The sequence below is a fragment of the Paroedura picta genome, chromosome 3, assembly GCF_049243985.1.
Source record: "Paroedura picta isolate Pp20150507F chromosome 3, Ppicta_v3.0, whole genome shotgun sequence".
Classification (NCBI taxonomy): domain Eukaryota; kingdom Metazoa; phylum Chordata; class Lepidosauria; order Squamata; family Gekkonidae; genus Paroedura; species Paroedura picta.
This window is the reverse complement of record NC_135371.1, coordinates 13,695,814-13,833,378: the sequence shown is the minus strand read 5'-3', so window position 1 is coordinate 13,833,378 and position 137,565 is coordinate 13,695,814. Positions and strand designations below refer to the sequence as shown.

Here is a 137,565-nt window from a genome sequence, read left to right as displayed (position 1 = left end):
CGCGACTTCAGGCCCAACCGGGAGCTGGCCACCATGGTGGAGCTCGCCAAGCGCTTCCGCCTGCAGGAGGAGGGCGCCCAGGCCGCCGGCGGGGAGGGCCGCTGCGAGAAGCACCAGGAGCCCCTGAAGCTCTTCTGCGAGGACGACCAGAGCCTCATCTGCGTCGTCTGCGACCGGTCCAAGGAGCACCGCAGCCACACCGTCACGCCTCTGGAGGAGGCCGCCCTGGACTACAAGGCAAGTGGGGCGGGGGGCTTTGGGGTTGCCTGCCGCTGCTGTCGGGGGACGGTGGCTTGTGTGGTTTGTTAGGGTTTGTTTGTGTGCAAACCGCCTTGCGCCAAATAGGGAAGGAAAAGCGCTCTGTAAATAGTAAGATCACTAGACCAGGGGTAGTCAAACTGCGGCCCTCCAGATGTCCATGGACTACAATTCCCATGAGCCCCTGCCAGCGTTAGCTGGCAGGGGCTCATGGGAATTGTAGTCCATGGACATCTGGAGGGCCGCAGTTTGACTACTCCTGCACTAGACTATAAAATGCGGTTTGTATCATCCCTCAAGGTGCCTTTGGGCTAGTAGGTAACTTCTTTTTTTAAATATATATTTTTTATTTTCATAAAGATAGAAATATAGAAAAGAGACAGTATAAGTTGTTAATACGAAGAATAGTAAAATATAGTCTTCGTATGTTACACTTACACCCCCTCCATTAAGCGCCTCCTTTTAGTTATGCATTGAGTTTAGGCTGGGAGGCCCTGCGGAGATGTATTTAATAATATATTTAATAATAAGAGAGCCAGTTTGGTGTAGTGGTTAGGAGTGCGGACTTCTGATCTGGCATGCCAGGTTTGATTCTGCACTCCCCCACATGCAACCAGCTGGGTGACCTTGGGCTCGCCACGGCACTGATAAAACTGTTCTGACCGGGCAGTGATATCAGCGCTCTCTCAGCCTCACCTCCCTCACAGGGTGTCTGTTGTGGGGAGAGGAAGGGGAAGGCGACTGTAAGCCGCTTTGAGCCTCCTTCGGGTAGGGAAAAGCGGAATATAAGAACCAACTCTTCTTCTTCTTCTAATACAGATTCAGCTTACATAGGAAATATAAGACCCCACATTAACTACACAATGGTATGAACTTTTGCCCAAAGCTTATAAACTTTTTCACGTTTCCACCACATTTAAAGAAAAGAAGCCTACTTTGTTAGATAACTTCTTAATGATTAAATCCGAGTCCAGTAGCACCTTTAAGCCCAACAAAGATTTACTCAAGGCGTGAGCCTTCGAGTGCAGGGTGAGGAAGAGTGCTTGCACTCGAAAGCTCACGCCTTGAATAAATCTGTGTTGGTCTTAAAGGTGCCACTGGACTCTGGTTTGATTGTGCTACTTCAGAATCTGTTCTTAATGATTGGTGTCTAATGGGATTCTGTGATGGCTGGAAGAACTGGAGACCTGGAAATCCTGGGGAATTGTAAATAATGTGTGGGATTTCCAGAGGGAGAAATTCCAGAGGACTAGCTATGTCTGTTGCTTGTGTCCTGAACCGCTGAATCTGCTGAGGTGGAGGCAGATAAGAGAAATATTTGAAGTTAAATTTTTAAAAAGATCACTCATTCCCAGTTAATGAGCAGCAGCCGTTAGACGGGAGAGGACATAAAACCTGGAAAGGAATGGAAATGGGGGTTTTATTAATGGCATTTGTTGTATCCCCCTCATGTGTTGAGAAATAGAAATAAAAACCTACTAAGACCTAGGAGAGCCATTTGTATTAGCCTCTTCAGAAGCCTTCTGCAATATGTAATACTGGGTGGGGGGTGGGGGGCTCTTCTGCAATGGTGAGCCAATTAACAGGTGCCCCTGTGTTCACCTGTTTTGAAACGCAGGAGGGTATTTGTCTCCCAAACAAACAAAATAAAGGATGTGCCAATCAATGAAACGGCAAAATCCTGAGACCCCCTTTCACAGGCTTTGCCCTGACTTTTAAGATGTCCCACAGTTTGGGTAATGAAGCACTAGAATGCACAAGACGCTCTTAGGGAGAGAAGGTAGAATCAGGTGGGGGTAGCTATGCTGGCCTGAAGCAGCAGAATGAGGCTTTAAGACCAACAAAGGTGTAAGTTATCATGTTGGCAGGGTCATCATGTTCTGCATGTGGAACTCTTGTGTTTACATCTGTTAACTTTTATATTATCTGTAGGCTAATTTGCTGCTATTCGTAGGTTTTACCAACTGCTTTAATCCAATCTTAGTATACTTATTGCTCAGTTACTTGTGCATCTTGACTCCAGTTAGCCTTTCTTGGCTGCTAACCCCCTCCCCCTCCTCTCTACCTCTGCCTAATGGTTGGCAAAGTCCTCTTCAGTGTATCTGAAGAAATGTTCATGCACACAAAAGCTTATACCTTCAATAAAAGTTTGGTGGTCTTAAAGGTGCCCTTGGGCGCTAGACTTTGGTCAGCTGCTTCAGACCACCACAGCTACCGGCCTGCATTTGGAACAGATGAGTTGACTCAGTGTCTGGGGATGTAAGATCTTTATCTGGGGCTGGGGTGGCTTTTATTTGTGTAAGTGGATCTCCTGCCCTTAGCCTTTTCCTGTGTGCAACTTGTAAACTAAACAAATATTACAAAAGCATCAGAAGTCTCCAGTGCTTTTACTTCCAAGGACAACAAAACTCGCCGCTTGGGGAAGAAGCAGCAATGGCCTCTAATCTGGAGGAACTGGGTTTGATTCTCCACAACTGGGTGACCTTGATCACAGTCTTGTAAGAGCTGTTCTCACAGAGCAGTCCTCTTCGAGTTCTCTCAGCCCTCCATACCTCAGAGGGTCTCTGTTGTAGGGAGAGGAAGGGAAGGCATTGAGATGCTTTGAGACTCCTTTGGGGAGTGAAAAGCAGAGTGTAAAAACCAGTTCTTCTTACAGTAAAGTACAATAGCTACATTCAGATTTCCTTGAAACACCTGATGGGTAAATTAGCAGGAGCTAGGATAGTTAAAGAGCCTCTTGTGGCGCAGAGTGGTAAGGCAGCAGATATGCAGTCTGAAAGCTCTGCCCATGAGGCTGGGAGTTCAATCCCAGCAGCCAGCTCAAGGTTGACTCAGCCTTCCATCCTTCCGAGGTCTGTAAAATGAGTGCCCAGCTTGCTGGGGGGTAAACGGTAATGACTGGGGAAGGCACTGGCAAACCACCCCGTATTGAGTCTGCCATGAAAACACTAGAGGGCGTCACCCCAAGGGTCACACATGACCCGGTGCTTGCACAGGGGATACCTTTACCTTTACCTTTTTAGGATAGTTCAGTTGGAGTAAAAAAGTAGATCGAGATGCTTAATGCTATCCTAATTCAGGTAAATAAGAAACCGTATATGCAGAGAACCTTCTTCCTTGCAGCTACCAGTTTCAACAGGATTTCAAAACCCAAAAAGCATTGGGTCACAGGTAAAAAGAGTGAGTCGGAAACTGATAAAACTAGAAGCTCCTCCAAAGGTGCATGCATGTGCATAGATCAAAGAAACAAAATACTGTTTTACCTAAGCCTTTTTCTTTCAGGAACAAATCCAGAGTCAGTCACAGACTCTTAAGCAAGAAAAGGAGAGGCTTCAAGAACTGAAACAAGCCAGTGAGCGTTCCATTGAAGAGTATCTGGTAGGTAACTTTTTCAGCTCACCAACACAGGCTTGTGGGTATGCAATTGCTGGTTAGGAGCAATCCTAGCTCTGGAGGACGGCAGAGCTGGGTCACTAGAATTTAATCAAGAAAGATGTAGTGCAGTGATGTTAATTTAACTGCCTGGGCTGTCTACTCCATCCATCTAATGAAGTGAGCACTGACACTTGAAAGTTTATGCTGGAATAAATTTTGTGACTTTTTAAAGGGCCACTGTATCCTTGGCTTATTTTTAGGCAAGAGTAGGAGACAATCTTCATTCTGTGCTTTAGTCTTTCTGATTCAGTCCTGGCGCTGTATGGTTATGGTGTGTTTGATCCTCTATTCTCTTCTGACCTAGCTGGTGCTGGGTCTTCTGTGCCCTGAGCAAGCCATAAAAATACATCCTATAACCTTGGAATCTCCATAGGGTTTTATATGCAACATTTTACTATCCTAAGCCTCTGTACTTGTTGCTTATGCAAGGAAAGGGTCATGACCCCTTGCCCCATTATCCCCAGCATCAGCCAATCATGAAAATCTTCCTCAAACCATTTTCCAGTTCAGGCAGAGCTTGTTTCACATGTTTTGAGAACATTCTGGCTCCCTTCAGGGAGCACTTTTGTCCTCAGCAGTTATCTTGTTTTGTTCTGGTAGCCTTGCCCGTTATCTTAGTGTTCCCAGACAGCTACTGAGAGAGACCTGCTCCTTGTTCCTGGCATGCCTGGAGGTCAAAGAGTTGAGCAGCACAGGGTTGACTAGGAATGCAGCAATCCGTGGGGCCTGGAGATGGGGGTGGAATAGCGGGGGATGTGGCAAGTGTGAGCCGGGCTGCCTGGAACCAGCCAGCTTGTGCTTAAGCGTCTGATAACCATAGGAGGGGCAAGTTAACAGTCATTAGCCTGGAGGTGATTTTCGTATGGAAGACAGTGGCTAGGTTCTCCAGCACCAGATAGTAGCTTCGCCTGGTGGAGATGGAAGAATGTCTGCCATGCTACATTCAGGCTGTGAGCCTCCATTGCAAGGGAGGCATTGAAGATCGCTCTCAAATTCCCGACATACTGCAAAGTTGTCCACTGCACTCTGTCTGCGGCAATTGAACTGGGTGACAGAGGTGTCCCTTTGCTAGAAGCTTTTCCTTAGCAAGAAACAGAGAACCTGTCCCCAGAGTGTTGTTGGCTTCTTTTCCAGCTAGGGTTGCCAACTCAAGGCTGGGCTTGGCATGCTCCTGTAATTGCAGCTGATCTTCAGAGTAGAGATCCTGGTGGAAAGGGCAGCTGTGGAACTCCTGCCCCTTCTCAGACTCCTTCTTCTGCAGATACTCCTCCTCGAAATTTCCAGCAGTTTCCCACGCTGCTGCAGGCTAATCTACTTTCAGCTGGAATCAGAGACATGAGCTTTTAATATGTGCAGGGCCTTTGTGATGCTCTGGATCCGTCTGAGGAAGTGTTTTTTTTCCATAAAGGCTGGAGCCTTATTCAAGCCTCTTGCAAGCAGGCTGACAATGGATGATGGCTTGACCCAGATAACGTTCCAGTATGTCTCATGCTAAGCAGATGAGAATTGACCATTGGCCCTGGGAGAGACCCCTGAAAACCCTCCATAAACTGCTCTGATAATTCCAGAGGTTCGTCTGCTGAAGTGAAATATAACTGGAGTCCTGCTTCACTTTAGAGAGGACCAAAATGAATTTCAGCACACTATGTTAGGGATAATTCCTTATAAACTTACCTGCGTTCAAGTAAATCTTGTACTGGCTCACTGTATAAATATGCAGGCCACTGGTGTTTTTTCCAGACCTTTACAGGTGTACCTGCCTCCGTCTCAGCTCTTAGTTCTCACACTCTTGGTGCTTAATGTGTTCTGCTTTTCAGTTGGCTGTGTAAAACAAATACAAACCCTGCGTAGGCCATGCCTTTCCTCAACACAACTCCAAGTCACGTGTGCCCGTTATTGCTTACATCTTCTCACCTTGGCTGATTTTCATCACAGGAGAATTTAGATGCTGAGCGGAAGAAAATAACCTCTGAATTTGAACTGCTGCATAAGTTCCTTGAAGAAATGGAGCAGCTCCTTCTGGACCAGCTCGACGAGATGGAGGTGGAGGTCCGGAAAGGGCAGAAGGAAAGCGACATCAGGTTCTCCGAGGAGATTTCCAGTCTGGGGGACCTGATCAATGAGATGGAGGAGAAGTGTAAGCAGTCAGCAAGTGAATTCCTGCAGGTGAGCATGTGGTTTGTGGGGGGGGGGGGGGAACGGAGCACTAGGGCCCAAGGTCTTCCAAGGCTCATTCTTGGTCCAAATGATCCCTATAACGGAGGAGACGAAGGTCATGAATTTGGCAGTCATCAAATAGCCTGCCTGCAATCCACAGCTGTCTCACCTGTGTTGGATGGGTCATGCTGTGTTGGATGGGTCATTCCTATGGCTGTTGTGATGTTCTTAGAGTTGGTACTAATTACATGATCTTAGCTTTTAATGCTGTTATCAGATAAGGACATGAACAGATTTAGAAAATCTTCATTATTCATAATGAAAACTGTGGTTTCTTGCTCTTTCTTGCCCCTCCAGAATGTCAAGAATATGCTCAGCAGGTGAGTAGTTGTTTCCTGTTCCTGCAGTTCTGAAGGCCGGTTCGCCTGTGCATGGGATGTGGACATTTCCTCTCCAGCAGGGCTCTGCAAACCACAGCTATAGAACCTTATCTCAGTGCCAGGGGGTCATTCCCAGAAGGCAAAGATGCAAAAGAATATGTGTAAACTGCATTTCTGTAACTGCTAGGTAAGCCTGTGTGTCTTCCACACTCCACCAAGGTGTGGATGGTAAAAGTTATGTACGAGGTGGAGAAAGTGGATCCCCTAGTGCTAGAATTTGGGATGCCCAGTGAAGCTGATGGGCAGTACGCTCAGGAGAGACAAAAGTAGAAGACGAAGAAGGTTGGTTCTTATATGCCGCTTTTCCCTACCCGAAGGAGGCTCAAAATGGCTTACAGTCGCCTTTCCATTAATCTCCCCACAGCAGAAATCCTGTGGGGTGGGTGAGGCTGAGAGAGCGCTGATATCACTGCCCGGTCAGAACAGTTTTATCAGTGCCGTGGCAAGCCCAAGGTCACCCAGCTGGTTGCATGTGGGGGAGCGCAGAACCTGGCATGCTAGATTAGAAGTCCGCACTCCTAACCACTACACCAAACTGGCTAAGTAGTTCATGGCACAACGCATCATTAATTTGTGGAACTCATGGCCACAGAATATATCGGCCGCTAAGATTGGTAAAAAAATGGGTAAGGCGAATTCATGGAGGGCTAGGTCTGTCAGTAGTGATTGGCTAAGTGGAACCCCCATGTTTAGAGGCAGAGTACCTCTGCGTGGCAGTTGTGTACATAAAACAAAAAGCAAAGCTGGCAGCGTCTGAAGTATTATGGCTGGCATATGTAATGGCCTTACTGTTAGAAAGTGGCCTGAATGTGGAAGACAGAATTGAATGAGTCCTACTAAGAATTCCACCCCCCCCCAAGCTTCTAGAATGTTCACTCATGCTGAAGTCATGCAGGCAGCAGTCAAACCAATGGCTGAAGCAGAAATCTGAAGGAGAGGGAAGCTAGCATGTAGTGGCACCGTATAATAACCTGCACCCATCTACAGAGCCCGTCAATGCCTTGATACCAATCTAAAATAAGACTTTTCAATGCTGTGCATTTGGCTGGTGCTCTTATTTTGTTTTGTTTATTTAGATTATTATGCACCTTGCCCAATAAAGAGAGGACAACACTCCCAAGGAGAGTGGAAGGAAAGGTTAGATGAGTGAGACTGATGTATGAATGTCAGTCTGAAGAGTCAAGTTTTTAGGAAGTGTTTAGATACAGATATGAAGAAACCAGATGAGTGGATAGCAGGGGTCAACAAGGAAGAGCACGCAGAAGCCGGTGGGTTGCAGATGTAATCTTGGGTCAGTAGAGGCCATTGGGATTAGAGGAGCAAAGACAGCACAGTGTATGGGCAATGATGCAGAAGATATTGTGACGAGGAGTTTAGTTACACGCCTTGTATACAGGGCCGGATTTTCCTATAGGCTAACTAGGCTTCAGCCTAGGGCCTCAAGATCAAGAGGGGTTTATATTCCACATTTTTAAAATAAAGGTTAGTACCAATCACAACATGTTTCATTTAACATATTGATATTTATCACAGTAATGATGTATTTTATTATTTTATTATCTCTCATGTAAATTACAAACTTAAAAATGGGAGGTGAAAGGGCCATATAAGTGGAATAGCCTTGGGCCTCTTTTCATGTAAATCCGGTCCTGCTTGTGTGTATATGTAGATGTATATGTATTTATTCCATTGTGTTTTGTTTCTCCTGTTGAATCATACTGATAAGGAAGTAGCATCGCTCACAAAAACAAGTTTCTCTAAATCCTTTGTACTTGGGGAAATTTAAGGAGGATCATGAGTTGCCTAGAATTCACTGGCTCTCATCTCTACTAATGAGATGAGAGTCCTGGTGTGACTTTATAATTGGCCGCAGGGCCTGCAAGATGCAGCTCTTCTGCTAGGCATACAGTTGAGGCCAGGGTAGGGCCCACTATTCAGTCTGAGAGCCCCCATGTCCATCTGTCCATCTGTTAATAAATAGATCTGTCTCACCAGTAAGAGAGTCAGAAGGCTGGCCCTGGCTGGTCAAGAGGGTGAGTTTAATTAGTTTTTTCGCTTGTTGTCTTGTCAGCTTTAATAATTGTAATTATGGGTTTTTATAGGTTTTATTGTGTTTTTATTCTCTTATTGTGTGAACCGCCGTGAGCCTAATCGGGAACGGCGGTATATAAATTTAAATAATAAATAATAAATAAAATTCACATGCTCCTGGCTCTACTAAGAAAATAAGAGTCCTGTGATGATGCATACCTAGAATGAGAACTGAGAGACAGGTGTCATCTATCAACCTTGCTTACCACCTAAGGTCAGGCAGAAAAAGGGAGGTATTAGCTTGGAACTGGGAACTCAGTACAGGCGTGGCCATGCGCTGTACACTTTTTGGCGGAGGGGTCCTTATCTCTGCTACTGTTTGAGGGCTCCCGGTAGCTGATTAGAGATACTCTGGCTTGGTATGTATGGGTGTTAGCTTGTAACAACTATATGACAACTGCCTGCTAATTACAGTCAATAAAAAGAGCATTTTTTTCCTATGCACTGGGGTGCTTATTTCCAAATCCTAATAAAAGAACCATTGCCAGGTTGGGTGGCAAAGCAAATGGACAGAAGAGCAGATAGATCAGTGGGAGCCATAAAATCAGTACATTTTCAAGGAAATAGAAATTGGTGCAGAATGTGAGAAAGAAATGGGCCCGAAACAGAGCAGAAAAGAGGGGCAGCTTGATAGTGCTGGGTGGAACCAACTGGATGAGCTGAAGAACTCAAGAGGGGAGAGACAAGAAAGCCAAGCTTCAGTCAGGAGAAAGCGTTTCGAGGCACCCATACCAAAGAAACCTTGCAAAACCGTTTCGAGCAGTGCATTTGCTCTCATGCTGTAATAGTCTATGCCCAAAAATTCAAACAAGGATTAATTTTTCTTTGGGTTTCCTCCTTGCTAGATCTAAAGAAGAGCCTCATTTGCCTGCGGAGATTTCTCAGGACCTAAAGGAAAAACTCAGTACGTTTGATAAGAAAAACATTTTCTTAGAAAAAATTCTGAAGAAGTTCAAAGGTAAAGGAGAACTGATATCCGGCCTTAATGCTTTCTTATCTCTTAATGCTTTCATTCTCTGTCTTTTCTAAAGCTTCAGCTAAGAGGCAAACTATACAATGCATTTCTTCACATCTTTATAATAGTTTGCCTCTGTTCCCTGCAGCCACACAGCAGCTGCAGGGAACTGCTTCAAAAATGGAGCCCAAACAGACTTGGAATGGTGCCATGGGGGAGGGAGGGGGGGTAAACGGTAATGACAGGAAGGGAATGGCAAACCACTCAGTATTGAGGCCGCCAATAAAACGCTAGAGGGTATCACCGCAAGGGTCAGACATGACTCGGTGCTTGCACAGGGGATACCTTTACCTTTATTCTAGACCTCAAATCTGGACTCACTTCTTCCCTATTTCTCCCCCTTCTGCTGTCTGTTAGTAGGATGATATACAAAATACATCAAACATGGTAGCATGAAGTTAGAATTCCTCTCTCTCTCTCTTTTGCTCTTCTTTAGACTCTTTGATGCTCGAACTGCAAGAAAAAGGAGAGGACACAGTTGTGACAATAGGTGTGCAGACAGATGAGAAGTGTGTATGTTGGCAGAAGGAAGAGAGCCTCCAAGGCTGTCTTTCCACACCGAACCCTAGACATCCTGTAGGTAAGTGAGGCTGTGAATTAATCTGCAAAGAAAGAATAAACTGGCTACTCTTAAATAAGAGGAGGAACTGGGGATGTGCTCAACAGATGCCTGAAACTAGGAATGGGCCGGATGAAAGATTATCAATAGATGGCGCTTTCATCTGGATTGGTGGGCCTGTTGCTCAACAGGGTGGCTTAGGGCATGTTTTGAAAGAGGTAGGACTCTGCCCAGAAAGATTGGGTTGTCTTGCGTTACATGTGACATGATTTACAGTCTCCAATTTACAGTTACTCCAATTTACAGCCTCCAATTTAAAGTCGCTCCAAGATGCCAGCTAATTGCACAACGATCGACTGATGGTAGAGACAGGCCCTCATTCTCTGTTGCCATCTGTCTGTTTGCAGAAGCGATGACATTGGATCCAGACACAGCAGGCCCCTACCTCATCCTGTCCGACAACGGGAAAAGTGTGAAGTTGGGAGACACGCGCCAGAAACGTACCAAGTCCCGGGACCGGTTTAACATGTACCCCTGCGTGCTGGGAAGGACAGGGTTTAGCGCCGGGAAACACTGCTGGGAAGTTCAAGTGATCGAAGGGGGGTGTTGGGCTGTGGGTGTGGCCAGAGAATCGGTGAAGAGGAAGACGAAGTTCGACTTCCATCCCAAAGAGGGGATCTGGGCTGTGGAGCACTTGGGGTTTGATCATTACCGAGCTCTGACCTCCCCTCCAACGTCTCTGCCCCAGAGCACGACGCACCAAAAGATCCAGGTGTATCTGGACTACGAGGCAGGCCGGATAGCGTTCTTGGATGCAGAGAAGGACACCTGGATCTTCACCTTCCCGCCAGTTTCTTTTGGAGGGGAGATCGTCTATCCTTGGCTGTGGGTGGGGCTGAAATCACAGCTCAGGTTGTGTCCCTGAAGCTGCACGTACTTTTGAGAAACTGGCCCACTGAAGTAATGGAGACCAGCTGTCATTTTGTCCATACAGTGATTTTGGAACAGGGATGTAATATCACTTCAGTAGTATCCACTTGTATACATTTCCACTGAGCTTCAACTACTGTAGGTAGTTCTTTGTGTTAAGAACCTCTCACGAGGTCCGTTCTCAAGTGGCCGACCAGTTGCCTTGGAGGGCCAACAAACTGGGCATGAAGCCAGGGCCTATCTCTGACGTTTCCCTCCTGCCGGTTCTGTTGTTCAAAGGTTAGCTTCCTCTCGCTATGGAGGTTCTTTTTAGTCACCATGACTGGTAGTCATTGACGGACCTCTCTTCCATGATTTTGACTAGTTGTCTTTTCAGAGACATTTGTCATCATGGCTGTCTCTTAGTATTGTCTGCTCTGATGGGCAAGCACGTCTCAAATACAGAAAGGTATTTATTTGCCAAGACCAAATTTTGTCAAGAGATAATTTATTTGCCAAGACCAAAGATGTTTTGCATTCACAGCTACAACTGAGTCATTACCCTTCCCTGTGGGAATGATAAATAAGAATTTGCCTCTACATGGATATAGGCATACTATGTCCAGAATGGGCTCCAGCTGTTTGCAAATGATAAATCCCTCTTATTTTAGGAAAGAACCTCACATTTACTGTGATGGTCTCTCTTTGGACCAATCTCATTCCATCTTTCAGTTCATGTCTTGAATTCAGCCTCTGTAAGGCTACTTATATAGTCATTTGACTATATAGTCTTTTGAAACTTTCTTGACCTTTTGATTTAAAGGTTCCGCTATCTCTTAACTGAAGCGCATTTTAAAGCAGGGATAGTCTTCAGTATTGGGCAGCTCTACCATGCTGAGGGGTGGGAAGTGGCAGACCATGTCCTCACCCTTCCCCCGAACTGAGGGAGTGGGGGAGAAAATAAGATTAGATTCCAGTCCCCACATCTAACATCTGGCCTGTTCAAGGCTTGAGCTGCCTGCTCTATCCCAAGCTGTGTCAGCATTCCTCACCCCCCCAACTCACACAGGGCACGGGCCGCTGTTTGTTTACCACAGGGGATGTGGTAGCAATGGGTCCCAGCAGGGGATGTCAACAATTCTGGGGTCCCATCCTGAAATTTTCCCTACAGCCCCAGAATTCCAAAGACTGCCCCTGTTTCAGAGGACCAATCATCCTCAATGGAATGTTTGCATTTTCTTGGAGAATGGATTTCTGATTTATTGATTTGTGTTGATCAATTATGAAATTGTTACTATATTTTTTATCATTTTTGTTGTAAGTTGCTTCGTGCTAGAAGATGTAAAGAAAATAAACTAGAGGTCCCCAGTCTTATCCAGCCTTTGGTGCCTTTTGGAATTTTGAAAACAATTAGTTGGTATCACAACAAAATGGATGCTGTTGTGGTGGAACCAATCGCAACATGGCTACTAGGTGTGTGTGTGTGTTATTTCCAAAATGTTATTTCCAAGCCAAATGTTCTCCTGGGAAGGAAGCAACGACTTCCAAATTGGTGCTCTCCACAGACCAAAGATGCATTTCATTTTAACCCCCCGCAGAACATCCTCTGTACAGTATACCAGGGATAGTCAACCTGTGGTCCTCCATATGTTCATGGACTACAATTGCCATGAGCCCCTGCCAGCATTTGCCAGCTCTGTTCATCTCATGCATTTGCTGGCAGGGTCTCATGGGAACTGTAGTCCATGGACATATGGAGGACCACAGGTTGACTACCCCTGCAGTATACGAATTTATGCTGGTGCACACCAAAGAGTGTTTCAGCTTTGGAAACATGCAGGGGTACAACTGGTCAATTTGTGACCCCTCCACCCTCCAGAAATCCTGTCCTTGCATTGCCTGTGGGACACCGAATCTCACCTTCTTTGCTTGAGATGAACTAGCCTTCCCCTGAATTGAGCCCTCTTCAGCCTCCGCCTAGATGTGCAGTGATTATTTATAATCTGCAAATTCTGAACACATGGCCAGGAAAGGCATGACGTTTTAAGGAACAGTCATATTTATTTGTAATATATGTTGTGCCTATCTTCTGGGGTGTTTGCTACTCCCGATTTGGTGTTGTCTGAAAATTTAATGAGTCCCTCCACAGATCTGTGACACCCCTCTGCTTACCTCCCTCCAATCTGATGAAATACCATTGATAACCACTCTTTGGGTGTGGTTTTCTAGCCAGTTCCCTATCTTCCTAACCATCTGGAAATCCAGTGCACAGTCTTCCAGTTTAACCATCCGAATAATCATGGAGAACCTTGTCAAAAGTTTTACTGAAATCCAAATAATATCAACTGAGTTTTCACGATCTAGTAAACCTATCACTCCGTCAAAGAAAACCTGTTTGGTCTGGCAAGACCTGTCGGAGACAAATCCGTGCTGACTTCCCCAGATCAACTCTCCTTCAGGTGTCTGCAGATTTCCCCCTTTAAAATCTGCTCCATTACCTTCCCTGGAATTGAGGTCAAACCCACTGGCCTGTAGTTTCCCAGGTCATTTCTCCTCCCTATTTTTGAAGACTGGGATAACATTTGCTCTTCTCCAGTCTTCTGGCACCTCCCCAGTCCTCCAAGAGGTTCTAAAGATGATGGACAAAGGTTCAGCATGCTCTCCAGAAAATTATTTGACCACTCTGGGAGGCGCACCATCCGGCCCAGGAGATCTGAACTCATTCACTGCAGCCAAGTGCACAGAATTGCAAAAGGGTTAAATCCAATGCAGACACAACCCTGCTTATCTAAAGTCAGTGCCAGTACTGCATATCATCAGACAGACCTTGATACAATCCTCTTTGAACTTAGTGAGATTTATTTCTGAATGAAAATGAACAGGATTGTGCTGCAATGTTGCAATCCCAAATTTGCTTACTGCTGAAGCTACTGGGACTGATCTGGCTCAAGAGGTTCTTGGGTTTCAGCCTACCAGCTTTTCCACTGGTAAAGGCAGGTTGCCTTTTGACCACCAAAAGGCTATGACTGGAACCGTGAGATTCCTGTATACAAAAGCAAAGGACGTAGGCCATGCTGAGGCAAGGAATGTAATGAGACTGTACGTAAATACTGGTGGGAATTAACCCCTTGATTTTAATGTTATCATACAAGAGCCAAGGCATGTTCGACAAGAGCTTTAAGCCATGTATGCTTTTAAAACTATTAACAGTCACTCACAGCATGATTTTAGGTGACCAGGTCCGTTAATTTAATGGCACATGCCATTATGTAGCTTTGCAGCACACAGACAGAATAATCACAGTGTTTTAAGCAGAATGGAAGAACGCCTACATTTCAGATAGATGAAAGGCAATGTTTGATGCTCTGAAAAATGATATATTCCCTAAATTCTTTGTTACTGACCCTCATCTGGCAAAATAATAAGGAAATGTAACAGGGTTCTGTCATGAGAATCCTGAACAACAAAAAATCCACCAGTGATGCTTGGGTTCCAGAAATACTCGACAGCTGTATTCACAGTGAAGGGGCTGCAGTCCCAGATGAACATTTCTCCAAAATATTGGAAAAGTTGCATATTTAAAAATAGCTAGATTCAAGTCCAGTCGCACCCTTCAAGTCCAAAGTTCCCTTCATCAGCTATCCTGCTTTGATTCTCAAAGCCTTCTACCCTGAACCTCTTCTTGGTCTCTGAGGTGCTCCTGGACTTGCATCTGGCTTTTCTACTGTGGACTAACACAGCTGCCTTCTCCAGCATGTTTCAAAACCAGGTTAAGTATCTGGGCTGCAAGTTACATCCTTCTGGATGCAATAGCAAAACTCTGCAGCAACATTTTCCAAGACTGGATTTATAATTTTGAAACTGGGTTGTTCTTTATTTTCTGCAGCTCTGAAGAGAAGTCAGTTATTAGATAAAAGATTACACCCCCCCAAAGGACTCTGTACATGAGTACCTTCAGTAGAAATCATTACTGGGCCTAATTCTTTAAGAATTGCCTTATAAATGTATTTCAAAGGGGAAGGAAACAAATTATACTTTCCAGTTAATCTCTCATTTCTTTATGGCTGATGATAAAGATAGCCATTTATTATTCTTTTAAAAAATACAGCTGTTTTTTCGTTACCCTATTCTTAAGATAGAGGTGAGTACTTTAATGGAGCATGATTATTATGGGGTGGAAACACTTCTCTCTTTGGAAGTGAATGGCTAGAAGTCCATAAAAATAAACCTATGGAAAATAAGTCCAATTGGATTCAAACCAGCTTCTTCGTTTCTCGGTGCCTCTGAAGATCATCAAAACATTCTGCATCCTGCTTTAACAAAAATGTCTTTTTGCTTTTTAGCTCTAACTTACCAGCTACGTTTCCCAAGTGAAAAACGAAGAAAACTTGATAAGCCAAAAATAAGGCAGCTTCATGTGTGTTCACTGTTCAGAAAGTGAAGCTTTCACTACTCACATAGCTCTTTTCCCTTCAGCGTGACTTGCACAAACAACAAATCATCTAAAAAATATGCAAATTTAATTTGCATAAGGGATGCCGGCCAAAATAATCTTTCCTTGATAGGTAATATGAATTACTTTGGTGCAGAATTTTGATTTGTTTAAAAGCATGGAATACACCCATTCTGCATGCTTATTAAATAACTTATTTAAAAAAAACAGCTGTTTAGAGTGGGGAGATGAAGTGGACCTTCAGAAAGATTCTGTCTCTTGCTGCACCGGAGCGGCAGAGTTCACACCAGAATTTTTTGCGGCGTTTTTAAAGTGGACTCTCCGGTGGCTGACCAGGTGTGAGCTCTGATTAAACCTCTTCCCGCACTCGGGACATTCATAGGGCTTCTCGCCCGTGTGGATTCTTTGGTGCTTGTTCAAGTCCGAATTCCGAATGAAACTCCTCCCACATTCCAGGCACTTGAAAGGCCTGTCCCCCGTGTGCATCCTCTGATGGGCAAGGAGGGCTGAGCTGTAGCTGAAGGTCTTCCCGCAGAGCAGGCATTTGTAGCGCCTCTCCTCCTGGTGGGATTTGCGGTGGACCAGGAGCTGGTGGACCATGCGGAAGCTCGCAGGGCAGTCGGGACAAGCGTGCAGTTTTTCCGTGTGGGTTTTCTGGTGGGAGATGAGATGAGACTTGTGGCCGAAGCGCCGGTCACACTCCGTGCATATGTAGGGCTTCTCTCCAGTGTGGGTCCTCTGGTGGGCTGAGAGGTTCGAACTGGTGCTGAAACATTTTCCGCAGTCCTGGCACTCGTAGGGCTTTTCGCCCGTGTGGGTCCTCTCGTGGGCACGGAGTTGCGAGCTCTGGCGGAAGCCCCTCCCGCATATGGAGCACTTGTAAGGCTTTTCCCCCGTGTGGATTCTCCAGTGCTTGATGAGCACCGAGCCTTCGCTGAAGCACCGCCCGCAATCTGAGCACACGTACGATTTCTCCCCGGTATGGATCCTGCGGTGTACTATGAGGGCCGAGCTGGTGTTAAAGCTTTTCCCGCAGTCCGTGCATTTGTAAGGTTTTTCCCCTGTATGGAGCCGCCGGTGGGTAAGCAGGCTGGAACTGTGACGGAAGCTCTTTTCGCAAACGTCACACTTGAAGGGCCTGTCATTCGGGTAGACCCTCCCGGCGCTGTTCTCATAGTCAAAACAGATGTCCCTGGAGAACGTATCCTGAGGAATCCCCAAGTCCCTCTCGGGGCCTTTGGGCTGCTCAGAATCCAGGAGGTCTTCACTCTGCTCCCATAGCGTCTTGGATGGCGTGTCGGGATCCCCTGGCTCGTGATCCAGTTGCTGGGGGGCTACCTCTTCATTTTCACTCTTGATCCAGTCTTCCCCTACCGGAAGAAAGACCCTTTCATCAGCATTCATCACCGTAAGGCCAACATTCATCTGAAACACTGCGAGTGGGAAGAGGGGTTGAGTGAAAACTAAAAAAAGGGGCCCCCTTACAGTAACAGGGTTTGGGAGGGCTTAAGGTGGTGGCAGGATACAGTGGATGAGCGATAGGGTTGTGAGTGTTCTGCATAGTGCAGGGGGTTGGACTAGATCAGGGGTAGTCAACCTGTGGTCCTCCAGATGTTCATGGACTACAATTCCCATGAGCCCCTGCCAGCGTTTTTTCAGCCACAGGACAGAGTGCAGTGCAAATAACATGCAAAAGCATGCAAGGCCCTTAGGCACACATCCTTGCTAGGATAGTGGCTAATAAGGGCAGAATAAAATTTACAATGCAAGAGACATGACACTATGACTATGGACACAGATTTCCACCCCCATCCCCAGATCAGCTTGTCATTTCACTGTAGCTAAAGAAAGCTCCCTCCCCAAGGCTGCTACCTGGGGTTTTAGAGCATCCCATAAGCCAGATAAATAAATACATGCACACACAATATACATTCCAGATGTGCACAGGTTGAAATGATTTTGGCAATACAGGCAAGCTTTTTGGATGCTGCCCTCAGGCTGTCATGGTTCTATCTACGCAGACTGCCACATCCCTGGCCTCTTTTGGGAAAGAACAGCAGGTTCGGCCACGATCCAGCCCTCTAGTGACCCATTCTGGGGGTGAGCTCGGCACAGGCGAAAGGAGAGGCCTCGAGGGAAGAGGGGCCGGTCCAGCAGGCTCCAGGGTGGGGAAGAGGCCACCTGGGCCAAGCAGCAGCTGCCTAAGGGGAGCAAGGAACATTTGGAGTCTCGCTCTCCCTTCGAGGAGAAAGTAAACAAAGAGACAGAGCACGTGAAAGGCTGCCTTCTTGCTCAAGCGCCCAGGAGACTGGAGGAGCCTTATATGCATTTCAGGAAACACAGTTTGGGGACCCCCCCCCCCGCCCATATGAAGCCACCAGTTCTCCCCCAACCTCGGCCCCGCAGGCAGAGTGCTCCAAGGACCCTTATTTATGGGCTTCTCAGGGAGGCAGCCCCCCCCCCCCCCGCCCAAGCCCCGTCTGCAGCACCCACCGGGGTCCATTTCCGTCTCTGCACGGATTTCAGCCGGACAAGAAACCGGGGCGAGACGCGGCGGGACAAACACCCATTTCGGAGTCAGACTCGGACCGAATTCCTGTGGCCTTTTGTGCTGCCCACGCGACGCATTCTGGGAAATGTAGTCCGGCTAGCGAGGGGGAAAAGCTGGGAATGCTAACGCAAAGCCTTCTGGGAACTATAGTCCCGGGTGGCAGGAGCTGGAGTCTGGATTTGATCTGCTGCTTCAGACCAACCCGGCTTCCCACTGATGAGGATGATAGTGCGGGATCAGGGACAATCAACCTGTGGTCCTCCAGATGTCCATGGACTACAATTGCCATGAGCCCCTGCCAGCATTTGTTGGCAGGGGCTCATGGGAATTGTAGTCCATGGATATCTGGAGGACCAGAGGTTGACTACCCCTGCACTGTTGAAAGTTACAGTGCCTGCCTTAATACCTGGATGGGAGCTCAGGTGGGTTTCACGCTTCACTCTGTGAAAAGCACTGCCCATGACCTCCACATGCCTCGGGGCTCCGTCTTGGTGGACTGAGCCCTGGAGCCAATTGCCCTTCTCCTGGAAAGCGTCGCATCCAACCAGAGTACCAAAGAGCGGTGGGGGTGCAGTATGCACAGTACAAGAATTAGATGGTCAACAGACAAAAGACGTTATAGGGACCACTGGACTCAAAACTTAGTTCTTCTGCTTCGGTAATCTGCAATGATCAAAGAAAGATTAAATAATGTTTTCTTCAGTCCCAAAAAGCCTGTTTAGGTTTTAGGGCAGAAGCCGAGGCCAAGAGTACCAAACATGACGAAGAAAACACACCATGCACGGCTTAAGGTTCAGTTAGTTGACAGGTCCCTTGGTTTGTTCGGGCTTTATTATTTTTGTCCTGCGGTTGGAGCAACCACTGCTAGGTATCGAAGAAGTCATGAAAAATATTCTGCGCCCAACGTGGGGCTCGAACCCACGACCCTGAGATTAAGAGTCTCATGCTCTACCGACTGAGCTAGCCGGGCGGCTGCTTCCCGGCTATTCTAATCACTCCTGTTAACAAGCGCTTTCCATTCCCTTCGATGACTTGTGCGTTACTCAGCGATCAAATTGCTACCGCGACTCTTTATGGCTCCTCCCTCGGTTCCTTGCCTGAATTGAAAGTAGACTCCAAAATAAGGCACACGACACTTGGGGATCGATGGTGCCAACTGGTGTTTAGTGGCTTTCTCTTCGGGAGGCGTCTGAAACGGCCCCGTCGAATTGCAATCCGTTTCTCCGATCGCGCCATGCGGCCTCCCGGATCGCCCAATTTCACGACGTTTGGTAAGTTTGACCCCCGGCGCTAGGAATAGGAAGGAAGAACAACGATCGTAAAGGAAGCCTTGGTCTGAGAGCACCTCAGGGGCTTCTGGCCTCTCCGGAGAGTGTCTCGTTGGAGTTAAGCGGCTTTAATGGTGCGAATCGACCCCCGTTCTTCACGCCTGAACACGAATGGAGCATCGTGCATTGCAAGATCGTGACACGTGTCAAAAGAGCGAATGCATTTGGGAGAGAATGCATTGGGGATCATCGAGGCGGATGGTCTGCCGGGTCTTTGCAGCGACTCAAAACTTGTCCGGGGCATAACAATCTGCTCCTTCCCGGAACTAGGAGCCCACTCCAGTCTCCTGAAGCCGGGGATGCCTGCGAGGCTGCGGGACATTTCAGGGCGCTAGCGATCACCTGTTGGCCACATTCAACACTGTTCCTTCATCTATGCCATCTAGGTGCCTGTTGGCAGCGCTCCAAGAGGACGTAAATCCTATAACACAGTTTAGTTCCAGCTTCTCCCAATTTCAGGCATCTTTTTATTGTTCTGGGGTCTTTTCTATTGAGCCGAACTAATTGCGACAGTAAAAAGCAAGGCAAGCCCCGACTAAAACAGATGTCAAGTTTATGTCTCGCTTTTGAGAGTGTTGTAAGCTAGATGGAAAAAGAAGCAGCCAGCTGGTTTCTGTAGTGTAGTGGTTATCACGTTCGCCTCACACGCGAAAGGTCCCCGGTTCGAAACCGGGCAGAAACAGCCCTGATTGTTTTTTTCCCCAATTCTCTTCGTTTTCTTTCTCCTGTCCCGTTATTTTGAAAATCTGTTTCATATTAATGGCTTGAGGTCAACGTAACAATTTTTGAAGAAAGTTTTTTTCTCTGGATGTCTTTTATACATGACAAAGAATTTGGCTGCCTTGAAATTAGTCAAGTTTCAACATTCAAAATATACAACCATAACACCAACCATAGTCAAATGCCACCCTCATCTGTGTGTATTTATTATATAAATATGGTTTGTTTTTCCCCTCATAAGAATATTCCCCCAAACGTTACAATTCCAAAGTATTTGCTGAGTGTAAGGATCCAAAATTAAAGACAAGTGATGCTCTCAAGAATCAATAGATTACATTCTGTGGTTTCTGCACATTGAGCATGCTGTTCTCAGATAAATTTTGCAACTGCGGGGTAGGTGCTCTTGCACCTGCAAGATATCTTCTGCTTCAATGTCCCTGTTATAATAAGGCAAGACAGAAATGGATTAAACCTCTGATACAATAGCGGTCAGAGAACTCAGTAGATATCCTTATTTCTAAATTACTAGCTGATTCTAGAGTTGAAAATGTACTCATATCCTGAAGTTCAGGCTTGTTTCCATGTGTGCAGTGTAGCCAGGAGATCCTACAATTGTGTGGCAGGTCCTGCTCTTTAGCTTTACCCAGGCTACACCCTGAGGAGGCGAGCTAGATCTGCAATCATTGCTTGTCTATACTTTGGGAACCTTAAGCTGAACCAATACTTTGGAGTTGTTGAATATGAACAAGCGCTGGAAGTTGTGTAAACCTGTCGTTTAAATGGGGCAAAATAACAGGTCTCGAAGGCCATCGTGGTGCGGCCGGCCAAACTATATTCCACGTGTCACAGGCGTGTCAGCGTCAGGCTTTCTGCATAACTGTTATACCTACTTGGCTACATATTTTTATACTATTATAGGCTTTCTGTGCTTAACTCTGCCGTATGATAAATAAAAAATATACTTCAGCTCATGAGTGTTAGGGAAACTGACAAAAGAATAGTCACCTTTGTAGCTAATGTACCAGCCCTCTCTGGTCTGCATTCTTCCTTCCTTCCCCATATTCCCAGTTATGTCTGATAAACACTACTGAAGACCTCTAGATCAGAAGAGAATAGTAGAGAGAGTGAGAAAGTGTATGTGTGGTATATATTAGCTGCCTGTCAGCTTACAGATAAGGAATGGGCAGATTGTACACTGCAGTCAGCTCGGGCCAGCCCTAGTCATACAGAACTATGATAGGGATACTGTTCCCTTCAAGGTGTCAACAACATCTGTATGGCCTATAAAATCTATTGTTCACTGTGAGAATGAGTTAATAATTGGCCTTCTGCCCAGATAAATCTCATGAACAATCTTGCTACTCACTCGGAAAGCACCATGGCATGCTTAGGAACAGGGTATCATTATGGCTTTTGTGGGCCCTCGAGATTTTTGCTTTGGAGGACCCTTCCCACCCTAATAATATCAATATTTTAAATTATTTTTGATATAATTTTAAATGCTTCAACAGTTTCCCCCTTGTTTTATGCAAAAAAATAGTAGATTTCCAAGAGCCCTAAAATTTCATTCTTATCTGAAGTGAGGAAAAAAAATTAAAACTGAGGCTATCATACTTTAGTCAAGTTATATGATAAGAGTCACTGGAAAAGACAATCATGCTAGGGAAAGCTGAAGGTAGCAGCAAAAGAGGAGGACCCCAAGTGAGATAGATTGCAAGATTGACTTAATCATGGAAGTCATGACCCTCCATTTGCAAGACTTGAGCAATATTAATGATATGATGTTTTGGAAGATGTTAATTCCTAGGGTTGCCACAAATCAGAAGTAACTTGATGGCCCAGAACAAGCATACACAAGCTACTATGTTCTCTATACTGGTGCTGCCCACTAAGTCCAGATATGCAATGGCTCCAGCGATGTACCTTTTTCAGCTTGATGCTCAGCATGTCAAATATGCATTCATCTTAGGTAGATGATCAGCACTGCTGTTGGCCATCTTAGAAGGTAAATATTTAAAACTCCAATATTTAGAGAGACTTTGTTCGTGTGCAACAGGAGAGGTGGGGCAATTAGAGCTTGTATTTATTTTTGCGGTTCCTTCTACAACATGCAGAGTGATAAGATTCTCTCTCCCTCCTAACAATGCTATCAGGTTGTCTGGATAAGATCTGTTTTGGTAAATTATCATCACTTGAAGACCCTCATACAATGAGACAAGTAGCAAATTTTTGCACCTATGTGTATCACTTTTGTAGTAAATACTCCAAATGAGATGGAGGGTTGGAAATTATTTTAAAACCACATTTTAGGTATTATAGCTATTTTATATTGTATCCTGTACTATTTAATATGTCTTAGTCTGTAATTATTTTGTGATGATTGCTTCAGACTCTAGATTTTATCTGTGATTGGACTATGACCACGATAATAATAAATCTGAATTGGGTGGGAAGTGCTTATCTAATCAGTTCAATAATAATTAGATTGATTCTAAATAAAGGTTTTAACTAAACCACTGTCTGCTCATTACTTAAAGAATAAATGTTTCAACTGGGAATTTGGAACCAATGAGATCTGTTTTTCTAATGTTCTGTGGCAATTCTCCCTAGGAAGGCAAATTCTGAGTCTTAGGAAAAAATGTAGTAGTTTATTTGGAGAGATTACTAATGGTTACATTGGATGCTTTGTTGCTAAAGCTGACAAGATACAAACCTTTGAAGCAGATATAGTCCAGCCTGCCCCCATGCCATTTGTTCCTACAGTCTGTGATCTTACAGGATGCATTCCTTATCTTTAAAGAGTTTACAACTTAACACATTGAGTCAGAATATGATAGGAAACCAGATGGCCCAAGGATCTGAGAATTAGGGAAGGGGAATCTATGGAGAGAGCCAGTCAGCAGCCTGGCAGAGGAAGTCGGTTCCAACATATCTTGCATGCACATGAAAGCTTATACCCAGAACTAAGCTTTGTTGCTCTTAAAGGTACCCCTGGACTCAGACTTTGTTCTATTGCTTCAGACCAATACAGCTACCCACCTGAATCTCTCTCCCGGATGTAGTGAGTTCTTGTGAGGTTCAGAGACAGTATTTCGAACAAAACAGTAATACATTTTGAATTAATCCCGTATTGACAGTATTCCCACACAGTACAGTTACCATGCTTGTGACCAAATATTATTAAAAGCCTCACTTGAAAAAACTGGATATGAACAAACTCTCATGAACAAACTCACTCAAATGTTCTTCCCTGATGTTGTTAATCCTTAAACCAGATGATTGATATCTAGAAGCAAAAGAACTAGAAGCAAAAGAACGTTCTGTCTATTCCTGGTTATTGGATGTCTACCAACTACTTCAAATTTTGCATATTAATCCGCTCGCTACAACTGATACATGAAAGAAGAGAAGATCATGATAGAACAGAACATTCGGAGTAAATGAACTGCTGCATTTGCATAATTTTATACTCTGAAAATCTAAAATAAATAAATATCGATTTAACCCCTATAACAGCTGGGCTTATTTTGACCTGTACAGTCATTTCATTTTAACAAAACTTAAATGACATTTTTTAAATTAAGCTTCTTAATAGGACAATGGGGTCTGATTTCCCCCCCTGTACCCTATCTACCCTCCTGAACCAGCATCTGTCAAATGTATAAAATGGATCCTGTGAAAGCTAGATATGTAAATATTGCAGAGGACTTCCCTTGGATGCTCCTTTATAATCTCTCTAAGCTGTTGCTTTGAAGTTATGTAAACATTTTCATTCAGCAGAGCCAGTTTGAATGTGCATGGAAAGTTTGTGCTGGGTGACTTGTGAAGGCTTGATGTCTCTAGGTTGCACAGGATCTTTTCTATACACTTCTAAACCTCCTGAATCTCATAATCTGTAAAATCAATAGAAAGACCTGCCAGCATGTCTCCATCCTTAGCACAGAGCCCGACAAACTGCTGATTCTGTGCGCTGGAAGGGGAAGCATAGAGTGGGGACTGGGGTGTAGGAGACAGAGGTTCAGACCCTCTGATCTACCTACAAAGATTTCTGGGTTAACATGGGCCAGTTACACATTCTCTGCTGTTGTTTACCTGACCGTGGTCATTTTTGGGGGGTGGGGGAGGGGAGAATATCATCCCCTTCTGCAGGTTTTACTTTCTACAACTCATCCATGGAATAGGGGAAGACTGCGAAGGAACAAAATGTTTGGGGACAGCCAGAGAAGTAAATGAACTGCAGCACACCGGAAGCAAAGTGTCCTGAGACAGGATGGCCACGTGGGCACCGAGAGGAAAAGCACCGTTCTTCTGAGAGTTGTAAGCTTCAGGATGTGATAACTGTAAAGGTATACTAAGTGCAGACTCATCCCACACAACTGGGTTTGATGAACCAGAACAATGAGTAATCTGTGTGCACGGAGCATCAGAACTTGTAGGAGGTGCAAGGAAGACTTTTAGTTTAAGCAGTCAATGTTTGAAATTCACTGCTAATCTTATGGTCTGCCAGGAACTATCCTGGTGCATCTTGGAAAAGGTGGGTTTATTTTTGGCATTTAGGTAAATTGTATAGCAAGGTTTTAAGACCCCAACAGATATCTTGACCTAGGAGTTTCAGCAGTGGGGGCTGCTTACTCCCTGGAACTATAGAGCTACCTAAAGGCAGTGAAATGGCAGTCAAATCTGTGTGGTGTCCAGGGCTGCTACCGAATGGCTGAAAAATTCCTGGAAAGTTGTGACCGGAGCCTGGAAAGGTAGAATTTGGGGAAGGACAAAATAATGAGATGATACCATAAAGTCCTCCCTCAGCAGTTGACATTTTCTTTAGGGGAACTGATTATTGTAGTCTGGAAGTTAACTGTAATTTTGGAGAATTTCTGGCTCCACTTGGAGCCTGGCAACCTTAGCTGGGTCATCCCTGAGCCAGTTTGGTGTAGTGGTTAGGAGTGCAGATTTCTAATCTGGCATGCCGGGTCTGATTCTGCACTCCCCCACATGCAGCCAGCTGGGTGACCATCACAGCACTGATAAAACTGTTCTGACTGGGCAGTGATATCAGGGCTCTCTCAGCCTCACCTACCCCACAGGGTGTCTGTTGTGGGGAGAGAAAAGGGAAGGCGACTGTAAGCCACTTTGAGCCTCCTTCGGGTAGGGAAAAGCAGCATATAAGAACCAATTCTTCTTCTTCTTCTTCTTCTTCTTCTACAGCTAATGTTTACTGCAGCATTCAAGCGCAGCAAGATCATGTGCTCTGAGGAATCAACCCAGTGCCCTCTGTCTCTTTAGGGCTGCTTTGTCTAGCCTGGCTGCTTCATTTGTGCAGCTTGTAGCATATGTTAAGATGAGATAGGCTGTCTGGAAGCCCCGACTAGTCTACTTGAATTGTCAAGGGGCTAAAAAACATGACATGAGGTCAGTTTTTCTTTAAAAAGCTGCTTCATGGGGCCCATCTTCTTCGCAGGGATTCAGAGGCTGTTTGTGGTTCAGACTTGGCTACTTGCAGCCTGTTTCTTCCTCTGCCTGGGATGAGGCGGTAAAGAGAAAAAAGGGGGAATTATTTGTTACATGGTTGTCCTTTTTGAAAGCCAAAAACTGACTCGCAAAAAAGGAATCAAAACCTACCAAAAACAAGTCTTTAAACTGAATCCAAGCAAATATTCCTGCGGGAGCAGACTCCCAGACAGACCAGGGCTATTTCTGCCTTCTCTTCAGTGGCTCCATCTATGGATGACGGAAGAAGGAAGGGATCCCCCAGAATTACAGCTCCTCTCCAGACTAGAAATCAATTCCCTTGGAGAAAATGGATGCTTTGGAGGGTGAACTCTGTGGCCTTGTACCCCATGAGGTCCCTGTCCTCCCCAGGCTCCATCCCCCAAATCAACAAGTTGCTCTAGTGTGGACCTCAGCACACCCTCCTCCCTCATAGTTGGAGTATCCCTGCATCGTTCAAATGTGCCTACAAGTTTAAATGTGCCTGGCAGGGCTCTGTTGGACTAGATGACTTTCCAATTCTATGATTCTAACTTTCTAATTAATTTATTTTGCACATGCTAAATCCTTGCTAGAATGACAAAGCGGTCCTATGGCTTCACTCGTGGTTCACAAAAGCATAGGGGGAATAAAATTGTTAAGGTTAGTGATTAACGATGGGCGATTCCCCCATTGTGGAAAGAAATAATTAAATAGCCTCATGGCAGGCCCCCATCCATCAGAGAAATGTAGTCAGGGGCAGGGTGGGAGATTTGATTTCTACAAAATACATCCCTGAGATAGAATCCCTGAGGAACTGGCCATCCCGAGATAGCCAGGGTGCTTATTGTTCTAATCCCCAACATAAAACTGGAACGTTGGAATCAACCTATAAGGATTGAGGAGGGTGTTGTGGGTCGGATCCGCATATCTTTGCTTCTCTGTCGTCCAGGAAGAATTTCTCACTATGCCCTGTTCTGTGGACTCACTTCTTCGCTTCTTGGATGTCCCATTGACCAACTCCGGCCTTTGGACGCTCAAAGGTAACAATAAGAAGACGCTGTGTGACTCTCTCCCCAAATGCGTGTACGTTCTAGGGTGTTTAACTGTTCCTATTTACCAGGAGCAGGATGCCGTAAGATCACTTGAAGTTGTGTATCCAGAAGCATCATGCGGTGCCATTACGTCACTGCTAGGTATGCAACAGGAAGTAACATCAGACACGGGGAAAGAACAAGCACTTGAATAGGAAAATGATGTGGTTAAGAAATCCTTCTTGAACTGCGGAGATAAGCGCAAGCAGGTGTCCCAAAGAGCAAAGGGAGCTGTTATTTAAGGAAGGCAGCATCTGAACTTAAAAAAATTATTAGTTGATGTCTCCCTTTCAGGACCTCTAGTCCATAAAAATGTATGTTGTGAGTCTCTAAGGTGTCATAAGACTCCTGTTTATTTCTGCTGTGACTGAGGAGCACAGGTAGCCCTCGTAATTATAAAAGTACACAAACAGTAAAACACACGAGCATGACAGCAAGGTGATAGTTGTTTTGCTGGTTATGAGGAATTCACCAGTGGTTCCATGAATTTCCTTGAAGCCCCACCTGGTTCTATGGCAGTCATGATTGACAAGGGCAGTGAGGGAAAACTGTGCCTTTAACAGTAGCTTGATTATGGATGTGATTTGCCCGGTGATGCGATTCACTCCCATGCCATGAATCCCTTAAGCTCCCTATTCCCATACATTAAGGCTGTATTAACAGGGCAGAACATTTTTTTCCAGGCAGTTGGCAACCCTAATTGTTGTCTCAGAGAGCCCGCTGAAGAGAGCCCCCTGAAGAGCCCCCTGAAACTCTTCCAATGAGCTCCAATCTCACCATGAGGTCTAAAGGCCAGAGGGGCCCCAGCTTCTGCCCACCCAGTTTTCTCATTAAGAATCACAGAATCATAGAGTTGGAAGGGGCCATACAGGCCATCTAGTCCAGCCCCCTGCTCAACGCAGGATCAGCCCTAAGCATCCTAAAGCATCCAAGAAAAGTGTGCATCCAACCTTTGCTTGAAGACTGCCAGTGAGGGGGAGCTCACCACCTCCTTAGGCAGCCTATTCCACTGCTGAACTACTCTGACTGTGAAAATTTTTTTCCTGATATCTAGCCTATATTGTTGTACTTGTAGTTTAAACCCATTACTGCGCGTCCTTTCCTCTGCAGCCAACGGGAACAGCCTCCTGCCCTCCTCCAAGTGACAACCTTTCAAATACTTAAAGAGGGCTATCATGTCTCCTCTCAACCTCCTTTTCTCCAGGCTGAACATTCCCAAGTTCAACCTATCTTCATAGGGCTTGGTCCCTTCGCCCCAGATCATCCTGGTTGCTCTCCTCTGAACCCTTTCAATTTTATCTACGTCCTTCTTGAAGTGAGGCCTCCAGAACTGCACACAGTACTCCAGGTGTGGTCTGACCAGGGCCGTATACAATGGGACTATGACATCTTGTGATTTTGATGTGATGCCCCTGTTGACACAGCCCAAAATGGCATTTGTCTTTTTTACCGCTGCATCACACTGCCTGCTCATGTTTAGTTTACAATCCACAAGTACCCCAAGTTCTCATTCACACACAGTGTTACTTAGAAGCGTATCCCCCATCCAGTAGGCATGCTTTTCATTTTTCTGACCCAGATGCAAAACTTTACACTTATCTGTATTAAATTGCATCTTGTTCTCATTTGCCCATTTTTCCATTGTGTTCAGATCTCAGAAATTCAGAAATTCAGCCTGCCATGGAAAGTTCCATCTCCCCAGGCTCTGCTCTCTGTCCCACTGCCTGGAGGCGCCCCCTTTGGAGGGGCTTCCTTCTTCAGGCTTTCCTGGCCCTTCCTTACTGTCCTCTAGGCACCAGGCCAAGGCCCTTCCTCACCCCCAGGATTTTAATTGAGCAATATAGTACAGTCAGTTTCAAGCCAGAGGAGTAGTTTATGCAAATCGTTTTACACGGCTGAATAAGGATGCCAGTCCACAGGTGGGACCAGGGGATGCCCTGATTTAACAATCGATCTCCAGGCAACAGAGGTCACCTCCCCTGGAGGAAATGGCTGCTTTAGAGGGTGGGCTCCATAGCATTCTACTCCATTGAGGTTCCGCCCCACATCAAATCCCTCTTCCCATTACTGGCTCCACCCCCAAAGCCTCCAGATATTTCCCAACCCATAGCTGGCAACCCTACCTGGTTTTATGCTGTTTTTAATGCCCTGGCTTCTTTCATATTTATTGCTTTTAAAGCAACTTTGTGAGCTGTCAGAGGCAGTTCTCTAGAGAGGGGGCATATAAATGAATTAATTAAATCAACAAGTGTTACTGGAGCCACCTTAGGCTCACATATGAGGTTTTTCATTGCTGGCTCTTCTCTGCCCCTGCTCAGGGCTCTCCTTCATCCTCTGGCTATCGCTGTGTCTTCTTGCTGGGTGTGAAGGCTCCAAACAGGTCCCGGCTGCATTCCTGCGGAAAAACTACAGAAGTAAGGGGTATGATGGGGGCGGGGGGGGGGGTGGGATGCAACAGAAGAAGTCTTGCTACTAAACACTTAGGTCTGTGGCTCAGTGGTAGAGCCCCTGCTTGGGAAGGCATGGAGTTTCTGGGGTCTTTTATGTCACTGATGACCTGCTCCATTTGCCGGACCGTGGACTTTCTGCACGCAAAATAGATGGTCTGTCCCTGAGCCATGGCCCCAGCCCACGGAGAGAACACAGAGCTCCAGACATAAGGAGCAGTGAGGGAGAAAAGGCAGAAACAAAAGGAGAGCGAGGAAATTTTCACGGAGCAGCAACTTGTTCAACAGGGAAAACTATCCTCCATCCCTGTATGGGATTACGGTGTGTTTGTGTGTGAGTGTGTGAGTGTGTGCATGCATTATGCATTGCCATGCTGCTGTTAAAGGCACAGGTGTCAGAATGAAAAAGGAGGAGGTGTAGCCTTCAAACAGCATGGAAGTTGGAGCTTAGGTCAATATTGCCATAATCATGACCCAAGTTTCTCCCTGTTAACTATGTTTTGTATTTGAATCAAGATGTTCATTGTACTGCATTGCTTTATGAGAGTGACAGTGTAAACCGCCCTGAGCTGAAAGGGATGGACAGATGGATGGATGGATGGATGGATGGAGAGAGAGACAGAGAGAGACAGAGACAGAGACAGACAGAGACAGAGAGAGTTCTGGGTGAGGACTTGGTTGATTGGATCGTCCCCTCCAAGAATTTGATCTTGCCTCTAACTCTGCAATCCTTTCTCTCTCTTTGCCCCACAGCCAAAGTGACTTTTGATCCCAACACAGCATATCGACGGCTTGTGGTATCTGAAAAAAGGACCTATGTGAAATCAAGAGGTAGATCCAAAGCTGTGCTGGAGAATCCTCAACGATTCAGTAGAACTCCTGCTGTGCTGGGCCTCCCCGGGTTCACATCTGGGAAGCATTACTGGGAGGTGGAGTACGGAGACCAAAGGGAGTGGGCCGTGGGGGTGGCCCTGGAGAGTGTGGACAGGAAGGGAAATCTTGGGCTTTCTCCAAAGGAGGGCATTTGGCAAGAGGGCCGCTGGTGGCTTCGGGCACTGGAAACTCGTTCCTGCACACATTCCCTACCCCCTGGGATCATTGGGGTATTTCTGGATTATGAAGAAGGCACTGTGGCCTTCTACACAGGGCACAAAGCGATTCTGAAAAAAGCTTCTTTCAACGGGGAAAAAGTGTTTCCTTTCTTCTATATGCGTCGAGGTGTTCATCTCAAATTAAGACAGTGAACTGATCATTTGTATTACTTTAAAAAAAACATTTAAAATCCTTATAGTAGAAATATAAAATCTAGCATTCATAGCATACTAAAACATCAAGAATGATCAAAAGACCAGAAACTATAAGAAGAGAATTCCTTTACAAAAATGATAGAGCAGTAATAAATAAAAGCCACAGCAGTGTCCACGGAGGAAAAAGTCCTGCAGCCAAGTGTGATTTGAGGCATACGTAATATCAAGCTGGGTCTTTTCAAAACGTGGTCCGTGCCTTGAAAGATGTTCAGTCTACCATCTGTTTGTGCCCTGTAAATCCTGGTTTATGTGCTTCTGAGTCTTGTTCACCTCCTTGCATCCTCCCTATATGCATACCTGATCATTGTAACACCCCCCCCAATCAGTATGCACCATGATTAACCAGCAAGCAAGTCTAGATTGAAAAGCTAAGAAAGAAAAGCTTGCACTCTATCTCTCTTGCAGCTTTAAAACTCCTTACTGCTGTAGGGGTTCTTATCTACCTCCTTCAGTTACTTAGAATGGATACCCTTTGTAGGCATGTTTGTGAGACTGCATTTCTGGCAGTGATCTTGTGTCTGTGATATGAGATAAATGGTCATTCTTAATAAACAGATAGCTGAAAACCACTTTTTTCCTGCTTCACCTTGGATTTCCCCCCCCTTAAATTCAAATTTACAAATGAGGTTATTCCAGACAGAACACTGACAAAGAAAGGTCAATTTGCAGACTCTGAATTGAAAGACAGCCATTTTTATGGCTTTTTAATGGCATTTTGTTACCTTTCCTTCCTATTTCCCCTCCCTGTCTGCCTTATGTCATTACAGAAATAAAGCACATCTTTTGACTTGCATGGCCTTGGTGGTTTGTATAGTGGGGTGGCCCTGGGCAGAGAAGCCTACCTTACACATTTGGACTTACGATGTTGCATTTTTATGGTTTTATTGTTGAAATGCAATTTGACCTATTGTTCACCGCCCCAATACAAAAAGTCAGAGAGGCGTGGTATATAAATAAATATATAAATAAACAACTACTCCAAAAGAGGGAACTCTAATCTGGCTATTGCTGCATTACAGCCAGGAAAGAAATCCCCAGTGGCTGGGGCAGAGGGAATTCTGAAACCCGCAAAGGTCTTTTCTAGAGCTGCTTCACGTGTTCTTAAAAGAGCAGAGGTAGCAGTTCTATTCAGGCATCTCATGCTGGGCTCACACGTCATGCGATTAAAAGAGTTCAGCTTCATAGTTCTATTTAAGACGGTGTTTCAATTTCAAAAGTTTTAATGTTTAAAAACAAGGCAGGCACACAGGTTCCGTTTTTGTTTTGTCTTTTTCCTTCTACCCCCCTCCCCCGCCCAAGACAGCTGCAGTCTGGCACTTTCCTTAAAATGGGCTGCATTTTCAAGTTTAACTTTCTCTGACAAGATACTTGTGTTTCTTAGGCTGCTGCATTCCCTTCACAGTATAAATGCCTCGCCTAACCTGGAAGATAAGGCAACGCTCCATCCCAAGGAATTTCATTGGGAGCTGAAATAAACACATGCTTAATCCTTCCTCTGAAACCTATTGGGGTTATGATTTTACTATTATTTTCATTTTTTATTTCATATTGACTACTGTGCAAAGGGTAGATTGGTGGTGGGGAAAAGCTGTGACTCACCCCCCCCCAATGTTTCTCTTAGCCAATCAGCATAAGAAAGATAACTTGACAGAAATGTTCTCAATATTTTAAATATCTGCAAGACAAGCAAAGCAAGGAAAATGGGACCGCTTGCTCATCTGTGGAAGGCAGAACAGGACAGGCTTTAAGGAAGCTCACAAGTTCTGGCTGAAGATTACAAAAGGTTTGGCAAAATTTTTGCAGCAGCCTTAATTAATCTCAGAAAGTCCACAGCGGTCTTTCTCAACTTTTTTTTTACTGCTGAAAAGCCCCTGAAGCATTCTTCAGGCTTCGAGAAACCCCAGAAATGGCGCAATGAGACAGAATATGGTTGGCCCCTCTCCTTTCTACCCCCTCCAAGCCCATGAACAGCCATTTGGGGTGGGCAGGTTGATATGACCATTACATACATGGTCATATCACCCAAGAAGTGTCCAACGAATTTAAAAAATCTATTAAAAAGTGAACTCCCACCCATTCAGGAAACCCTTCCAGGGCTGTCAAGAAGCCCCAGGGTGACACAAAACCCTGGTTGAGAAAGGCTGGTCTATAGTCATGTGTAAAGTGTGGAGGAAACAACCATGGCAGTGGAAAATAGTTGCACACGAGGTTCCAGTTTCTCCCTTCACTTCATGAAGCAGGGCGTGAGACCCTAAATTCACCTACCCACTCTTCCATCCTTGCAGGGGTAGTCAAACCGAGGCCCTCCAGATGTCCATGGACTACAATTCCCATGAGCACCTGCAAGCACTGGCAGGGGATCATGGGAATTGTAGTCCATGGACATCTGGAGGGCCACAATTTGACTACCCCTGCTTTAGTGATTTTCCAAAGTGATCTGATCTGGCTATTGCTGCATTCCCTTCACAGTATAAACGCCTCCCTTAACCTGGAAGATAAAACCATGATCCAACCCACGTAGTTTCAATGGAAGTTAAAAGAAATGCGGCTTCATCCTTTCACTGAAACCCGCGGGGTATAGGATTTGCTTCGATTTTTATTTATTTCATATGGACCACAATGCAAAGACTTGATTGGTGGGGCTGGAATGAACCATCCAGGCAAGAGACACTCTACGCTGTTTACCCTCAGGTCCGACACCCCCCCAACATTTTTCTCTTAGCCAATCAGAAGAGAAAGATCACTTGACAGAATTGTTATCAATATTTTAAAAATCTGCAAGACAAGCAAAGCAGGGGAAATGGAGCCGTTTTGTTCATCTGCGAAAGGCTGAAGAGGACCAGCTGTAAGGAAGTTCGCTGAAGATTCCAAAACATTGGGACAAAATTTTCGCAGCAGCCTTGGTTAATCTCAGGAAGTCTACAGTAATGTGTAGCATGGAGGAAATGACCATAGCAGTGGAAAATATTCACAAGGAGAGGTTCGTCTCTCCCTTCATGAATTTTCCTCTTAGCAGAAACTCTTCCTAGCAAGCCTCACCAATGCTGCATGAGTAAAAATAAATAAGGAGGGGGGTGTTTCCAAACCGTTGAGTCCTCCGTATATTTCAAATTAAAATCACCAAATCAAATATCACCACAAACCTAGGCTTGCCTTAAGCTTTAACTCTTTAACTTCCTCGTGCATATATTTTACTGTTAACGGCTTGCATTGCTTGTCACCTGGGGGGCAAATGTGCTAAGGGAACTAGGAGCGTGTCCGTGTTGCCAGTTCTCTCAGGAGTCTTGCGTGGCTCTTAAAAGAGCCTTTTGGCGCATAAAGCGGCTGCTTGAGTTGACTGCAGCTTCATTGTCTTCTCGGGCCCTTCTTCGCCGAGAGGTTCCTGCGCGATCCTGCCCGGTTGTTATCGAGCCGCTTCTTCTTCCCGGGGTTGGGGGCAGCTCTCCTTTGCACGCTCCTCTTGGGCTTGTTCCCGGGCGGCGGCTTCTTCTTCTGGGTCTTCTTTGGCGCTTCCCGGGAGCTCTTGGCAGCCGCGGGCTTCGCTTTCCCTCCGGGCTCGGCCTGGCCCGCTCGCTTCGTCTGCCGGCGCATTCGGAAGAGGCCCGAGGCGCCGCCGGGACCGGCCGCCCGGGCGAGCAAGCCGTGGGAGACGAGGCCGTTCAGCTCCCGCTGGAGGCGGCTGTTGCGCCTGGGCACGGGGCAGCCCGCCTCGGCCAGCCGCTTCCGGAGGTCGGCCAGCGAGAGCCCCTTTCCCGCCCCGCACTCCTCGAAGGCCTGCAGGATCCGCTGCGGCAGCGGGTAGGCCGGTTTCGTTGCCAGGCGGGAAGCGCGCCGCGGCCCTCGCGCCTGGGGCTCCGGGGAAGCAGGACTGGCGCCAGAAGCGCCCGCTTCGGAAAGGGGGACGCCGCCTGGGCACTCCCCGTTGGCCACCCTCTCGGGCCACGCATCTCCCGCAGCGTCCATTAGCGCCCTTTCGGGAACGCGCCACACAGACTCAGGTGGACCGCCAAGGCCGGTGCAAAGGAGCCACTCTATACTTTTAGCCCCTTTTTATAGCAAGGGAAGCGGACCTTAGCTCTGGCGCTTTCAATCTGGTCCGACCTTACGGCGGGACATCCTTTCTATCACGAAGGCTTCCCCTTAGTATTCCGCGTGACAACTGAGGCGGCTTGAAGGATTTGGGCGGGAAAAGAGGGAGTGGCGTTAGCAGAGGCCGCGCGCCATTTTCAAATCGCCTAAGGCGGCCTTCAGCGCGTCCTCCGCCTGGCGAAGCGGGCCGTGGCCGGAGAAAGCGCCTGCGGAAACGGACGCCAGTCTTGACGGGCTCACGAGATTTTGTTGAATTTGGGACGGAGGAAATGGAACCCGTTTATTTTGGAAGAAGGCCGCCCGGGGTCTAGATCCGCAGCGGTCCACTTCGACGGTTACCCCGTTTTAAACCGGAGCCCGAGGACGACCGAAAGGCGCCGCAGCTCTGCCCCCTGGTCGAAGGACCTTCCTCAGGGCCGGCCGGCCAAGCGGCGCGCGTTGTGCTCGGATCGGGACCCTCCGGGCGGCCAGCCGGGGCTCTCGACCAGTGGGCAGACGCTGCCGGGCTCCCTCCGCCGCCCTCTCGCCCTCGCCTCTGCGCTGAGGTTTAACTTCATTTATGATCCGGGTTTCTAGTCCGCCCTTCCCGAAGCATCCAGCATAAAATGTTATGAATTTAGGAATTTAGAATCTTACATTTTAACATTTCTCCCAAGTACCACTTTTTAGAATACAAGAATCCAAATGCCAAAGTGCCCCACGGCTGCCAGGAGGCCTGCGGGGAGGAGGGCCTACGGGGGCAGCGCACGGGAATAGCAGCCCGCGGCGGAGGCCGAACTGGGGCGATCTCCGGGATCAGCGGGGGCCTCTCCGTCCGTTAACGCCGCCGGTCGGGAGAAACCGAATCGAATTCCGGAGGCGCCTTCAGTCTTCGGAGTCCCCCCCAGCGGCCGGCTGCGGCGGCCAGCAGGGAGAGCGAGCTCGGAGCGGGAGGGAGGGAGGGAGGGAGGGCGGGCGGGGGCAGCCGGCTGGAAGCCCTTTTCCCCGCGGACACCGGCGCCTGGTCACCGGGCGTGAGCCTCTGGCCTCCCCGCTGCGGAATCGAGGACTCGGGGCTTCTCCTCCTTCTTCACACCCGGGAGGATCCTCGCGCCGCTCGTCTCTTCTGTCGTCCTCGTCCAGCTTCCCGGTTCCTGCTGGTTTTACGCCGTTTTATGGCTCCTCTTCTGTAACCTCGCCGGGAAAGGCGGACTACAAGGAGGAGAGCAGCTCTTTTTTTATGCCCCACTTTTCACTACCCGAAGGAGTCCCAAAGCGGCTTCCTCTCCCCACCACAGGCACCCTTGCGAGGAGGGAGGGTGGGAGGCTGAGCGCGCTGCTCTGGGAGAACAGCTCGGAGAGAACTGTCGACGCCGCTAAGAGGACCGATCCGCCCTCAAATGGATTCCCGCGAGTGCTCAGGAGCAGGGCCTGGGAGCGGAGCTGTCGTCCGGGGGGGTGGGGGGGGACCTCAAGTTCCTTTCAGCTTCGAGTCTCATCCCGGTCGCCCCCTTTTCGTTCGAACCAAGCCGGCGGAGACGAGGCAGGCTGCGGGAGAGAGCCGGGAAAGGAAACCAGCCCCAGCACTCTCCTAAACACTCCGAAGGAATGGGCCCACGGCTTCTCTCGCCAATTTTAAAAATCCGCGCCTGCATTTCCTCCTCTCCCCCCCCCCCAACTTCATGCCCATTTCTTGCCTTGGCTAGACAGCTGAATCCCATGTCTCCGTGATCCCAACACAACCCTTGCACGAGGTCTGTTGCTTTGAGTCCCTGCGCGATGGAAAGAGTAGAGAGGCAAAACTCGGTTCTGTGACGGAGTACACACCTATTTTTCTATTGAGCGTGTAGTTGTGGCGCTGCAGGCAAGCGCAATGTTTGTGTACATTCTGTATAATTTAACGTGGAAAGAAGAAAAATCCCACTTTTGCCTTGTTTCTGCCCGGTTTCGAACCGGGGACCTTTCGCGTGTGAGGCGAACGTGATAACCACTACACTACAGAAACTCAGCTGAGTGATCTTCCAGGGCAACTGTAGCTGACAGGAAAGCACCACGAGACTGAAACTCAAGATGCTCGATCAGGATGCCCCTCCGTTAACGTATCGTCCTCGTGTCTCCGTCGCTCTGGTTCGCTGCTACATTTCTATGAACGCTGAAAGTGACACTGATCACTGTTACCACCGAGAGCATCAGTGGGGAACACTGTAAACTGAGTCTTGGCAAGGGACTATCAATCAATTACGATTGGGGTTAGTGTCAAATTACAAGGCACTTTTGTAAAATGAAGGATTTTAGGAAACTAACACATGATCTTTCCTTGTACTTTTATCCCAAGCCACAATAAGTGATCCATCTTTGCACTGGTTCAAGGAAATTGGGAAAGGGTCTCTTGATAAGTGGGATGGGGGTGCTGTTTTCTCCTGACACCTCTGCATTGTGTGTAAATGTGTACATGTATGCACCAACAGAGAAAACAATTTTAAACATCTATGATCTGAGATGAATCTCATCATATTCAGTGTGGCTCTGGCACAGGAATATGTTTTTATGACTTGAGGAGTAGCCATGTTAGTGTCTTGCACAAAAACTATACACAGTTCTAATGACTCCCCTTGTTTTTATTTTGAGAATATATGTCTTCCCTTTATATCTTCACAAGGAACACAGATCAAGACTCGTTTTTTTGCAAAAATAAAAGCTGTGAATACAATTTGTTGCACAGATCATGATACAAAATTATACAACTGTATTCAGTTGCTGATTTTAGAAAGGCTCCTTGCGGGCAGGGGAAAAGGTAACTGCTATAGAGGCAGAGAAAGTGGCCGCCTTCTGGAAGCCAGAAAAGCCAAACTTTCCCAGGCACCCAGCAACCATCCAGGCTTTCCTGTGGATCTTTCCCAAATCATTACAGCAAATATAGGGAAAGCCCAGGAGATGTGTGAAAGCAGCACAATAGCAACCTCAGAGTGCAAGTCTGGAACAGAACATTCTTGTTAGAACTTACATGCTAATAATATTCCAAGGGACTGTATAACCTGGTATCCAAGGCCTTTCTTTTCCTGGAAGTATTATTCCCAGGGTGAAATTCAAAATATCCCTCTTGCAACACAGGAAAAACACCTGGCTAAGAGGAAAATGACTTATCCCCTTAATATATGGAAATTGGACAAGTAAAGCTTTTCAAGGGATGGAAGTAAACAACACTGCATTAAACCTCTACAGCAAGGACACCCAACTGGGGCTCTGGAGGGGACCTGCAGCCTTTTCCCTCCTGTCGCTTTCATTGTTCCCTCTTCTGATCATGAGTTCTCTTGTGGTTTATGTACCTGGATACCTACTCTGCCTTAAACCCGTCTCTCCCCCATTCAGTCCTCCTTGAGCCTGCCTGTTAACGTGGGTGGTGATGTCACTTCCGAGGTGTGGCAGGGAGGCATGACAAGCTGACATCACTTCCGGGGCTCCTTGAAGCCTGAAAAATTCTTTCAGGCAGTCTTCCTTGGTCAAAAGATTGAAAAAGGTAGGTTACAACTGCCAGATACCTTGGTGTTTTTTTTTTCCATTATAAGCTAAGTTGGTCCTTACTCTCGAAACACTCCCTTGCTTGTGTGGAAAACCAGTTGTCTGCAGTCTCCCGATTTACCAGTTTGTGTGCCGGCAGCCATTCTGGCCAAAACAATTACACTATTATTATACAGGCTTCCCGTTTATCTCCAGGCTTTCAATAAAAAGGTAGAGCAAATCTGTTCAACCTTTTGCTGTCATATCCTTGGGCTCCTGAATTCAGTTGTATCCTTAATACTATATACTGAGTTAGGTCTTCATCTGTTGGGATCCAAAGCGTAGACTGCTATTATCAATCATTGTCTGAGGCGGAATTTTCGATCTTGGCCTCCTAGTTTAATGGCCAATTTACTCTCTGATTCTCATTGCTCTAAATGGTCCCAATTCATCTCCCATAAAATAAAAAAATGGGCATAGTTATTAACTCATTGGCTAACTCTGGCAAAACTTACATATTTCAAATAAGCAGGAGAAGGATCTGGGATACTGAGAAACAAATGGATCAAGCCTGGAGTCAACCAGATTTGTTCTTCCTCTTTCTGCCTGCCTTTTCCTGAGAAATTCCTGAGAAATCTATGGTCCAGGACTTTGCCCCTTTATTAAACGCTTATGATGGCTACAAGAATGTTTTTCATTGGCAGTCCTGTTTGGGAGACCTCAGGACATTCCTTATGACCAAAGATTGTGTGCTTCCCACTTCAGCGAACCTGCATCCACATCCATCTTTCACATGCTCTTCTCTTATTAGTGGACACACCTTCTGCAGCAGCAGAACATGTGGCAGGTTTCTTAGCCATTGTGCTTTGAGAAAGGGCACAAACTTGTACTGCTAAGGAGCTGGCTGTTCCATTTTCTAACAGCAATGAGAGAACCCCTAAAAGCTAAGGATGTTATAGTTATTGTGCATGTGGATAGTGAGTTTGCGCTAAATGATGTTGCTGAGTTTTGCCATTTAAACGCTTATTTCTGTTTATATATTGTTACACATCCTTATATGATGGTTTTATATACCAATAAAAGTATATGGAATTGACTGGAAAAGGCTGCTTTCCTGAAAGGACAGGACATTATTCTCCAGACGGGCCAGAAAAAGGGACATCTCTCCCCTCAACTGGCACCCCAGGCTGCTCTGTACCCACATACAATCAGTAGGACTGGGGTCTTGAGCTCCACCTCCAGTTTCACCCGCCCACTTTCACCATTTGAACAGATGATACAGAAGCAGGGACTTAACTTGTACAACTTTAGTTTATTCTCAAGAAAACTAAATCTCCATTTTAAGTCTCTCTTTAGCCAAAAATAGTTCAAAAGGAGCTCTGTGATGCCCAAAAGAACCCTCAGCAGAGGTCGGGGTGCAGGGGAGGGCAGCGCTGAGGGAGGGAGCGTGGCAGTGAGTGTCTGGCGCGGGTACACTCCTTTCAGCTGCATCCAAGAGCAGAAGTGACCTGCCATTGGCTGACACAGAAAACCTGGACATCCCACACTGCTAATGGCTGTAAATGCCTGCTAACTAGGCAGGAGAGAGAGAAAGTACAGGGAGGAAAGGACAACAGACAGCCGGGATATTGCATCAGCTCACGCATGGAGAACTGGGATGGGACTGATGGTCACCTTCCTTTAAAACTATGGCAGTAAAGAATCAGAGAACAAGAGGATGAGTTAGCCTGTTTTAGGACAGAGGGAGGGCTCAGAAGCCAGAGCATTCGGGGATGAAAGTACCACCCTGGATCCAGAAGCTGGGCACAACGTTTCTCTAAAAGCCATACTTAAAACACAGACCGCCATTCTTAAGTGGTCTCCTGAGGCTTGCTGGTATTTTGGGGCCAGACGGAACCAGGCCAACCCCATGCTGGGAAATCAGTTCTAAGGACATGCTGATACCAGGCAAATTGCCAAGGCACCAAAAGCAAAGGATTGCAAGAAACCTGTGAGGTTCAAAAGGCTGGGAAACATCAGTCCCAAGGCCTTTTCCTGCTGTGGCAGATTCCGCCCCCACCAGCCCCGAATTAAAATCAAGGGACTATCTGTGAGGTAAGGCTCAATTCAAAGGAGGAAATGGGGAAGGGTAATCAAAGGTACAGAGACCTTGGAGGAAAGGTGAAGGCCCCAGTCAGTAAAGCTGCAAGGATGGATCTGAGCCATAACCAGAGCTCTAGAGGAGGAAAAGAAAATTAGATAGTCTAGGTTGAGCCACACATAAATATAGCTGAGAAATAATGGATTTTTAGAAGAGGGGAGATGAGCCCTTGCCAGCGTGGATTTACATTGGGATAGGAATCCCCCGGGCTCTAAGGGCAAAAAGAGCATGAATCCTGTGCTGAGAGGACAGGAGAGTTTGGGGCCCCCGGGAGGCCAGGGTGGGCACAGCATCTGGTACATGCAGCAGCAGCAGCCAGAGCAGCATCAATTGCAGAGCTTGATGCGGGTGCCCTTGGAGAGGATGCGGAAGAAAGGGAAGATGCGCTCGTGGAAAGAGGCGTTGAAGGTGTGGATGTGGGTCATGCTCTCGGCATTGTAGAAGCTCAGCTGGCCCCGCTCGTAGTCCAGGTAGACACAGAAGCGCCGGAGCTTCTCGGAGGGGGAGAGGGACGTTTGTTCGGTGGCCGTCAGCGCCTGGTATTTCTTCCCGTTGGTCCCCACGCACCAGATCTCCCGCTTCAGGTGGGGACCGCTGCTGGACTTCTCTTTGCGCCGGGCCGTTTCGCGGGCCGCCCCCACGGCCCAGCCCCACCGGCCGTTCACCTCCACTTCCCAGCAGTGGCGGCCGTAGGTGAAGCCCTTCGCTGCCAGGACGCAGTAGTCGGAGCTGAAGCGTTTGGGGGTGTCGGTCACATCTCGACAGCGCTCCCCCAGTCGGACGCTGCAGCAGTCTGAGGATATGGTGAGGCGTGGATGGGCCGTCTCGGGGTCCAGGGTCAGGTCAACTATACACAGGGAACACAGAGGGAAGGAAAGGACACATAAGCAGGAAGTGGAATCCTCATGCCTGGCAACATAAGCCAACCGACCGGGGAAAGTAACATTATTTGTACATTCATAAAAGGATGGAGCTCAGTCTCCAGCGGATTTCTGGTGGGAGTTTACAACCTCTCAAAATTCTGGATCATACAAATTCTAATCTCACTTCTCTTGCCGCATTCATTTTGAATTTCCTGTGTTCTCTTCACTAAAGAGGCTCAGAAAAACACAAAGTAAAAACACATGCAAGTAAATGTGCAGCTCTGGGGAGAGTGTGGAAGTATCTGTGTACCTGTATGAGAGTCAGAAGAACAAGACAAATGCAGAATTCAAACACCTCCAAGGAAGAAGCCTCTTCAGGACTGCCTCCCAGGATTCCTCCACCTCTGACCAAAGTGTACATGTGTGTGTGTGTGGGGGGGGGGGGGGGGTCATGCGGCTCTACAATCTTTTAAAACCTAAGCATTTAAAAACTGACTCTTCATGATTTAGTGGTACCATTTGTGCTTTGCAAGGCATCATACAAAAACATTCCATCCGACTGTAAATACTGTCCTTACTCTGCTAACCTGTTTGGCATATTGGTTCACATTTGTTTCTAGATTCCCTTGGTTTTCTTGGAACCAGTGCTGGCTGATCTCTGAGCATCAGACTCTGGACTGTTGTCTGAGCAGAAGACTCTCAAAATCTTATTGGCCAGTGTTTACTGAAGAACAACTATATTTGGGGGTAAGTTTATCTTCTCTGAAATGAAAACGTGGACTGGGATTATGTCCAACATATAATTCACTCAGGTTCCACTTGCCAAACTATTACATTTATTACAGTCAATGTGCATGTTGAAATCCCAACTAGATAATTTCATAACAGTTTTTTTTCCTGTTGGGTTTTTTCTTTCTTTGCTTCTGAATGGACTGTGGGCCGTAGTAAATGGACTGACCTTAGCTGAGAAACATCATTCAGTCCATTTCTCGCTACATGGGCCACGGCTCTGACGCCTGTGGCACATTCACATGAGGCATCTATCGGCTAGGCCTCATCCGTGTCATCCTTCACAAGCGATTATATTCCAAAAAGGAATTGTCGTTCGATGCATATGCCGAGCAGTGAACCTTCTGTCACGTTTTCTGCTACCTAGGTTTATTGAGTTTGTTTGGTTACTGTAGGTGTTTTAAAAATGTATTATCGTTTTACATTTGGTGTTATGGCTGTGATTGGTGGCCAACCTTGACATTCCACACACCCACACAGCCAGGAGAAGTACCACAACAAGCATGACTTGTCCATGAGAGGGGACATGATAGTCACTTGGAGGAGGGCAGGATGCTGTTTCCGTTGGCTTCAGAGGAAAGGACGCACAGTAATGGGTTTAAACTACAACGATATAGGCTAGATATCAGGAAAAAAATTTTCACAGTCAGAGTAGTTCAGCAGTGGAATAGGCTGCCTAAGGAGGTGGTGAGCTCCTCCTCACTGGAAGTCTTCAAGCAAAGGTTGGATACACACTTTTCTTGGATGCTTTAGGATGCTTAGGGCTGATCCTGCGTTGAGCAGGGGGTTGGACTAGATGGCCTGTGTGGCCCCTTCCAACTCTATGATTCTGTGATTATTATATGGCTAGGAGCACGACAGCAAGGGGAAAGGAGCTAGTTGACCCTGTACCTCGAGGGACCTTGCAGAAGCTTTTCTCCATCTTCCTCATCAAGACATCTACGAGGAAATAGTTATGATACTTCTTTCCGGGGTCCACCGGAACCATCTCAGGATCCTGAAATGTTATGTTCTCACACCTGGTGGAATGAGCATATGAAATGTGCACGTATGTGAGTTAGCAGGCAAATAACTGTGTCAGAAAGTATAAGATCAGTGGAAACTCAGTCTTCAGTACTCGGCTTCTTCCTCGACCCCCATTCATTTTAATGCAAGGGAACAACAATCAAGCCAGGGCAACACAACACATTGAGATTAAAAAAAAGGGAAATGAAGAAGAAAAATTAGGATTGTTGAAAATATTTGAAGATAGCATTTCAAAACATAATTTTCCCCCTCACTTTAAGGGGCTTTGTTTTTCTTAAGGTGTTTAGGATGAAAATTTACTGGTTTGTAACAAATCACATTTTGTTGTGGCACCCCAGTCATGGGGAATGCCATGGCAGATTGTTGCTTGGCAGCAAAGCAGAATGACTGTACAGGTTTAAATTACAGTACAGATTCCTGATTTGTAAACAAGTAATACACTTGTGGCACAGAGTGGTAAGGCAGCAGGCATGCAGTCTGAAGCTCTGCCCATGAGGCTGGGAGTTCGATCCCAGCAGCCGGCTCAAGATTGACTCAGCCTTCCATCCTTCCGAGGTCGGTAAAATGAGTACCCAGCTTGCTGGGGGGTAAACGGCAATGACTGGGGAAGGCACTGGCAAACCACCCCGTATTGAGTCTGCCATGAAAACGCTAGAGGGCGTCACCCCAAGGGTCAGACATGACCTGGTGCTTGCACAGGGGATACCTTTACCTTTAATACACTGCAAATTACTGAATTTGGATCTACAGAAAAAACAGATCTACAATAAAATTCTGCATTGGCCAAATATGAGCAACTGACATTTTCAGATACCAGATTTTGTGTCACCTGCTAAATTTACCCACTGAATCAAGAGAAACCCACCAAATCCCACGGGCCACCTGTGGAGCATAAGCCAACCAGACATTTACAGCAGGGAGAGGTTGGGGAGAGGAGGGGGAATCAACCAACCTGACTAAGGTGCCTTTGAAATCCTAAAAGAAAGGAAAATTGGGTTAGTAACTGTGGGAGTAACAAAAGCCTTTAAAAAGCAAGGTAGCCTTTAAGATGAAAAACAACTGTGCCCATTCCAGTTTTACTAAAAGAAGACATGCAGGAGTAGCTATTAAATTCGGGAAAACCAGGTTTAAAGTGAAGAAGCACCTCCACATAATGGAACAATTTATTCAGAGTTATGGAAATGACTCTCTTCACACTTCCAAGAACCACCATCAGAATGGTGTTTGTTGAGGGGGGGGCAAGGAGGATACACAAGCCCCTTTAGTATTGGGCTATTAAGATACAAGCTTGCGGCAAGGAGGTGTGGCAATCGCTCAGACCCACCTGTCTGGGGGAGGAGGATTACATTAACCAATCGCATGCTGATTCAAACCATTTCTGCTGAATCAAAGCAACACATGAACCAATCAATCACAGTGATGCCAAGGGACAGAATTCTGTGTATAACAGCCCCTCTTCGCCAAGCAAGGCCCTTCACTCTTTGGGTTCCAAAAAGGTTCCAGCCAAAAACAGTCAAGGCATCTAGTTAAAATTTAGCTAAAATCCAACTGGTTACTCCAGAGCTGAGGAAACGAACTACTGGATAGACAGAACACTGGCATATCCTTTGGGAATCAATCCATACAATCCACGTTGTTCTGGATTTACCTAATAGAAGGGTCAGCATTCTAAGATTCTTACCCAGAGCTCTGTGAAAAAAGAAGGGGCCGGCTGCACATGCCACGGAATTCCAGATACGAGAGCTTCAGGGGCTGGAGAGCGGTCAGCTTACACAGATGCTCTTTTATCAGGGTTCCCAGCTCCAGATTGGAATATGCCTAGAAATCCCGGGGGAGGAGCGTGAGGAGGGAGGGGTTTGCAGAAGGACTTCAATGGGCCATCATGCCAGAGTTCAAAGTGGCCATTTCCTCCAGGTGATCTGTTCTCTGCAGACCAATTGAAAGAGCACCTCTCCAGCCACCACCTGGAGGATGGCAACGTTACACTGTAGAGGCCGCTACATGACTCCTGAGGAGTGTCCTTGTTATGATGCTAGGCCCAAGGGTAAAGAAGGAGTGGCTTGTAGGCCTCAAGGAAGGCCTGAGGCCTCTGGGTACGTTTTCCAGGCACACCAAAGCCTTCTGTTTCAGCTGCAGGAGGATGGAGGGACGGGCAGAAGCCCAGCGAGGAGGCACAGCTTGGCCAGAAAGCCCCTAAGGCCCTGCACAAGCAGGGAGGAAGGCCACTCCCTGATGTTGAACAGCAGCAAGGCTGCTTTTGGAAGCAGTGGATCCCAGGAGGCCAGAATCAGCACCACCAGGGAACAAGGCATCAAGCTCTGACACAGGAATAGGAACTAAGGAAGACAAGCCCACTAAGGAGTTTCCAGCTGGCATTTTCTAAACTATGACCTTTGCCTTGGCCAGCTGGAGTAGCCCTGGGTTAATTGTGCCATATTTTTGTAAGCATTCTCCTATCTACCCAGTGTTACTGTATTTATTTAATTTGTATACTGCCCTTCCATACTTCCATAAACTACACTGGTCCTTCACACCCTGAGTAAAAGGATGGTCAAGGAAGGTGGGGACAGATGGGTGCTCTGAAGGCTCTCCAGTAAAAACCTTGAACCAGGCCAGTAAAGACCAGGCCAGGCCTTTGGCTGTTCCACATCTCAAGGCAGGAGGAAAGGCCAGGGGGAGGATAGAGGGGTTCGCAGAAAGGATGTTCTCCCTGTGGGAAACCTGCACAACGGCCCTCTAAAGGCGTAATGAGATGATCCTCTAACCTTGCTCCAATAGACACCAGTTTGAACAAGGAATTGTGTTCTAGGCATCAAGTCAACGGTGTGGCATTGTTCCTTATACCGAGCGCTCACTGGGAAGAAAGATAGCCTTTTGTAACACGATCTAAAAATAAATTAATTTCTTCACTTCATATTGCTTGTTCAAGGATCCAGAAAGGAAGAGTAACTTTCACGGGAAATCTGAAAAGCTCCAAGCAAGATGTAGTCAAGCCCTGCATCGCCAAAAGCCACACATGAATTTGCAAAGCACCCATGGAAAGTACTACAATCCACCAGAGATGCAACATCTGCTTGGAAGGCTGGAGAATCCAGGCGCATTCCTCGGTGTCTATGCCTAAAAAGGATCAGGAAACGGGATGCAAAAGACTTTTGTCTCAAAACCTGGATAGTCATTGCCCATCAGTGTAGACAGTAGGGACCTGGAGAAGCCAAGGGTCCGACTCAGTATAAAGCGGCTTCCCGTGTTCAGGGCACCTGACTACCAATTCATTTCAGCAGCTAAGGACTACGGACCGCTGCCTATGTCCTGTTCCACTCCACCAAAGCCCAGGTGCCACAGCACAGTACCCTGCCAATTCCTGCTATCATGGAAACAGACAAGGCGGCCAAAGGGAGAGAAACCATCCACCTTAAGCAGCTGCAAGCCATCCTGTTTGCTCTTGTCTTCAGCTTCTGCGATCAGGCGGCTGAGGGCAGCACTCTGCTCCTCCAGGTGAGTGATGTTACTATTTTGGAGGGCAAGCAGAATTTCGTAGCGATCCTCCAGCTGGTGCAGCAGCATTGCCTGCTCCCCCACAAGGAACTGGTGCAGCCGCTCAAAGTCCGACTCAAACTCCTTCATGTCCAGCTTCATCTTGTTCTGCAGGACAGAAAGGATGAGAACATCAAAAACAGACGGGGAGGAGCGTGAAGGAACATCTCAACACGGGAAAAGGGAAACGCATAAAGATCTCCTTGCCCCTGTTGGCAAATCAACAGGACTGAATCAGAAAAAGCCCTGTGCCTAGAAATATAACGTCAGAGGAATCACCAATGTTTGAGTCTGGATAATTAGGGAAGCAATAGTTAGTTAGTTAGTTAGTTAGTTAGTTGATTCCTACACCATCCTCTGAGTGGTCTAGCTCAGGGTGGTGTACAATTATTATATTATATATATCCTTAATCCATTGTTGTTCTTCTATATATTTGTGAAACAGCTTAGGGGATGGGACGTGTCTGCTGTCCAAGTTAGAATAGGGCCAATCAGGGTGCAGCCAGTTTTGCCCTGATTGGCCCTGCCCCTGCAGCTACCACCCTCCATCCCTGGATTCTAGCCTCTTTGCTCTCATGCTCTCAGACGCCTCAGTGCCTGGAGCCAGCAGCAGGTAAGGGGAGAGGGTTCTGGGCGAAGGGTCATGTAGGAGGGCTTGCTAACGAGGGCTTCTTGGCCTGCTAAGCAGGGCCTGCTGACAAGGGCCTCCCATCCTGCTGACTGACTGCTAAGGAGCTCTGTCCCGGCCCTGCTAACGAGCTGCCCAGCCCCCACTCCACTTGATCCGGCTGTGAGCTGCGGCCCAAAGCCGCCTTAAGCTGCCTGGCCAGGGGAGGAGACCCTTTCAAGGCCCGTTCTTAGGAACTAGTATAAAATAAAATTATTATATTTAAAATACAATAGGTAAAACAAATAACTGTCTGGTTCACCGGGTACATCCAATCAGTTCTTCGTTTCAACTGATGGATGATGTCCCTGACTTAACTGGGAAACAGATGAAATAATGAAAATAATATAAAATCTTATAATAAAAGATTAAAATATAGACCTTATCATAGAAACAGAAATAGTTCTTTCAACATGCTACATATTGTAACTTATAAAATCAGCTAAATGCATGAAAAGACATTTCTTCAAAAATTTAGTTTTAATTACAACCAGAACTTAAGCAACTATAATTCAGAGAATTCGTCAACTAAGATTTGTTTCATTATGCATCTGCACTGAGAATAAAAAACCTTAATTCTGCACAATAGCTAAGTAAGGAAATGCGAAGCTATTTTCTTGAGATGCCACACTTTATGTATACTTCTCTTCCTGCTTGGAATGTGGATAACTGCTGAGAAAATATTCTGGATGGACTGGTACGGCAGAAAAATACTTCAATGCACAGATGCAGAGAAGTCTAAGATCCTAGATAAGATCTAGTATGATACCAGGCTCCTCCCATCAGAACACATGCATGAGTATTTCAGGAAATATTATTCAGCAAATCAAACCTCAGTTCTGTTGCTTCCTCTTACAAGGAAGCCCACCGTGAGAAAGCCCAATACACCAAAACAGTTCTATCAGTTTCTGGGCATAAAGACTAAGAGTTTTCCAGACACTGAATGTGCTCATATTAGAACCACAGGAGCCAGATAGTGAGTCAGGGAAATGAGATCTGAAAGCCAGAATAGCAGTACAAGAATTAAGAAATGGAGGCCTCCTACTCTGAGTTCAGCTACTTTCTCCTGTTCGCTCGACTTCTGCTTCAAAACAGTCTCCAGTTTCTTCTTCAGTGGATCCAAGTGACTCTGGAGTTTGGCCTTTAAAAAAAAGAAAAAAAAACAACTTTCTCTTGGATATTGGCAACCACAATTCTTTAGTGTACGGATTAGGAAGACACAGCAAGGAAGATCTCGAGTTAATGCTATATACGTTTTTTCCTGATTTCTCACAACATTCACGAGTGGGAGTGAAATCTGAATCTTTTGGTTTGAGGGAAATGACACGGTCATCTTTTATTTCCTGGCCACCTAGCTGTCGCTCCTGGACAAACAGATTACAGCTGTCGAAGAAGCAGGCAGCACTTTTTACAAAACCCTGAATCTCTCAGCTTCCTTTTCCACAGCCAGTACATGCTGCAATCCCTTACGACACAGGAGACCACCCCTCCCCCCTGTCTTCTCTATTCTTATCATGCCATCCTTATTGCTGTTTGTTGCTACATGACCTGCTCAGAGGAAGTCTCTGAAGAAGCAGCATATACAGTTACAAAGCAAACAGGGTAGAGATAAGGGCCTGGATAGCTACTTTTAAATGTTGGGTCAGACTCTATTTTAGAGTAGAAACTGGTAGCCTTTTAACTTGTCTAAAAAGTGACCCTCTTAAATTTCGATGGTTCCAGGGCATTGAACAAAAAGTAGTCTCCATTGGCATTGATCTGAACTCCCTACTACCGCTGGAAGAAAAATGTATCTTCTGGATTATTAAACAGAGAACACTAGACCATGTGCAGCAGGAACTCATGCCTACCCAGCCTCGAGTCTGCTCACCAGCATTCTTTGGCATCACTATGCAGAGAAATAATATGTCTACATATTTGCATCTTCTTGCTGTCCCACCCCTGAGAAGAGCGTTTCTCCTGGCACGAAAGAATGCTTTCCCCTCAAAGGTCTTAAAGGGAAAATTCCATCGTATCCCATACCATGCGAGACTCTGTCCATGTGGTTCTGGCTACCCTGACTCTGTCTCACACATTTTGTTAGACTGCCCCTTATATGAGCAGTGTCGGGACTGAAAATTTTGTTGCTTTGCTGGGGAACAAGTAAATTTATGACCTTGCAATTTCTGCTCTCTGACAAAGACCCAGAGGTAACCATTTTAGTTGCCAGAGTTTTAACCAAGATGCTTTTATAATATGCTGCCTGCCTTGTATTTTATCTTTTATAGTTTATTTAATCACTTTAAGATCTGTTCGGTTATGTAACCCCATGGCCTATTTTATCATTTTGTTGAAATTCTAAACCCTATTTTTATATGTCTTATACATATTTTATGCCAATAAAAGGTTATTGACTGACAGTTACGAAGCAAACATATTTATGTAAGACAACCTACAGCAATTGATACTGATCATTCCAGTGCCTGCTTGAAAAAGCCTTTAATGTATACCTTCAATGCATTGGTCGCTCACCTTGTATTCTTGTACAATCTCCTCAAGCGGCATGACGCTATGGTGCTTGTGGCTTTGCGACTCCCTGCACACCACACAGATCGGCTCCTCGTCCGCTTCGCAGAAAAGCTTGAGGGGCTCCTGGTGTTTCTCACACAGCACGCGCTCGCCTCGCAGAGCTCGGCCTGCTGCCAAGACAGACGGCCCTCCCGAGGCATCCCCTGCTCCCACCAATGCCACCCCCTCAGTCGACGCCTGCGTTGCGGTCTTGAACGGCTGAGGGTGCATCTGGCGGATGATCTGCACCATGTTCGCCAGCTGAAGGTTGGGACGGAAGTTGCGGTGAGGGAAAGTCTTGCGGCACTGCGGGCAAGTGAAAGGCTGGCGTGGCGGTGGCACGGGGGAGTCCGCCTCATCCTCCACCTCGTCTTCCTCCATCACTTCCTCCCCATCGTTGTAATTGTCAAAGAACAGGTCACCCCCCATGGCATCCTCCCACATTTCATCGGACCCAGGATCCTGGTCCCAGTACTCTTGGTCGTCTTCGTCGTCCCACCCGTCCTCAAATTCGTCCTGGAACTCACCCCTCGATGCGTTGTCGTCCTCGTCCTCATCCACGTCCCCCCCTTCCAGGAACTCCTCGAGATCATCCTCGCCATCCCCGTCTTCCTCGGGCCCCAAGTCATCAATACCACCATCATCCACAGCCTCCTCAGAACCGGGCCTGTAGTCACCGTCGGAGCCAGACGCGCCCGCATCGTCCCCTTCCTCTTCCTCCTCCTCCTCCTCCTCCGGACCGTCCGCGGCACCCCACAACTGCGTGATGCAGACCCGGCAGAAGTTGTGGCCGCAGCCAATGGACACCGGGTCGGTGAAGTAGTCCAGGCAGATGGCACAGACAGCCTCCTCGTGCAGGGTGGCCACAGGGTTCAGCAGCCCACCCCCTGCAGGCACCACCGCCGCCGCCGCCATGGTCCTCCACACCTTAGTGCAGGTGGCAGGCGACCCCCCCCTCCCACACGGGTCACTTTGGGCCTAGCAGGCCGCCTCTCTCCCTCCTCAGTCGCCGCCGCCCCCTCTGCTCGCCCCCGAGCTCCCTTCCGCCCCCTGAGCGTCTTTCCCAAAATCCTCTCTCCCCGCCGTCTCTGACGACCTCGCCTCTCCCCCAAGGCCGAAACAGCCGCCTCGGACGGACCTCCCCGACCCCTCTCCCGCACGGAGCTCGCGGCGCGACGCTCTGCCACACCCGGCAGCGCAGACTCTATGGTAGCTGCAGGACGCCTCGCGCCGGACGCCCACGGGGAAGCTGGGCCTCGCCAGAAGGCACGAGCGTCCACACACTTCCGGCCACCCTCGCGGAACGTCGCCCGGAAGCGCGCCGGAAGTTCCTGGCTCGGCTGTCTCGCTACAGGTTCTATGGTAACCGGTTGCTGCTTCTGGGATTTGTCCTCCTTCCTTTTCCTTTCCTTTGTTTAGCTTTGTAAGGCTGAGAAGCTCACTGAGAGGCTGTCCCCCCCCCCCCACATAAGAAAGTGTATTGGATTAGTGGCAAACCATTGCTTCATGACAGAAAAGTTTGCATGATCTGGCAAATATCGGTGCGTATAAGTAGCTGTGAATAGGCAGCCCCAATAAAAAGGAATTCCGTGGCACCTGTAAAAAAAAAGTTTTCATTCCAGAGTAGGATGGACTAGAGCCCACTTTGTCTGATGATGGCTTTAGTGAGGTACTCACTGAACCATCATCATTTTTATATAAAATATATGACGAATGTAAGTTGCAAATAGAATAAGGTGACCAGATTTTAACATTGGTAAAGCGGGACACCATTGACTGGGCGGGCAGGTCTTGATTAAAAATTTGGTCTATATGGAGCAACAAAAATGTTCATATAACGCAAAAAATATATTTTTTACTTTCAGCATAAGTACAATTTGCCAGGTGCCCCCAGATGTCCGTCCAAAAGTGGGACAATCTGGTCACCTTAAAATAGAAGGGTGAAAGGGCAGGGTATTCAGGGGGAGATGTAATTAAGTAAAATACCAATGCAATCAAGAAAACTGTATAGAACATGCATGCCAGTAATCTCTGCTCATAACATAATTAACCTGGATTTGCTACACTAGTGAACACTATGCTGATTAAGTATTCTCAGAGTGGTATCTCAGTTCTTGAAGAGTTATGATTCAGCAGTTTTATGCTCGTGTCTCATTTTCAACAGGGCAATGGTTTGATGACCTGTGAGACTGACAAGGTCTTGTAAACAGTTTCTGAATATTCCCATTTTAATATTTTGTAATGCAAGAGCTGCTACAGCTGGCCATGACTTGCACAGTCCTTTGAGTGTGGGAGAGAGCTACTTTTCTGCATTCTCCAGGTGGCAGCAAATGGACCAGTGCTGTAGAAGCCTCTGTCAAGTTGCAGAGGACTGTTGGCCAACGGGGAGGAGTATCTGGAGGAAACTTTCACTGCCACTAGGCATTTGTATTGGGAAATGGAAGCTCATCACAGTATTTCTAATCACAAGTTACCACTCTGCCGGCCACAAATCGTGGAATGTGCCTAACCATGCCAGTTTCTGAAGCTGATCCTGGGGAAGAACACATTAGTTTTTATATCGATTTTCATTACCTGAGAGAGACTCAAAGAGACAATCAACTTCCCTTCTACTCCCCACAACAGATGCCCTGTGAGGTAGGTGGGGCTAAGAGAGCTATGAGAGAGCCTGCCCTGTGAAAACAGCTTCTGTGACTGCCCCAAGGTCATCCAGCTGGCTGCATGTGGAGGAGCAGGGAATCAAACCTGGATTGCCAGATTAGAAGCTGTTGCTTTTAACCAACTGCACTAAATTAATCCTCCCCCCTACTCTTCGCCCAAAGCACATCAGGTCTTTGGAGGTCTGCCAGTGTAGGGGGGAAACATGGGGTAGGTATGTTGGAATTACACATTGTAGAAGAAGGTTGGTTTGTAGAGGATGTTGCTCTTTACCTAGTACACCACACTGTAGGGGATAAATTCCTTGTATTGTAGATGTAAAACATGAGCTGACCGAAATCTGACTCCTAGCACGACACAAAATAACCAGTTCTTACATGATGTTCTAGAGTTATAACATACTAAAGGGCATTATACAAAAATGAGCCTTTGATCAGGACAGGAGGGCAAGTTGTCAAGGTAAATCATTTAATGGTCAAAGTTAAAACACAGCACAACCTATGGCATTATGCCCCATATAACTCCCTTCCTTTCTCAACTTCTCTCCTCCAGCCCCATGCCCAAAGTCTCCAAGCCTCTCTCAATCTGGAGATTAATACAATAAGACAGAAAAGCAGGATATAAATTCACTATACCGGCGTACTTAATTTCTATTACCTGCGCATTACTTATTAAAAAGGGAAATGATGAATTTCCCTATGCATTAATATACGTGCAGAACTGAGTTCAGTGTGAGTAAACATGCTGAGACCCTAACTGGGTAAGTGAAGAAGACGACGGCCGAACCACTGGGGGGCTCCAATATCGCCCCCTTTCCCCGCACATAAACCCAGGCGGCTTTGGCGGGGGGGCGTGGCTCTGCCTTCTTCCCCTCCCCTTCGGGTCTCTTGCCCCTCCCTTCTCTCCCGCCCCCTTCCCCGAAAGAGCCTTGCAGAGGCCCCTCGTTTGGAGCGCCCGCGGTAAATCCCTCGTCGCGCGACTCATCCGAGCCCCGTTCCTTCTGGTTGCCTAGCGAGGAATTCACTGGAAGACCGGCGCCCTGGCTGCCATAGAACCCGCCGCGAGTCAGCCGTGACAGGAACTTCCGGCGCGCTTCCGGGCGACGTTCGGCGAGGCTGGCCGGAAGCGTGCGGACGCTCTAGGCGTCCCTTCTGGCGAGGCGTCTCGTCAGGGGTGAGGCCGGGGCCGTTGTGCGGGCGGACGGGGGCCGGGGCTTTTCGCTGGAGGACGGGAGAGCTTTGGGAGGGGAAGAGCGCCGCTCAGCTTCCCCGTCGGCGTCCGGCGCGAGGCGCCCTGCGGATACCATAGAGTGGGCGTTGCCGGGTGTGGCAGAGCGTCGCTCCGCGAGCTCCGTGCGGGAGAAGGGTCGGGGAGGTCAGTCCGGCGGAAGGGAGCTCGAGGGCGAGCAGAGGGGGCGGCGGCGACTGAGGAGGGAGAGAGGCGGCCTGCTAGGCCCAAAGTGACCCGTGCGGGGGGGGGGTCGCCGGCCACCTGCCCTGAGGTGTGGAGGACCATGGCGGCGGCGGCGGTGGTGCCTGCAGGGGGTGGGCTGCTGAACCCTGTGGCCACCCTGCACGAGGAGGCTGTCTGTGCCATCTGCCTGGACTACTTCACCGACCCGGTGTCCATTGGCTGCGGCCACAACTTCTGCCGGGTCTGCATCACGCAGTTGTGGGGTGCCGCGGACGGTCCGGACGAGGAGGAGGAGGAGGAGGAAGAGGAAGGGGACGACGCGGGCGCGTCTGGCTCCGACGGTGACTACAGGCCCGGTTCTGAGGAGGCTGTGGATGATGGTGGTATTGATGACTTGGGGCCCGAGGAAGACGGGGATGACGAGGATGATCTCGAGGAGTTCCTGGAAGGGGGGGACGTGGATGAGGACGAGGACGACAACGCATCGAGGGGTGAGTTCCAGGACGAATTTGAGGACGGGTGGGACGACGAAGACGACCAAGAGTACTGGGACCAGGATCCTGGGTCCGATGAAATGTGGGAGGATGCCATGGGGGGTGACCTGTTCTTTGACAATTACAACGAGGGGGAGGAAGTGATGGAAGAAGACGAGGTGGAGGATGAGGCGGACTCCCCCGTGCCACCGCCGCGCCAGCCTTTCACTTGCCCGCAGTGCCGCAAGACTTTCCCTCACCGCAACTTCCGTCCCAACCTTCAGCTGGCGAACATGGTGCAGATCATCCGCCAGATGCACCCTCAGCCGTTCAAGACCGCAACGCAGGCATCAACTGAGGGGGTGGCGTTGGTGGGAGCAGGGGGTGCCTCAGGAGGGCCGCCTGCCTTGGCAGCAGGCCGAGCTCTGCGAGGCGAGCGCGTGCTTTGTGAGAAACACCAGGAGCCCCTCAAGCTTTTCTGCGAAGCGGACGAGGAGCCGATCTGTGTGGTGTGCAGGGAGTCGCAAAGCCACAAGCACCATAGCGTCATGCCGCTTGAGGAGATTGTACAAGAATACAAGGTGAGCAATCAATGCATTGAAGGTATACATTGAAGGTTTTTTCAAGCATTCGATTGAATGATCAGTATCAATTGCTGTAGGTTGTCTTACATAAATATGTTTGCTTCGTAACTGTCAGTCAGTAACCTTTTATTGGCATAAAATATGTATAAGACATATAAAAATAGGGTTTAGAATTTCAACAAAATGATAAAATAGGCCATGGGGTTACATAACCGAACAGATCTTAAAGTGATTAAATAAACTATAAAAGATAAAATACAAGGCAGGCAGCATATTATAAAAGCATCTTAGTTAAAACTCTGGCAACTAAAATGGTTACCTCTGGGTCTTTGTCAGAGAGCAGAAATTGCAAGGTCATAAATTTACTTGTTCCCCAGCAAAGCAACAAAACTTTCAGTCCCGACACTGCTCATATAAGGGGCAGTCTAACAAAATGTGTGAGACAGAGTCAGGGTAGCCAGAACCACATGGACAGAGTCTCACATGGTATGGGATACGGTGGAATTTTCCCTTTAAGACCTTTGAGGGGAAAACATTCTTTCGTGCCAGGAGAAAAGCTCTTCTCAGGGGTGGGACAGCAAGAAGATGCAAATATGTAGACATATTATTTCTCTGCATAGTGATGCCAAAGAATGCTGGTGAGCAGACTCGAGGCTGGGTAGGCATGAGTTCCTGCTGCACATGGTCTAGTGTTCTCTGTTTAATAATCCAGAAGATACATTTTTCTTCCAGTGGTAGTAGGGAGTTCAGATCAATGCCAATGGAGACTACTTTTTGTTCAATAGCCTGGAACCATCGAAATTTAAGAGGGTCACTTTTTAGACAAGTTAAAAGGCTACCAGTTTCTACTCTAAAATAGAGTCTGACCCAACATTTAAAAGTAGCTATCCAGGCCCTTATCTCTACCCTGTTTGCTTCGTAACTGTATATGCTGCTTCTTCAGAGACTTCCTCTGAGCAGTTCATGTAGCAACAAACAGCAATAAGGATGGCATGATAAGAATAGAGAAGACAATGGGGGGGAGGGGTTGTCTCCTGTGTCGTGAGGGATTGCAGCATGTACTGGCTGTGGAAAAGGAAGCTGAGAGATTCAGGGTTTTGTAAAAAGTGCTGCCTGCTTCTTCGACAGCTATAATCTGTTCGTCCAGAAGCGACAGCTAGGTGGCCAGGAAATAAAAGATGACTGTGTCATTTCCCTCAAACCAAAAGATTCAGATTTCACTCCCACTCGTGAATGTTGTGAGAAATCAGGAAAAAACGTATATAGCATTAACTCGAGATCTTCCTTGCTGTGTCTTCCTAATCTGTACACTAAAGAATTGTGGTTGCCAATATCCAAGAGAAAGTTGTTCTTTTTCTTTTTTTTAAAGGCCAAACTCCAGAGTCACTTGGATCCACTGAAGAAGAAACTGGAGACTGTTTTGAAGCAGAAGTCGAGCGAACAGGAGAAAGTAGCTGAACTCAGAGTAGGAGGCCTCCATTTCTTAATTCTTGTACTGCTATTCTGGCTTTCAGATCTCTTTTCCCTGACTCACTATCTGGCTCCTGTGGTTCTAATATGAGCACATTCAGTGTCTGGAAAACTCTTAGTCTTTATGCCCAGAAACTGATAGAACTGTTTTGGTGTATTGGGCTTTCTCACAGTGCGCTTCCTTGTAAGAGGAAGCAACAGAACTGAGGTTTGATTTGTTGAATAATATTTCCTGAAATACTCATGCATGTGTTCTGATGGGAGGAGCCTGGTATCATACTAGATCTTATCTAGGATCTTAGACTTCTCTGCATCTGTGCATTGAAGTATTTTTCTGCCGTACCAGTCCATCCAGAATATTTTCTCAGCAGTTATCCACATTCCAAGCAGGAAGAGAAGTATACATAAAGTGTGGCATCTCAAGAAAATAGCTTCGCATTTCCTTACTTAGCTATTGTGCAGAATTTAGGTTTTTTATTCTCAGTGCAGATGCATAATGAAACAAATCTTAGTTGACGAATTCTTTGAATTTTAGTTGCTTAAGTTTACACACTTCTGGTTGTAATTAAAACTAAATTTTTGAAGCAATGTCTTTTCATGCATTTAGCTGATTTTATAAGTTACAATACGTAGCATGTTAAAAGAACTATTACTGTTTCTATGATAAGGTCTATATTTTAATCTTTTATTATAAGATTTTATATTATTTTCATTATTTCATCTTTTTCCCAGTTAAGTCAGGGGCATCATCCATCAGTTGAAACGAAGAACTGATTGGATGTACCCGGTGAACCAGACAGTTATTTGTTTTATCTATTGTATTTTAAATATAATAATTTTATTTTATACTAGTTCCTAAGAACGGGCCTTGAAAGGGTCTCCTCCCCTGGCCAGGCAGCTTAAGGCGGCTGTGGGCCGCAGCTCACAGCCGGATCAAGTGGAGTGGGGGCTGGGCAGCTCGTTAGCAGGGCCAGGACAGAGCTCCTTAGCAGTCAGTCAGCAGGATGGGAGGCCCTTGTCAGCAGGCCCTGCTTAGCAGGCCAAGAAGCCCTCGTTAGCAAGCCCTCCTACATGACCCTTCACCCAGAACCCTCTCCTGCTGCTGGCTCCAGGCACTGAGGCATCTGAGAGCATGAGAGCAAAGAGGCTAGAATCCAGGGATGGAGGGCGGTAGCTGCAGGGGCAGGGCCAATCAGGGCAAATTGGCTGCACCCTGATTGGCCCTATTCTAACTTGGACAGCAGACACGTCCCATCCCCTAAGCTGTTTCACAAATATATAGAACAACAATGGATTAAGGATATATATAATATAATAATTGTACACCACCCTGAGCTAGACCACTCAGAGGATGGTGTAAGAATCAACTAACTAACTATTGCTTCCCTGATTATCCAGACTCAAACATTGGTGATTCCTCTGACGTTATATTTCTAGGCACAGGGCTTTTTCTGATTCAGTCCTGTTGATTTGCCAACAGGGGCAAGGAGATGTTTATGCGTTTCCCTTTTCCCGTGTTGAGATGTGCCTTCAGGCTCCTCTCCGTCTGTTTTTGATGTTCTCATCCTTTCTGTCCTGCAGAACAAGATGAAGCTGGACATGAAGGAGTTTGAGTCGGACTTTGAGCGGCTGCACCAGTTCCTTGTGGGGGAGCAGGCAATGCTGCTGCACCAGCTGGAGGATCGCTACGAAATTCTGCTTGCCCTCCAAAATAGTAACATCACTCACCTGGAGGAGCAGAGTGCTGCCCTCAGCCGCCTGATCGCGGAAGCTGAAGACAAGAGCAAACAGGATGGCTTGCAGCTGCTTAAGGTGGATGGTTTCTCTCCCTTTGGCTGTTTCCATGATAGCAGGAATTGGCAGGGTACTGTGCTGTGGCACCTGGGCTTTGGTGGAGTGGAACAGGACATAGGCAGCAGTCCGTAGTCCTTAGCTGCTGAAATGAATTGGTCGGGTCAGGTACCCTGAACACGGGAAGCCGCTTTATACTGAGTCGGACCCTTGGCTTCTCCAGGCCCGTTCTGTCTACTCTGACAGGCAATGACCCTCTAGGATTTGGGATGAAAGCCTTTTGCATCCCCTGTTTCCTGATCCTTTTAAGGCGGGGGTGCCAAGGAATGAGCCTGTGTTTTCCAGCCTCCCAAGCAGATGCTGTGCCACTGACCCATGGTGCATCTCTGGTGGAATGTAGCATGTTCTGTGTATGCCTTGCAAATTCCCATGTGGAATTTGGAGATGCAAGGCTTGGCTACAGGCTGAGAGCTTTTCAGATTTCCTGTGAATGTTGCTCTTCATTTTGACAAACCTGACTAAGCAGTTTATCACAAAGAAGCGTATTGCTTATTGTTCTAGTGCGTTGGAAAATGTTATCTTTCTGCCCAGCGAAGTCCTGACAGGAAGAACAATATCACATGATTGATTTGATGCCCAGAATACATTTCCATGGTGAAAATAGTGTGTATTTAAGCAAGCTTAGAGGATCATCTTTTTTTGTCTTTAGAGGGCCTTTGTGGGAAGGGGGCTTGTGCAGGTTTCCCTCAGGGAGAACTTCCTTTCCAGGAATCCCCTCCCCTTTCCTTTTCACAGGGCTCTGGGTAAGAATCTTAGAATGCTGACCCTTCTATTAGGTAGATCCGGAACAACATGGATTGTATGGATTGATTCCCAAGATGTTCTGTCTGTCTAGTAGTTTATTTCCTCAGCTCTGGAGTAAGCAGTTGGATTTTAGCTAAATTTTAACTAGATGCCTTGTTTTTGGCTGGAACCTTTTTGGAACCCGAAGAGTGAAGGGCCTTGCTTGGCAAAGAAGGGCTGTTATGCACAGAATTCTGTCCCTTGGCATCACTGGGATTGATTGGTTCATGTGTTGCTTTGATTCAGCAGAAGTGGTTTGAATCAGCATGCGATTGGTTAATGGAATCCTCCTCCTCCTCCGGACAGGTGGGTCTGTGTGACTGCTATGCTTACACACAGCAAGCTTGTTTCTTAATAGACCAATACTAAGGCCTCTTTTGTATCCCCATTCCAACCCCCCATTTAACACCATTCTGACGGTGGTTCTTGGAAGCTTGAAGAGAGTAATTTTCCTATCTCTGAAAAAACTGTTCCATTACGTGGCTGCATGGCTTCTTTTAGTAAAACTGGAATGAACATGGTTGATTTTCATCTTAAAAGCTACCTTGTTTTTGAAAGGTATATTTTTATTCCTGCAGTTACTAACCCAATTTTCCTTTCTTCTAGGATTTCAAAGGCACCTTAGTCAGGTTAGTTGATTCCCCCTCCCCTGTGCTCTCCTGCTGTAAATGTCTCATCTTATGCTTCACAGTGGCCTAAGTGCATCTGACATTCCAGTTTTTTGGGGTTCTGTGTTTTCCCCCTGTCTCTTGATTTGTTCAGTATATTCAGCAGGTGACAAGAAATCTGGAACGTTAGAATGTCGGAAAATGTCAGTTGGTCTGAGGTTGAAGATATCCTGGTTTAGAACTGTGTTTTGCAGATGCAGAATTTCTTTATAGATCTGTTTATTCTGTAGATCCAAATTCAGCTAATTGCAGTGTATTAAATGTCTTCAAATCAGGGACCTACAACGTAATTTAAACCTGTGCTATCATTCTGCTTTGTTTCCGCTGTGCCATTTCACATAACTGGGTTGCCACAACCAAATGTAATTTGTTACACACTGGTAAATCTTCATCTGATATACCTCAGAAGATCAGGCCCCTTACAGTGAGGGAAAAATTATAGTTTGAAATGTTACCTGCCAAATATTTTCAAGAATCCTAATTTTTCTTCTTCTCATTTCCCTTTATTTAATCTCATTGTACTTTGTTTGTTCTGGGCTCATTGTTGTTCCCTTGCATTAAAATGAATGGGGGCAGGTCAGGAAGAAGCAGGGTACTGAAGACTGATCTTATATTTTCTGACGCAGTTCTTTGCCTGATAGCTAACATACATGTACATTCCATATGCTCATTCCACCAGGTGTGAGAACATAACATTTCAGGATCCTGAGATGGTTCCAGTGGACCCTGGAAAGAAGTATCATAACTATTTCCTCGTAGATGTCTTGATGAGGAAGATGGAGAAAAGCTTCTGCAAGGTCCCTCAAGGTACAGGGTCAACTAGCTCTTTTCCCCTTGCTATCACACTGCTAGTGGTATAGTAATGGAGAAGGCATGTTTGTTGCACTTCTCCTGGCTGTGTGGTTGTGTGAAATGTCAAGGTTGGTCACTGATACCAACCACAACGCAAAAAATTTAAAATTCGAATACATTTGTAAAGCATCGTAGGGGTAATCAACTTGTGGTCCTCCAGATGTTCATGAACTACAATTCCCAAATGCTGGCAGGGGCTCATGGGAATTGTAGTTCATGAACATCTGGAGGACCACAGGTTGACTACCTTGATTACAGTAACCAAAGAAAATCAGCAAATATAAGTAGCAGGAGACATAACAGAACAATCCCTGCTAGGCATATGCATAGAATGAGAAACTCTTTTTGGAATAAAGTAGCATATGAAGGACGACATAGATGGGGCCCGGCCATTAGATGCCTGGGGAGGGTGTACCTTAGCCTTCCATATTACTGGTTAGTGAGCCATGGCCCATGTAGTGACCCCTTGTCCCTCAGATGGTGACTCAATGTGGAGCAGGTTCTCCAAAGAAGATCTCAAAGATCTGGTTTTCTCCCTGAGGAGAATATAGTCCTTGCTGTTGTCGTGGTCACAGAAAGTTCCTTCAAGGGATGTGCATCTATGCAGCATTGCTGCATCAGAAATCAGTAGGCAGCTGTGTTCCATAAAGGCTCAGCTCCACATCTACAGAGTCCAGGTTATGAAACAGTGACTGCGCAGGGATGTCAGAAAGGATTGTCACTGATTACATAACACACTCCAAGAGCTTTCAAGCACTGTGGAGAGAGTAGCATTAAAAAGAGCCGTATGTACCATCTTCAGAATGTTGGAGCTGAGTTTTTATCCTTTCCACCTCTGAAAAAGATTCTAGACCTCAAAGGTGGGTAGGTAGTGGAGGTGAGAAATCATGTAGGCAACTTTGTGCAATGCTTACAAATAGAAAGGTGGTTTAGGTAAGGGTTTCAAAAGCCACAGGTTAGGACATAATCTCTTGACTATAGATTCCACTCCCGCTTCCTAGATGTTGTTCTCCACCCCCCCCCCAGCAGTTGCAAAAATTAAGGGCAGCAAAGCAACACAGATATTTCTGCAGACTTCTGCATACATTAGAGAGAAATAGACCATACTCTGTCTTAGCTAAGGGCTGTTTATCTTTACTACGGCCCACAGGCCATTCAGAAGCAAAGAAAGAAAAAATCAGGGGGGAAATACTAGCATTTCAACATGTACATTGACTGTAATATATTTAATAGTTTAGCAAGTAGAACATGAGTAAATTACACCAGCTTGGTGTAGTGGTTAGGAGTGTGGACTTCCAATCTGGCGAGAAGGGTTTGATTGTGCACTCCCCCACATGCAGCCGGCTGGGTGACCTTGGGCTCACCCCAGCACTGAAAGCTGCTCTGACCAGGCAGTAATCTCAGGGCTCTCTCAGCCTCACCCCCCTCACGGGGTGTCTGTTTGTGGGGAGAGGAAAGAGAAGGCAAATGTAAGCCGCTTTGAGACTCCTTTGGGTAGAGAAAAGTGGCATATAAGAACCAGCTCTTCTATTTTTTGGATGTAATCCCAGCCCATATTTTTATTTCAGAGAAGAGAAACTTAGCCATAAATAAAGTTATTTTCCAGTCAAAACCTGCCAATAAGACTTTGAGAGTCTTCTACTCGGAGAACAGTTCAGAGCCTTATGCTTAGATATCAGCCAGCTAGGGGTTCCAATACATCTAAGGAAATTTAGAAATTAAAAAAATATGAACTGATGTGGCAAACAGATTAGCAGAGTCAGGACAATATTTACAATTGGAGGGAATGTTTTTGCATCTTACGGTCAGAAGTGCAGGTGGCAGCACGTTAAATCTTGCCAAGGTAGATTTTAAATGTTTGTATCTGAAAGGATCCTAAAGCCACACAGCCCCACCCCCCACCCCACATGCGAAGATTGCACTTCTTGCTCATGTGTCCTTCCCTCTCTGTTCCCTGTGTATAGTTGACCTGACCTTGGACCCAGAGACTGCCCATCCACGCCTCACCATATCCTCAGACTGCTGCAGCGTCCGACTGGGGGAGCGCTGTCGAGATGTGACCGACACCCCCAAACGCTTCAGCTCCGACTACTGCGTCCTGGCAGCGAAGGGCTTCACCTACGGCCGCCACTGCTGGGAAGTGGAGGTGAACGGCCGGTGGGGCTGGGCCGTGGGGGCAGCCCGCGAAACGGCCCGGCGCAAAGAGAAGTCCAGCAGCGGTCCCCACCTGAAGCGGGAGATCTGGTGTGTGGGGACCAACGGGAAGAAATACCAGGCGCTGACGGCCACCGAACAAACGTCCCTCTCCCCCTCCGAGAAGCTCCGGCGCTTCTGTGTCTACCTGGACTACGAGCGGGGCCAGCTGAGCTTCTACAATGCCGAGAGCATGACCCACATCCACACCTTCAACGCCTCTTTCCACGAGCGCATCTTCCCTTTCTTCCGCATCCTCTCCAAGGGCACCCGCATCAAGCTCTGCAATTGATGCTGCTCTGGCTGCGGCTGCTGCATGTAACCAGATGCTGTGCCCACCCTGGCCTCCCGGGGGCCCCAAACTCTCCTGTCCTCTCAGCACAGGATTCATGCTCTTTTTGCCCTTAGAGCCCCGGGGATTCCTATCCCAATGTAAATCCACGCTGGCAAGGGCCTGTTTCCCCTCTTCTAAAAATCCGTTATTTCTCAGCTATATTTATGTGTGGCTCAACCTAGACTGTTTATCTAATTTTCTTTTCCTCCTCTAGAGCTCTGGTTATGGCTCAGATCCATCCTTGCAGCTTTACTGACTGGGGCCTTCACCTTTCCTCCAAGGTCTCTGTACCTTTGATTACCCTTCCCCATTTCCTCCTTTGAACTGAGCCTTACCTCTCAGATAGTCCCTTGATTTTAATTCAGGGCTGGTGGGGGTGGAATCTGCCACAGCAGGAAAAGGCCTTGGGACTGATGTTTCCCAGCCTTTTGAACCTCACAGGTTTCTTGCGATCCTTTGCTTTTGGTGCCTTGGCAATTTGCCTGGTATCAGCCTGTCCTTAGAACTGATTTCCCAGCACGGGGTTGGCCTGGTTCCGTCTGGTCCCAAGATACCAGCAAGCCTCAGGAGACCACTTAAGTATGGCTTTTAGAGAAACGTGCCCAGCTTCTGGATCCAGGGTGATACTTTCCTCCCCAAATGCTCTGGCTTCTGAGCCCTCCCTCTGTCCTAAAACAGGCTAACTTATCCTCTTGTTCTGATTCTTTACTGCCATAGTTTTAAAGGAAGGTGACCATCAGTCCCATCCCAGTTCTCCATGTGTGAGCTGATGCAGTATCCCGGCTGTCTGTTGCCCTTTCCTTCCTGTACTTTCTCTTCTCTCCTGCCTAGTTAGCAGGCATTTACAGCCATTAGCAATGTGGGATGTCCAGGTTTTCTGTGTCAGCCAATGGCAGGTCACTTCTGCTCTTGGATGCAGCTGACAGGAGTTTACCCACATCAGACGCTCACTGTCACACTCCCTCCCTCAGCGCTGCCCTCCCCTGCACCCCGCCCTCCCGAGGCTTCGGTGGCTTATTTTCAATTTATCCCTCTAATTTCACATGCTCACAGCCGAATCCTTCTACTCTCCCACTGATCAGACCACTGGGGGTTTTAGCTGTGCCAGCCACGTGTGTATGTGTGCGCATTTGGGTTCTTTTGGGCATCACAGAGCTCCTTTTGAACTATTTTTGGCTAAAGAGAGACTTAAAATGGAGATTTAGTATTTTTGAGGAAAAATAGATGGGAATAAACTAATGATGTACAGGTTACGTTTCTGTTTCTTTTATCATGTTCAAATGGTGAATGTGGGCGGGTGAAACTGGAGGTGGAGCTCACGGCACTCATCTGACTGATCGTGTGCATGTACAGAGCAGCCCAGCTGTTGGTGCCTAGGCTGATCCCTGGCAGTGGCACCCTGAATCCTGGGGCGGGTATGAGAACAAGCCTCTATTATACCTTCCCCCAGACATGCTCTGATTTTTCTTTGGTTTGCGTTGCACATGTGTGAAGGATGACGGTTTCGTTCAGCTGCATTCTGTACATGGGGAGGGAGTAACTCTCCTGCCCACTGACTTCATGCAGGGCTCCATCTTCTACTGTTACATGATGTATCTTTGCACTTCTACATCAGGCTTTCTCAACCGGGGTCTCAAGAAACCCTGGGGTGGATTGAGGGCCCAGGAAAAGCTTTAAGAATAGGTGGGTGTTAATCATCTATATTTATATCTAATTTTTATGAGCCTCTTGTGGCGCAGAGTGGTAAGGCAAAATGAGTACCCAGCTTGCTGGGGGGTAAACGGTAATGACTGGGGAAGGCACTGGCAAACCACCCCGTATTGAGTCTGCCATGAAAACGCTGGAGGGCGTCACCCCAAGGGTCAGACATGACTCGGTGCTTGCACAGGGGATACCTTTACCTTTATATTTAATTTAGATTCAAGTGAGTAGCTGTGTTGGTCTGAAGCAGCACAACAAAACAAAATCTGTGTCCAGTGGCCCCTTTAAGAGTGCCACTGGACTCTAATTTTGTTTTGTTATATCTAATTTGTTGAACGTTTATTGGGTGATATGACCATATATGGTCATGTTGACCTCTCCCCTCCAAATGGCCAATGAGAAGGGGAGGAGCCCTGGGTGGGTGTGTACGCAGCTGTGCTTCTTCCCAGGTTTATCAGTGCTGTGGCGAGCCCAAAGCCACCCAGCTGGCTGCATGTGGAGCAGAGAATCAAACCTGGCTTAGAAGTCCATGCTCCTAGTCACTACACCAAGCTGGCAGTGCATGGAAGGCGGAGGGAGAGACTGATGCAAGATCATTAACAATTTCATAGAATCACAGAAATGTAATGGACCTCTTGGGTCATCTAGTCCAGCCCCCTGCACTATGAAGGACACTCATAGCCCTATCGCTCATCCACTGTAACCTGCCACCCCCTTGAACTTTCACAGAATCAGCCTCTCTGCCAGATGGCTATCCAGCCTCTGTTTAACAATTTCCAAAGATGGCAAACTCACCACCTCCCAAGGAAGCCTGTTCCACTGAGAACAGGCTGAGTTTGTCACCTTGTGCAGAGTAAACTTAATCTACCATATATTCTTTCACAACAGGCATTTATGTTTTGCTCATATTTGATAAACTAGTTAATGTCAATCAGCTCATTACGTAGGACCTTCATTGGTTTAGACACCCTCTCTGGGAACGGTATTATTTGGATAGAGGAATTTGCACATCATTATTTTCCTCAATGCATAACATGTGTATTAGCCTTACTAATGTACTCAGCTCCTCAGGAAACAGAAATCATTTTCAGGAAGTCCTGGGGGAAAGGGGTGACCCTGCTCTCTGCCCTCCAGAGAGAGAAGACATCTCTGTACTTGGCAAGGAGGACACACACACCACTTTCAGCATCAAAACAAAAACATCTTTTACTGATTTTTTTTACATAATTGCAGCCTGCGCCTTGAGTCTCCCGCACTCTCTCATCTGGTTCCAATGGTGACCTGCCAGACGCGGACCAGGTTATCTGTGTAGCCAGCAAACAGAGTCTGAAGGAAAGAAAAAAAAAGAACCATCATGAGCTGCCCACTTAGGTAAACTGATAGAAGATGTTGCAAGGGGCAAAATCCCAAAAGCAGAAACAGGTGAGCAGAAAAGTGGAAGCAAATGTGGACATCAAGGTTTTTCTAGAGTCTACTCCACCAGCTGTCCTGGACGCCTGCCCGTCCTCTTACCTGTCCATCTGCAGACCAGGCCAGTGAGGTGCACTGAGGCGGCTCAGCCTTGCTGCTGGTGCTGATGACCTCCTGTTTGAGTTCGTCCACGATGATCTTGCCTTCCAGGTCCTGGGAAGAAGGCAAAGCAGGGAGCGATTAAGCAAACGGGGTAGGGGTGGGCCCTTCTGGGCTCAAGGTCTATCTCCTCTTGGGCATCAGGTTCAGAAACAGCCTCTGGTTTTCCACATGGAAAGAGTGTTGTCAGATGGCAATGTGTGTTTCATCACGTCAGAAGTGCCCCTGGACCGCTACAGCACTACTTCCTCCACTATTCAAGGTTCTGCAGCGGCCCTCTCCCCAACTGAAAGGCAGATGCTTTCTCCTCCCCCTCGCCCTGCTGGAATTTAGACTGTAGGTTCCTAGGAGCTGGGACTTCTCTCTTGCTCTTCTTTTTTTACATGGACAACCAACATCACGCATGTAGCAGGTTCTCATGCAACCAACAAATTGCAACCTACTTCCCCCCAAAAACCTTGACAACTGACAATTTCACCAGGCGTTGTCTAAACAAGTAATGGTTTTATGCTGCCTCTTCTCTTACAGAGTTCAGGGCAGCAGGGATGGTTCTGCCACTCATTTTATCCTGACAACCACCCTGTGAGGAAGGTCAGAGTAGCCCAAGGACTCCCTAGTGAGCTTCATGACACAGTGAGGATGCAAACACAGACCTTCCCAGTCCCTACTGCAACACTCTGGGCATGCTGAAGACAAGTTGGTCTGGCGATGAATGAACACTAACAGGCAGGAAGGTGTCAGAGAAGGGCAAAGCCGATCCTGTTCCCTTGGGAAATAGGGAACTGCAGGATCAGCAAGAGTCTTAGTTTTGGGTGACCTCCTGCCAGCTCCCAACCTACCCAGATCTTGATGCTTGGTCCGGTGGCAGCGCACAGCCAGTAGCGGTTGGGGCTGAAGCAGAGGGCATTGATGATGTCCCCACCATCCAGAGTATACAGATGTTTGCCTTCATTCAAGTCCCACAACATGGCTTGGCCATCCTAGAGGGGAAAGGGAAGCAGTAAGGGTGATGGTACAATTCGGTTTTCAAAACAAGCCACGCTTGCTGGTGCCAATCTATCCCCGCCTTCTAAACACAGAACTTTGTATGACCCCCTCAAGTCCTTTTTTGACAGCAAATGCAACACATCTTTTAGAGACAGAGAAATAAGCTCCAAGGCCTGGGGCTAGTTAATGCACTGGGTAGGACACAGGTGGGGGGAGGGGAACAGAAAGCCACGCTCCGTAGACAGAAATCCCTTCCATCCCCAAAAATCCTCCAGGGCACCTAACCCCGAGCTTCCCCTTCTTACCGACACCCAGCTCCTGGAAACAAAATCCCCGCTCTGGGTTTGAGCAGCTCAGAAACAGCCTCTGAGTATCAGCACAGTAACAACATCAGATGGCGCTCGTAAAGTTTCATCACAGCTAAGCCCAGATCCAACAACGCACAGCACATCAAGTCGGCACAGTTGGGGGGCCAAGTGGCGTCTCTCTCTGATTCAGCTCTGGAGCCACTGAAGGCCATCTCTTGCTCTGTAGCACAATTGGGATGCGCACCACCACAAGCCACATGGCCTGGCATCCCCTTTGCTTCTTGCTCCATTCTCCCATCCCTCGCATAAGGATGTTCAGCCAGAATGTAAGAACACCTCTCCTGAACATGAATCAGGGCCCACAGAGGCCAGCATCCCGCTGCAGCCAGCCAGCCAGCCAGCTTTCACCGGCAGCAGGTTTACCAGACAAGCAGGAACAGTAAGGAAGGACTTGGCCCTGGAGCCCCGGCAGACTTGCCTTGCCACCGGAAGCACACAGGGAGCCGTCGGGTGAGACCGTCACCGTGTTCAGGTAGCCGGTGTGCCCAATGTGGTTGGTCTTCAGCTTGCAGTTAGCCAAATTCCACACCTGCAAGGTAAGGAGAATAGGATAAAAGCATCTTCCAGACAGTGCAAAAAATGGAGGTCTACCAAAGCTTACAGGTGAATCTGTTTTAAAATTTTATTTGTAGGGGGTCATTCATTTGCTTGATTGCAATTTTCATGGGGAAGATAGCCACCATTCTCTGACTCAATTCAATGGTCCTGGCCAGAATCAGGAAAGTCAGCCTTTGGCTTCATCCCCTTAAAAAGCAAGAGCGTTTTTCAGTCCCTGCATTAGCACATTTGGGTAACTGCTTCTTTAAGCTCTGAAACCAAAAGGGATCTGGGGGTCAGGCCTATACAGGCTGGTGTGTCCAGAGAACGAACCTAGCACCTGGTCCAAGCCCTGGGCAATCCAGGGTTCCGTGGATTTTACAAAGCCAGAAAACAAACGGGCTAAAATAAACAAGTGCTTTTAAATGACTACCGGCGAAGTCTGGAGATACAGCATGAATTGATAAAAGGTTTCTCTGGAGATGTGCGGTCTCTCTTGACTGACAACCCCCAGGCCCAACCTGCTGCCGTCAAGGACTAAACAAGATCCAGCTGCTCAGATCCCACTCCCTGGCTAACCTGCCCCTCCTCTGCCAGACACCAGGCTGTTTAACATACAAGTTGCTTTATTATCATTTTAAATTATTTTTCATTAAAACATGTCAAAGCTGCTCTGACCACAAGAAGCAGGACCTACATGCTCTAAATAAACACAGAACTGCCAAAGCACTTCTCTGCCGCTACCCTAACTGGCACAAGGCAAGTATGTTTCTTATCTTTCCCAAGTCAGACTTTGGTCTCCTTGGATCACTTGTCTACATGGGTGATGGGCAGGGAAGGGGCACTCCTGTCTTTTCCAATCCTGAGGAGCTGGCCATTGGTCAAATTATGCCCAGTCCCTGAATTAGACCCGGACCCTCCAAACTTACCTTCACCAGCTTGTCCCAGCCACAGGAGACAATGATGGGGTTGCTGCTGTTAGGGGAAAATCGGACACAGGAGACCCACTCAGAGTGGCTTTCGTCCTGGGGAAAGAGGCACGGCAGTCACCATCAAGAAACAGTAGCCCAGTGAGACCTTAGAGTGGAACAATCTGGTACAGAAGCTAAGTAAACTACAGCACAGCCAGTTAAAAGTATCTAGCCGGGGGGAGAAAAAAAGGCTTTAAACCCTTCAATCTTTAGGCCTTGGAAGAAATTAAGCTTGCTACTGACACAGTCTTCCAATCGCCCTTGGTATTCTTCTTTATTCCCTGCCTGATCACCTCCAATTCCAAAAGCAAGAAATGAATGGCGGAGCACTCAGATCCAAGTGGAATCAGATCAAACGGCCTTTTTCCTCAAGAAAAGCGAGCCTGTTTGAGCAGCGTCTGCTCTCTTCCTGAAGGATGCCTGGGGCAACTGTCGGACAGGCACGCCAAGGCTTTGGGCACCTGGTGCTTCCTCTTGCGCTTGAAGGGCAAGCCAGATCTGCAAGGTCATTCGTTTCCAGATTCTGAAAGGAGGCGGCAAGCAATTTACCTGCACGGTGTACTTGCAGACACCCAGTGTGTTCCAGAGCTTGATGGTTTTGTCCCTGGACCCTGAGACGATCTGGCGGTTGTCAGAAGAGAAGGCCACGCTCAACACATCCTTGGTGTGTCCTACAAAGCGCCGGGTGGTGGTTCCCCTGCAAAAGAGGAGAATGCCACGCCTCATTTCCCAGTCAGTATAATGGGGGGAAGAAGAAGGAACCTTCAGGATAATTCCTTTCTTGCCATTGCATGTCTTTTAGAATCTACCCAGACTCCTCCCTAGGGTTCTCAAGGGAAAACCTTAGTAAGAGGCTTCAGCAGGCCCTGTTTCAAGGGGATGTTTCTCAAGGGAGCTGAAAGGTGGGATGGAATCTATGTGGATGGCGTAAAGTCCTTTGCCACAATTTCAGCAGCCAACAAAATGTAGGGAACAGGGCAATCCAGCTTCCTCCTTTGCATCTCATGCTGCTTTTCTAGATAGGGGCAGCAAATAAAAGTTGTTCTCCTGGCTCTGTTCAACACACGATAGAAAGGGAACATGGCTTCTGGATTACAAACATACATATAAAAGGTAGCCCATTCTCCCCAACTAAACACAAAAAGCATAAAGTGTACTGGGACGTTTTCAGTCTCTCAGCATCCTCCACGGGGAGCCACGTATGAAATGGACAGTACAGACAGACTCCAGAACCAGAAATGGCCTCTTCCTCTGTGATTTCCAGCAGTATTGCATTCAAGCACAGCTCCAAACACTCTACAGCTCTTTAGCTTTCTTAAGATTTCTGCCAATTCCCTACTTTCACTGCAGATCCCCCACTTTGCCCTGTATGCTGCCATTACTGAAGGTCCCCAGCGACAAAATCTTGGGGTGCTCAGAAGGCAGCAGCAAGAAAGGAGAAATTAGCAAAAATGACTGTCTTCCTCTTAAGAAAACCGGAGTTTCTTTGGAACTGTGTATTCATCCTCATAAAACAAGGAATCTCCCAGGTTCTGAGTCATATAAGACCTGTTCTACAACAGCTACACTGGCTCCCAGTGGAATTTCGGATCTGGTTCAAGGTTTTGGTACTGACCTTCAAGGCCATTCATGGGCAGGGCTCTGCGTATCTGAGGGACTGCTTACCTGGATACGTCCCCCAGAGGGTATTGATCAGCCAACATCAACCAACTGAAGGTCCCTGGCCCCAAGGAAGTACACCAGGCCTCAGCCAGAGCCTTTTCAGTCCTGGCTCCTACCTGATGGAATAAACTCCCAGAGGAGATCAGGGCCCTGATGGAACTTTCTAAGTTCCACAATGCCTGCAAAACATGACTTTTCTGCCAAGCTTACGGCTGAGTCAGCTGACTGGGTTCCCTGCCCCGTACTGTTCCCATATCTGCGGCAGACCAGATTTGAACATTAGTGCTAATATTCTGCTAAACTGCTTTAAATGTTATTTTAAATTATTATTTATTGTGATGGATTTTCTTGTTTTAACTAATGTCTTCAGACTCTATATTGTACACCACCCTAAGATGGCCAATCAAATAATCAAGAGAGGCTGTTATAAAAGTCGAGTTATACATTTTTTAAAAACCTCTATAATATCCCCTCATCATTGCAGGACATATCGTCAGACCCCAGTGGAGTCAGTAGATAACATGTCATTTATAATCATCGGGGCAAGAGGAAGCAAAGTGAAACCTTGATCCCAAACCAGCAAGGAACAACAAACACCCCCAAATATTAAGCATGAGACCACCAAAGAAGGAGGATTGGGCAGCAAGAGAGGAAAACGGACACCCCACCAAAGGAAGACTGTTGGGACCCCCATTTCCTGTCTCCCAACCTGCACTCACGTGGTCAGGTCCCAAAGGCGCAAGGTGCCGTCCCAAGAGCCAGAGAGGGCAAATTGCCCATCGGAGGAGATGACCACATCACTGACAAAGTGGGAGTGGCCCCTCAGGGCTCGCTGCGGGATCCCGTAGTTGGTTTCGTCCCGGGTCAGCTTCCACATGATGATGGTCTTGTCTGAAAAAAAGAGCCAGATGGCAAAGGGTTCACTCACTGATTTGAACAGGGGTGAGCGAACCAAAGCTGCCCGACACCTAGTCAGAGTATTGCTTCCTCTAGGATAGGGGTAGTCAACCTGTGGTCCTCCAGATGTCCATGGACTACAATTCCCATGAGCCCCTGCCAGCACTTGCTGGCAGGGGCTCATGGGAATTGTAGTCCATAGGCCTCTGGAGGACCACAGGTTGAATACTCCTGCTCTAGGATCTCAGGTACAGAAGGGCTTTTCCCAGAAGTGGTTTCTCCTTTAGCTGGAGAAACCAAAGCTTGAACACACCTTCTGGATGGAGGCTGCATGTTCTACCACAGGCCTCTGACCAGGCAATGCTGTACTGAAGACCCGACCCACCCACCACCATACTACTGTGTTGATCTAGTTCTCCCTGAAGTGGCAAAACCCGGGTCTCAGCTGCACCAATTAAAGATTACAAGCTGAGATTCATAGAGCGAAAGACTGCCCCGTTTTTAAAAATTGCCCGTGCACAGAAATCAAACTGACTCTAGCAAGCAAGGGAGAAAAGCTAAAGCTGCCTTGCCATGCAAGACCAACGCAAGGGGAGTCCCCGTCAGGAGAACCCCCACCACTTTGCCCCTTACCTCGGCCTCTCTGGTCCCATCATAATTGCAGGACATGTCTTCAGATCCCACTACGAGGATCGGCAAGCAATGTCAGATTTAATCATTGGGACCATCGAGGGGAGAGACGGCAGGATCTGGTGCACTTAAAAGCACATGGAACTCTCTCCTGCACCAGCTGCCTCCACCCCTGGCTTTGACCGACTTGCAGAGCTCTCCCAAATCAGCTCCTTTCCCATGAACCCCGGCTGGCCCTGCAGACATATCCAACCACGATGCTGTCTTTTGCGGATCCCAAGCGGACAGGACTTCCCCGCATTCCGGCCCTGCCAAGGCGTTCCCCTTCTCCGAGCCACGTTCCATCCTGGCTAGTTTCTGAGACTCTTCCATTCTGTGCCGCCCCCCCCCCCGCGCTCCCGCTTTGGTTCCTTCCATTTTGTTCGGCCTGCTTGCAATTCCACCCCTTCCCCCCCCCCCCCGGGCCGCCGGTCTCGTCCTTACCGCGCGAGGCGGACAGGATCATGTCCGGGAACTGCGGGGTGGTGGCGATCTGGGTGACCCATCCGTTGTGGCCCTTCAGGGTGCCACGCAGGGTCATCTGCTCCGTCATGGCGGCGGCTGAGAGGGCTCGAGGTCCCGCTGCGGACGGAGGATGGCGGCGGATTCGGCGGCGGCCCTCACTGCGGCCCTGCCAGCTCGCTCCGGCCCAGAGAGAGAAAGGAAGCGGCGGAGGCTCCCGGAAGCGGAAACGGCCTCGCGCTCCCCATCACGCCCCGCGTGCCGTACGACAAGATGGCGGCCTCCTGTGCCGGCTGTACGGATGAGATGTGTCGTCGAACACACTGTTTTTTTTCCGAGATTCAAAGGCAAATTTCTCATGCATTACTTTGGTTGTGCTCCAATGTTAAGTGGAAGCACTGCTATGCTTCTCCGGCAAGCTATGATGGCCGCTATGTGGCCGCTTAGTCGCCTTACACGGTGGCGCCTTGTTGTGCATCACGATGCCCCCTAATGTGACCCCTGTGGCCTGGGGTGCAATACGGCAGCTCTTTACAGGGCTACGGCAAATAATGCAAGGTCTGCCCCCCCAAAGCAGCCATTTCTCCACGTGAACTGCTCTGGGTGATCTGGAGTTTAGCTGGAATGGCAGGAGAGCTCCAGGTAGGACCTGGAGGTTGGCAACGTCGCCGTCTTCTCATTTAACAGGGTTCATGCCTGGAAATCTCGTTGGGCAAGACATTTTCCTCCAGGTTGTTGGCAACTAGGGCTTGTTTGTTATTTTGTCCTCCTCCCCCCCTGCCCTTCAGGCATTCCTAATTTGCAGATTCTGATGCTGCCATGCTGTATCACTGCAAAAATATCAATGCCAGTATGAAAGACTCGGTGTGCACATGTATTCCACTCTGGGCCTCGGCACAAACACAGACTATAAATAAAGAATATAATGTTGATGCTGCAAATCCAAAGACTAGTTATGGGATAGATTCTAATGAGTAGCCATGTTGGTCTGAAGTAGCACAATAAAATCAGTCCAGTAGCACCTTTAAGACCAACAAAGATTTATTCAAGGCATGAGCTTTCGCATGCAAGCACTCTTCCTGAGATTAGCTCACGACTTGAATAAATCTTTGTTAGTCTTAAAGGTGGTGCTGGACTTTGATTTTATTGTGGCTATGGGATGTACATTACCTCTGAGAATAAACCTGGTGAAAGAAAGGATATGCATTTCGACATTCCAGGGTACGTTTTATGAGACTCTTGAATGCTGCTGTAAATATAAGTGCTGACAGTTCACAACACTCTCCAGTATGACTTGAAAGAATTAATCTTGGCAACCTGTTCCTAATCATAGCCCTTTCCCTCACAACTTTATTTGCTCAAAATGCATTCCCATAGCATTGTGCTGTATTCATGCATCTCCTGGGTTTTCCTTGGTTTTGCTGTGATGTTTTGGGAAGGATTGATTGATTGATAAAGTTTATTAACCATGCTTCCCAGGGGCTCAGGGCGCTCTACATCAAGAAAACACATTAAAACATCCCAATCATCATTTTAAATAACACAAATTCATTCAGATTAGATAAATATTAGCTAAAATGATTAAAACCTCATTAAGCAGCATTCTCTGCCATCAGAGGGGGGTGGCGAAAGGATAAAGTGATCAGGCAAGGTGTCTCTAAACTGGATTTGTCTTATTTGCTTGATCTATTTGAACTTTTTCCATGTGCATCTCTGTGCAGGGAAGCCAGTTCTGCTGGTGGCATGTTGGCTGGGCCAGGATGGTGGCTGGGAAAGTTTGGATTTTCTGAGTTCCACTTAACATGGCAGGTGTTTTCTCTATCTCCATGACAATCCGCTTTTCCTCTGCCAGCAAGGACCTTACAAACATCCGCAGTTGAATATAGTTATATGATCTGCGCATCAAATTGTCTGAATTCCCACTTTCCATTTTTGTACAAAAGTGATTCTCCATCTCCTTTCATTGTGGAGATATAAATGGGAAGGTATATATTCTCCAAAATAAAATACAAGAGAAGTCTTTAGAACTGTGTATAATTTCACTGCAAGAAACTAACATGGCTCCCCCCTGGAGTCCTAAAAACATGTTCCTGTGCATCAACCACACTGAATAAAATGAGTTTCACCTCATACCAGACTTGCCTGATTGTTTTCTGCATCTGTTGATCACTGCATGCACACATTCACACACAATGCAAAGGTGCCAGGGGAAGACAGGATCCTGTTAATTCAAAGCACCCCTTCACAGAACCCTTGCCTGATTTCCATGAACCAGTGCAAAGATAGTTCACTAGCAGTCCTATTGAGGCTTGGGATAAATATGTTAGGAAAGATCTGTCCCTTTCCTAATGTTCTTCTGTATACAAAAGGGCCTTGTCATTTGACACTGACACAACTCCCAGCTGTCACGGCAAAGCAATCGTAATGGATTGATAGACCCTTGCCAAGACTCAGTTTACAGTGTTCCCCATTGACGATCCCGGTGGTAACAGTGATCAGTGACACTTCCAGCGTTCATAGAAATGAAGCAGCGAACCAGAGCGATGGAGACACGAGGACGATGTGTCAGCCGAGGGGCTCCCTGGTTAAGCAACTCAGGTTTCAGTCTCGTGGTACTTCCCTGTCAGCTACAGTTGCCCTGGAAGATCACTCAGCTGAGTTTCTGTAGTGTAGTGGTTATCACGTTCGCCTCACACGCGAAAGGTCCCCGGTTCGAAACCGGGCAGAAACAAAGCGCAAGTGGCATTTTTCTTCTTTCCACGTTAAAGGCTACAGAGTGTACACAAACATTGCACTTGCCTGCTGCTCCATGACGACGCGCTCTATAGAAAAATAGGTTTGCATCCCGTCACAAAATCCAGTTTTGCCTCGCTACCCCTTCCATCGCACAGGGACTCAAAGCAACAGACCTCGTGCAAGGGCTGTGTTGGGATCACGGAGACATGGGATTCAGCTGTCTAGCCAAGGCAAGAAATGGGCATGAAGTTGGGGGGGGGGGGGGAGAGGAGGAAATACAGGCGCGTTTTTTAAAAAGAGGCGAGAGAAGCTGTGCGCGCATTCCTTCGGAGTTTTAGGAGAGTGTTCGGAGGTAGCGAATAGAGGGAAAACTCGGATCCGCCCGGCGTCCTTCCAGCAACCGACCTCTCCAGGAGCAGCCCAGGCAGAGGTGCCAGTCTGGGCCCGGTCGAGGGGGACCAGGGACCGACGGGGCATTTCGACCGCCGGGGTTTTGTCCTGCCAAGCTCCGCCGCCGTGGCTCTTGACGCTTTGCAAAATCCTTCTCCTTTAGAGCCACGCCAAGGCCGCCCCGCTCTGAAACTGCCCCGCTCGACGGTGGACTTGGGGGGGGGGGGGGATGCTATAAAGCGTCCAGCAGCACCCTAGGGACGGACACGGTTGGCGGCCGGGGAGGAGCTGGCTTCTTCACTACCCTGCGGTCTGGGGCTGGTTTCCTTTCCCCGCTCGCTCTCGAAGCTGAAGGAAACTTGAGGTCTCTCCCCCCCCCCCCCCCGGACGACAGCTCCGCTCCCAGGCCCTGCTCCTGAGCACTCGCGGGAAGCCCTCTCAGAGCTGCTCGGTCCTCTTAGCGGCGTCGACAGTTCTCTCCGAGCTGTTCTCCCAGAGCAGCGCGCTCAGCCCCCCCCCCCCTCGCGGTGAGGAGCGGAAGGAAAGGGTGTTTGTAAGCCGCTTTGGGACTCCTTCGGGTAGTGAAAAGCGGGGCATAAAAAAAGAGCTCTTCTCCTCCTTGTAGTCCGCCTTTCCCGGCGAGGTTACAGAAGAGGAGCCATAAAACGGCGTAAAACCAGCAGGAACCGGGAAGCTGGACGAGGACGACAGAAGAGACGAGCGGCGCGAGAATCCTCCCGGGTGTGCAGAAGGACGAGAAGCCCCGAGTCCTCGATTCCGCAGCGGGGAGGCCAGAGGCTCACGCCCGGTGACCAGGCGCCGGTGTCCGCGGGGAAAAGGGCTTCCAGCCGGCTGCCCCCACCCGCCCTCCCTCCCTCCCTCCCTCCCCCCCCGAGCTCGCTCTCCCTGCTGGCCGCCGCAGCCGGCCGCTGGGGGGACTCCGAAGACTGAAGGCGCCCCGGAATTCGATTCGGTTTCTCCCGACGGGTGGCGTTAACGGACGGAGAGGCCCCCGCTGATCCCGGAGATCGCCCCAATTCGGCCTCTGCCGCGGGCTGCTATTCCCGTGCGCTGCCCCCCGCAGGCCCTCCTCCCCGCAGGCCTCCTGGCAGCCGTGGGGCACTTTGGCATTTGGATTCTTGTATTCTAAAAAGTGGTACTTGGGAGAAATGTTAAAATGTAAGATTCTAAAATCCTAAATTCATAACATTTTATGCTGGATGCTTCGGGAAGGGCGGACTAGAAACCCGGATCATAAATGAAGTTAAACCTCAGCGCGGAGGCGAGGGCGAGAGGGCGGCGGAGGGAGCCCGGCAGCGTCTGCCCACTGGTCGAGAGCCCCGGCTGGCCGCCCGGAGGGTCCCGATCCGAGCACAACGCGCGCCGCTTGGCCGGCCGGCCCTGAGGAAGGTCCTTCGACCAGGGGGCAGAGCTGCGGCGCCTTTCGGTCGTCCTCGGGCTCCGGTTTAAAACGGGGTAACCGTCGAAGTGGACCGCTGCGGATCTAGACCCCGGGCGGCCTTCTTCCAAAATAAATGGGGTCCATTTCCTCCGTCCCAATTTCAGCCTCGTGAGCCCGTCAAGACTGGCGTCCGTTTCCGCAGGAGCTTTCTCCGGCCACGGCCCGCTTCGCCAGGCGGAGGACGCGCTGAAGGCCGCCTTAGGCGATTTGAAAATGGCGCGCGGCCTCTGCTAACGCCACTCCCTCTTTTCCCGCCCAAATCCTTCAAGCCGCCTCAGTTGTCACGCGGAATACTAAGGGGAGGCCTTCGTGATAGAAAGGATGTCCCGCCGTAAGGTCGGACCAGATTGAAATCCCCAGAGCTAAGGTCCGCTTCTCTTGCTATAAAAGGGGACTAAAAGTATAGAGTGGTTCCTTTGCACCGGCCTTGGTGGTCCACCTAGGTCTGTGTGGCGCATTCCCGAAAGGGCGCTAATGGACGGTGCGGGAGATGCGTGGCCCGAGAGGGTGGCCAACGGGGAGTGCCCAGGCGGCGTCCCTCTTTCCGAAGCGGGAGCTTCTGGCGCCAGTCCTGCTTCCCCGGAGCCCCAGGCGCGAGGGCCGCGGCGCGCTTCCCGCCTGGCGACGAAACCGGCCTACTCGCTGCCGCAGCGGATCCTGCAGGCCTTCGAGGAGTGCGGGGCGGGAAAGGGGCTCTCGCTGGCCGATCTCCGGAAGCGGCTGGCCGAGGCGGGCTGCCCCGTGCCCAGGCGCAACAGCCGCCTCCAGCGGGAGCTGAACGGCCTCGTCTCCCACGGCTTGCTCGCCCGGGCGGCCGGTCCCGGCGGCGCCTCGGGCCTCTTCCGAGTGCGGCGGCAGACGAAGCGAGCGGGCCAGGCCGAGCCCGGAGGAAAAGCGAAGCCCGCGGCTGCCAAGAGCTCCCGGGAAGCGCCAAAGAAGACCCAGAAGAAGAAGCCGCCGCCCGGCAACAAGCCCAAGAGGAGCGTGCAAAGGAGAGCTGCCCCCAACCCCGGGAAGAAGAAGCGGCTCAATAACAACCGGGCAGGATCGCGCAGGAACCTCTCGGCGAAGAAGGGCCCGAGAAGACAATGAAGCTGCAGTCAACTCAAGCAGCCGCTTTATGCGCCAAAAGGCTCTTTTAAGAGCCACGCAAGACTCCTGAGAGAACTGACAACACGGACACGCTCCTGGTGCCCTTAGCACGTTTGCCGCCCAGGTGACAAGCAATGCAAGCCGTTAACACTAAAATAAACGCACGAGGAAGTTAAACAAAGAGTTAAAGCTTAAGGCAAGCCTAGGTTTGTGGTAATATTTGATTTGGCGATTTTAATTTGAAATTTACGGAGGACTCAACGGTTTGGGCCCCCCCCACCTTATTTATTTTTACTCATGCAGCATTGGTGAGGCTTGCTAGGAAGAGTTTCACATGCTGGTCGTAGCATGTGGACCGATTTGCTAAGGAAAATTTATGAAGTAAAGGGAGAAACGAACCTCGTGCAAATATTTTCTATTGCCACGATCATTTCCTCGCTACAAATGATTACTATAGAGTTCCTGAGATTAACCATGGCTACTGCGAAAATTTTGTCAAACGTTTTGGAATCTTCAGGAATTTGCGAACTTTCGTAAAGCTGGTCCTCTATCGCAGATGAACAGACAGCTCCATTTTCCTTGCCTTTCTGGTCTTGCAGATTTAAAAAATATTGATACAATTTCTGTCAAGTGTTTTTGCCTTCTGATTGGTTAAGAGAAAAATGTTTTTTCGGGGGGGGGATCGGACCTGAGGGAAAACAGCTCTGGGTGTCTCTTGCATGGATGGCTCATGCCAGCCCCTCCAATCCAGTCTTTGCACTGTGGTCCATATGAAATAAATAAAAGCAGAAAGAAATTATATCCCCCGCGGGTTTCATTGAAAGGATGAAGCGGGCATTTCTTTACCCTTCCACTGAAACTACTTTGGATCGTCGTTGTATCTTCCAGGTTAGACGAGACGTTTATACTGTGAATACTTCTTCCTAAGAAACATGAGTGCTTTGCCCGAGCAAGTTGAACTTTAAACTGCAGCACATTTATAGGAAAGTGCCAGACTGCTGCTGTCTGGGGGTGAGGGGCAAAAGGAGAAGGAAAACCTGCAATAATGCCCTGAGAGTTTGTGCGGGAAGACAAAAGAAAACGCAACCTGTGTCCCTGCCTTGTTTTTAAAATTTTAAACTTTTGAAATCTTAAAAGGTAAAGGCATCCCCCGTGCAAGCACTGGGTCATGTCTGACCCTTGGGGTGACGCCCCTTAGCACCACCTTAAATAGGACCCTCTTCTTTGCACGATGTGTAAGCCCAGCAGGAGGTGCTGTCGCTGCCTCTGCTCTACAAAGAGCTTTGGGGGTTTCCGAATTCTCTCCGCCCCAACCACCGAGAATCTTTTACTGGCTTTCATGCAGCAATGGCCAGATTAGATTTCACTCTTTTGGAGTATCTACCAACGCGAGGACCGGCACTTTCACTTTTATTAGGCACGCCAAGAAAGGTGGAACTGTGCGGAAAGAGAGGCACAAATATGACGTCTATTTAAAAGTATCCCTTGTGCAAGCACTGGATCATGTCTGACCCTTGGGGTGATGCCCTCTAGCGTTTTCATGGCAGACTCAATACGGGGTGGTTTGCCAGTGCCTTCCCCAATCATTACCGTTTACCCCCCAGCAAGATGGGTACTCATTTTACCGACCTCAGAAGGATGGAAGGCTGAGTCAGCCTTGAGCCGGCTGCTGGGATTGAACTCCCAGCCTCATTGGCAGAGCTTCAGACTGCATGTCTGCTGCCTTACCACTCTGTGCCACAAGAGGCTCTTGACGTCAATTTACGGAGACCGAAAGGAAGAAAACCTGGAGGGGGAAAGACAGCTGCAGAAACGGCGTGTCGATCTGTGGCATGGAATACAAGGGCTTTCCTTCTTGCTGGCTGCCCTGCTTGTCAGTTCCAGTCTTCTGGAACCCTGCGAGATTCTAGAAAGAAGAGTACATAATCCTTTTTGAAACGGCCAGAGGTCCACCCCCCAGGAATTGTAGCCTTGCCTTTGAGGGTCCAGACCAGGGGTGGCCAAGCGGTGACTCTCCAGATGTCCATGGACTACAATTCCCATGAGTCCCAGGGCTTGTCTTGCCTATCCTTGACTGTTCTCCTCAAAAACCAACTGACAGACCCAATATTTTAGTTCAGGAATCTGATTGCTCACGATGCATAATCAAGAGGGCATAAGGTTCTGTTTTATCCAGTAAGAGGAAAGGAGTCTGTTTACACAAAGCTTTTGGAAAGTTTTTGTGTGGATTTGATACATTTAATCAGGTCTCTGACTTGAGGTAGCAGCACCTGCATCAATAGAGTTTGAGTAATTAAGAAGGCAGCTCTTCCTAATACCAACTATAAGGAAAACCAGAAAGAAAGAGAAGTTGGAAGTGGAGCTGGGAAGGCTAATCTTTGGGAAAGAGTTTAAGTGAGAGACTATAAACGGAGTAATACATCTTCAAGGGCGAGTCAAACTCAAAGCCCTCCATGACTAGAGAAATGAGAGAGGGACAGTTCCCTTTAAATGTGTGATTAAGTGATGTCGACTCCTGAGAAGTTGTCTTTGTGGTTTTATGTGTCAAGAGACACAATGGTGGATGGGGCCCTATGGACATCTAGTCCAACCCCCTGTACAACAGGAGGTTCACAATTCCCCTCCCCCCATTCCCCCATGGACCCCTACTGTATGCCCAGAGGAAGGCAAAAAACCCTCCAGGATCCTTGTGCCAATCTGTCCCATTACTTCTTGCCCCCAAAGTGGTGATCAGCATCACCTTGGCCATACAAGAAAGGACCACGAGAGCTGAGTGCTGGCTCACCCCTTCCTGTCCTCGCTCTCGTGATCTGCCTAACTTCACAGAATCTGTGTTACTGCCAGAGGGTCAACCTCCAAAGAAAAGCCCACCACTGCCCGAGGGCAATCTTTTATACAGTGTTATGCGGGGAACTTTTTAAATTGGAAATATCTAAATAGCCTTAGTGGTGGGTGGTATATGAATGCAATAAATAAATAAATCTGTAAATAAACCCAAGATCAGGCTTCTGATAGCAAGATCATCCATTGTCAAACAAGAGCTTGGAGTTTTCTAGTTGTCTTTTATTTGAGCATATATATGGCTCCTGCTTGGGTATCTGGTCCCATTATATTCTCCTTGACCTTTTACTATTGGGTGTCACCCTGCTGCTGGATCCGGAAGCGTGAGACGAGGCTTTCCCCTTGGGCTTTCCCCCTCCTTGGCCAGTAGATGGAGTTTTATTCCTGGAATATTTATGTGCCCTCGTATTGTGTGCAGGAGGGCCATAGGAACTTCCCTGCCTTTTCTCAGAGACTGTGACACCACTACTGGAAGATCTTGCTCTTTTGGGACGGGCTTGGCTGAAGGGACTTCCTGATTTCTTTGTGGCATTTGCATTTGTGCTTCGGAGGTACCTCACTGACTTCCTGGAAGATGCAGGCTTGCCCCAGGAATAGTACCGTCTTTTTGTAGCAGGCACCGTGTCGGTAGCAGAACTGTTGGATCTTTCAACCGTAGAAAGGGTTTTCTTGATGGGTCTCTGGGACGCCTTGGAAGGGCTGATTTGGCCGGGGGGTTGTCTCGGTTTCTTTTTCCCCGGTTTCCATTTACTGGTGGACCTTTGGCCTTTTCTACTCCCCTGCACAGCCTGGAGTCCAGACTTCTTGCCTTGCTTTGTGGTTTCCTTCATCTTCTCAGGAGCACCTTCGGTGGCGACCTCCTTCCCCTGATGCTTCCTGATCACAAAGAATGTGGAGCCAGCCTTGTGAGTCATCCTCACCAAGGCGCCTTTGGACGCCAGGGACTTCAGCTGCCTCTTGATGCTGGGGCAGTATCTGCTCACGTCGTAGCCCCTGGCCCCAAGCACTTCTTTCAGCGTCGTAAAACTGAGGCCTTTGGCTGATTTACACAAGTTGATAGCTTGGATGAGTATCCCGGAGAGATTGGGAAGGTTCTTCACAGCATCACAAAGATCCTGCCTTTTCACCTTCTCCCTTCGCATCGATCGTGTCACCATCGTTCGCCTCTTTGTGACATCGGCCACCCTTTTTTTCTTTCCACAACATGTCTTCCTCTCAGGGAGGGCTTGCTTCTGGGCAGGCATGGTCCCCACTTGCGCCTCTTCTCTTGAGCTTGCTGTCCTTGTCTTCTCCTCTACTTGCCATGTGATGTCTCTGCTGAGACTGGCTCCTGTTGTTGCTCCCTCCAGCTATTTATAGATCTGAAGCTGGCACAATTGACCCACATCTCATCATCATCTGTTCTCAACAGCCAATCAGCTCCTCCCTTTCTGTTCCTGAATACTCTCCTTTCATAACCGGCCCCTCCTACCCAGACACCAACTTTCTATGTATCAGGTGGATATTATAAAAATACAGGAACAAAGGCTACAAAGTTATTGCTACTTGAAAATGACTTGTAAAAGAATGGAGCTTCCTGCTAGGTGGAATTATGCAGCCCGCAAAGGGGAACAGAATCCTTTTCTGCTTCAGTGGAAAAAAATATATGTCACATATAAGCTTTATTGAATATCCCTGTTAGCCTGTGAAAGGCAATAACTACAACTGGCAACTCTTGCATGAACTTGAAATGATTCAGTCTCCAGGTTATTCCAGGGACAGATGTATGGAATTTAAGACACCTTCACCCTGGGAGTGGGGAGGGGAGATGCATGTCATCATAATGTGCTTTGTGATGCGATGAGGCAAGTAGTTAACCTGGGGTCTCATGTGACTTAGAGTCTCATCCACGCAAGGTTGTCTTTAAATATTTCAAAGCATGCAAGGGTGTTTGGAAAGTAGCACAGAAGCCCTGGATTTAATCAAATTGGATAGAAAATTCAAAATCCACCATTAGTTCAAATGCGTAACGTAGGCCTCCCGGCCCAGGGCCATCCCATAATACAAATCACTTAGGCTGTGCAAGTCATAAGATGTGCTTTATTTCTGCAATGACACAATGGGAGGGGGCAAAGGCTGGAAAGGTCATGAAATGCAATAAACACATAAAGCCAAGCTGCCTTTCTTAAGGTGCCCTCTGGAATAACCCCATTTGTAAATGGGAATTACAGAAAAAAATATTTCAAAGGTGATCGCTGCCAGAAATGCAGTCACACAAATGTACCTAAAAAGGGCATCCATTCCAAGTGAGTGTCCTGCATAGTGTAGGGGGTTGGACTAGATTACCCAGGAGGTCCCTTCCAACTCTATGATTCTATGATTCTAAGTAACTGAAGGAGGTAGATAATCAAAACCCCCAACAGCAATAGGGAGGGCCAAAATCGTGCATGCGCGGCACTGCCGGTCCCCAGCCTTAGAAAGGTTGGGGACCACTGGTCCCCAACCTTTTTATCACCGGGGACCACTCAATGCTTGACAATTTTACTGAGGCCCAGTGGGGGGGGGTAGTTTACTCCTCTACTCTCAACCACTGCCCTAACGCTCTCTGATCGCTATGGTAATGTCTAAACATCCCTTCAAAATAAGATACAGACACGCCACAACAATGAACATAAGGAACATTATATTTTCATGGAAATTTTAACTCATGACAATGACAAATCAATGGTAACCCTGAGCTTGTTTCTCTGCAACAAGATGACAATGATACCCGAATGGTGTTGTAAAGGGCCGGGGGGGGGGGATGAAGGAAAGGGCTGGGCTGGGGGAGAAGGCGTCCTTCGGGGCCCACCTCCAATTAGTCGACGGACCACATGTGGCCCACAGGTTGGGGATCGCTAATTTAAAACAACTGAACTTTGTATACCACATTGGTCAGACCCTGCCTAGAGTCCTGTGTGCAGTTCTGGAGGCTTCACTTCAAGAAGGATGTGGACAAAATTGAGAAGGTGCCGAGGAGAGTGATGAGGATGATCCGGGGCCTGGGGGCCAAGCCCTGTGAGGAAAGGCTGAGAAACTTGGGTATGTTCAGCCCGGAGAGGAAGGGGTTGAGAGGGGACAGGATTGCTCTCTTTTAAGTATTTGAAAGGTTGTCACTTGGAGGAAGGTAGTAGAGGATAGTAATGGGTTTAAACTACATGTAGAACAATACCGGCTACATATCAGGAATTTTTTTCAGGCAGCAGCTGGACAGATACTTATCATAGAGGCTTTAGGCTGACCCTGCATTGAGCAGTGGGTTAGACTAAATGGCCCTTAAGATCCCTTCCAATTTGGTGATTCTAGATTATTTTTATTGTCTCTTGACCTTTTATGACTCTTGATCTTTTGGTGTGCTAGAAATAGTAGATTTTAGATGTCTCCTACAGTGATTTTAAAAGATTTTTTTAAAAGTAATACAGTCTTAATTCACTGTCTTAATTTGAGATGAACACCTCCACGCATATAGAAGAAAGGAAACACTTTCTCCCCGTTGAAAGAAGCTTTTTTCAGAATCACTTTGTGCTCTGTGTAGAAGGCCACAGTGCCTTCTTTGTAATCCAGAAATACCCCAATGATCCCAGGGGGCAGGGAACGTGTGTGGGAATGGGTTTCCAGTGCCCGAAGCCACCAGCGGCCCTCTTTCCAAATCCCCTCCTTTGGAGAAAGCCCAAGATTTCCCTTCCTGTCCACACTCTCCAGGGCCACCCCCACGGCCCACTCCCTTTGGTCTCCGTACTCCACCTCCCAGTAATGCTTCCCAGATGTGAACCCGGGAAGGCCCAGCACAGCAGGAGTGCTGTTGAATCGTTCAGGGTTGTCCGGCACATTTTGGGGCCTATCTCCTGATTCCACATAGGTCCTGTCTGCAGAGACGACGAGCCACGGATATGCTGTGTTGGGGTCAAAAGTCACTTTGGCTGTGGGGCAAAGAGAGAGAAAGGATTGCAGAGTTAGAGGGCAGGAGACGATCAGCCGACATTACCCAACTGCAGAACGTATTAGGGCAATATTGAGCCAGGCGCCAACTTCCGTGCTGTTCTGAGGCTGCACTGCCTCTCTTGTCTCACGCCTGTGCCTTTAACGGGAGATGGGAGGGACTAAACTTTGGAGCCTGCCCTTCCCAAGCAGGGGCTCCACCACTGAGACACAGCCCCAAATATATTGTAGCACAATGCGGGCTCTCCAGGGTCTCCTGAGGCAGGCATCTTCCACATAACTCTGATCCTTTAACTGGAGATGGGAGGGATTGAACTTGGGAATCTGCCCTTCCCAAGCAGGGGCTCTACCACTGAGCCACAGCCCCAAATATATTGTAGCACAATGCGGGCTCTCCAGGGTCTCCTGAGGCAGGCATCTTCCACATAACTCTATCCTTTAACTGGAGATGGGAGGGATTGAACTTGGGAATCTGCCCTTCCCAAGCAGGGGCTCTACCACTGAGCCACAGCCCCAAATATATTGTAGCACAATGCGGGCTCTCCAGGGTCTCCTGAGGCAGGCATCTTCCACATAACTCTATCCTTTAACTGGAGATGGGAGGGATTGAACTTGGGAATCTGCCCTTCCCAAGCAGGGGCTCTACCACTGAGCCACAGCCCCAAATATATTGTAGCACAATGAGGGCTCTCCAGCGTCTCCTGAGGCAGGCATCTTCCACATAACTCTGATCCTTTAACTGGAGATGGGAGGGACTGAACTTGGGAGCCTGCCCTTCCCAAGCAGGGGCTCTACCACTGAGCCACAGCCCCAAATGTATAGTAGTGAGACTTCTTCTGTTGCAACCTATCCCCCCCCCCCCCAAATCATAATGAGTCTACTCCTTACTTCTGTAGTTTTTCCGCAGGAAAGCAGCCGGGACCTGTTTGGAGCCTTCACACCCAGCAAGAAGACACAGCGATAGCCAGAGGATGAAGGAGAGTCCTGACCAGGGGCAGAGAAGAACCAGCAATGAAAAACCTCACATGTGAGCCTAAAGTGGCTCCAGCAACATTTGTTGATTTAATTGATTCATTTATATGCCTCCTCTCCAGAGAACCACCTTTGACAGCTTAAAAAATAAAATAAAGTTGCTTTACAACCAACAAATATGAAATTATAAATAGTTAAAGAAGCTAAGGCATAAAATCAGCATGAAAGAAAGTTCAGCAGTAGGGCTGCCAGCTCTGGGTTGGGAAATACCTGCAGACTTTGGGGGTGGAGCCAGGAGTGAGCAGGATTTGGGATGAGGAGGGACCTGAATGGAGTAGAACAGGGGTAGGCAAACTGCGGCCCTCCAGATGTCCATGGACTGCAATTCCCATGAGCCCCTGCCAGCGAATGCTGGCAGGGGCTCCTGGGAATTGTAGTCCATGGACATCTGGAGGGCCGCAGTTTGACTACCCCTGGAGTAGAATGTTATGGAGCCCACCCTCCCAAGCAGCCATTTCCTCCAGGGGAACTGATCTCTGTTGCCTGGCGATGAGCTGTAAAACTTGGGAATTGCCTGGTACCACCTGGGGACTGGCATTCCTATTCAACAGTGTAAAATTATATCTGAAAGCTCCCCCACTGGTTTGATACTGACTGTACTAAGAGCTAAAAAAGTCTAGACCCCTCAGTTACAATCCTGAAGGGGGGGGGAGGCTTTAACCTGATGCCTAAAGGACATGAAGGCAGGTGCCAGGAGAGCTTCAAGAAGGAAGTCCTTCACAAGGGGCCACCCCCAGGAAGTGGGACAAAGAGCGGAGCAGGGGAAGATGGTGTTTTCCCGAATTCCTCAATGAGAACGCTTGGTAGGTAGACGCTGGTGCCTCTCTGACATTTAGACTAAGGTGACCAGATTGTCCCACTTTTGGAGGGACATCTGGGGGCACCTGGCAAACTGTACTTATGAAATTAAAAATTATATATTACAATACTATTTTTGCGTTCTATGCGTCCTATGAACATCTTTGTTGCTCCATATAGACCAAATTTTTAATCAAGAACCGCCCCGGTCAATGGTGTCCTGCTTTACCAATGTTAAAATCTGGTCACCTTAATTTAGACCTTATGGTGAGGTTGTAGCTGAGTTTATGACAGCCTTTCTCAACTTTTTTACCCTTGAGATGCCCCTGAAACATTCTTCAGTCTTTGAGAAACCCCAGAAGTGGTGCAATCATGCAGAATATGGTGGAGAAGCATGGCAGTGCATACACCCACCTTTCCCTTTCCGCCCTTCCCTTTCCCACCTCCTCCAGACCCATCACTGGCCAGTTTTGGGGGTGGGGTTGACATGACCATATATGTGTATGGGAATTGGGAGCTGAAATCATTCATGGCATGGTGGTGAATAACATCACTGGGCAAATAACATCCATAATCAAGCCACTGTTTAAGGCACAGTTTCCTCTCCTGGAGTTGGCAACCCTAGCTGCTATAGGACCAGGTGGGGCTTCAAAGGAATTAGCTCAGAAGCCGCCTTCCTTAAATAACAGCTCCCTTTGCTCTTTGGGACACCTGCTTGTGCTTATCTCCGCAGTTCAAGAAGGATTTCTTAACCATATCATTTTCCTATTCAAGTCCTTGTTCTTTCCCCGTGTCTGATGTTACTTCCTGTTGCATACCTAGCAGTGACATAATGGCACCGCACGATACTTCTGGATACACAACTTCAAGTGATATTACGGCATCCTGTTCCTGGTAAATAGGAACAGTTAAACACCCTAGAACGTACACGCATTTGGGGAGAGAGTCACACAGCAGTGTCTTTTTATTGTTACCTTTGAATGTCCAAAGGCTGCAGTTGGTCGATGGGAAGTCCCTGAAGCAAAGAGGTGAGTCCACAGAACGGGGCATAGTGAGAAATTCTCCCTGGGCAACAGAGAAGCAAAGATATGTTGATCCAACCACCAACACCCTCCTCAATCCTTATAGGTTGATTCCAACGTTCCAGTTTTATGCTGGGGATTAAAACAATAAGCACCCTGGCTATCTCGGGATGGCCGGTTCTTCAGGGATTCTATCCTAGGGATATTTTTTGCCGAAATCAAACCTCGCACCCTGTCCCTGACTATATTTCTCTGCCCCCAGCTTCCATGGTATTTACATGATTGGGAGCAGAAGTTGTGTTACAATACAAATGGATGGAGAGCAACCAGAGAGCTGAACTAAGTTTAAGGAAGGGTGGTGGTGGCATTGTCATGGAATTCATTCATTCATTCATTCTTTCATTCATTCATTCATTCATTCTACTTATTCAGATGTGTTTTCAACACAGCAGATAGAACAGTCCAGACTAGCCAGAGCTTGGAAGCTAAACAGGATCAAATATGATTAGTATTTGGATGGGAGACCACCGTAGAATGCTAGAGTTGCTATGCAAAGGAAGGCAACGGTTCCACCACCTCTGCTCGTCTCTTGCTTTGGAGCCTACGTGAGAACTGGTCCAGAGGCAGAGCTAAGGCTTCCCCAGCATTACAACCCCGATCTGGATCAGAACACCCCCCCCCCTACACACACACACACTTACATGATACAGATCACACCAAATCCATATCCATAAACGGAGATTCAGAGAACCTTCTCCTCAGCTCCAGCAAGGGGGAAAAAAGAAGCCCTAGCACAACAAGAGCAAGGATGGGGGGGACGGGACTTTTGACTGGGGAGGATTGGGGGGCTGGAAGACTTTCCCCACCCCCTTTTGCAGCGGCATTGCTATGATTCAGGTCAGGAATCCCCAGCTTGCTTTTCAGGCCCATAATAAAGTCCCATAGTGTCAATCCGGGATCTCTAGCATCCTGTGTAATTCGGCCCCAAGTAGGGTTGCCAAGTGTGAATTTGAAAATTCATGAAGATTAGGTGGCAGTCTCTGGGGAGGGTAGAGGTCAGCTGAGAGGCGGAGCTTAGTAAGGGTGGGTAAAGATAGAGTCTGTCCTATAAAGTTCCCTTTTCCTCTGGCAGAAGAGTTGTCTGGAGAGCAAGCATAATCTCCAGGCCCCACCGGGAGGAAGACAGCCCTAACCTCATGTGACCAGCTCCAGTGTTTTTAGAAGCAAACCACACCATGATTTTCTTACCTTGTGTTCCTTACGGGCACCACTGAAACAGCTCTGAGAGGCTGGGATGCCTCTGGGGGTAATGATGCCCAGTCCCTGTGACCGAAGGCTCTTAAATACTCCCTGGGACCAGGAAGTCAATCTACGCTTCCCTTTCCCCAAAATGGCAAAAAGAGCGGCTCAACCTGTCCCACAGCATTTCTCCAGGGCTATTTCCCCCCCCTTCCTTTTGTCTGGAGATTTGCCATTTGGCTCTGTGACATAATGAGATCCTGGATGATGCAGTTTCTGAGAAACACCCTAGAAACACCTTAGAAACTGCATGCACAGTTCCAACATCAAAGAGGACAGATTTTTTTTTTTAAAGAAAACACTTTATGGAGGAGGGAAGAACACTAATGAAGTTCCCTTCCTACCACCTGAGCCCTTTTAAGTGGGTACTTGGGGGAACTGAACCTGGGATAGAATCATAGAATCACAGAATCATAGAGTTGGAAGGGGCCATACAGGCCATCTAGTCCAACCCCCTGCTCAACGCAGGATCAGCCCTAAGCATCCTAAAGCATCCGAAAAAAGTGTGTATCCAGCCTTTGCTTGAAGACTGCCAGTGAGGGGGAGCTCACCACCTCCTTAGGCAGCCTATTCCACTGCTGAACTACTCTGACTGTGAAATTTTTCCCCTGATATCTAGCCTATATCGTTATACTTGTACCTTAAACCCATTACTGCGTGTCGTCTCCTCTGCAGCCAATGGAAACAGCATCCTGCCCTCCTCCACGTGACAACCTTTCAAATACTTAAAGAGGGCTATCATGTCCCCTCTCAATCTCCTTTTCTTCTGCATGCAAAGCAGAGGCTCTACCACTGAGCCAGAGTCCTTCCCCACTCTGAAGACACATGAGAGAACTTCCACAAATGATGCTCAGAAAATCAGTGCCTGCCTGGGCACCTAAGGTGTACTGCCTGAAGCTTACAGAGGATAGGTGAAATACCTGGCAATCCTAGCAGAGCATCATTAGAATGCTCTGATCATTAGTGATCTGAGAAAAGGAAAAATGCTCTGTGTCGGCCCTGTTGTTCCCCATATGGGAGCTTTTGCAGTTGCAGTGGCAATGAAAACTTCGTGGAGAGTTACTACCCTGTCACAGCAGCTCTGGATAATCTATTAAAACTGCTCTCTGTGTTTACTTCCCATGCTTTCCTGTCTGGGCAGCGTACTGGCCCTGCTCACAGACTGACCATAAACAATTAAATAGCTCTACACACAATTAGCCATATTTATTTGTTTGTGTGCATGTGTGACCACCTCCTAAATGATGTGCTACAGTGTCATGCAAAAACAGCACAACAAGACACTCTTAAAATACACAACATGCAACGTCCTCCCCACTACCCCTGGTTTAACAACAAATAGCCACATATCCTCCCAAACCCTTTTTGCCAGCCCCAGGCTCTACAGTATGGGATCACTGTCTGCAAAATGTTTCTTGGGCATTGGGAAAAGTAGGGTTGCCAACTCCAGTTCTGGAAATTCTTGGGTGTTTGGGGACAGAGGTTGGGGAGGGCACTCCCTCCCCAACCTCTGTCCCCAAAATTCAAGAATTTTTAGAACTGAAATTGGCAACCTCACGCTCAAGGTATTCCGTTCTTTTAAAAATCCTGGGTGCCATTATTCTGGCTATCTCTTTTCCCTTCTGAGACTTAAAGCAGACAGCGAGGAAGGGATATTTCCAATCAGGAGAAAGATGCAGGGAGGAAGAACAAATCTCTAGTGTCATGGGTTGGATCCCTATAAAGTCCCCCTCCTGTGACTCCTTAGAGTCAAAAGATTGTGTAACTCCTGTGTCCTGGGGAGTTCGGCTCTAGTGTTCTTTGAGCCATTGGGGCTGTGGCACTGATAAAAACAGCTGCATACTCCAGATGCTTGGAAGGATATGAAAAAATAGGTGGGCAGTCATGTTGGTCTGAAATAGCAGAAAGTTGGAGTCCAGTGGTTCCGTTAAGACCAACAATGTTTCATTTAGCTTCTAGCTTCAAAGCCCGTTCCTAAGAATGGGCCTTGAAAGGGTCCCCTCCCCTGGCCAGGTGGTTGTGGGCCGCAGCTTGCAGCTGGATCAAGTGGGACGGGTGGGGGCTGGCCAGCTTGTTAGCAGGCCCAGGACAGAACTCCATAGCAGGCAGTCAGCAGGCTGGGAGGCCCTCGTTAGCAGAGCCAGCCTAGTAGGCCAAGAGGCCCTCATTAGCAGGCCCTCCACCACGACTCTTTGCCCAGGGCCCTCTCCCCTTACCTGCTGCTGGCTCCAGGCACTGAGGTGCGCCTGAGAGCAAAGAGGCTAGAGAAAGAGGCTAGAGTCCAGGGATAGAGGGCAGGAGTTGCAGGAGCCCTATTCCAACTTGGACAGCCGGACATGTTCCACCCCCCAGGCTGTTTCACAAATATATAGATGAAGCATGGATAAGGATAAGCTTTCATATGCACACAGGAGCAGAGGTGTGCTTGCACACAAAACCTTACACCTTAGAAAGAACTTTGTTGGTCTTAAAGGTGCCACCAAACTCCAACTTTGTTCTCCCCTTCTAACAGTGAGCAGAGCTTTACTTTAGCTAGTGTGGATGGGAAAGAGGAATTCAAATCCCTGTTTGAATCCTTGATCATCCAAGTTGTGCACAGAGTGACCTGGAACCAGCCAATTCTAACCTAGTTCGTATGATTGTTGTGAGATCAGGATGGAGTAAACCACATGGATTCCATGAATGGCAAACTGTTAAGCCTATTACAGTAAACCATTTCACACTGAAGAAAAATTTGGTAACATATGGAGCAATTGCTTGGCTGAGCAATCGGCTATTCATGGAATATATTCTCCCACGCCCTTCCTTCAGGGTGTTTAGGGTGGTGTATGTAATTTTCGCCTCTTCAGACTCAAACAACCCAATGAGGTTGGTGATCCGAGTGTCGCCCTGCCATAATGAGGAAAGTATTCAAGAACAGACATGGAGTTCAATTGGCCAAAATAACTTCCTGACAGATCTAAAGTTTGCAGATCATAGTGACATATTTGCCAATACAAATGCAGAGGTTACTAACATTCTCTACGACATTGCCTGCATCACCCAATTTTACAGCTTCAAAATAAATGTGGACAAAACTGAAGTCAAAACCACAGATAGATCATCAACAAATTTATACCTCAATGGAGCCCAAACTGAGCAAGTCAAAGAATTTAAATACTTGGGCTCATGGGTGCAAGAAAAGAAAGTATCATTGACCACTGAAGCCCACAATACGACTGGCCAAGCAAAACCAGCATTTGCCACACAGAGATGGTGCCTCTGGAAGAAGACAAACATCTCTCTCAAGACCAAAATTCATCTCTTCCGGACACTAATCCTGCAAATCCTCCAATATGGATCAGAAACACGGACTTTACTAAAATCTGACATAAACAAACTTGAGACCTTCCAAATGCGATGCCTGCGACAGATTCTGGGGGCCTTTTCGCACGGGGATCTTTGTTGCAAATTGTTTGCGGAATGAAAAATCGCCATTTAAAATAGTGGAATTCGTCGTTATGCATACCTGCCTTTGTAGTGGAATCAGTTGCGTTTTTTAGCGTTTCCCACAGGCTTCCGGTCTCGGCAGAAATCGCTAGAAAGGAAGCGCTATTGCCAAGCTCGTCCCGCCCCTGGCCGTCAAGCAGCCAATGGGCAGCCGTTAGCATGCTCCCAAACAGCCCCTTTCCCTTTAAGAAAGGTTTTTAAAAAAAAAAAACCGACCCATAGCAACGAATCTAGGTAGATTCGTTGCTACGGAGAGACCCATCCAGCTGCCTAATGTGAGCTGTCGTTTGATTGTATGATCGTTTGCACGCTGCCTCGAGTTTATCCCCGCTCGCTCGGAGAAAAAAAAAATGGCGATCGCTTCGCCGGAAGTTTGGAGGAGAGAGCCAGGGGGAGGGACTTTGAAGAACCACCAACAATGGTAACGCACAGGTCTTTAGCGCTACTGTTGCAGATTGGTTGCAGGAGTGTATCGCTATCCGGAGGGTGAATCCACTTTTCTGGATTCCCCTGAAAGCGCCACAACGAAGCGCTTTTTGCGGGTCGGTTTCAGGATTGTTGCAGATTGTCTACGACGTCGTGGGTTATGGCAAATTAGTAGCGTTTCCAATTAGCAACCATTGTGCTATTTTGAAGCCGTGCGAAATGGCCCTGGGTGTCTCTCTATGTGATCTGGGTGTCTCTCTATGTGCCAAAATGTGACAACCAGGCACAAATGAAAGAACGAATCCAAAAGTGTAGACTGCAATGGTTTGGCTTTGTCTGCTGAATGGACACCAGCAGACTGCCTCATAAACTCCTTTGACGAGAACGACCAACTCAATGGAAGACCCAACAACTGGTGCCAAAGAAAACATGGCTTAAACAGATCGAGGAAGACCTTAGAAACCAGCGATTGACTATGCATATGGCCAAAACTACTGCCACCAATCGCTAAGAGTGGAAACATATTATAAACAAGGCAAATTATCCAGCGGCACCTATAGCAGTGTACCGGGTGAGAGGACAACCTGCTCCACCAATCGCCAGCTAAAGCAGGGGTAGTCAACCTGTGGTCCTCCAGATGTTCATGAACTATAATTCCCACGAGCCCCTGCCAGCAAATGCTGGCAGGGGCTCATGGGAATTGTAGTCCTTGAACATCTGGAGGACCACAGGTTGACTACCCCTGAGCTAAAGGATAAAAAGAAAAAGAAGAAGAGTGTCACCCACAGAACTACATGGCAGAGTGGTGTCTGGACCAGGGGTCTCCCAGGTCATAGCCTGACATTCTAACCCTCACACACACACCCCTCTGGTTTGTATGCTGAAGGTCAAAGGTTCAATCACCAGCATCTCCAGTTATAAATATCAGGTATTATTATTATTATGATGATCTTGATTTCTAGCCCCCTGCTTTCGAAGACTGGCTCACGGAAGGTTGCATAAAATTCAACAATACAATAAAATCCATAAAATCGCATTAAAATCCCCTCAATAACATTACGTAACATGTGAAAGATCTCAGCCAGAAACCTTGGAGAGTAGCTGCCAATCTGAGTAGACAATACCAATCTTGATGGACCAAGTAGCTTTATGGATTCTTCACATTTATTCTACAAGTTATGCTGTCACTTCTGTGCATGCTTGGGGAAGAGGCTGGCTGCAGTTGATTAGCATGAATGACATCAACTTAACACTTGGCCTCCCTCCAATTTGGCCCGCCCAACTGTTGGCCATTGATAAGGTACCGAGGGATGGAGAACGTTAGACTAGCATAATGTGAGACAAGAAGACGGGAACCCCTGAACACACATTTCTTCTCTTTGTTCTTCCCTACATAGACTTGGCATAAGGATCAGTCACCATGAACATGACTTACAGACTTTTGACCTGTGACAACTGCCTTACCTTTCGTTGGTGGTCTAGAGTCCAAACAGGGCAGTAAAATTTTGGGAACAAGGTCCTTACAACCAAGTCAGCATGAAGAGAAAGAGAAAAGTTAAGAATCAACTTTAATTCAAAGGAGCAAGAAACTGAAGGATACCCACGATATCGGTGATGATGTCCCTCTTCACTTGTAAGGTAAAAGGAACGTATTATAAGTGTTTGTTTAAATAAATGTACCATGTAACATATCTAAAGAGCACCCTCTTACACCAATTGCATCATTTTTTTTGTTTTCTGTTTTGGTGGTTAGAATTAAAAAAAACAAAGAAAGTGAAAACTTTTGGCTTCTCTTGTGATCCGGAAATGAGTGCCTTCCTGTTTGTTCTCATTGTTTTCCTCGTGAACAATGTGGGCCTAGGTAAGAAACGTCAGCTTTGAGAAAAATCCAATTGTTCCTGGCTCAAGTATTTGATTTCCTTCCGACTATTACCGGTAATACATTTAGATGAAAATGTCTGAATTGTTTTTTAAATAGAATTGACAATGTAACACTAGGGGCCATTCCACACAGAAAAAATAGCATTACGTCAGTGCAGTGGCGTAACGCTAAAAAAACCCCATGCCTCCCGGAATTCCTCAACTGCTGGTTCCTCTGCTGCTGTCTCCTGCTTCCTGGCACTTTGCATGACTGCTTGAAATGGTGGAAGAGGGCAGGCAGCCAATCACCTTTCTCCCTCTTTTAAAGGGATTAAAGGTAAAGGTAAAGGTATCCCCTGTGCAAGCACCGAATCATGTCTGACCCTTGGGGTGACGCCCTCTAGCGTTTTCATGGCAGACTCAATACGGGGTGGTTTGCCAGTGCCTTCCCCAGTCATTACCGCTTACCCCCCAGCAAGCTGGGTACTCATTTTACCGACCTCGGAAGGATGGAAGGCTGAGTCGACCTTGAGCCGGCTGCTGGGATCGAACTCCCAACCTCATGGGCAGACAGTTGCAGACAGCATATCGCTGCCTTACCACTCTGCGCCACAAGAGGCTCATTTTAAAGGGATTGCAAGCTAATTAAAAAAAATAAAATGACTTTTCCATTTAAATGCATAGGGCTCCTTTTACTGCAAGCCCTCTTGAAGCTTAAAATTTTTCAGGGGGGGCGGGGAACAATTTGTTTTTGTTTTTTGGTGGGGAAGAGGCATGCTTTATGTGCAAACTGGTGGGGAAAAAAGTTTATTTTGTGCTCTGCCTGAGCAATTGTGTGTCTATTCATTGCTCCAGGCATCTTTTTTTTTTAAAGAACGCCCTGTTCCAGGTGAAGAGAGAAGGAGGCAGGCTCAAGGGCAGGCACAGGAGCTGGAGATCTTGCTACTTTGGCCAGTTTGGTAACACACGTGTCTTGTGCAAGTGTCTTGCTGGCTGCTCTCATCTTGCTAGCGCTACATGGCAGGTGTAATCCAGTTTTGTGGATTTCCCTGCTAGCGCTTTAAAATGGAGAATGTAGCAGCCAGTTTACAGATGTAATGCTGGATGTTTACGACTTCTTTAATTGGGTGCGGAATGGCCCTGAATCAGACCAAAATTCCTCCTAGGATTTCTGTTTGTGGCAGCCTTGAAGCTTTGCAGCCCTCAGGCTGTGGTTTGAAAGTGTAAGATGCAGCAACCCTGTGAGTCTAATGGGTCTAGCCAGTGCCTGGTGGAAAGATTTATTGTTCATCCTGCCTTGACTTCTGTAGAAGCAGAGTGAGAGGAAAATATCCTAGGTCAGGGAAGCTCGTGAGAAGCTTGTAGACTTCCCTGTGGGATGTCAGTCTTTGAATCGACTCCTTCCCCTTAGTGTTAGTTTGATCTGCAGCATTTAGGAAGCCATCCGGTTTAGGAGCATTGTGCAGTGTTTTTTTTCAACCTGAAAAGCGAAGGAGCAGGCCGGGCTGTTAATTCTTTGAAACCTACTTTACAGTTGCCTTGGAGAAGAATAAGCCTCCCATAAAGGGACAGGACGATGTGGGGAAATGGGCAGTTGAAACTTTTCAAGGCACAAAATCACCTAGTACATAATATCATATTGGACCTCTATTGGAGGGGCAGGAATTTTCTTCTTCAGGCTGTTAGCAACTTTAGGCTAGGCAATACAGTTGTAGCTCATGCTGCAGCATCAGGTAACCCCATGGTATCCTTACTCCCATCTTGGGGGTGATATTACTAATCTTATTTTGAAAAAGGTAGATAGATCAGTGTTTTGTGTGACTTAAAATACTGATATTTTACAGATCCATGAGCTTGGATCTGGAGCAGTGTTTCTGTGGGCACAATAATTTCTGCTCACAAAACCCTTTCTTCTTGCTGTTCTTCTCCTGCGGCAGCCCCAAAAATCCCCTGAAGTTGGATTTGGGGGAGCCACAAGTGGAGGCAGGAGGGAAGTTGCACACCATGGATGAAAGTCCTTATGCTCACAGAGACTCTCTTCTGCATCCAAGTCATAGAATGGTAGCTGTATTCAATGAGATATTTTGAGTCTTTCAAGTACGCTTTGTGGCACTCCAGTATGGCCCAGCATACAATTTGGGAATCCGGAAATTTTATTTAAGAGATTTATATGCCACTTTCCCAAAGGAATATTGTCCAAAGATAAGCACTATTTGATATGTATCGACTGCTTTGTATAACTATTTGTGATTATTTTCTCTCTCTCTCTCTCTCTCTCTCTCTTGGTACATTTCACAGTCCAATTGACAGCGGCTGGGCCACGTTTCTCAGTTACTGCCACTTTGGGTGAGGATGTTGTGCTACGCTATCATCTGTCCCCCGGGACAAGTGCACAGAACATGGAGATAAAATGGTTCCGCTCTCAAAACTCTTCATATGTACACCTTTACCACGATGGCAAAGATTACTCTGAAAGGCAGGAGCACAACTATCAAGGAAGGACAGAGTTTCTGAGGGATGGCATTGGTGAGGGAAAGATTGCCTTGAGAATCTTTAATGTCAGCCTTTTTGATGAAGGACAACACCATTGCTCTGTGGACAACGGGAGTTTCCATCAGGAGGCCACATGGGATGTGAAAGTAAGTGGTAAGTAAGGACCACCTTAAGGTTTTATTCTTTCTTGAGGAGGAGGATGGTGAAGAGTTCTAAAAGGGCCTCTACCCAACTGTGTTACAATTTGACATGCTTAGGGTTACTAAACTCAAGGTGGCACCTTGGGTTCTTCTTTTATGTTAAATGGATTGCAACTGATCTCCTGGCCACAGCTATCTTGGTGGAATATGTTATCAGCTTCGAATGCAACCTCTCTGGCAGGACATCTCCACTGAGCATCCTCTCTCCAAAATTCTGTCCTCCTTGATCTCTGACCCCAAATCTCCATGAGTTTTCCAAGCTTGCATTGGTAACCCTATCCTTGCTGAACAGGTGTATCATGCAACTATGAATTTCAATATTAATTTGTTTCTTTCTTTGCCCCAAATCTAGCATCAGGCCTTGCTCCTTTCATTTCCATCAAAGATTATAAAAAAACAGGGATCAGAGCTGTTTGTCAGTCCAGTGGCTGGTACCCAAGACCTGAGATGTTCTGGAAGGATGCCAGTGGGAAATATCGTTCTTCTTTTTTCGAAAGAAATGTCCAGAAGGTCAATGGGCTCTTTGAAGTGCAGAATGAGATCATTGTCATGCAAAGTTCAAACTTAACCTGTGTGGTCAGGAACCTTCTTCTTAACAAAGAAAAGGAATCAGCCATTCATATAGCGGGTAAGGGTCCAACAAACGTTGTCAGTTATTTTATATGTGGGACTGTGATATCTCAGATGAGGTGAATTGAGTCAAAGGTGTGCGCTGAAGAAGCAAAAGTTGCTATTTAATACCAGATATATTTAGAAAGTAAACCACACGTTTGGTTTGTCAAATGGATGTCAAAGGAATCTGACAGTCTCTCCCGAAGGGGTACAATCTTGACAGATAGATTCAGATGGATAGCCATGTTTGTGAAGTGAAGAGGAAGAAGGGTTGGTTTTCATACCCTGCTTTTCTCTACCTGAAGGAGTCTCAAGGTGGCTTACAGTCACCTTCCCTTTCCTCTCCCCACAACAGACACCCGGTGAGGGTGGTGAGGCTGAGAGAGCCCTCAGATTACTGAAGAAGAAGAGATGTTTTTTATACCCCGCTTTTCTCTACCAGAAGGTATCTCAAAGCGGCTTACAATCGCCTTCCCTATACAGGCACCCTGTGAGGTAGGTGGGGCTGAGAGAACCCTGATGTTACTGCTTTGTGAGAGCAGCACTATAAGGGCAGTGATGAGCCCAAGGTCACCCAGCTGGCTGCATGTGGAGGAGGAGAGGGAGATCAAATCCAGCTCACCAGATTAGAAGACGCTGCTCTTAACCAGTACACCAAGTTGGCTCTGGTAGTAGAACAAAGTTTGAGTCCAATGGCATCTTAAAAACCAACAAGTTTTATTCAAGGTGTAAGCTTTTGTATGCATGCCCACTTTCACAGACAACTTTTTAAAAACTGTCTGAGGAAGTGTTTATGCACACGAAAGCTTACACCAGGCTTTCTGAACCAGGGTTTTGTGAAATCCTGGGGTTTCTTGATGGGCCTAGAAGGGTTTCCTGGATGGGCGGGTCCTGGATGAGACAGTTTCTGCATGAAAGGGTAAAATGTGCATGGCCTCCTACTTGCAAACCCAGGATGGTAAACCTCATATTTGCAGCCCTCTTCACAGGAGACCCCTCCCGCATTTTCCCTCCGCCTCCCAACAAGGCTGCAAGGGAAAACAAAACAAACTTCTCCCCCTCCCCCTGCTCCTTGACTTGTCAATCACAGCAAGCCACCAATCACAGCACAGCAGTTCTCTTGTGGACTGAAACTCACCCCCTGCCCCAGAATTAATATATATATATATATACATTTTAAAAATATATATTTTAAAAGCACTTATGTGTTGCTATGCAGCAATGATATGGAGAAACACCAGTATACTACAGCACCCCCCTTATTTGGGGGGGGATTCGTGATGTTTTGGACTCTATTTATATCTGGGTGGATTTATGAGATGCTGAAAATGGTAAATGGAGCCCAAAGAGTAATTTTTTGTAAATGGTTGGCTTAAAAACAAAATGCTCAGATGCCTGGATGATCAGGAAAAGGCTTGATCACTTGCTCCCCTCTCCCAGCTCATTCCCCACCTCCAGAAAACACAAACAGGACTGTGTTTTGTCTGCCTGATTCCAGAAAAACTGTGAACACTTTGCAGAAGATTTTATTTCACCTTTGACAATGTAACTTTGCACTTGCACTGCAACGCAGACTGTGCCATTAAGAAAAAATACTCAGAGCAGTAAATGGAGAGGGGAGGGTGGGTGCGAGGGCAGGACAATACTGCAGAGACTATCACAATTTTCCCCTTCCATCCGGGCATGTTCCTGGTTGCTCACTGGTTACTCCCTGATGGGAAATGTGATAAAAACTGACAAATTCACTTTTTTGTTATTTCCCTCATCCTGAGGCAAATCTGGGCAAAACACAAGGCAGCCACTGGACAGCCTCGGAATGCAGGCAATGTCATGTGGAGGGGGCTCTAAAACCTGCCAGCAACCAGAGGCTGTGCAGGGGCAGATTCCTTGTGCAGAAGCGGTCTTAGTTTTTAATTTATGCTTAAAATTTGTTAATATTTTATTGGGTGATATGCCCATATATGATCATGTTGCCTCCCCAAATGGCTAGTGATAGGCCTGGAGGGGATGGGTAGGGAAGGGGCCATGGGTATATGCTTCCCAGCCATATTCTGCACAGTTGTGCCACTTCTGAGGTTTTTGAAGCCTGAAGAATGAATAATGTCACATGGTAGATAATATCCTGGCAGGGAATGGCAAACTATCACTGTTAGTTTCTTGCCCTGAAAACCCCCAGAGGTTGCCATAAGTGAGCAGTGACTTGATGGTACTTTCCATCATCAAATAACATCAATCAAACTGCTATTATTATTATTATTATTATTATTATCATCATCATCATCATCATCATCATCATCATCATCATCATCATCATCATCATCATCATCATTATTGTTATTATTGTCCTCCCGGCTGTGGGAAACCATTGCATAAATTAAATAAAGTTGCTTATTCAGTGTTCCTACTCATTATGACAATGTATGCATCAGGCCTCACTGTGAGCTTTAAGATGCACTGGTCATGGGAATGGGGACCCAAATCTGCATCCAGCTGTTTATTTGACAAGATGTGATGATTTCTGCTTTTATTCCAGGTGCTTTTTACCTTTCAAAGCCTTTTGGCTCATTTTTTTTTTAATCCAGATTTCTAGATATCACTTTGTTATTTTGTGTTTCAGATGACGTTTTCTTCCGAACAACTGCCTGGATAGTGGCTCTGTGTATATCCCTGATGGTTTCACTTGGTTTGGCTCTCTTTATTCCTTACTTGTGTAAAGTAAACAGTGAGTATTATGACGGAAAATGTAGCAGGAATGAGTTATTTGGCAATAACTATAGATCCTTGTCCATATGGAAGTCGCAATAGGTTATGATATCAAATTCCGCATAATTTAAAGTCCTGAAAAGTTAGGCTGCTTAAAATGTAATCAATCATCTCTAATATTTTAACTAGAGCCTCTTGTGGCGCAGAGTGGTAAGGCAGCAGACATGCAGTCTGAAGCTCTGCCCATGAGGATGGGAGTTCAACCCCAGCAGCCGACTCAAGGTTGACTCAGCCTTCCATCCTTCTGAGGTCGGTAAAATGAGTACCCAGCTTGCTTGCTGGGGAGTAAACGGTAATGACCAGTCAAAAAAAATGAGCCAAAAGGCACTGGCAAACCACCCCGTATTGAGTCTGCCATGAAAACGCTAGAGGGCGTCACCCCAAGGGTCAGGCATGACTCGGTGCTTGCACAGGGGATACCTTTACCTTTACCTTAATATTTTAATTATATCTTTTTTCTCTCATTCAAACCCCAACCCTTAGCCTTCTCCTAAATCTTGATTTATTATTTAAATTATTCCGTTATCATTCTTGTGATTACTCTGATTATAATTATTTGAATTATTAATGCTGATGTATAGGGTTGCCAGCTCTGGATTGGGAAATATGTGGAGACTTTTGGGGTGTAGCTGGGAGTGGATGATATTTGGGGTGGGGAAGGACCTTAGTGGAGTATTATGCTATGGAGTCCACGCTCCAAAGCAGCCATTTTCTCCAGGGGGGGCGATTTCTGTCGCCTGGAAATAAAACCAGGGGATCCCCGGGTCCCACCGGGGAACTGGCATCTCTACTGGCATAATTATTTGGACTGCGATCTTGCTCCTACATTCCCCAATATAAGCCTAATTGTAAAATCACAGAGCTTACCTACAAATAACTTGTGACGGGAACAAACAGTTTCATATTGCTGTAGTAATTGCAACTTTCCTTTTTATTCTAGAAAAACTTGCTGCGGAACTTGGTAAGCAATTTGCTTTTCAGAAATACAGCATTTGGACCACAATCTAATACATAGTCGAGATGAATTTATTTCAATAAATTATACAGGAAGGTGCATTATAATGAAGGTACCTATAATAAATCAAGATCATCGTCCTATCAGATTTGCAACAGCTTTCTAGGGTCTCAGGTAGAGTCTTTCATATCATGTGTACAGCTCAAAATATTTTAGACTTGAAACGCCAGAGATAGAACGTAGTACTTCCTGCATTCCAAGCAGATGCTCTACTACTGAGCTATAACCCCAAGTATTACAGCTGGGAAGGGACCATCTTAAGCGGATTTATTTCCTTCTAAGGCAATTACAAGCTTATAGTTCCACTTAGAATTGTACTGCTGGTATAAATTCATTGAGGTCAACATTTGGTTTTGTAAAACCTTTGATAGCTGAAACTTCACTGTGGCTTACATCAAGTTTTCTGTTTTGAAAAGATTTTGAGATTTCTTCCAAAGTTTAAAAAGGTGTGCAAAAAGCGTTTTGACTCTAAAAGCACCAAGTTGTTCCCAAAGGGAAACTAGAAATACCTTTCACCTTGCCCATGATTCCAAAATTGGACAATGCATCAAAGGCTAAGTAGCCTTTCACTTTGAATTATGAGAGAGAATTCCCTGTTCCTATTCAAGGGTCAATATCTGTGAGGAACATATATTTCCTCTGTATAAATATTTCTTGTACAAGTATCAAGATATACTACAGAAAAATCACATTGTGATGATTTTAACCTGTCAACAAGAAAGGCGACAATCGGCTTTTAACTAACTCCTCCTCCTTTTGTGACGAAGAAGATGGTTGCTATATTAATAGTCCAAGATTCCTGTTTTCATAGGGCTGCTAATTTTTCTTTATATGCTTGCTTTCAGGGTGGAGAAACATGGTGGTGCCAATAGAGAAAGGTAAGTACAGAAGTTCCTTTGTGATTGTTTATTTTATTACTTTAGCCAGGAGCCCCCAATCTGTTTCATCTTTGTCGACAATGTCACAGGTGTGACCACAAAACAGCTGGTACAAGAGGCACTGCCAGCCACAAAATGGATGTAGCAGCTCACCTTCACAGTCACACAATGAAGATCCAGTGGCCATTCAAAAGCCTTGGGAGCCAAAAGCCCCACCTTGCCCTGCCATTTCTAAAACTACTGGGGGTGCATCAGGAAAGGCAGAAGCTATACCCTGTCTCGGACTCCTAACTTAGCTATGCTTAATGACATTTCAACCCAGGGGCACCTTTAAGACCAAGAAAGCGTTTTTGTGTACATGCCCACTTCATCATAAACACTGAAATGGAAGTTACCAGTCCGCACATATAGGTAGAGGGTGAGCAACAAATTAGTATAAGCATAATAAATGGTGTTTAACAGATGCAAGTATAAACTGTAATAACAACCTTGATTTTTAGGGGGAAACAATTCCAGGGGGGAAACAAAATAAAGCAAGCTATCCTTGTTATTGCTTCTCCCTGATGGCAAATTTTCACAGTGATTTATCATGACAATAAGGGTATTCTGTACTCTATTCACAGTGTTTTTTGACATGGTAAAGTTACCCTAACCAGATGACTTTTACCATATCATCTTTGTTATTGCTGCTGCCTGATGACACGTTGTCACAGTTTTGAGAAGCTAACCAGAGTGACTTTTACCATATACATTTGTTTTGTTTGGTGAGACACATCTTCGATTTGAATTCCCCCTTGTGATGAGACCAGGTATTTGCCATGTAAGGTGACTTAACAGCATTAATGCAATCACTTTGGGAAATACAACAAGCTCTCAGCCAGTGTAATGTCCTCTTTCAACAACAACTAAAAACTGGTGCTCCTGTGTGCTTTATCGGGAGGTGGGGGTCTCATTTCCCCAGCACGCAGCATCTAATATAGTCTCTCTTTGAGTCCAGTGGCACCTCAGAGACCCACAGGATTTTCAGGGTATAAACTTGGGATGGAGCTTGCCACCACACTGGGGGCCTCCTATAAATACAGACACACAGGAATTTGCAGTGTTCTGAAACCTAACTCTTGACAGATAAACTAGGGAAAAATTCCTCGTCGCGCAGAGTTTTGCTTTGGGACCTAGGAGAAAATGATGAAGTCAGTTTCTTTTCTAGGAATGCATGGTTAGCCTTAAGGGAATCATTTTTGTATTATGCCCCACCTCCACACTTGCAAAACCATTAGTGTATCCCCGGCTACACTAGGTGTTTGCTAGAATTTCCCCCCTATATCCCTATAGACACTCTGACCAAAGAGAAATTTCAGCTAAGAGGTGCATTTCTTGTGCTGCTAAATTCCTACAAACATCAAAACCATTATGTTCTTTCAAAAATATACTATATCAAACTGGAAATAAATAATTTCTATAACTGGGGATGCCCAGCTTACTGCAAGACTAGGAATATTTCAAAATACGAGAAGAAACATATCCCCTAGGCAGGTTTCTTCTTTTGAAATACGTTTTTATTGAAAAGGCTTTTTTAAAAAAATAGAAAAGATAAAAACTACAATACTATGAAAAAAGAAAAGGTGCAGATATATAAAGAAAAGACTGATAAATATAAGTAAAGTTAAAAAATTATCACTTTGCAATTATTTTTTTCCATTCTTGAAATCTTTTTTTTTCTTAATCATCAAATCCACAAATTATCAGTTCATTCCCCCCCTTTGTATACAATGTCTATAAGAGGTTTCCAATCAGTAATAAATGTAGATATTGTCTTTTCTCTAATCAAAGAAGCAAATTTATCCATCTCTGCAAGCTCCACTGTCTTCACCAACCAATCCCCTATTGTGGGTAAGGTCAAATTTTTCGAATGTTGGGCATATAATAGTCTTGCTGCCATTGCCGTATTAAAGAGGCAGGTTTCTTTTAATGGAAAAGTTTAATGACTTGACTCTAAAGTACGTGAAGTAAAGTTTTGCAGGCTGAAGTCGATTTTCCTCCGTGCTGAGTGACAGGCAGCCTTCATACCTTGGAAGAGGCAAAGGAGCGTTTGATGGAGAGTGTACTTTCTAGGAGAGGGTACTCAGTGGTAGAGGGTGTTCCTTGAACATAGGAAGAGGCCCTCCCTTCCACCTCAATTAAAAGTGTGGGGAAGAGACAATTCTGTGGTGGAGACTGTGGACAGCTGCTGCCAACCAGAAAAAAACACACCATGCTAGATGGAACAATGCTTGACACAAGGCACCTGCATACCTTTAGTTATCATGATCTGAGTGGCCCAAGCTAGCCTGATCATGTCAAACCATAGAAATTAAACAAGGTTGGTTGGGGTTGGCCCTTGGAAGGGAGACCTCCCAGGAAGTCAAGAGTCTATCTGCAAAAGTAGGCAATATTTATCTTTTCCTAAAAATCCCTGCGAGGTCAGTCACCATGAGTTAGCTACGACTTGATTGTGCTTCCCATCGCTTATGTCTTCAGTTCCAAAGTCTCTCTGTTTTAAAATGAAGCCCTGGAAGTCACACAGGTGCTGGATGCTCCTGTGGCTCAGCGCTCTCATACAGCATTTTGCTTTCCCCTCTAGTCATGATTGATTAGCCACAGGAACTGCATCACTGTGAAAGTTACACTTTCATTTCCTCTCTCTCTCTCCTGCCCATCCCACAGCAAACGTGATTCTGGATCCAGAAACAGCCAACCATGAGCTTATCCTGTCTGCAGACCAGAGGAACGTCATCCAAGGGTTCATGTGGAACAGGCTGCCTGACAACCCCAAAAGATTCGACGTGGAACGCTGCGTGTTGGGAAAGGAGGGGTTTTCTTCGGGGAGACATTACTGGGAAGTGGAGGTGGGGGAGGAGGGCTACTGGGCAGTGGGGGTGGCCAGAGACTCCGTGAAAAGGAAAGGGCGGCTCATCCTGGACCCCAAAGAAGGCATCTGGGCTGTAGAAAAGTGTCAGGTCCAATACCAAGCTCTCACCGTCCCCGAGACTCCCCTACCTTTGCGGAAGAAACCCCGGAAGCTTGGGATTTATTTGGACTATGAGATGAAGCAGGTGGCCTTTCACGATGTCAATCACAAGACCCCCATCTTCACATTCCCCACGGCTTCGCTCAATGGGGAGACGCTTTTCCCTTTCCTGCATGTTGGGGTAGGGTGCTGGCTTACAGTTTGCCCCTGAGGTTTTCCTTGCCACATGGAGCGGACAGAAAAAGTTGACCAAACAGAACCAAGAACCAGGGTGGGGCCAATGGGTTCATATCCATACTAATTCTCCTCCTTAAACTATATATTTTTTAAAGGAGGCATTTTGACTTCCTGGTGGATTTGTCGCTTGCTGAGAAGGAAATAGGTGCTTCTTTGCGGAATGGAAATTTACAGTTTCAAAGCTTCTTTCAATGAGAAAATCTTCCCTTTCTGCCAGATCACTCATTTGAAGGCTGACCTTAGGTCTTGTTTGTGAAAGAAAGATAGTCTTCTGAGCTGTACTGCAGTATAGGAGATACTATGTATGGTGAAGCAGCTGGACTGTCAGAGTAGGACTGCGGGAAACCTTGATTCAAATCTGCCTTGAAGCTCCCTGGATGATTAGGGACCACTTGCTCCATCATCTTATCCTACCTTTCAGGACTGTTGTGAAGGGAAGAGAACCTGAGTTCCTTGTTGAACAGGGAGGGGGGATAAAAATACAATATAATTTCTAAAAACTAATTATTTAATTTTTCTGGCGGATCCAGGGGCACTGACCATGCAATCCTATGCAAAGTCACTCCGCTTAACAAACAACAACCGTGTGAGATCTCAGTATAAATCACATATCCAAGAGTGCTTTCAAATTATGCAACTCATCTCTGGACGCTTTGCCTTCCCCTGGTCATCAGGACCTTCCCAATGAAAATGTCTAATCCCCATTTAAAGTCCTCCGAGCTTGCTGCCATCGCCACATTTTGTGGCCGTAAATACCACAAGTTATTTATCTCTTGTGTGAAGAACTTACTTTTCTCTATCCTGAACCACGACCCATAAACTTCAGTGGGTGTCCCCAAGTTCTAGTATTTCGGGTTTCTTGACAGCACTGGAAAGGTTTCCTGAATGGGTGGGAGTTAAATAATTTTTATATTAAAAAAAAATGTTAAAAAATTATTAGGTGATATGACCATATATGGTTATGTTGACCCACCCTCCCCTCCCCTCCCAAAATGGCCAATAATGGGCCTGGAGAGGGTGAGAAAGGAGGGACCCCAGGTAGGAGTGTACACAGCTGTTGCTTCCCAGCCATAGTCTGCAGGATTGCTCCATTTTTAGGGTTTCTCGAAGCCTGAAGAATGTTTCAGAGGTTTCCCAATGGCAAAAATGTGGAGAAAATCTTCTTTATAGGTAAAGTGTTCCATCCCCTTGATCTTCGTTGTCCTTATTTGTACCTTTTCCAGTGCTATAGCACCTTCTATGAGGTGCGGTGACCCAAACTGTACACAGTATTCCAAATGAGCCCACACCATAGATTTATACAGGGGCATTATGTGACTGACTGATTTGTTGTCAATTCCCTTCCTAACAATCCCCAGCATAGCATTTTCCTTTTTTATCGCAGTCGCACACTGAGCCGACATTTTCAGTGAGTTATCTACCATGAGAAGAGCCTCTTGTGGCGCAGAGTGGTAAGGCAGCCGTCTGAAAGCTTTGCCCATAAGGCTGGGAGTTCGATCCCAGCAGCCGGCTCAAGGTTGACTCAGCCTTCCATCCTTCCGAGGTCGGTAAAATGAGTACCCAGCTTGCTGCTGGGGGGTAAACGGTAATGACTGGGGAAGGCACTGGCAAACCACCCCGTACTGAGTCTGCCATGAAAACACTAGAGGGCGTCACCCCAAGGGTCAGACATGACTTGGTGCTTGCACAGGGGATACCTTTACCTTTTTATCTACCATGACTCCAAGATCTCTCTCTGGTCAGTGACCCCATCAACATGTATTTATAGAAGGGATTTTTGGCTCCGATATGTGTTACTTTGTACTTGCCCATGTTGAATCTCATTTGCCATGTTGATGCCCAGACAGATCCCTCCGGAGTGCCTCACTGGCCTCCATGGTTTTTACCACCCTGAACAACTTAGTCAACCACATAATTAGCTGCTTCACTGTTTACTCCCAACTCCAAATCATGAATAAACAAGTGGAAAAGGACAGCACCTAATACCAAACCCTGCTTACCATCCTAACTGTGAAAACTGCCCATTTTATACACTCGTTCTGTTGCCTGTGAATCAGCTTTTAATCGACAACAGAACTTGTCCTCTTGTCCCATGTTTACTTAGGAGCCTTTGATGAGAAACTTTATCAAATGCTTCCTGGAAGTCTAAGTAAACAACATCTACTGGGTCACCCTGGTCCACATGTTTATTCACTCCCTCAAGGCTGGTGAGACAAAATCTTCCCATACAGAATCCATGTTGATTCTTCCTAGCTGTTGTTCATCAACGTGTCTCTAATTCTGTTAGCTTCTGTTGCAAATACAGAGCTGGGCGGTTGCTCTCAATAACATTGGCCACTGTTCTGATTCCCTTTTTAGCACTAGAAGTTCCATCATCCTTCTGAACTAGGTAGCCTGTTTTCAAATGCCTTCCTTCATCTACTCCTGCAACCATGACATCTAGTGCCTTAAGTGTACAGGGGTGTGGGGTCATCTCTGGAAATTACACAGGCCAGGATGTTCCTATTCATTTAATGTTTGGCACAACAACTCCTATGAAAATCCTGAAGCTGGTGGCCCATTGGAGGCCCCTAGTTTCACTTTCTGTTGAATTATGCTTACCACAGATAGACATACCCTTTTATTATTATAGACAATTTTCTGTTATGTAGATATACTTCAGATGCATGTGTGTGAAAGTTCAAGAGATCTTTTTGTGGCTGCAATCACCTATATATCTTATATGTGAAGAAATAAAAAACTACATGTATATATATTTGTGTGTGTGTATAATTATAAGTATATATAGTAATTATAAAACTGTAACTCTATATTACTGTAAATCAAAAAGTATATGCATTAGAGTGAATTTACTGTCTGTATATGTATTAGGAAGTTGAACGATCATGCAAATTTAGGGTTGTAAAGCTATACAGTTAGAGAAAAAAGGGAAAATAGAGCTGATGTTTTGGTCCTTTAACTGGGGGGAGAAGAACCAATCAGAAAACAAAGTTTCATAGGAGCCAATCGAAAGCTAGATTTTTCAATTCCCCCCCCCTTCAATCTAGAAGTAAAACTAGCTTTTTGAGAGCAACTCATACAAATGAAACATCTGCTTCTTCCCTGAGATAAGCCCTTGCTGAGTGTGGCAATCAGTAAAATCCTGGCCTTGGGGTTTCAGCATGGTACAGAAGGGACATGACTGTTCTAGCATGTTCTAAGGGAGGCTGGACTCCATTTTGTTTGCCTATCATCAAGCTAGCAAATGCAACACCTGCATACACGAAGCTGCCTTATACTGAATCATGCCCTTGCTCCTTCAAAGTCATTATTGTCTACCCAGACTGGCTCTCAACACAGGTCTTCCACATCACCTACTGCCTGATCTTTTAACTGGAGATGCCGGGGATTGCACCTGTGACCTTCTGCATGCCAACAGGTGCTCTACCACTAGGGTTGCCAGCTCTGGGTTGGGAAATACCTGGAGACTTTGGAGCTGGAAGTGAGCAGGAATTGGGGCGTGGAGGGATCTCAATGGTATGGCACCCACCCTCCTAAGCAGCCATTTTCTCCAGGGGAACAGATCTCGGTCGTCTGGAGACGACCCACAATTCCAGGAGATCCCCAGGCCCCACCTGGAGGCTGGCATCCCTCTCCACTACTGCGCCCCAGCCCCTCCCTTGGGCGCAAACACCCAGCAAACGTCCCTGTAAGCCAGCCAGGGAATAACAGGCAGGCGCTGCAAACGAAACCAGCCATCCGTCTGAACGGCCCTGCGCCCCTCCCCACGCCCCACTCGGCTTTGTACCGGCGGCCCCCGGTTCGAGAACGGGCGGCGGCCGAGGCGAGCTTCCGCTCCGCAAAGCGGGCAGGGAGGTGGCCGGAGGGGAGGGGCCTCTTCGGGACTTGGAGGCTGCAGCCAGAAGCCGATCCGTCCCCGGGCAGAGGAGCGTCATGTAAGGGTGGGAACCGCTTTGCGGGGCGGCCGAGGCTTGGCGTCGCTCAGGGCGGGAGGCGAGCAGCTGTTGAGGACATCTGCGGGTGGGCGGAGAAGCGAGGGGTTGGGGTGGCCTCAGGAAGGGGGAGGCAGGGAGAAGTGTCCTCCTCGCCCCGTCCCCCTTACATTTGGGGGAGAAGTCTCGTCTACTCGAGAGTTGGAACGAGCCGAGGTAGACGTTTTTGGCCTTTAAAAGATAGGCATCCCCCCCCCCCCGCAGGCAAAACTACCGTTCACAGTTCAGTCTGCCGAGTTCCTGGTGAAGGAGCTTAAGGGTTTTTGGTTTTTCAATAAGGGGGTGAGGGCAAGTGTGCCTACACCGCTGGTAGGGTGTAGCTGAGGGCCACCGGCTGAATGAAACCAGGTGTTATGGCTTCCCCCAATGCTTTGCATGTGAAATTAGGAGCAAGGCAGGTATAAATAAATCCAATAGGTTTTACTTCCAGTGCCTGGAGTTGGCCCATCAAGGTTCAGCTCTCAAATAAACACATGAAGTTGGCTTATCAGACCCTTGGCCCATCAAAGTTAGCATTGGCTACTCCAGGGGTGGCCAAACTGTAGTTCTCCACATTTCCTTGGGCTACAATTCCCATGAGCCCCTGCCAGTGCTGGCAGGGGCTCGTGGGAATAGTAGTCCAAGAACATCTGGAGAGCAAAGTTTGGCCACCCCTACTTAGACAGCTCTTTAAGGTGTCACGTTGAGGTCTTTTGCAGCGTCTCCTACCCAATCCTTTCAACTGGAGATGGCAGGGATTGAACCTGGGACCTTCTGCATTCCAAGCAGAGGGCCTGCCAGTGAGCCACCTCTTCTCCCTAAAATATGATGGAATAATGATTTTCAGAGTTCACATGAATATGCACTCTCTTCAGGAGTGTGTAGGGTTGAGAGTGACTTCCTTCAGTGATATGGCAGACCTTTAGTTGAATAATAGGTGGGGGTCCGTAAAAGTTCAAGGGAAAACCATTCATGCATCTTGCATCTCCAATAATGAAAGTGTGCTTCCTGCTTTGCCCTCTTAAGGCCTTTTAATCTACTTTTTGCTTACGTAGCTGCTTTTAAAATGTTTATTGTGGTGAGCATGAAAAACGAAACTAAAGCTTTGTTGCTCTGCTTTATCAGAAATAACCACACCAAATGGCTGCTCCAGATCCAGAAAAAACCCTCCAGGATGAAGCCACCTGTTCCATTTGCCTGGATTATTTTCAGGATCCGGTGATGGTCATAGATTGCGGGCATAATTTCTGTCGAAACTGCATTGCACAGTGTTGTGAAGTGTCCGCATTCAAAAGCCTTCCCTGCCCGCAGTGCAGAAAGCCCTTTCTCTGGAAGAACCTTCGTGCCAACAGGCATCTGTGGAACATCGTGGAACTCGCCAAACAGTTCAGCAAGAAACGGGCAAATGAAACTGGGGACCAGAAGTTGTGTGAGAAACACCTGGAACCTCTAAAACTCTTCTGTGAACATGACCAGGCTCCCATTTGTGTGGTGTGTGACAGGTCCAGGGCACATAAGACACACAGTGTGGTTCCCGTAGAAGAGGCAGCTCAGGTTCACAAGGTAATGAAATGGTTAATGGGGAAATGCCTCAATTTCTGGGTTCGAGACGGAAGAAACATGATGAACTGAGGGTGAAGTGAGCTTTCAGTAAATGGGATCCTATTCTATGGAAATTCTCTTTGAGAAGGATATTTTAAAAGCTTCAAAGTCTGTCTGAATTTGCTGGCTGCTGCTAATGCCAAGTGAAAGGGGATGGAGTATGACTAGAGATGTATTTCCCATATTCTTTCCCCATGTTATTTTTTTCACATATAAAGTTTCTCAATGTCGTTCACTTTTAGGTAGGTTTAGATGATGGAGCTTCGTTCTTGGAATTCCTGGAGTATAATTTGGCCTTAAAAAGCAGCCCCTTGCCACATGTACAGGGCATTTTCAACTGGGGAATAATGTTGCGATGAGAGGGTATTTACCTCCCTCCCCAATTTATATTGGGCACTCTGCATACCTCAAGGGCAGCGGTCCCCAACCTTCTTCTGGTCGGGGACCGCCTCCGAGGGTGGGGGAGAACCAGCGGCCCGGCTGCCGCAGTTGCTCATAAACGTGCATGCCCAATTGCTGCGCATGCGCGTTTTGGCCACCAGGTGGCACTAACACGCATGCACAGAGTTGCCGCGCATGCACGTTTTGGCCACCAGGGGGCGCAAACGCGCATGTGCGGTAGTTCAGCATGTGCGTGTTTGCGTAGCTGCTGCGCCGGCTGCCGTGCTGGCCTCTTCCCCCCCCTCACTGCAGGGGGGGGAGGCAGGCGCGGCTGCTGGCGGCCCGGTATGATGGCCTTTGCGGACCGGTACCAGGCCGCAGACCGGGGGTTGGGGACCCCTGCTCTAGGGGCGATCATTCCTCCTTCACTATGCCATTGCCACGAATCCTTCATTTGTTAAAAGAGACAATCTGGAGTAACTCGTCATCCTGTGCCCCCCCCCTCCGTTATACACATTTCCTAATCTCTTATGCCAAGAGATCAGTTGCACAGGTGCTTCTCTATTGTATGCAGTGGTAGATGGGGCTGTGAATATTTATTTATTTATTTTTGTATTTATATACTGCAGCATTCCTTTCACACGGAAGTTCACAGTAAAATGATAAAAAACAGTATAACCCCATTAAAACCCATTGAAAAGTATCATTAAACAATGATCATTAAAAAGATGGCGAATACAGAGTTCTAACCCCACACCCTCTCCCTCTGTCCAGCTATAGGAGGCCAAGAGCTCTTTCTCGTTGGGGAGTGAGGGTCCTGATTTGCCAGTGCGAAGGGATACACTGATGGAGACTCCGGGACCCACCATGGCCTCAACCATACGCCTGGTGGACGAGCTCCATCTTACAGGCCCTGCAGAAAGCTGACAGTTCCGACAGGCCCCGTAGCTCTTCAGGGAGTTCATTCCACCAGGTTGGGGGCAGGGCTGAAAAGACCCTGGCCCTGGTCAAGGCCAGACGAATGTCCAGGAGGCCCGGGACAGCCAGCAAATTCATACCCGCAGAGCATAATGCCCTGCAGGGGGCATAAGGAGATAGGCAGTCCCACAGATAAGTAGGGCCCAAGCCACGTATAGCATATATGAATTCTTTGTTTACAGTAGCTGGCCAAATATATGAGAAACCAAAATTGTTGGTCTTAATTTTTAAGTGCATTTTAATCTTTTTTTTTTTTTAGGATAAACTGCATCAGTATTTGCAAGTGCTGAAAGAAGAAAAAGAGAAGGTTTTATCACTTAAATTGATTGCAGAAAAGCCAAGCCAGGATCTGCTGGTAGGTGCCACAATAATTTGTAAGGAGTGCAGCGCAGTCAGGGAGTTAATCCGCTGTTCTTCCCTTCCCTTGTCCTGTTTGCTTGACATGTCATGTGTACTATATATTACATAATTACAAGTGAATCTGTATTCAAATTGTTTGTTAAGCAATAATGACCTTAATAAATAATGACCTTTCAGATTCTTTTAAGTTCCCATAAATACACTTAAACAGAGTCTGGTTTGTCTTGGTTTTTATCTGCTTGAGCATCTCCTGGAAACATTATGGTGCAGAGTTTTCAGTTTCAAAATCCATTTAACTTATTTCCTGAACAGAATTCTATCATCTATTCTGTAAGAAGGGACAACAATGCTCCCCACCCCCTTCTTTCATAAAGCCTTGTCAGAAATTATACTCAAGAGAAATCATTTTAAATTCAGGGGCTCATGGGAATTGTAGTCCATGGACACCTGGAGGACCCCAGGTTGACAACCCCTGCTCTAGACCACAGAACTCTCTGTGTGGAGAAGATGACTGATTTGGAGGGTGGTATCTTGGAGGCGTATCCTGCCGAGCTCCCTCTCTATCCCAAAATTTCCAGGAATTTCTCAACCTGGTAAACCTAGTCAGGCCTAGCTTCTGTGACTCCTCCCTCAAAGGCCAACACAGCCCTGGAAAGGACTCTGCCCTTCCAGTACCTTTTTATTTACTGAAACATAGCCTGGAAAGTTGTGGGTGCCAAGCAACAGTTACTGAGGGCTTCTGTTTCTTAAAGCTACAAGTGCTCCTTTTATCATTTGAGTTTTTAAAACTTCCCCGTTTTATTTTTTTAAACAAATCTCAGAATTTTTTTTTTTGCAACCTGGAGTCCTTTTCAGGTTTGGAGAAGGATCTGCCTCACCCAGTCACCAGATTTAATTACTGACTTCATTTTTAGTCCATAGATTTAGTCTATAGTTATTAATATTATTGTACGGTTATTCATATGTTATAGGCTGTTTCATGTACTGTTCTTATGTTCCATGTAAACCGCCCTGAGCCTCTGGGGAGGGCGGTATATAAAAATAATAAATACATTTTTTAAAAGATGATACTGGTTGCTATGAGCTGGCAGTCTCCTATCAGCCTTTAGCACCCAGATCCCTAACGTAGTGGTATGTCCAAGACCATCTAATGAATCCACAGCTGGGTAGAGATTTGAATCCAAATGTCACAACCTTTTGCAAGGTCAGCACCCTGTCTAGATAAATAGACACAACAGGATTGAACCCCATGATTTTATCCTCTGAGTGGAGGCTTCCCATGATAGTAACACTGTGGCACTAGGTTATTTATTGCTGGCAACTGACTGCTAGATGCTCCTATCCATGACAGATTTGGCCGTGATGCTGGGGAGTAGCTGAGTCCCACCCCAATTTCAAAGATGTTTGAACCAGTGCTGGAGCAGGTGGACACAGAGGAGATGGTGATAAAATAATTTTCAAAAATTGGAACAAAGAAAACTTAGCTTTTGTTTCTCTCCCCCACTTTATTCCACTTCCTCAGTGGCTTTTGGAATGGCACCAGGGGATGATGATACACACGGCATCGGTGTCACAGGCACTGTCCAATAGGTGCCTGTAATGCTAGAATAAAGACTGTGTCTGCACAGTTTCAGTTCAGAAGAACAGTGAGTTTCCAACAATACGTTGAGTGAGACGTGAGCAGAAGCTCAGCAGTTCCCCGGGAAACACACGAGTTTCTGTGCTTCCAGTTTGTTTTTTATACTGTTGTCCTCTGTCCATAACAGAAAGACACAGCTGCTGAGAGGCAGCAACTCTTAGCAGAGTTCCAGCAGCTTCAACAGTTTCTTGAGAAACACCAGCAGCATTTGTTGTCCCAACTGGATGAAGTGGAGAAAGAAGTGGAGAAAAAAAAGGCTGAAGATGCAGCAACATTTTCTGAGGAGATTTCCCGCCTTGGGGCCCTAATCCAGGAGCTTGAGCAGAAGTGCCAAGAACACCCAATTCGACTCCTCCAGGTAAATTGATGGTGTAGTTTTTGTGTCCGTTCAACTTTTGTGCAGTAAATGGGCATTTGTTTCCCACTTGTTGTACACACTCTGTGCCACTTCTCTCATAGTTGTGGGAAGTAACATTTCATAGTGTAGGTTGTTATACTTTGAAAGAATTCCCCCCCCCCCCCAATAGTCTTTATTTAATGCATTCTAATCCCGTTCTTCCTCCAGTGCGCTCAGGGCAGCATGCCATGGTTTTCCCTTCCTCTAGTTTCACAACAACCCAGTGAAACAGATTAGGCTGAGAGAGAATGACTGGCCCAGGGTCACCCAGTGAGTTTAATGGCAAGCAGGGATTTCATCTCAGGTTTCTTTCTGCCTAGTCTAACACTAATCACTGCACCACACTGACTGTCCACTGCAGCTCTACCTGTTTTACGGAATCCGAACTGCATCCAGAATCACTGAATATTGTTGCACTGTAGTAATAGGTTGTGACTGAGTTTCCCTACCTGAACAAGACAAACTGACTGACTGATTTGTTGTTACACATGTTTGGAGCATTGGCCTGAAGCGTCAAAGTTTGCAGAAATTCCAAGAAAGCAATGTGCAGGATACAGAGCTTAGGAAATTTTAATAAGAGTGATCAAACTTACAGAAAGTCTCCACCTCTTGGGTCCCAAATGCATACATGTGCACAAGCACGCACACACGCAACAAAACTAGTCAGAACTCGAGACAAGATGCATAGCTAAAACTAAACATGTTATATCCTAACATGTTATAGCCTACAAGTCAGGCTGTGAAAGGTAAGCAGTATCTTGCACCAAGTTTCTTAGTAATGGAGGAAAACAAGTCAAGTTTCTAGACAAGAACTCCAGAGAATGTGAATGAAAAGTTCTCTTAGGAGCAGCCTACCAGCCATCCTCCCAAGCGATTCAGATGTTTAGCAAAAACTAAAATGAGGCCATAACAGCACAATATTGAGAAGAGACAAGTAAGGAGGGGAGAGGTTTATACAGTTATGCATGGGGCAAAGAGAGTTGACAAAGACAAGAGGCAGAACTGAGAAACCCCAGGAAAAAAACAATTTATATACCATCATGAACAAGGGACCTTCATGCCATTGGTCAGTTTCAGTTTAATTTCTGTGAAAGAACCCTTGCATAATTTTATGGTTGGGGGTCACCACAACATGAACTATATTAAAGGGTCACAGCATTAGGAAGGTTGAGAACCACTGCGATAGAGTGATTAGAATGTGAAATTTGCTGCCAGAGGATGTAGTGATGGCCACAAGATAAAACAGTTTAAAAAGGGGATTGGAGAGATTCGTGGAGGATGTCTGTTTGTGTAGTAGTAGCCATGGTGAACGAGGGGGATGTTCACATTCAGAGGCATTAAACATCTGCATTCTACAGCCAAGAGGCAACATCAGTGGAAGGTCTGTCTCAGTGCCCTTTTGTTGGCCTTCCAGAGTAACTGATTGGCCACTGTTTGAGACAGGAAAGTGAACTAGATGGACATTGGTCTGATCCAGCAGGGGGGGGGGGTTTCTTCGGTTCTATAGTCCCAAATTCAATCCCTGGCATCTCTACTTAAGAAGACCAGACAGTAAATGATGTGAAAGACCCATAACAGAGATCCTGAAGAGTTGCTGCCTGAGTAGACAATAGTGACTGACGAATTATAGTTAGATTCGGCGTAAGGCAGCTTCTAGTGTTAAACTGAAACACCTAAGTTTATTCTGTCTCTCCTCTTTTCCCTGCCAGGATATTGGAAGTACCATGAACAGGTATGATGGCAAAGAGCCCATGTTCTCACTGCTGATATGCATGCAATATTAGAATCTTTTGCAAGTCCCCCCCCACCACCACCACCATATTTGAGTGTTTGGGGTATAGTGCAGATATTTCCTACACAAGGGATGGGCAGTGGGTGCCTATTTCCATTCATTTGTCAGAGTTGATTCTGTGAATCAGGATTCTTCCTCCTTTTTTTCCAACTAGAGGGTTCTGGGTTTTCCTTCCCATGTGTCCGCCCACACCCCATGTTGCATTGCTGGAAGTCCGAGGTCTGTTCCCACAGAGTGCAAATGCATTCTTTTTCTTCCTCCAAGTAGTGTAGTTCATTCTGAGTTGTATTGTTTGAGCAAAAGCAACTTCAGGCGTTAGTCTGTACTAATGGGGGGGAGGAAATGAAGTCCAGGAGCACAGACTACTGTCTCCCCCCCCCCTCCAGGCATAAGCTTTAAGTCATGAAAAAATATTTGTTGAGGTGCTGATTTTTTTTAAAGGGCTCCAGTGTTGTGCGAACAAAATGTTTCCTGTAATTTCTAAAACTCTAGATGTACATTGAACAAATTCCAGCCACCTGCCCTACTTGATTGTTCCGACCTGAAGAGGAAACTCTGCACGTTCTCTAAGGAAAGTGCATCATTGCAGGAGGAAGTGAAGAAATTCAAAGGTAATCACATGGAGATCTGAACTCAGTGGCTGAGATGCAAAGGCTGCTTCTGATTTTTTGTTTGTTTGTTTGTTTTGGGCCAAGAGTGGCCAAACTGTGGCTCTCCAGATGTCTGCGAACTACAATTCCCATGAGCCTCTGCCAACTATGCCATAATTGTCTTGTTTCCAAGTTTTTGCTGTCCTCAAACCTGTGTTACCCCCACATTGAAAGCAGACATTTCACAGCATTGTGCAATGCTGTGAAAACGGTCATTCTTTCATGTTTTTGTACAGTTCTTCAGTTTATTGTTCCCATCTTTTCTTTATTTCGTCCTGTTCAATGAATGTATTTCCATGTTGATCTTTCAGCATGTATAACCATGATTTAAACTGCCCTTTGATTTCTTGGAGCTTGTGGAACAGATTTCTTGTTCTTCCCATGTTGTTGTTCTCTTCCATTTCTTTACACTGGTCTACATAACAGTTTGTTTTTGGGTGAGAAATTGCCTGTTTCCAAGCAGGGTGGATTTGATTTAAATCAGTAGACAGGAAGGCTCGATCTAAATCATGGTTTTCTACATAATTGTTCAGTCTTGCTAGTGACTATAATCTGACTACATACAACAGAGAGATAGATGAAGGTTCCATTGCTAGAAATATATACACTTCAATGCAGCGATTTCGTTTTTAAGCTTACAGGTTAGTTACACCTGCATCAGAAAATGAATGAAGCTTTGGTTATTTACCAAAGGTAGTTAAAGCTTTGCTCTCTGCCTTTGAGGAGAAGCATTTGACTTCTTCATGCTGTGCTCAGGTGGCTGATAGTGCCACTGCCCCATGCTCCCTTCCACTGGGAAGCGTATGGGGCAGCCACTGGCGGTCACCTCCCCCCCCCCCCATACACACACTGGACAGCTGATCAGGCCGGGCTGCTGCCCCATTCTCCCTTCTCCCTGCCGGACTGCTGATCTTGGGGCTGCCACTGTTGCCTTAATGTCCCCCCCCCCTCCACCTCACAGCTGATCCATGAGTCTTGTTACAGGATCCTTCTGTAGTCCAATGAATGGCAGGGAAGGTCCAAGTGAAAGGCTCCTTTCTTTGGAAGAAAGCATCCAGCCACCAGTCCTTCCTTTACAATAGCCCTGCCTATAGTCTTGGAAGGCATAATGAGCTCCAGGAGAAGTGCCTGCAGGTGCTTTGGTGCCATGGGCACCACATTGGGCATCACTGACCTCAAGAATCCTTACAGAAGCCTTTAGGCTAGCATGAAATTAGACCTCTAAGTTTGAGTGATTAATTTAACGTGTTTGCCAAACTTCATTAAACTGCTCTAAGGGTGTTATGGTATTTTTGGTTTGGTCATAGTCTCTACAAAAAATGCTGTCATCTATTATAATAATAAATACAAATACACACATACCACATCTATACTGTATTAATGACGAATAGATTTTTCACTTATTTCTCTCCTTTTATCCCATTAGCGATACTGTCTGAACCAAAATGGGTAGAGGGTAAGTGTTTGCCACATTTGAATGTTAGTATGTCACAGTAAAAACAGTGAAAGCTGTGTTTGAAATGCGCATTTTCTTTGCCATTAAGATCTCTGCCCCGCCCCTCTTTTAACATGCTCTCCAGCATTGTTTCATTACCCAAGCCTTAGCGGCTCGTTAAGGATAGATTGACTTGGGGGCAGACTGGACATGCTCATGCCAGCAGGGGTTTCTGCAGGTGCCTACCTGCAAGTGGGCAAAATCAGTAATCTCCTGTAGACATACTTTCTCCGCTGTGGCTTGCACCTTACAGAATAGCCTGCTCGAAGAGGTGAAGAAAGCTCCTGTTCTCCTGGCCTTCTGCAAACTATGCAAAAGGGGTTTTCTGCAGAGGCATTAAGGCTGTGCAGGATAGAATGGTTTCATAAACTTATTTGGATAGACCATCGGGACTTGTAGTGTTATCTGCTGTATGTAGCCTACGTAATTTCTGTACCACTTAATGCGGCATAATGCTGATGCCATCTCCTGTTCTTTCTGGTGGATTCAGTCTTTGAATGTCCTAATGCACTAGTTATTGAATATCCCATTTTGTTGATTATATGGCCTCTCTATGCGTAATCCGCTTTGAGTCCATGTGAGAAAGGCGGACTATAACATATAATAAATAATATCCCTTAGGCCTTATACATGCCTTATAAATGCCTTTTATCCTTTGTGCGTCAGTTGTGCATTGACTGCGATATCAGGGGTTTTTTTGTCTTCGTAGTTTCATTGTGGGCCTGCAAGACGGAGCTCTTCCGCCAGGCATTTGGTTGGGGGGGGGGTGTTGACCGGAATTCAATCTGGGGTCCCACCCTAGATGAGCATCCCTTGTAATACAATAACATCTAGTGTTGAATTGTTTGGCTGAACTTTGTAGATTGAGTTGGGAGAGTTGTTTCTGCTGTCTTGTGGGTTGTTACATGTTATATGTACTGTTACAGTTTTCATAGGGTTTTATGGGGCAATCGTTATGGTTTTAATGGTTAGCCTCAGTGGTCAAAATTATAATAATACACTATATAGCACTCTCTATAATGTGTAGCTGAATGTTTGAGTGGGGACCTGAAAGATAAATAAATATTGGAAAATATCAGAATGAGCATAATTAAAAGAAGAGTCTAATATGTAAATCGATCGTTATGGTTTTAATGGTTAGCCGCTTCGAGGTGACAGAAGTCATGAGAGGCGGGATATAAATCAAAATAATAAATAAATAAATAAACAAACAAATAAATAAATAATAAATTTGTGGTGTTGTCGGACATTACAGGATGCTCAACTGGTATAAGCTCTTGTGTTTTGGCAATTTCCCTTCCTGAAAAGCCGGGAATTATCCCGGGATTCCATCCATCCATCCCTCCCTCCCTCCCTCCCTTTTCAGAGATGGCATCCAAGACTGGAGTTTGTGCATATATGTGTGTGTGTATATATACACATAAACACACACACCCTAATCCTGGATGCCGTCTGAAGATTTTTTCAGAGGGCTACCTATCGCTATGAAATGTGATTGTCTGGGAAAGCTATCAGGGGCTGGCTCCGTACCTGATGCTTGCATTTGATTCTTTGCAGAGTACGTGGTGCTGGACCCAGGTACCGCTCATCCTCGATTTGTTGTGTCTGATGATCGGAGAACGGTGTCGTGGGGATCTTTCCGGCAGGAAGTGCCCTACAGCCCCGAAAGGTTTGACCCGGCCCGCTGTGTACTTGGTTCTCCTGGATTCTCGTCAGGGAGGCATCACTGGACAGTAGATGTGGAGGATGGAACTTTCTGGGCTGTGGGCGTGGCCCAAGAGTCTGTACAAAGGAAAGGACAGTTCAGTTTTGTACCCGAGGAAGGGATTTGGGCCGTAGGCCTCCACAACGGTCAGTACCGAGCTCTGACTTCGCCTCCTACCCTTCTGTATCTAAAGAGCCCCCTTAACAAGATCCAGGTTTGTCTGGACTATGAAGGCGGGACTGTAGTTTTCTGTGATGATGAAGAGGACCATCAGTTCTATTGCTTCCAGTCAGCAAACTTTGAGGGAGAAACACTCTTTCCTTTCTTCCGAGTCGGGGACATGAAGACTACCCTTTTCCTTTGTTAACGGCGTGGTCTCCTGCAAATCTGTTTTTGTTTAAAGTGAACTGCTACTCATTCTGAAATTTAAGGAACAACAAAATATGTGCCTAGTGCCATTTCCAGAGGAAGTTCAACTTTTGCTAGTGTTTGATTTGTTTTGCCAGTTTTCTGTGCATTCTGAATGAAACCGGAGGTAAAGAAACACACTCCAGGTGAAAACATGTGAAAAATAGGCTGGAATTTTTTTTTCACTGATGTGTCACCTGTAAAGGCCTTAAACTAACCAAGCCGCCACCTGTTTCTCTAGGCAAAGGGTCAGCTTAATTTGTCTTTCTGATATTAGCCAATAGACTACTGTTTCTCATAAAAGATCTCTTTAAAAATTAGCGATGTTCTGAATCTCCTAGCGGAAGACTGAAATGTGTCCACCATTAAAGAATGCGGAAGACTGAAATGTGTCCACCATTTAAAGCAACTAGGAAATCCAGCTTTTAACACGAGTCTCTTGGCTGGATTAGTAGGTGCTGGGATATAAAATGCGTGCACCTTGTCTCCGTTTTGAATGCTTGCACGTATTATTAGCAAAAACATGAAAGTGGGGAGCAGGAATGAATTAGGGTTCTGCTTACAGGTATTTTGCTGTGCAAGGCTATAGGTGCCCGCAACATATATGCACCACTTTCAGCTGAGATGAGACTTGAATTTTGCATATGGATATTATATACATACAAGCATATAGAGTGCTATAGAGCAGGGGTAGTCAACCTGTGGTCCTCCAGATGTCCATGGACTACAATTCCCATAAGCCTCTGACAGGAAATGCTGGCGGGGGCTCATGGGAATTGTAGTCCATGAACATCTGGAGGACCACAGGTTGACTACCCCTACTATAGAGTACATCCATGAGTTGTGCAGAAAGCAAGCATTTTATCTAAGCTAAACTCTAGTGGTAGCTATTTATCCATCTTGGATTAGCAAATGCATGAGAGATCACCATTGGTTATGCTTATTGTGGACCTGTTTTATGTCATGCAAGTTCTTATATCCTAGGAAAAAATCTTTTTAAACATAGGTTTCTTCTCTAGATTAAAAGCTGATTCAGATTAGGCTATGTTTTATTTTTTAACACTTAATTTTTTAATATATATCTAAAATGTCTGGATGAAAAATGGTGAACAGCGAACATTTAGACCACCTTGACTTTCTGAATGCTTTGCAATTTTTCTATGTGGCTTCCAAAAATTTAATAAATGTTATTTGCCCTGAAGTTTTGGTGTATGTCCTTACCTCAAGCCACCTTTATACTGACTGTTGAACGAGTTTGATATTAGAATAATCGAATTATAGAGTTGGAAGGGACCTCATGGGTCATCTAGTCCAACCCCCTGCACTGTGCAGGACACTCACATCCCAATCACTCATCTACTGTAACCTGCCACCCCCTTGAGCCTTCACAGAATCAGCCTCTCCGTCAGATGGCTATCCAGCCTCTGTTTTAAAATTCCCAAAAATGGAGAACCCACCACCTCTCGAGGAAGCCTGTTCCACTGAGAAACCACTCTGACTGTCAGAAACTTCTCCTTGGTTCCCTGCCCCCACTCCCTCCCTCACAAACACACACAAAGATATACAGAGACTCCCCATCCCCCCGTTTCCCCCCTGACCTGTTGGTTTCCCAACCTCCTCCTTGCTTCCTCCCCCCCCCCCACTTGCAAATACACAGAGACTTCCTCCTCTTCCCCGCTGCCATTTCCCTCTTTACCTCTTGGTTTCCCAACCTCCATCCCAAGCAAACACATGCACACAAATGCACACACACTCCTTTCCTCCAATATCCTGCTTACCTGCTCCTCCGCCGCTGCCTTGGCCCTGCTGCCTTGGCCCTGCACAGCTGCTGGTTGGGCCATTCTGGCACACTTCCTGGGCAGGACTACGGACGTCCCATCCGTCTACATTTCCGTTTTATGAGGCGCACCAGAAGATGTGTCCCACATCAACAAGCCAACCGGCAAGTGCCGCTCCAGTGAATTAAGATGTAGATGTATTGGTTGCTTGGAGAAGCTGCAGATGTGCCGAACTGGGAGAAAGAAGGCCCACAACTATTGATGGAATTTTGTCCCTGGAAGTTTTCAGGACTAAGAAAGAAGAAGTAGTAGCGGTGTTGTTTTCTATACTCTACTTTTGAAGACCTGAAGGAGGGTCAAAGTGGCTTACAATTGCCTTTCCTTCCTTTCCCCACAACAGACACCCTGTGAGGTAAGTAGGGCTGAGAGAGCTCTGACAGGACTACTCTGAGAGAACAGCTCTAACAGGACTGTGACTAGCCCAAATGCACCCAGCAGGCTGCATGTGAAGGAGTGGGGAAACAAACCCAACTCTTCAGGTTAGAGGAGATGCCAGGGGTTTAATCTGGGACCTTCTGCATTGCATGCCAAGCAGATGCTCTACCTCTGAACCACAGCCTTTCCCCTGGCAGGGCTGTCTGCCCCAGCAGTGGCCCACCAAGGCTGCCTCCTTTCGGTGTGTCTTTGGGAGCAGATGAGTGCAGCAGTGTTGTGACCCCACGTCTGGACAACCCTCTATATAGAATGCCTGTACAGTTAAGATGCACGCATCTTAAGAAGTGGCCTCCAGTCCACAGAATGCTAGTGAGTGTGCGTTTGTTTTTGTTGTTAGATTGTTAATTATTTAAATGATAGATTCCTGTTTATTTCTGAGCAGAATCTTTTAGCAACAGTCATCAATCTCTTAACCATTCCTTCAGCAGCTCACTGTTTATCATCCCAGCCTTGTTTGTTACACAGGTAGCCTACCTTTATGCTTGCAGTGTACCTATTGCGATCATGGCCTGGATATCTGATAACTAGAAAGGAAGGGGGGGGAAGGATCCACCCATTTCTGGAAACTGGAAAGTGAAACTCATTTTACTCTCCACCCATAGAAAGCATCATGGCTGCTGCAAATCCAACAAAAACGCTTGTGGATGAAGCTACTTGTTCCATCTGTCTGGATTTCTTTCAGGATCCTGTGATGATCATAGAATGTGGGCACAATTTCTGCCGAAACTGCATCACCAAATCTTGGAAAGGATCTGATTGCAGTGCCTTCTGCCCGGAATGCAGGCATTTGTTTTCCTGGACGAGTCTCAAACCAAACAGACAACTGGGGAATATGGTAGAGACTGCCAAACAACTCAGTTTGCATCTGGAGAACAGCTTGGATATGGAGAGGCGGTGCAAGGAACACCAGAAGCCCCTGACCCTCTTCTGCATAACAGATGAGACCCTGATTTGCCAGGTCTGTGACAGATCCAAAACTCACCGAGATCACACAGTGGTTCACACAGAAGAAGCTGCTGCAGATTACAAGGTAAATAGCTCTACTTTAGTATTCAGCATCTCTTGGAATATGTGATTTCTACAGACTGGGTTGTTGCAATGAAAAGAGCAGCGCAGTTGTTAACATTGTTTATCCAGCTGTAATCCCCAAGCCCCATGAGGAAAGGCTAAGGGGAATGTGCAGCCTGGAGAAGAGGAAGTTGAGAGGGGACATGATTGCTCTCACTTGGAGGAGGGCTGGGAGTGGTTCCTGTTGACAGCACAGGATAGGACCTGCGGTAATGGCTTTAAACTATGTGTAGAACAATACCAGATATATATCATGAGAAAATTCAGCAACGGATTAGGCTGCCTTAAAAGGTGGTAAGCTCCTCACTGGTGGTCTTTAAGCAGCTGCTGGACAGATCCTCATCATGGATGCTTTAGGGCAGTGGTCCCCGTGAAGGCCTTGGCGCCGGGCTGCGGCTCCCTCTTCCCGCCGCCCCCCCACAATGAGAAGCTCGCCTGGCCGCGAGCAAAGCGGCCGATTAGCTTGTGGCCCGGCAAGCTTCTTGCTTCGGGGGGGGGGGGGGGGAGAGAAGCTTGCCGGGCCACAAGCTAATCGGCCGCTTTGGCGGCCGATTTCCTTGCGGCCTGGAGGGGCGGGGAGAGGGAGCCGCGTCCGCCGGCACAAACGCGCATGCGCAGACTTGCTGTGCATGCGCGTTTGTGTCCAGCAGGGGTGAAAACACGCACGCGCGGCAAGTCCATGCATGCGAGTGTGTGCAGCGCTGCTGCGCTTGTGCGTTTGAGCCCCCGCCAGACGCAAATGTGCATGCACCGCATGTCCGCTCATGTGCATTTGCGCCGGGGCTGCCGCGCATGCGTGGGGCCCTGGGTCGCCCTCTCCCCACACTCCAGCGCAGCGGTCCGCGGCCTGTAAAAGGCTGCAGACTGCTGCTTTAGGGGGTTGGACTAGATGGCCTGTATGGTCCCTTCCAGTTCTACGATTCTAATTATGACATTGCAATACTATAGTTAGTCACATCCTTCTAGATCAGTCTTTTTCAACCTTTTGACCATGGAGGAGCCCCTGAAGTATTATTTTGGCTTTGAGGAGCCAGAGAACTGGGCTGGAATTCTGGGTAGCTCCACGGCTCCAGGGAGCCCTGTTTGGGAATCCTTGTTCTAAATCCACCTGAATGGGGATAACAAGAGTAGAACTTGAGTTCTGAACTGGCTGGAGGAACAATTTCCTGTCCGTTGAAATAGTTAAGCTTTTTACAGCACAAAAGTGAATGAATTCATCCTATTAAGTGTCTCTTTAATAGAACAGGACACATTCCCCCCATATTAGCTGGCAACCCTAGATATAGGTCTGTTGAAACCTGCTCTGAGAGAGAGCCTCATGCCTTCCATATCCCTCTTATATCACCTGCAATTCCCTTCCTCCTAGGGGGGAGGGGTGTTACATATAGGATTGCCATCCTCCTGTTGGAGCCTGTAGATCACTTGCATTTACAGTTGACCTCCAGACTGCAGGGATTGGTTTCCCTGGAGAAAGTGGTTGCTTTGGAGATCAGACTGTAGGGCCTTCCCCATCCCAGACTTCACCTTCCGGAAAAATCACCTGGTAGAAGCCAGGATGGGGAGCAAGTTTTGGTCCACTGACTGTAGTGCTATTTGGGGGGCATAATAGACCAACAAGGACTTCCTTGCTGGATGACTGTTTAGCAGAGCCCTGTGTTTCCCCCTACCCCTGGAAAGCGCACTTACAACTGTGTTAAGACTCTGAGCCTGGCAGTCTGTAGATTGGGCTTGGAGATCTCCTGGAATTATGGCTGATCCTCCAGGCTACAAAGGTCAGCTTCCCAGGAAGAAATGACAAGTTTGGAGGCCAGACTCCATGGCATTATATCCTAAGGTGACCAGATTTTAACACTGGTAAAGTGGGACACCATTGACCGGGGGGGAGGGGGTTCTTGATTAAAAATTTGGTCTATATGGAGCAACAAAAAGTTTCATAGAACACATAGAATGCAAAAATAGTAATGTAATATATATATATTAATTTCAACATAAGTACAATTTGCCAGGTACCCCCAAATGTCTCTCCAAAAGTGGGACCATCTGGTCACCTTATTATATCCTGCCTTCTGAGGCTCCCCCCTCCCTCCCAGTAATTTGTGATCCCAGAGTTGGTATCCCTACTTGGCAACCTTTTCCCATACCTTCAAACAGTGTATTTTCCTTGGAGTAAAGAGCTGATCCAACTGTAGAGCAGAAGGTAATTTAGAAAGAACCTAGCAGACATCACCTGTGCATCTGCAGGCAAGAAGCAGTTTCCTCCATTGTAGAAAGACTTTGGAACCTCCCAGCATGCTTTGGTTGGCCTCAGCCCAGTCCCCATGGCAGCCATTTTGTGCCCATGGCAGCCATTTTGTGGCAGCACACATTGCTTCACTGAGTAAAGTTTTATAGCCTTCCTCCAATGTATCTGATTTAGACTCCTTAGCTTGGAAGGAGGCTTGTATCCTTTCTCAATTCCAAGTGCGCCTGCAAGAATTCCAAGTGCACCTGCAAGAATGAAGACTCCACATAAGACACTTAAAAATGACACATGAATTTTTTTCCTTAGGAGATGCTGCAGAAGCATGTTGAAAATCTGAAGGAAGAAAGAAACAAGATTCAGTCAGCTAAATCAAATGGAGAAAAGCCAAGCCAGGACTTACTGGTAAGCAATAGGTTTGGACAGTCAGCCCCTAAAACAATGCGTTTGAATTAATTACAGGTGTGAAATAAAGAAACAGAGTCTTGTTACTGGTTCTAGCAAGTCTTTGACCAAAGGTTCTTGGTTAGGTTATTAGGCAACCTCTGGAGTGAAGTTATTCAAAAGGGATTTCTCAGACAGCTGTAGCATTTGCATTCTTACCTGAATAGGTGTTTGCGTGTTGTGGAGCCACTTTGCTAAAATGGTCCTGACAATCTGGTGATTGTTCTAGAGCATCTTATTTGGACATTTTTAAACAGAGGCTGGATAGCCATCTGACGGAGAAGCTGATTCTGTGAAGGCTCAAGGGGATGGCAGGTTACAGTAAATGAGTGACAGGGTTGTGAGTGTCCTGCACAGTGCAGGGGGTTGGACTAGATCAGTGGTCCCCAACCTGCGGTCCGCAGCCCGGTGCCGGGCCGTGAAGGCCAGGGCGCTGGGCCGCGGTTCCCTCTTCCCGCCCCCCCCCCCCGCAGTAAAAAGCTTCCCCGGGCCGCAAGCTTGCGGCCCGGGAAGCTTCTTACTGTGGGGGGGGGGAGGGAATCAAAGCCGCACCACGCATCACGCATGCGCGGCCAGGCTGCACATGCGCACATGCGCGATGCGCAACCGAAATCACGCATGTGCGAAGTGCCGCGTGCTGCGCGGGCGGGGCACTTGCCCCGCCGGTCCCCAGCCGGAAAAAGGTTGGGGACCACTGGACTAGATGACCCATGAGGTCCCTTCCAACTCTATAATTCTATTGTTCTAATACAGAACTCGTTCAATAGTCAGTATAAGGTGGCTTGAGCTAAGGACATACACCAAAATTTCAAGGCAAATACCAGAAATGTTATTAAAAAGGGAGGTTCATAGGCAAACTCCTGCTTGTGCACAGGGAGGGGTCCTGGGGTCCTAACACAGTGATAGCCTCAGTGGTAAGTTGGAGATTGCTGCAGCTGCATCGAAATCTGAATGTGTTGATTTCTTTTGTGTTGTTGTTGTTCCTTGCCCTGCCAATTTTATTGCAGTCAGCAAGGGTTCAAATCTTTTTTGTGAAAGTTATTTATGGCACAAGGAAATGATCTGAGGGCAAACATGAAATAACAACCCATTCCTTTCTATCCACCCCCTTGTTCCAAAACACAACTGTTCACTTTGATCAAGTTCTAATGACTTCCCAAAGCCATATTATGAATCACATACAATTGTGAAAGGCATAAACTGGGAGAGACATCCATTCTTTAAAGGTCATATTTACTACTACTGATGCAGCAGGTAATGTTACAGCTGCTGCATCTCCAATCTTGTTTTCCGAGTCATGTCATCCCATTTAAAAAGAGCTTAAGGAAAGACACTTGCCGCAAGCTTATTTTATTTGTATGCTGCTTTTTCTCCACAATGGGGACTAAAGTGGCTTACGATACAAAAAAATACAGTATAAACAAATGAGGGGAGGGGATGAGAGTTTCAAACATAGAATGGATTTATTTATGCTCTCCTGGCAGATCTTCCTCACAGCTTTACAACCCCCAGGTTTCTGCCCTTTGGGCCAGGCTGATATTTACAGTGATTATTGCAAGAAAGGAGCAAAGCAGAAGCTCAGTTACAAGATCTTACAGAAGCTGGCTAGCGTTCCAAATCCCTCCCTTTTTCTTGGAGAGCTACTGTGTTATCTCACAGCAGATAGTAGAAGAAGAGTTGGTTCTTATATGCTGCTTTTCTCTACCCAAAGGAGTCTCAAAGTGGCTTCCAATCGCCTTCCCTTTCCTCTCCCCAGAACAGACACCCTGTGAGGGAGGTGAGGCTGAGAGAGCCCTGATATTACTGAAGAAGAAGAGTTGGTTCTTATATGCCACTTTTCCCTACCCGAAGGAGTCTCAAAGTGGCTTACATTCACTTTCCCTTCCTCCCCCTACAACAGTCACCCTATGAGGTAGGTGAGGCTGAGAGAGCCCTGAGATTACTACTTGGTCAGAACAGCTCTATCGGTGCCGTGGCAAGCCCAAGGTCACCCAGCTGCCTGCATGTGAGGAAGAGCAGAATCAAACCCAGCACACCAGATTAGAAGTCCGCACTCCTAACCACTACACCAAGCTGGCTCTCATTCTACCAGATGGGCAAGTGGTCTCATTTAAACCTGCTGAATACCTTGGTGTCTCACCCTCTGCAGCTGTAATGTCTGTCTGTGACTCTTCCAGGTGACTCATTTGGTTATAACTTGTGCATGCCTATAATTTTTGTCCACATTTTTCCCCAGTGATTTGTCGGTCAATTAATTCAAGCCCATTTCATTCCAGGTGTTTGATGGAATTGGGGGGTAGATTGAACAGTATGTAGACTGTGCAGGGCCTCAACCAAACTACTTCCTTCGTATCTTCCCATTACAGAAAGAGACACAAGCCAAGAGACAAGAGATTGCATCTGGATTCCAACAACAGCGGCAGTTTTTGGATCAGCAGGAGCAACTCCAGCTGTCCAAGCTGAGAGACCTGGAAAAGGAGATTGAGAAGACAAGAGACGACTATGCCGGCAAGTACACACGCGAAATATCTTGCATCACTACTCTGATTGGTGACATGGAAAAGAAGAATAAGCAGCCAGCAAATGAATTCCTGCAGGTAAGACCCCCCCCCCACTCACCCCCAAGCAAAATGAGTCTGTTGCAGGATGCTGTATTGCTTTTATTATTTTGTAGCCTCTGTTCTTTAGCACAGCGTTGCATTCAGGTGAAATTGCCTTAAGACTGGTCCATCTAGTTCAGGATTGCAGCTCTCCAGGAAATAAAGGTCCTTCCCAACACCTGTTACATTAGTTCCTTTAAAATCAGTGGTTCTCAACCTTCCTAAACCCTTTAGTACAGTTCCTCATGTTGTAGTGACCCCCAGTCATAAAATTAGGCAAGTGTTCTTTCACAGAAATTAAAGCAAAATTGACCAATGGCATGAAGATCCATTGTTCATGATTGTATATAAATTGGCTTTTTTTTTCTGGGGTTTCTCAGTTCAATTCTGCCTCTTGTCCCACCATGCTGATCTCGCTCTTTTCCGCTGGTACAGAAAGATGGACATTCTATTTCAATCTACCCTGCAAGGCTGTTGTGTGGATGGCGCCCCCTCCCCCCCCCGTGGCCAAGCTGCTTGCCCTGCCATGACCCCTGTGAAAGGGTCGTTCGACCCCCAGGTTGAGAACCACTGCTTTAAATGGAAATGTGGGAAATATAAAAGGAGAGCTGGCCAGGAGACGCTCCTTAAACTCATGCTCATTATAATCCTGTCAATTGCCAAAAATAAAAAAATGTTTCTTACTTCAATATAAACAAGAGGACTGTATGCATGAAATTTAAGGCTAAAGACAATTACATAAGCCATGTGAAACCTGCCTAAATCTTTTCCTTCTCCATTCCAGAATATTGGAAGCATATTGGACAGGTATGTAATTTGTTTTTAATTGCTTCAGCTCACTCGGACTATTTTCAGACAGACAGTTTTGCTCTGATTGGCTTTCAAAGTGCGGCAAAAATTTTCAGGGTCTTCACATCTCCTCCTCCTCCTGTTCTCCTTCCACAGTTTCTCCTCTGCTCCAAAGGATGCTCCCAGAAAATATTAGGGGCAAAGCAGGTTAGACTGCATGTGGATGAGCAGGCAGGGATTACGCCAACACAGAAATTGGAAATGTTGTGCCCAGTATTGTCCACATTCTCACTGTGGATTAAAGTTTTAGTCTTCCAAGTTCAGTGCTTAAGTCGACACTGACACACCACTGACTTCTGGGGGAGTTGTAGGTTTGCTTCCACTGATCTTACATGCCAATACATTATGCATGTCTGTGGTATCATACTTTTCTGCCCCAAATTGCCCCTCACAGCTGCTTTACTCCCTGAGAAATTCCATATGAATGTCACTAAAGAGTGTAATTTTTTTTATGTGGAGAAGGACTGGGGGGGGGGGGGGGAGTAATTACCTCCACTCCCTGCTTTTTTGAGGAAGAGTTGGTTTTTGCACTCTGATTGTCACTACTGGAAGGCATCTCAGAGTGGCTTACAATCGCTTTCCCTTCCTATCCCCACAACAGGCACCCTTTGAGATAGGTGGGGCTGAGAGAGTTGAGAAAGAACTGCTCTGTGAGAATAGCTCTGTGGACTGTGACTAGCTCAGGGTGACTCAGCTGGCTGCATGTGGAGGAGCGGGGAATCAAACCCAGCTCACCAGATTAGAGGCCGCTGTTCTTAACCATGACACTAAGCTCTTTTAAAAGTGGCACCATTGTGATTCCCACATGGGAACTGGCTTGCATGGTTCCCCCTTTCCCATCACTGGGCTTCTACACCGCAGGTTTTCCTGCCTTCGTTTCCCAGCAGCAGCAGCAGTAATCATTTCTGGTCCCTTGGCCCACTGGAGCGTAGTCAATTTTTTGGCAATTGGAATTTTCCTATTGTTATATCAATACACTCTCACAGCAATAAGCATAACAGGCTCTATAAAATTCCAACTTTTCATTTTTTTAATAATATGTCTAGCCCTTTGTATTGTAGAGATATGCTTTTCCGTTTGTATGTTTGCAACAGAAGTTGCCAAAAACCGTTCCATCGAAGGGGCCTTAAAAGGATCCCCTCCCATGGCTCCCAGCCAGGCAGCTTAAGGTGGCTTTGGGCCGCAGGTCGTAGCCAGATCAAGTGGGGCGGGGGCTGGCCAGCTGGTTAGCAGGCCCAGGACAGAGTTCCGTAGCAGTCAGTCAGCAGGCCGGAGGCCCTCGTGAGCTTGCCCTCCACCATGATCCTTTGCCCAGGGCCCTCTCCCCTTCCCTGCTGCTGGCTCCAGCACTGAGGTGTGTCTGAGAGCAAAGAGGCTAGAGACCAGGGACAGAGGGCAGGAGCTGCAGAGGCAGGGCTGGCTGCACCCTGATTGGCCCTATTCCAACTTTTGCAATTCATGAATTCAGCTCAGCTCAGAATCTCCTTCTGAGGGAACAGTTATATTGAATAGACTAGAAAGAAAGCCCATTTTATGTCGGAATAAAATGGGCGCTAGAGGTGAGGGCCAGCGGGCAGGAGGAACGAAAAGGAGGCCAGGGCTTCTGGCGGAAGGCCGCAGAGGCCGGTGGAGGGGAAGAAGCCGGGCGGCGCGTAGTCCAGGAGAGAAGGCGGGTAGTGGGGTAAGTCCTGGGTCCTGGGGCGTACTCGGTGCGCGGGACTTAGTCGGGGCGTTGTGGGTGTGGGGAGGCACGGGGCTTTGGTGGAGCGGGGAGGCGCGGCCGCTTGTCGTCGCTCTGGTGGGGCGAGGAGGCGCGGGTGTTTTGCAGGGCGCCGTACCTGGCTCCATGGTGCAGGCAGCTCCGGCGGCAGCAGCTCCGACGCGGCTCTGTGGGGTGGCTGGCCACAGCGGCCTGGTGCACGGCGGGAGCCACTGGCGGCAGCTTGGCCCGTCGTGGTAGGTGCGGCTGGGGTTGGCGGTGGCGACAGGGAATCAAGCGTCGGTGGCGGATAGCGGTGTGGGCTGCTCCCGGCCGCGCGGCCCAGCAGCAAGGTGGGCGCGGGGAGCCGTTTCATGGCGGCTGGTGGCCTGCGGGCGAAGTGGGAGGGGGAGGGGGAAGGATCAGGAGGCACTTTGTGCCTCCCACATCGTCAGGCCAGCGGGAGAAGGCGGCCACGGATATAGCCCCCGAGGCAATGGCGACGTTCCCCGGGGTGGGAAAGGAGCAGGGATGCAGCATCTTTGACGCGGCGTCCCTGCTCCTTTCTGAAGATGGAGTGGCCGCACCGGAGGACTTTCCCCGTGGGCTGCCTGCGCAATCTGTGAGGCGAGTCCCCGGCCGGCCAGGTGAGGCCAGGCCAAGCCTTGGCAGCTTATCCCTGGATGGGCCCTCTGAGTATTTATCCCGGACAGGGCCCGCCCTAACTCCTCCCCAACAGTCCTTACCCTTTTATTTAATCCGCTCCACAGGAGCGGTTTAAATATTTACGTGGGTAGCTGTGTTGGTCTGAAGTAGCACAGTAAAATCAGAGTCCAGTAGCACCTTTAAGACCAACACAGATTTATTCAAGACGTGAGCTTTCGAGAGTAGGCGCTCTTTCTAGTCTGAGGAAGAGTGTATGCTCTTGAAAGCTCACACCTTGAATAAATCTCTGTTGGTCTTCAAGGTGCTACTGGACTCTGATTTAGTTATATTGAATGTTAACGTCATTAATGTTTTTAAAAAATTTATTTGAGCAACCTTTACACTGAAAAGCTTAAAGCAGGTCTTGACAGGAACAGAATCCATTAGGTGACTGCTTTCTCTCTTTGGCTCCCTTTTTTCAGATGTAAGGAGCGGAAATTTAATTATCCAGCTGTACCTGATTCATCAGATATGAAGAAAAGGCTCAATCAGTTCAGTCAAGAGAGCACATCTCTGCAAAGTTCTCTGAAGAAGTTCAGAGGTAAAAGAGAACATGTAGTCTGAGTACTGGCACCTGAACTGAAAGCCAACATGGAAGATAACTATTTGAACTAGAGAACTGGGTTTGTTTTCCCACTACTCTGTATGAAGCCATCTGGATGACCTTGGGGCAGTCACAGTTCTCTCTGGACTCTTTCAGCCCCACCTAGCCCATAGCCTATTGTGGGGAGAGGAAGGGAAGGTGTTTGTAAGCCGCTTTGAGATGCCTTTGGGTAGAGAAAAGCGGCATATAAAACCAACTCTTCTTCAGTGATATCAGGGCTCTCTCAGACTCACCTCCCTCACAGGGTGTCTGTTGTGGGGAGAGGAAAGGGAAGGTGATTGGAAGCCGCTTTGGGACTCCTTCCAGTAGAGACAAACAAGGTATAAAAAAACCCTCTCTTCTAGTCTAGGATCTGAGAGACTCAGGTTTGAATGCCATTCTACCATTGGTGCCATCACACATGCTCAATTGAACTGTGGCCCCATTTTTACTCCCTACTTCTATAGTGTGCCTTAAATTATCTTGAATTATCTAGCAAATTTACCCTCACATTTAAACAAAATGATTAACTGTAGTGGAAATGTTCATTTAAGCAAGAGGCTTTCACAAGGTATCAGAAGAATTCATGAACATATTAAAATGATGCATGATTGTATAAAGGTGGAAATCTGTCCTGTTATGCAATAGAAAGTTTACCTTTTTTCCTCTTCTTCTTTTTATCTTTTAGAGAACACGTTGAAGCCAAAATGGATCAAAGGTAGGCTTCTGAACCTGATGCCAGAGTTCTTTCCTGGTCATACATACCTAGCAGGTATAGACCAGAAGACCAGACGCCTATTACAATATTATTTTAATCCAATCCACAACTAGACACGCTGCCCAGACGATATGGAACGGCCCTTGATTACACCATTCACCATTGTTTAGGGAGAAAGTGGAATTGTCCCATCAAATTCCCTGCTTGATATGTCAATTTGCAGAGCAAAGTGAGAAGACTTGGACGTCCCTTTTGAATGTGGTTTCCTCTGTTGCAGAAAACGTGTTGCTGGATCCCGAAACAGCCCATCCGCGCTACGTTGTGTCTGCAGATCAGAGGTCTGTCAGATGGGGGGACGTCCGTCAGCAGTTCCCCTACAATGGAAAGAGGTTTGAGTGTGTCCGCTGCGTTCTTGGCTCGGAGGGGTTCACTTCGGGAAAACATTATTGGACTGTGGATGTCAGCGATGGGGATTACTGGGCCGTGGGAGTGGCCAGAGAATCTGTGGAGCGGGAGGAGGAAATAGATCTTGAACCTGAAGAGGGAATCTGGGCGATTGGGCTTTACGGCGATCAGTATAAAGCCCTGACCTTGCCTCCTACTCTGCTAGAAATAGAGGATGAGCCAACAGAGATCCAGGTTTCTTTGAATTACGAAGGTGGGTCGGTTACTTTTTATGATGCTGAAGACAAGACCCGCCTCTACGGTTTTCAGTCAGCTGATTTTGAAGGGGAGGAAATTTTTCCTTTTTTCCGGATCGTGGATTCATCAACCGTCCTGAAGTTATACTCTTAAGAGGCAGGCGCGTGCTCTGCCATGGTTGGGAGTGGCAGAGGCTACAACGCAAGGGATCAAACTGAACGTGGAAATTCACCTGTTGCTGTTTTTACATTTTATTTTTACACTTGTATACCTCCCTTCCCTGTAGGCTCAAGTCAGATGACAACATTTTAAAAACATATTAGTTCATTTAAGCCAGTGGTTCTCAACCTTCCTAATGCCGCGACCCTTTAATACAGTTCCTCCTGTTGGGGTGACCCCCAACCATACAATTATGCAAGGGTTCTTTCACAGAAAGTAAACCGAAACTGACCCATGGCATGAAGATCCATTGTTCATGATTGTATATAAATTGGGTTTTTCCAGGGGTTTCTCAGTTCAGTTCTGCCTCTTGTCCTGCCGAGCTGTGCCCCCACCTGGAGCACCTGGCGGGAGACTGAGCTGGAGGCACTGCTGGAGCGGCTGGTGGCCAAGCACGGGCACCTGCAAGAGGAGCGGCGCCCCCCCCAGCCAAGGTGCTCACCCTGTCGCAGCCCCTGTGAAAGGGCTGTTTGACCCCCAAAGGGGGCAGGGGGTTGGACTAGATGGCCTGTATGGCCCCTTCCAACTCTATGATTCTAACCCCCAGGTTGAGAACCACTGATTTAGAAGAAGGAGCTGGTTCTTATATGCCACTTTTCTCTACCAGAGTGGCTTTCAATCACATTCCTTTCCTCTCCCCACAACAGACGCCTTGTGAGATAGGTGAGGCTAAGAGAGAGCTCTAAGAGAACTGCCCTGTAAGAACAACTCTTAACAGTGCTGTGACGAGCCCAAGGTCACCTAGCTGGCTGCTTGTGGAGGAGCAGGGAATCAAACCTGGCTCGCCAGATTAGAAGCCGCCACTCTTAACCACTACACCATTTTTAAATGAAAATTTTAATTCGCTCTTGTTAAACTGTGAAATCAGAGTCCAGTGGCACTTTTAAGCCCAACAAAGATTTATTTAGGGCGTGATGAAGAGTGCTTGTATTCGAAAGCTCACACCCTGAATAAACCTTTGTTGGTCTTAAAGGTGCTACCGGACTCTGTTTTTATTATGCTACTTCAGACCAACACAGCTACCCATTTGAATCTTGTTAAACTGGTGACAGATATATAGTAATGCTCCATTAAGATGCATTTGGTATATTTCATTATTCTAAATTTTGAGGGGTATTAAGTTAGTTATGGCAAAAGAAGAAGGGGACGACAGAGAATGAGGTGGATGGATGGAGTCACTGAAGCAGTCGGTGCAAACTTAAATGGACTCCGGGGAATGGTAGAGGACAGGAAGGCCTGGAGGATCATTGTCCATGGGGTCGCGATGGGTCGGACACGACTTCGCACATAACAACAACAACAACAAAAAGTTATTTATAAGAGCCTCAGTGTATGATAAGCTTCTACTTGCAAGGAATCATTCCATGTTCAGCGTTCATTCTAATACAGTACCCTAATTTATTGGTACTCTAATTTATTAAATTCTAAAATAATCTGATACGGTGATTAAACTGCAGCATGTGAGCATACCAAGATGTGATACTTGCCCTGGATCCTGGGGGGCGAAATGGAATATAATAGACTCTGAAAGTGCTTGTTCAACACATTTACTCAAAAGACTGCATCTATTGTTGCCTGCTGTAGCAAAATCTTCTCATATAATTATTGTGTTACTTGCTGGCTTAGTAACCTACTGTGCTTTTCTCCTTATGCCAAGCATAAAAATAAAACATGCCAATGATTTAATGTCATTGCGTTCTTTCCATCATTTCATTTATCCGTCTGGGTTTTCTTAAACCCTTTTTAGTCCTTGGATTGCCTTCATCGGTTTTGTTTTTAAAAACACGGGTGGTAGAATGTGTCATCGAATCGCAGCCCGCTCACAGCACCCCTCCCCAGAGGGTTGTCAAGGCAAGAGTTGTTCAGAGGTGGTTTGCCATTGCTTGCCTCATCATTACAACCCAGAATTCCTTGGAGGCATCCCATCTAAACACTGAACAGTCCTGTCTCGCTTCTGAGAGCTGACAATATGAGGCTAACATTGGGCCATCTAGGTCAGAGGGTTAAGAAGTATTACAAACACCGCCCAAAACAAAAACCATCTAGAATGGGGGGGTGTTGTTTATGCCCCAAAC

General features: G+C 47.0%; 10 protein-coding genes and 4 non-coding genes across 17 annotated transcripts in view; 7 read left to right on the top strand and 7 right to left on the bottom strand.

Annotated features, from left to right (window-relative positions):
* The window catches only part of LOC143831587 (zinc finger protein RFP-like), a 12,913-nt gene extending 675 nt beyond the window's left edge, over positions 1–12,238 (top strand). The window contains exons 1-7 of the mRNA XM_077324683.1: positions 1–237; positions 3,541–3,636; positions 5,629–5,859; positions 6,208–6,230; positions 9,227–9,339; positions 9,833–9,976; positions 10,363–12,238. The exon at positions 1–237 is cut by the window's left edge and continues 675 nt beyond it. Coding sequence (XP_077180798.1) covers positions 1–237; positions 3,541–3,636; positions 5,629–5,859; positions 6,208–6,230; positions 9,227–9,339; positions 9,833–9,976; positions 10,363–10,880 — 1,362 coding nt within the window. The 3' untranslated portion in view covers positions 10,881–12,238. The remainder of the gene's footprint in view (positions 238–3,540; positions 3,637–5,628; positions 5,860–6,207; positions 6,231–9,226; positions 9,340–9,832; positions 9,977–10,362) is intronic.
* Positions 12,239–13,968: 1,730 nt separating this feature from the next.
* On the bottom strand, positions 13,969–17,962 carry LOC143831599 (uncharacterized). Its single transcript, XM_077324707.1, has 2 exons — positions 17,811–17,962; positions 13,969–16,687 (listed from the first exon to the last, which is right to left on the bottom strand). Exons 1-2 carry the CDS (start codon positions 17,818–17,820, stop codon positions 15,558–15,560), a joined length of 1,140 nt encoding a protein of 379 aa, XP_077180822.1. The 5' UTR covers positions 17,821–17,962; the 3' UTR covers positions 13,969–15,557.
* An 803-nt stretch (positions 17,963–18,765) lies between these two features.
* TRNAK-CUU (transfer RNA lysine (anticodon CUU)) lies at positions 18,766–18,838 on the bottom strand. The gene has a single exon. It is a non-coding gene; the product is annotated as a tRNA-Lys (tRNA).
* A 967-nt stretch (positions 18,839–19,805) lies between these two features.
* TRNAV-CAC (transfer RNA valine (anticodon CAC)) lies at positions 19,806–19,878 on the top strand. The gene has a single exon. It is a non-coding gene; the product is annotated as a tRNA-Val (tRNA).
* A 4,419-nt stretch (positions 19,879–24,297) lies between these two features.
* Positions 24,298–31,023, top strand: LOC143831603 (vespryn-like). 2 transcript variants are annotated; one of them, XM_077324712.1, is made up of 4 exons: positions 24,298–24,450; positions 26,335–26,425; positions 28,795–28,890; positions 29,677–31,023. In XM_077324712.1, the coding sequence occupies exons 1-4, from the start codon at positions 24,412–24,414 to the stop codon at positions 30,165–30,167; spliced, it is 717 nt and encodes a 238-aa protein (XP_077180827.1). In that variant the 5' UTR covers positions 24,298–24,411; the 3' UTR covers positions 30,168–31,023. The 2 variants fall into 2 exon arrangements, with proteins under 2 accessions (XP_077180827.1, XP_077180828.1); XM_077324713.1 differs by lacking the exon at positions 24,298–24,450 and adding an exon at positions 25,193–25,325.
* Positions 31,024–32,786: 1,763 nt separating this feature from the next.
* On the bottom strand, positions 32,787–35,235 carry LOC143831607 (histone H1.5-like). The gene has a single exon (XM_077324720.1). The coding sequence runs from the start codon at positions 34,191–34,193 to the stop codon at positions 33,576–33,578; it is 618 nt and encodes a 205-aa protein (XP_077180835.1). The 5' UTR covers positions 34,194–35,235; the 3' UTR covers positions 32,787–33,575.
* Positions 35,236–36,230: 995 nt separating this feature from the next.
* Positions 36,231–36,303, bottom strand: TRNAV-CAC (transfer RNA valine (anticodon CAC)). The gene has a single exon. It is a non-coding gene; the product is annotated as a tRNA-Val (tRNA).
* A 2,785-nt stretch (positions 36,304–39,088) lies between these two features.
* Positions 39,089–50,389, bottom strand: LOC143831580 (E3 ubiquitin-protein ligase TRIM41-like). The gene is made up of 6 exons (XM_077324669.1): positions 49,327–50,389; positions 47,861–47,956; positions 46,026–46,256; positions 43,567–43,589; positions 42,480–42,607; positions 39,089–40,783 (listed from the first exon to the last, which is right to left on the bottom strand). The coding sequence occupies exons 1-6, from the start codon at positions 50,275–50,277 to the stop codon at positions 40,263–40,265; spliced, it is 1,950 nt and encodes a 649-aa protein (XP_077180784.1). The 5' UTR covers positions 50,278–50,389; the 3' UTR covers positions 39,089–40,262.
* Positions 50,390–52,947: 2,558 nt separating this feature from the next.
* LOC143831578 (E3 ubiquitin-protein ligase TRIM41-like) lies at positions 52,948–63,894 on the top strand. 2 transcript variants are annotated; one of them, XM_077324667.1, is made up of 7 exons: positions 52,948–54,487; positions 55,860–55,955; positions 57,542–57,772; positions 58,844–58,900; positions 59,201–59,223; positions 59,942–60,069; positions 62,079–63,894. In XM_077324667.1, the coding sequence occupies exons 1-7, from the start codon at positions 53,534–53,536 to the stop codon at positions 62,597–62,599; spliced, it is 2,010 nt and encodes a 669-aa protein (XP_077180782.1). In that variant the 5' UTR covers positions 52,948–53,533; the 3' UTR covers positions 62,600–63,894. The 2 variants fall into 2 exon arrangements, with proteins under 2 accessions (XP_077180782.1, XP_077180783.1); XM_077324668.1 differs by lacking the exon at positions 58,844–58,900 and having other exon boundaries at positions 52,949–54,487.
* A 1,628-nt stretch (positions 63,895–65,522) lies between these two features.
* Positions 65,523–72,694, bottom strand: RACK1 (receptor for activated C kinase 1). Its single transcript, XM_077324711.1, has 8 exons — positions 72,447–72,694; positions 71,156–71,327; positions 69,324–69,471; positions 68,733–68,828; positions 67,685–67,795; positions 66,751–66,891; positions 65,855–65,965; positions 65,523–65,668 (listed from the first exon to the last, which is right to left on the bottom strand). The coding sequence occupies exons 1-8, from the start codon at positions 72,553–72,555 to the stop codon at positions 65,603–65,605; spliced, it is 954 nt and encodes a 317-aa protein (XP_077180826.1). The 5' UTR covers positions 72,556–72,694; the 3' UTR covers positions 65,523–65,602.
* Positions 72,695–75,122: 2,428 nt separating this feature from the next.
* TRNAV-CAC (transfer RNA valine (anticodon CAC)) lies at positions 75,123–75,195 on the top strand. Its single transcript has one exon. It is a non-coding gene; the product is annotated as a tRNA-Val (tRNA).
* Positions 75,196–83,050: 7,855 nt separating this feature from the next.
* LOC143831605 (vespryn-like) lies at positions 83,051–94,200 on the bottom strand. 2 transcript variants are annotated; one of them, XM_077324718.1, is made up of 4 exons: positions 94,098–94,200; positions 87,747–87,837; positions 85,831–85,926; positions 83,051–84,923 (listed from the first exon to the last, which is right to left on the bottom strand). In XM_077324718.1, exons 2-4 carry the CDS (start codon positions 87,820–87,822, stop codon positions 84,433–84,435), a joined length of 663 nt encoding a protein of 220 aa, XP_077180833.1. In that variant the 5' UTR covers positions 87,823–87,837; positions 94,098–94,200; the 3' UTR covers positions 83,051–84,432. The 2 variants fall into 2 exon arrangements, with proteins under 2 accessions (XP_077180833.1, XP_077180832.1); XM_077324717.1 differs by lacking the exon at positions 94,098–94,200 and adding an exon at positions 89,043–89,231.
* Positions 94,201–94,306: 106 nt separating this feature from the next.
* LOC143834495 (zinc finger protein RFP-like) lies at positions 94,307–122,652 on the top strand. The gene is made up of 15 exons (XM_077331322.1): positions 94,307–94,646; positions 94,762–94,869; positions 97,167–97,514; positions 97,914–98,189; positions 100,791–100,895; positions 101,877–101,897; positions 102,797–102,829; positions 105,533–106,041; positions 111,176–111,607; positions 113,265–113,360; positions 115,132–115,362; positions 117,111–117,133; positions 117,686–117,804; positions 119,270–119,299; positions 120,896–122,652. The coding sequence occupies exons 2-15, from the start codon at positions 94,815–94,817 to the stop codon at positions 121,408–121,410; spliced, it is 2,793 nt and encodes a 930-aa protein (XP_077187437.1). The 5' UTR covers positions 94,307–94,646; positions 94,762–94,814; the 3' UTR covers positions 121,411–122,652.
* A 1,658-nt stretch (positions 122,653–124,310) lies between these two features.
* LOC143831590 (E3 ubiquitin-protein ligase TRIM39-like) lies at positions 124,311–137,181 on the top strand. Its single transcript, XM_077324686.1, has 7 exons — positions 124,311–124,754; positions 127,341–127,436; positions 129,842–130,072; positions 130,860–130,882; positions 133,751–133,869; positions 134,600–134,629; positions 134,907–137,181. The coding sequence occupies exons 1-7, from the start codon at positions 124,335–124,337 to the stop codon at positions 135,422–135,424; spliced, it is 1,437 nt and encodes a 478-aa protein (XP_077180801.1). The 5' UTR covers positions 124,311–124,334; the 3' UTR covers positions 135,425–137,181.
* The last annotated feature ends 384 nt before the right edge of the window (positions 137,182–137,565 follow it).

What these genes read in the sequence shown, in the direction of transcription:
- LOC143831605 (XM_077324718.1), bottom strand. Translation starts at nt 87,822, where the DNA reads ATGCCCCGTTCTGTGGACTCACCTCTTTGCTTCAGGGACTTCCCATCG. An exon ending in CAGCCTTTGGACATTCAAAG is followed by an intron (nt 85,927 to 87,746) that starts GTAACAATAAAA and finishes GCCCCTGGTCAG; the next exon opens with GACTCTCCTTCATCCTCTGG. An exon ending in CCTGCGGAAAAACTACAGAA is followed by an intron (nt 84,924 to 85,830) that starts GTAAGGAGTAGA and finishes TTTGCCCCACAG; the next exon opens with CCAAAGTGACTTTTGACCCC.
- LOC143831578 (XM_077324667.1), top strand. Translation starts at nt 53,534, where the DNA reads ATGGCGGCGGCGGCGGTGGTGCCTGCAGGGGGTGGGCTGCTGAACCCT. An exon ending in CCTCCTCCTCCTCCGGACAG is followed by an intron (nt 58,901 to 59,200) that starts GTGGGTCTGTGT and finishes CCTTTCTTCTAG; the next exon opens with GATTTCAAAGGCACCTTAGT. An exon ending in TTCAAAGGCACCTTAGTCAG is followed by an intron (nt 59,224 to 59,941) that starts GTTAGTTGATTC and finishes TCATTCCACCAG; the next exon opens with GTGTGAGAACATAACATTTC.
- LOC143831607 (XM_077324720.1), bottom strand. Translation starts at nt 34,193, where the DNA reads ATGGACGCTGCGGGAGATGCGTGGCCCGAGAGGGTGGCCAACGGGGAG.
- LOC143831603 (XM_077324712.1), top strand. Translation starts at nt 24,412, where the DNA reads ATGGTCTGCCAGGAACTATCCTGGTGCATCTTGGAAAAG. An exon ending in CCTGGTGCATCTTGGAAAAG is followed by an intron (nt 24,451 to 26,334) that starts GTGGGTTTATTT and finishes TCTGTCGTCCAG; the next exon opens with GAAGAATTTCTCACTATGCC. An exon ending in CGGCCTTTGGACGCTCAAAG is followed by an intron (nt 26,426 to 28,794) that starts GTAACAATAAGA and finishes GCCCCTGCTCAG; the next exon opens with GGCTCTCCTTCATCCTCTGG.
- LOC143831590 (XM_077324686.1), top strand. Translation starts at nt 124,335, where the DNA reads ATGGCTGCTGCAAATCCAACAAAAACGCTTGTGGATGAAGCTACTTGT. An exon ending in AAGCTGCTGCAGATTACAAG is followed by an intron (nt 124,755 to 127,340) that starts GTAAATAGCTCT and finishes TTTTTTCCTTAG; the next exon opens with GAGATGCTGCAGAAGCATGT. An exon ending in GAAGCCAAAATGGATCAAAG is followed by an intron (nt 134,630 to 134,906) that starts GTAGGCTTCTGA and finishes CCTCTGTTGCAG; the next exon opens with AAAACGTGTTGCTGGATCCC.
- LOC143834495 (XM_077331322.1), top strand. Translation starts at nt 94,815, where the DNA reads ATGAGTGCCTTCCTGTTTGTTCTCATTGTTTTCCTCGTGAACAATGTG. An exon ending in AAAACTTGCTGCGGAACTTG is followed by an intron (nt 101,898 to 102,796) that starts GTAAGCAATTTG and finishes GCTTGCTTTCAG; the next exon opens with GGTGGAGAAACATGGTGGTG. An exon ending in TGAACCAAAATGGGTAGAGG is followed by an intron (nt 119,300 to 120,895) that starts GTAAGTGTTTGC and finishes GATTCTTTGCAG; the next exon opens with AGTACGTGGTGCTGGACCCA.
- LOC143831580 (XM_077324669.1), bottom strand. Translation starts at nt 50,277, where the DNA reads ATGGCGGCGGCGGCGGTGGTGCCTGCAGGGGGTGGGCTGCTGAACCCT. An exon ending in AGATTGTACAAGAATACAAG is followed by an intron (nt 47,957 to 49,326) that starts GTGAGCGACCAA and finishes TTTTTTTTAAAG; the next exon opens with GCCAAACTCCAGAGTCACTT. An exon ending in CTTCTGCAAGGTCCCTCGAG is followed by an intron (nt 40,784 to 42,479) that starts GTACAGGGTCAA and finishes CCCTGTGTATAG; the next exon opens with TTGACCTGACCCTGGACCCC.
- RACK1 (XM_077324711.1), bottom strand. Translation starts at nt 72,555, where the DNA reads ATGACGGAGCAGATGACCCTGCGTGGCACCCTGAAGGGCCACAACGGA. An exon ending in GCTGGGACAAGCTGGTGAAG is followed by an intron (nt 67,796 to 68,732) that starts GTAAGTTTGGAG and finishes CTTACCTTGCAG; the next exon opens with GTGTGGAATTTGGCTAACTG. An exon ending in GACCAAGCATCAAGATCTGG is followed by an intron (nt 65,966 to 66,750) that starts GTAGGTTGGGAG and finishes CCTTCTTCCCAG; the next exon opens with GACCTGGAAGGCAAGATCAT.